Source organism: Oenanthe melanoleuca, chromosome 10, assembly GCF_029582105.1.
Source record: "Oenanthe melanoleuca isolate GR-GAL-2019-014 chromosome 10, OMel1.0, whole genome shotgun sequence".
Classification (NCBI taxonomy): domain Eukaryota; kingdom Metazoa; phylum Chordata; class Aves; order Passeriformes; family Muscicapidae; genus Oenanthe; species Oenanthe melanoleuca.
In genome coordinates this window covers 18,022,930-18,164,699 of record NC_079344.1, presented here as the reverse complement: position 1 = coordinate 18,164,699, position 141,770 = coordinate 18,022,930, and the positions used below count along the sequence as shown (strand labels likewise).

At 52.8% G+C, this 141,770-nt stretch overlaps 1 protein-coding gene across 3 annotated transcripts; it reads right to left on the bottom strand.

The window, feature by feature from the left end:
* Positions 1 to 46,362: 46,362 nt before the first annotated feature.
* LINGO1 (leucine rich repeat and Ig domain containing 1) lies at positions 46,363 to 108,609 on the bottom strand. 3 transcript variants are annotated; one of them, XM_056499373.1, is made up of 3 exons: positions 108,532 to 108,609; positions 103,727 to 103,812; positions 46,369 to 48,656 (listed from the first exon to the last, which is right to left on the bottom strand). In XM_056499373.1, the coding sequence occupies exon 3, from the start codon at positions 48,642 to 48,644 to the stop codon at positions 46,803 to 46,805; it is 1,842 nt and encodes a 613-aa protein (XP_056355348.1). In that variant the 5' UTR covers positions 48,645 to 48,656; positions 103,727 to 103,812; positions 108,532 to 108,609; the 3' UTR covers positions 46,369 to 46,802. The 3 variants fall into 3 exon arrangements, with proteins under 3 accessions (XP_056355346.1, XP_056355348.1, XP_056355347.1); XM_056499371.1 differs by lacking the exons at positions 103,727 to 103,812; positions 108,532 to 108,609 and adding an exon at positions 62,427 to 62,644 and having other exon boundaries at positions 46,363 to 48,656; XM_056499372.1 differs by lacking the exons at positions 103,727 to 103,812; positions 108,532 to 108,609 and adding an exon at positions 59,559 to 59,620.
* Positions 108,610 to 141,770: the final 33,161 nt, after the last annotated feature.

Sequence of the window (141,770 nt, the reverse complement as noted above, 5' to 3'; positions counted from 1 at the left end):
GGTCCCTGTGTGCCTAAGCCCAGGTGTGCAGGAGGCTGTGTCAGCCTCCTTGGAAGGGCTGGGCTCCCTGTGTGGGCATTGCCTGGTGTGTGGTGGCAGGGAGCATGGGTAGGTGGCAGGGTACAAAATCTGCTGAAAGAAGTTCTTCCTTTCAGCAGATTAAACTCTTCTTGCAGAGCTTCTGTGTGTCTTCCCTCCTACTTGATATTATAAATATGTTTTTTCAGTGAGTTAGTGAAAAATTCAAGCTTTCTACTGTAAAGACCCCATCTTCAAACCAAGCCCTGTGAGATGTACATGTGGCAGGTTGATTTAGCTTCATTGGGCTGCTGTGGTTGGTAAAAATGTATTGAGATGCTTCCAAGATGCTAAAGAAATATAAATGATTGCTGTTAGGCTAATTTATAACTATTTAGCAGAGAACAAATACATTTTTAAAGGGGTAATGGGAAATTAAAATTCCTATTAAGCAAATTTGCTTACCTAGTACTTAGTAAAAAGTTGGGCTGAGATCCTGCAGTCTCTTAAATGAACACACAACCTCACTCAAGTGTTTAAGCCCAAAGAAATCGTAAATCTCTGTAGGATCAAGAGCATGGATATTAAATGTGAAATAATTAAAAATAGAAAGTCCCCACCAAATTAGTCTTTTGCTCTTGGCATTGCTAGTCTGCTCCTTACTCACTGCCTTTGCTTGGAAAATGACAATCGATGAGGTCAGTTTTACTTCTGTTTCTAGTTAGTGTCAAATCCTTGCCCTCAACACTGATTTTAGCAGGAGCGTGGTATTGATCCCACCACTGATCTGCAGCGCCGGGCATCAGCAGGCAGGAGGACACGGGCAGTGCCTGCGTGTGCTGGGTCAGGGGGCTGTCCCCTCCCTTGGAAATTCCTGGGGATCTGCAGGATGTGATGGATGCTGTGCCCTCAGTGACATTTGGGGACATGCTGCTGCCATCCAGCACAGGTGGGCTGTGCAGCCCAAAGCAGGATTGATTCACTAATGAAAGGTTATCCTGAAAACTTTTCTTGGGCTGGTGGATGAGCACAGAAACCTGCTTCAGCTGCTTCTTGACTTGCCTGTCACAGCTGTGCACAGCTACAGCTCCTGTCCTGCTCTGTGTAATTCCCACATACCTGCTGAATGTACTAAAAGGGAGGGAATTTTGGTGAGGCCATGGCACAGGGTGCCCTGGGAAGATGTGGCTGCCCCATCCCTGGAAGTGTTTTTAAGGCTGGGTTAGATGAAGAAGGCATCCCTGCCTGTGGTAGGACATGCGGAATGATAGGATCTTGAAGGTCTCTTCCAACCCAAACCAGTCTGGGATTCTATGATTCTAATTAGTAGAAATCGGTCTTGCTTTCCTTCAAGTTCTGGTTTGTACTGCAAATCAAAGCAATTATCTTTCTGCACTCCTGAATTGGAGACTGGCATTTATTTCTTTGTAAACTACAGCTTTTCGTGTGTTCTGGTGCAGATAATGGAACTGACATGGCTTGCAGTTCAGTTGTGAGCAGGCTACTGCTTAGCATGGGGTGTCACAGAGGTGGCCCTGCAAGGGACTGGCTGAGGTGTGTTGTGGCAGAAGGACACCCCAGAAGTCAGTACAGGTGTGAACAGTGCAAAGCTGGAACGCTGCTGGGATTGGTCATCCTGAACCAGGGAGCACACCGTGGAAGTGTTAGAGCGGGGATGTGTGCCCCTGGTGGTTTGTTGTGAAGGTGGCTGGAGAAGGTCCTGTGTTATTCCCTTGGCTCCCCTGAAAGCTGGTAGCTGCACCAGCACAGACAGCTGCACGTGAGGGCAGGAAGGAGCTTCTGGAGGGGCTGGAATTGAGCAGGGAGGTTGTGGGGGGAATTTCAGTGGGCCTTGCATGGCCAAAAGTGGCATGGTCTGGATCTGCGCCCTGGGATTTGTAGCCTGTGGCTGGCAAGAGCTGACATCTGCTGAGATCTTTTAGGTGATACTTGGCCTAAAAACCAAATGTGTAGAGCAATCCTTATTTCCATTGATTGGAATATGAAACTGTGGGGGCAGTGTGAATAAACATTCACCTAAACCAGCCATTTACCTGTGCTCTCCTCATGATCACATGCAGATTGCTTTTCTCCACCTGAGCCTCGTCCCTCGCAGATCTTGGTGCTTGCTGGAGTCTTCCCTCTCGTGTCCCGTTGTGCCTGTCACACCAGCACAGTCTGAGTCAGGGTCTGCCCTGCCCACACCATGTGTGGGGCTGCTCCCCTAAGATGGGTGCTTAGGAGCTCTTCATTAGCAGTTGACTTGATGAGGAAGGCCTGGGGGGAGCCAGAGGCGTTTCCTGCCCCAGACACCCACGGTTTTGTGCCTGCTCTGACCATATCTTAGATTTGAGATGGGTAGTGCATGTTCTGGTTGGAAATGACATGTGCTATAATTCCTGTAGCAAAAAATATACTTGTGAATGTGTTCCTTGGAAAAAGTGGTGAGTTCAGATGATGACGGCTTTCAAAAATCCTTCCTCGCTATTTGTACAATGACTTCTATTTATGTGAAAGTACAGCTTCTGTGAGGACCCTAAATTCGAGTGGAGTTTGGTAAAAGGTTTTTTTCAGCTGAGAGATTAATTTCTGGTAGTCAAAACACTTTGTTTCAGTTCTATGAAGAAGTTTTCTAAATTACTTTTTTTGTCCAGGTTTCCCTGGAACTACTCCTTTCTCTTGGATATGACATAGTTTGGTGAAATATTTGGGTGCTTTGAGACACAAATGTTTTTTTGTTTGGGAACACCCTGAGGTGTTTTTGGGAAGGGAAGCATACTCATTCAGCAGTCAAGGATTAATATAGCTCTGCCTGCATCCCGCTTCTGTGCCAACCAGTCACTGCCTTCCAACTCCACAGTAGTGGTCATCCAGGCAAGGGAAAAAAAAGAACCATGTGAAGTGACCCACTGCAGAGTGTAACTACTGAAAGCCAAGGGAATTGGCCCCAGCTTCCCCAGTGTGATTCTTACCTGGCTGCAAAGACGCTGGGTGGCCACTCATGGCCCTGGTCAGTCTGACTGTACCAATGCCCTGTAACTAAATGTGATAAAAATCAAACCAAGAGGTATTTTGATATACAAGTAACACCTTCATATGAAAAGGAGTCCTTCTTTCTACTTCTAGTGTGCAACAGTGTCATTGCAAGTGTCTTTGTGATGCTTTTGTTGTGACAGATCCACTGGGCAAACATACTTCAAAATAGGCTTTTTGTCTTCTGTGCCACAGGCAGCTGTTAGCCTTGGTGTGCAGGACAGCAGAGAGAGACAGCAGAGAGACTGTTGTGGGGAGAGCAGGAGGCTGGTGGTGTCTGTGCCCTTGTTTTCCGGGATGTGGGAGTGGGGTAGGTATGAGTCATGCCTTGCCCTTGTCATTCCCTTGTTTCTGAGCCACGCTCGCTCATCTTTCTGAGCACAGGATGTGGTTGGCTTTATTTGGAATGTTACAAGCATCCCCATCTGAGTTAATTGACCAAGACAAATTTTGTTAAAAAACCTTGACATTAATAATGTGAAATAAGAGCTGGGAGGTAAAACACACACTCTCTAGACAAGCATTAGCAGTAGGCCCACCCTTCCAGACTCCTCCTGAGGTACTGTGGCAGAGAGCTTAGGTCAGTTAGTTTTAAAATTAACTTCTAGTCCTCAAGGCAGCCTTTAAATAGAGTATTTGAGCTGTGACTATTGCTAGTCTTTTTAGGCTGTGTAAGGGAGAGGTGGAGGAGTGTAAACCCAGAGAAATCTGTAAGTGCTGGTGACTGGTCTAATGACTGATCCTGGGCACAGCCTTCGCCTCAAACCCCCGGGCCCTGCGTCTGAGCTGAGATGTGCTGCACTAGTTAGCAGCAGGAGTGGGAACACTCCTCTCTTCCAAGGCAGAGTCTCCACGTGCTGTTAGGCTGCCCTTTGCAGCTCAGATCCATCAAGGCCTTGCTGGGATAATGCACTCCAAGTGAATGTTGTTCCTGCTTCTCTCACCCTGGGCAAGAGTGTGCTGATGCAGCTGTGTAGAAGGCTTGGCCTTGCATGTGTGTGGAGGGGCCCACCTGCTTTGGGTACCACACTGAGAGGCTGCATCAGTCCATCTGAGAGGAGCAGAGCTGTTCTCTTCTCTTGGAACAATGGGCTAAGCCCAGGAGATACACAGGTTCCTTGCCTGAGATAATTTCAAGGTGGAAAACTTCCTCAGATACAAAGGGAGAACACAAAGTACCAGATAGTCTGAATGTCTGGGAAACATGGTGAGGCTCCTGAACAAACAGCTATTTCTTGGCTGGGGCAGTGATGGGAGTCTAAGCTGCAGGGACTCAGTGTGTCCTATGTCAAAGCATGGCAGCATTCATCTGTCTCTTCACCTTCCCTTCCCTGTCCATGGGAGGCATCTCCAACAGGACTGTGGCTGCTGTGCCACAAATCATACATCTCTCCAAGGAACAAAGCTGTCCCTGTTGCTGCTTCCAGACGCAGATGGGAAGTTGTGCTGAAAAGATACTCCTGAGGCTATCAGGACAGCAGCACCTGCTTTCGTTTGCTTCTGAAAGCAGGCAGCAGCTCAGTGCCCGGGGTGGCTGCAGCCCGCAGTCCCGGCGCTGCGCTGCCTGCTCGTGGGACGCTGTGCTCCCTTGCCCTCCCCCGGTGCCGCGGCTGTGCAGGCCATCCATCAGCGGCGTCTGTGCCGGAGTGGCAGGGCTGCAGCCGCACAGCTGATCGATACCGCCCAACCTTGACACGGAATCAGTCACTCGTGGCCAACTCATTACTGCTGCCGAGCCGCTCGCCTGCAGCAGCCCCTTAATAGCCCTGCTCGGCTGCTGCCGAGGCACACCGAAAGTGTTTGCCTGTCTTATTTACATGCAGCATTTCACCAGTGCCTCCTTCCCTTGCTCGCAGCTTGCCATCTGCTCCGGAGCCTCGGAGGAGACAGGGGTTGCGGAGTGGGGACGAGAGCAATCGTGCCGGTGCTTTGTCTCTATGGTGACTGAGTGCTCTCCCTTGTGGAGCCTGGGTGGGGGGGGCTGGTCCCAGGCCTGCTCATTTTAGGCCTTCTCTGCTAAAAACCTTGCTTGGTCCAGAAGATTTTGGTGGTGTGCTTGGCTTTTATTCTGGCTTTGAAGCTGTTTTAGTTACAGCTGTTTTAATCTGCTGTGTGTTTCTTGTCTTGTCACTGTGTTTGCACTCTCCAAGGGGTGGCAAAGGCTTAGGATGCTCTTCCTAGACAGCCGTTTCAGAATGGCAGTTTATTATTTAAAAATTAGGTGATGGATGAGGCACGGGAGTCAAGTTCCTGTGAGTCTATTAGCTGGGCAGGTTGTGCCCTGTGTCACTGCAAAGAAGCTTTCCTCTATATCAGCAGCAAAGTCTTAGACTTGACTCCTGACCTTGGTCATGAGCCATTAATGATCTCTGAAGGAAGAAATGCACTGACACATGCACTTTGGGGGATATTTGGTACACCTGCTGGCATGCCATTGATTTCCATGAGCAAACTCAAGAGGACAAAAAAAAAAAAAAGCTTTTTAAATAGCTTTTACTTAAACTGGGGTCCGATTCTTAAACAGCAGATCCTCTGATTTTTATAAGAAACAATTTTACCTTGGGGAGTGAGGATGTGGAGGGTGGCAAGAAATAATGTGTGTGTGCAGCAGCAGGTCTGGAGAAGGAGCTCGACCTGTTTGTTGTGGGGCACTATCAGGGACCTCTTCTCCTCCTCATGCAGTCTCTTACAAGGCAGTGTCACAGGCCAAGGCAGCAGTGGCAGAAAACCCAGACAGAGCAGCATGGACGTGTTTGCCGCTTTGCTGGCTGTTGTGGTAGCTGTCATTTGTGGTATGGGAACCCCAGTCACTGGCACTGCAGTGGCACAGAACCGAGGTTCAGCCCTGCCCTCAAACTCCCTACGTGAGCACTGAGGGTCATGTGCCATCATTGCCAAAAAAGTCGAGGTTTTCTTAACTAGTTCACTAAACTACTTCAAGTGATTATCCTGTTTCTTTCCTGATTAGGGAAAAATCTTTAAATATATGAGACTATTCTTAGATGTTTGGGGAGGAACCAATAGTCCTGTGGAATGAGTTGTGTTAAAGGTGTCTTTATCTGGAACAAAGACAGGAAGGCTTGCTCCAGGAAGCTTATGGGCAAGGAATGTTTTGTAATCTTGTGTTTAGAACCACTGTCTTAGGGCCTCTGTTTATTTTTGGTGGTGAGAAAGAAATGGGTGGTTGAATTGCCTTATTTCAGTGTATTGTGGTTTAACCCCAGCCAGCAAGCATCCAGTGCAAGCAGTGTTTTGAGTACTGAGGTGCCCTGGCCAATGATTTAATGCCAGGGAGGGAGAGATTTGCCAGATCTTGAGCTTGATGGTAATTGGAAATTGGAGAGGGCTGGCAGCTAAATGTTTTCTTTCTTGTCAGGGTCTGTGGTTGAGTAGCTGGCAGATTCTGGGAGCTTTATCTCCGTAAAGGATCAGGAGCAGATTTCTCCCTTATGGTGGGAGACAGCCCTTGCCATCAGCATGTCTGCAGTGCACTCTGTGCACACCATGGACATGAGGTACCTGACTTGCTGAAATGAGGTTTTCATGCCCATGCCTTTCCATACAGTGCTCCTGGGAAAGCTGGGTCTCTTGGATGTCAGCCAGTGCTGCCAGCCTCTGGGAATAACTGCATGTCTTGCACAGAGACCAGGCTGGTGCAGGTGCAGAGGCCACGCTCGCCCAGCTCTCTCTGCAGACCCTGGAGCTGAGAGTGCTCAGAGTGCTCCCGCCAAGGGAGAGGCTGCAGTGGGAAGCTGCACCGTGTTAGCTTACAGGATTATAGAGAGGATTATGGAGGGGAGACTCTGAATGCTGAAATCACTGGAGCACTTGAGTCAGCATTTGTGCTTCCTGCCAGGGCAGGCATTGAGGAATGAGGCAGTTGCAGGAGATGGGGCTGAACACAGTGTCCTGAACCTGCCTTGCTCCTCTTCTCTTACCTGTCTGCCCTGCCATGAAGGACTCTCACATCACTTGCTAATGAAGGAGAGTTTTGTGTTTCAGAGTAAGATTTGTAGGCCTCTGTTTCCCCTCTTGACTTCAAGAGCTGGATATATGGTTTCACAGTCAAGGACTTTGTGCTGGCTTCTTTTGTGTACAGATGTAGCTCCAGAGACTTGGAGGACAAAGGCAGCCTGCAGTGGCTTTGCAAACCACCTTCTGTGCAGCAAAGACTGCTTGCAGTGCAACCAAAGCTATTTGTTGTGTTTCTTTCCAAAAAGTTTCCCCTGTCCAAGTTTGAATTAGACAGCAGATTAATTTTCTTTTATGTGGGAAAAGTTGGAGATTCTCTGTGGGGTGAAGTAAAAATAGATCATTTTGACTTGTTGCATCTTGCATAATTTCCTGGAATTTGTTCCCCTTGCAGAGGTTGTTGGGAAAATAAAACACCCCTCCTTGGCTGGCTGAATGGCATGAAGATGGAAGGGCTGGGCTAGGTAGAGAGAAGGCCAGGCTAACAAAATCACCTTGCTTCCCAGCTGAAGGTTGGCATGTTCTGGGAATGCCACCAGCCTCGTTAGTGGGCAGCAATGGCTGGAGGAGGTTGGAGTATCTATGTCTATTTTACTTTTTTTTGTTCCAGAGTCAGAAATTAAACAACCAGGTTGTTAGGCTTTGAATCTTCATGGTGCCAGCAGTTGGCTTGGTGCATCCTTACCTGCAGGCTGGGCACCCTGGATCAAGTGGGGTGCAGCAGCACAGATAACACAGCCCTGGATACAGTGCTGTTCCTCTGGCTGAGGCTGGGGAGGTCCGTGCAGTCCTGGGAGCGCAGGGTGATCCATGACATCAAGGTCTGAGCAGCTGCCTCGTCCATCTCCTCCTCAGCCAGACCTCAGCTCCCTCTGCTGCAGTAATCCAGATGCAATCAATCTGGCACTTTCAAATATTTATGAATCATTGATGGATTTTTTTTGAAGTTTGAAGTTGTAGCTTTCATGGAATTTGGTTTGATTAGCTGGAAAGTCAATATTTTCACTGCGCTGTGGCTGAGCAGCATTAATTCCAGCCCAGGCAGCAGCAATAACAGCACTGCAGTGCTAATGGCTCACTGCCTGCCCTGGCTGGTGCTGAGGTAGTCTGGGATGAGCTTGGAGCATGTGGAGGAGCCTTAGAGAGGTGATAATAAAGCAGTACAGCTCGTGGTGAAAATTGGCAGAGGCAGGTAAAGAAAAGGTCTAGCAATGTTTGGGAGCCTGCAGGGTGAGGTGTTGAGGCTGCCTTTCTTCATAAGTCATCTGTTCCAACACATCCAAACAAGTGGATTGCTTCGTACCACAGCTCCCATTAACTTGTCGTAAAAAGATAAGGCACCTTCAGCAGAGTGAATCAGAACCTCATGGGACCAGACCTTTATTCTTTTTAGCTGATGCAAATAGGAGTCTGATAGGTGAGCCAAGTTTTCCTTGTCTTTACAGATGAGGGAGTGAAGCCATAGGGGAATTGTTTGAGCTCAGCAGAGGCACCGAGACTATATCTTTCTGTCACTTCATGCCATGATAGTCATTGCTTGCCCTGGAGAGCCCATCTCTCCTTTCCATGTCTCTAATACCTGTCCTGTTCCCAATAACCTGTCCCAGTCCTGTTACAAAGGAACCCAACAACTCCTGTGCTAATTTGATATAGCTGAACAGTCTGACTGAGAATTTATAAGCTCTTCACTATTAGCGTGGGCTGCAGACAGAGCTTCCTGTGCTCTGAGGATGTGTGAGATATTTGAGTTGTGCATGACAGTGAACAAGTCTGCATCTGTCAGGGTCTGGATATTTCAGTGTCATCCCAGGGGTTAAGTGCCTGCAGTGAAAAGTCGTGTTCTAGGATATTTCCTTTAAATCCATGTCGTGGTGCGTTTCTGTCACACCAGGTAGCACAAAGAAACCCAGTGCTTTGCAGCAGGAAATGTCTGATAACCTCTGCTCCCCAGGTAGCAACAGCTCAGCAGAGGCTGAGGAGGTTCTGCTGCAAATAGATGGGATCAGCCCTCGGGATCCTGTGGCACTCCATCCTGGGAAGCAGCCTTGCCTCTGCTGCTGAGGCCACAGGGACATAAGGGCCTTGGGTCACATTTGTCCTGGATTTCTGGGACCTGGGAGGCAGCTGGCCAGCCGGGTGTGGAAATGGGATTACAGAGCATCAGGGTGCAGAGCATGTTTTGGATAGAGCTCCTTACACACTGCAGGACTGTCAGATTGCTGTGGTCTTGCTGAGAGGTGGCAAAAGGCAGGAATAGCTGTGGCTGGCCGCTGTTCTCAGGCAGAGTGAGCTGACGTGCTGGTGTTAATAGTGTGGATCACAGGTGCTCTGACTGGAGATAATGGCAGCAAGGGATGTGAGGAAGCCAAGAACTGAACCGACTGTGCCAGTGGCATGCTAACCCTGCCTTCCATTGCTCAGGGCCATTTCTGAGGTGAATTTACATAGCCTGTGCCTCCCATTCAGTTCCCAGCTGATCTTATGTAAATTCTAGGGCACCCTTGTGGTGTTGGCATCTGTGAAAAGATGGAAGTGATGGCAATCCCGCTTTAAACTTCACAGGCTTTTTGGCAACACTAATGATGCCCGGTCTCTTCTGAAGGAGAAAGTGCAGCAGCAGGCTGTGGAGTTTCACATGCCTGTGCCAGGGCTGTCAGTGCTGTGAGCCTTCAGTCTGAAGGAGAGTGTACAGATGTGTGCATGCACAGCCCATCCTTCAGGAGAGAAGCCACAGTAAGTACTGGGGGGAGAGATGGCAGATGCTCACAGATTGATGCTGGTCATAGAGATGCTTTTACAGCTTGATCTTGTTGCTGTCTTTTGTGGTGGGTAATAAGTACAAGCCACTTCATCCACTTTGTCTCTTCTTTGGACCTTTCTTTAAATTTGATCAAGTTCCTGATGCATGGATTGTCTTGACCCTCACCATGAAAAGACCTGCCCTGGGATGACCTTGAGTCTCTCTCTAATTTCTGCTGCAATCCTTTATTTCAGACTTCATTTTGGAGGGATACGACTGCATTCAGTCATGCTCCACAGGGTGCTAAAAGCCTGTGGTCTGGGTGATGCTCCAGTGGAGAGGGTTTTGCCAGTTGACTGGGTACTTCTGAACCTGAAGTGCTTTCCCTGACCTGATTCTCCTGCTTTCGTTTCAAGTGTTTGCTTCCCATTCTGGGTACCTGGAGTGTGTGGCAAAATGGGAGATGTACGTGTGGGGAGCATGGTACAAGGATTCCCTCTGTTACATGTGAGGGAAGTGTTGCTGTACCAAGGCAGCTGTGGGGGCAACGCCATCAAGTCCTTTCCCTCTGTGGGATTGTGTTCCCATTAGTCGCCTCCACAGGAGCCAGATCAATCCCCTGCTACTTTGCAGCCTTCCCTGCAATTGCTGCCAAAGGAAATGTCACTTATTTGGAAACTCTGCTTTCTTATTCTGGCAGTGAATGAACTTACCTGGAATATCAGAGTTCCCAGGGCTGCAAGGTCTACTTCCCCACCAGCTCACACTGGGATAAACCAAATGTGCAGCTGAAGGGAAAGCCCAAGGATCATGTGGAAAATGGCTGCAAGTGTCTCTTCCCTTCAGGCTAAAAATGTAGCTTATTGCAGGGGCTTGGCCATGGTTTCCCATAAAAAGACCTCATCTGGAAATGTTGGTTCATTATTCTTGTGGGGCAGTTGTGCTTTGCTTGCTTCCAGTGGCATCCCCACCTCGAGATGGGAAGTCCTTGACTTGCAGTCTGTGGGTTAAAGTGGTGGGAATTGTCACAGGGATGGAGGAAGAACCCTTGACAGCAGAGCTGGGTGCAGCTGGTTACAGGGAGGGCTTAAGCAGGCACTTGGGACAACTTGATGGAACATGTACGGCGTGCACAGCAGTGGGATGCAGCCTGTGCTTGGCTGTCATGATTAGCATGATGTGCTGCTGGCACAGCAGCCCCTCCCTGCTGGAAGCAGCTCTCACAAGAGGCACTCAGTGTGCCAGTTGCAAGGAGGTGACAATGATGCAGGAGATAAAGAGCAGCCTGGGAGTGGGAATTCATGTTTTCTGATCTTGTTCTGGGCCTTTGAGCTTGATACTGATTCTGTTTGCAAGCTGCTAGGAAGGGATCCCTGATGCCTGCCTAATGCAACATGCCTCGAACCCTACATGGTACTGTCAAAGGGTTAAGAGCAAGAGGTCTCAGCTCCTTGCATCATCAGTAATACTTGGTATGCAAGAGTAGTGAAGCAAGACCCTGAAAACTTGTTCTTGGACAGCTGATTATTCCTGCTGGAGAGAAAAACCTGGTCCTTGTATCTGCCCTGGAAAAAAGAGGATGATTTCTTGAGATACCAACATTTTCTAATCCTGTCTTCTAAAAGAACCTGCAGTTCTTCTCACCTCTATGCTACCTGTGAATTTAATGAGTTTCTTTTTAGCTCCTTCATCCAGCTCAGTAGCAAAAGCTCTGAAGCAGGCAGGTGTGTGACAGGTTCCTACAAAATCCTGTTTGTCAATATGGTCTGCCTTTGTAGCAGAGGAGAGTGCTGATATCTGCTCTTTACACATGGCTCTCTGAGCAGTTTTGTGCCTGCCCTGCCACTGTTTCTCTTAAAAGCACGTTGCCCTGGCTGATGGGAGTGGCAGCCTGGGCGCTGTCAGAAGCCTTACTGCAGTGGAGATGTCTGGCAGGGAGTGCTGTGCCCACAGCCTGTTAGGCTCTTGGAGGAGGGAGATAGATGGGGGTGATGTGATTTGCTCTTGACAAATCCATATTGGCTGCAACTCATCTCGTTACCACATTGATTTTTGGAGGGCTTGGAATTGGGTCTTTGAGGAAACAGGGCAGTGTGTGTGAAGCTACAAGAGCTTCCTCTCTGCAGTAGTGTGTTGTGTTGTGTTGTGTTGTGTTGTGTTGTGTTGTGTTGTGTTGTGTTGTGTTGTGTTGTGGGCCACTGCTCTTGAAGTATCTCTCCTGTACCCCAGATGGCTTTTGCTCCTCAGCACCCCCGTGGTGATGAGGTGGGTGATTGTCTGTCTTTCCCCCGCTGGTGTTTTGTCACACCCTAGTGGCTTGATAGCACAGTGGCTGAGGATGTGGCCCTGCCACAGGCTTCTTTCTTTTCTTTCCTTTCTTCCTTTGGAAGAGTGGTCTGGGATTCAGTCCTCTCTTGCTCTCAACATGCCTGGTTATCCCACCGACAAGATCCCTTGGGGTGCTGACCAGCTGTGCCAGTGGAAGGTGAGCTTGTTTGTGCTGCTGTAGCAGCAGTTCCTTTCTCCTGTGTTAAAGATGCTGCTTTTCCCCTGCACTCATGAAGAGGCTTGGCTATGGAAGGGCAAGATGAGGCATGATTTCCTTCATCCCTTTGTCTGACTTCCCATCAAAGCCATTGCCAGAAAGTGACTCCTGACAATGGCAGCACCAATTCCTGTCCATTTGGAAAAAAGTCTAGCTAAGACAGGTTATTTACTTACTCTGCTGTGGGATCATATATGTGGTGCTGAGTAAGCTTCCAATGGAGGGGATCTGCTGAAGGCTTGAGGGGCTGAACCTAAAGCCTGTTGCTAGCTCAGGACTGGTGTAGGGAGGGGATGGGGATGGTAGGGGATGGGATGGTAGATGATCCAGCTGATGGGTGATACCTGGTGGTGCCTGTGCTTTACCAGTCCTGGCCTCTCCAGGTGGCAGAGCAGCAGAGGGATGCACAAAGCTATCTTTGTTATGAGGGTGTTGATAGCCCGAGGAGTGCTGGCAGGCAGTGGGGCCCATCTCTGAGAGATGGAAGTGACTAGATCCAGGGGCAGGTGGGCAGCAGGGCAGAGGAGAAGGTCACTCCTCTGTTCTTTAGAGTCTCAGAAATGTAGCTGAATCTGGGGCAAAACATCTGGGCTGTGCTTGCTTTGTTTATGCTTTTTCCTACCCGTATCTCCAATCAGAAGCTAATTATGCACTTGAGTAGAAGCTCAAGGTATGTCTTCCCACAGGTAGCACCAGTGGTTTGGATTCCCCCAGAGATGGCTGAGGTGACCTGGTAGACTTGCCGTGCTGTGGTGCTCAGAAGAAATGTCAGCAGCCTCAGGGTCACTGAAGCTTCCTGCTGTCCCCTGTGGGGTCACTTTGTGCCTTGCTCCCTGGGCTTGCTTGGCTGACGCACTCTTGGCTTCCCTCTCCTCCTTAGACACTGGAGAACAAGCTGAAATTCTGCAGCCACCGGGGAGGGAAAGCACTGGAATACTTAAAAAGCAATTAATGTTTGCCACCACAGATCTAGCAGTGCATTGCTCTTTCCAGTCGCATTCCCTGCCTCTGGCCCCCTCACCACCTGCTGCATTTTGTGGGTTTTCTTTTATCAGTTGCTTTTCATTTTCACTTGAGCTGTCAGTGAGAGCTGAAGTTCAGATTAAGTTGCAGCTGAGATGTGCTTTGCTGAGGATTATGGAGCTGGCTGTGTGTGTAGCTGCCAGGTAGGGCAGGAAAAACAAAGCTTTTTAGCAGGCTCTGAGCAAATAGAAGCCTCTGCTTTCCAGGGCTGAAAATGGTGCTCCCAGGCCTCCAGTCTGCACTGGTAAAACCAGTACCACTTCCTTTATGGAACTGGTTGGATCAGTCTAAATTCTTCTTGGTGAACTGGAGCCTCTGGGCTAGCCCAGAGAGCTGCCAGCACTGGTGGAGGCCCAGGCAGCACCTTGAAAAGAGCAAAGTCTGCTCCTACTGATGCATTTTGGTCTGATGCAGATTCTAGGTGTAGTATTGAGGCTTTCATGTCTATCTTAGCTTTTTTGTTGTTGTTGTTGTTTTTGTTTTGTTTTGTTCTACTTTTTTTTTCTTTTTTTGTTTTGTTTTTTTGGTCGAGTGGGTTCAATTTCTGTAATTGCTTTCTCCAGGAAGCTCCCTGGCTGTGTCTGTTGAAAAGATGAGGCATCACCTGAGGCATAAAAGCAACTGCCATGAACTGGGAGGGCCAGAGCCATGCATGGAGAGTGGGATGGCTTGGACACCAGCAGATGGACTTGTAGGGCTGGTCTGAATTCATGGACTCCACTGATTTAAAATAACCAACACTGAGTAGCTGGTTTTTTCAAAATGTTAAAAATATCCCAGATTCTTCATAAATCCAAGGGATGCAACCACAGTTGCCTAGCACAAGTGTGGATGACTGTCCTCCCTCAGAGCCCTGGTGGGAGCTGCAATACTTGTGCTGAGTTGATATTTTAAGGACCCTTACGGAGCAAGCGGAATGTTTAGTTTGGCAGCTGGGCTGAGCCAGGGTGAGATGCAGAGCAGTGATTCGGGGTGCCCTGCTCCTGCTGGTGACAGGGGGAGAGCTGTCTTCATTCACTGCTCTCATGGGGCAGAAAGCCCACTCCATGAACTTGCATGTGGCTGGTGCTACATATTTTGAGCAGCCTGCCATGTTTCCCAAAGAGTCCTGCAGAGCTGTGAGAGCTTTGCCATCCCAGGGTGGCAGGCCCAGCTCTCAGGTTGCCAAAGGCATCCCAAATTTTCCCATCTCTGGGCTCACTGGGCTGCACTGTGTCATGTCACAGCCCTGATGTTTTTATGGTTTATGTTGCTGCTGTGTAGCAGGAGCACAATGATGCTCTGTCTCAGCTCTGCCCCTCATTCATGTCCTGCCATTGCTGCCTGTTGCCAGGTGCCACTGGCATCCCTCCCTCTGAGCCCTGGATGATGGAAGCCTGATTTCCATCCTGCCACCTCCAGGCCTTCTTTCCTTGCTGCTCTCATTTCTATGAGTCTCTCCAGGAGAAATTCACTTAGGAAGCTGGGATTGCTGGAAGGGCTGCCATTTTCAGAGCTGTAATCTCCCACCTGCCCTGTTCTGAGCTCCCAGTGTCACAGGCATAGCCTTGCTTGCTGGGATGCACTTGGCAGGAATGCTGCACAGCTTAGCAGTGGCCAAGGTGATCTCTAAAAGCATCTGTGTGTTGTTGAGATAGCACTTATCTGTTGGGAGAGAGTGAAGGAGTGAGCAGACCTGACCTCCAGAGCACAAGTGAGACTAAGACCTCAGACCTGAATCTCTCAGATGATCTCTCAGATCTCCTTCAACCTGCAAAAAATCAGTAAATATGATAGCCAGCTGCTAAAGGATGTTTGGTGGAAAGATGATTGTGCTAATGGGGAGCAGTGTGAGGTAGTGTGGTGCTTGCAGCCACAAAGGATGCTTAAATTGGGTCCTGTGTGATGATGAGCCACTGTCACAACATATGGCAGCCAGTGTGGGCTGTGAAGTCTGAGCCCCTTGATGGGTGCCTGCTGCCACCCAAAATGGCTCACAGCCATCTGCTGGGACTGCTCCCACCTCCTGCTGGAGGCATGGCCTGAGCCTGTTTCCTGCTTGGAGCCTTCACAGAGCAGCTGCATCCTTCCCTTGGAAGGCTTGGGAAAGCTGGAGGCTCAAATGTTTCATGTAAACCTTCATGTCAGCAGCATGTCCACATATCCATGTCCTGGAGATGTAACAGATGTTTCCTGCCCTCCTGGAAGGGGCTGGGGTGCAGCAAGTCCTGAGGGTTCATGTCCAGTCTGAAATTCCTCAAACAAGGCACAACAGTGAAAGTTTATTTAAAATTCCCTACCATCTAATCTCCCCAGATGCTGGTGAGATAACAACATTTTTTGTGAGGTTACTCAGCAACGAAAAAATATTTGGGTCAAGTTGAGCTGTTTACATTCATCTTGGTTTATCCATCTTGTAGGGAATGAAGCAAGTTTCTTGTTAAGTTTTTCCCGTCTTCATTTTATTTTTATCTTGGTGCTTTGTATAAAAAGTATTCCATGTGAATCATGGATATTATGATTCCAGTCATGATGAAGGCCTTGTGACATCTCTCTGCTGTGGTGGTGGTACACAAGGGATGAGTAAGCTGTGCTCAGTGCAGTGAGACCCAGCCTGGTGTGCATCTCTTGCATTTCCTTGGCCTTCTGGTTTTGAATGGAGAAGCCCCAGACTGTGAACCTGTGTTGGAAATAGGAGTGCATTTATCTCCTGTCTTCTAATGAGGTGCCCAGCACCCCAGGGTTTCACACATGGTTCTCCAGTCTGTCTGAAAATGCTCTTGAGGGACCAGACCTGTTCTTTACACTCATATTATGTTTTCATAACTCTGCACTTCCTGATTCAAAGTGAAGGTTCAAATAACAAAATGTCTTTCAGAAGTCAGTTTCTGATTTTTGTGTGATCACAAAGTCCTGGAAAAGAGACTTACCAAAGGATTGCTTGTTCTGGGCCTGGTGTTATGGAAGGCTTAGTTTTCTATGGGGATCCTAAAAACCATAATTTGACTGAAGATTGTCTCACAGCTTTAGAAGAAATATCCTATGCCTGTTCCAATATATTGGCCTCTCTGATTTGTGCTCTGTGTCCTGGGGCTCAGTTGGTCTTATTGAATTAAAGTGATGGAGGCTGTAAAACTAGAAATGAAACCATCACGGAAGGAGCTCATCCTGTTTGTGAGCCTGGGAAGCTGTCCCTCCCTTTAGGCCTCTTTGGATGTGTTGCCACTGAAAAGGGTGGAGGAGAAGCCCCCAGAACCATGCTGGAGACAGATGGGACTGCACCATCTCCAAGGAAGTGTTGGGCCTGGCTGAATAATCCGAGAGCATTGTGTGTCATTTAGGTGAAGGGTGTTCTCCTGCCCCCGGGGCCTGCCCCATGCACAGAGCTCCAGCTGTTGCCACAGGGTGCTGGGTGAGGGCTGGATGGCTGCTTCCAGGAATGCCTGGGACTGTCCTGGGAGGTGAGTGTGTCCCATGCACATCAATGGAAAGTAGGTCAGCAGTGGGGAGCAGGTCTTTGTATGGGCATTAATACGTTTGTGTGACTCAGGGAATGAAAAAACCTTACCAAAACTGTGTTTTATCCTTTCCTTCCCAGTGTGTGCTGTGAAGGGAGGAAGGGGTCTTCAGGGACAGCAGGACAGATCCTTCTCTGGAGCAGTTCTTTGTAGCTCTGTTGATTTAGTTGGCATTTTACTGATTAATACCAGTTGAGAATCCAGGCTGGAGTGTTTTGTATGCTTGTAAATAATTGAACGCCGTGTGAATACAATGATGTAAGGGAGGATGGGAATAAAGCAGAGACACTGAGAAATTTCAGATTTTTTGCAATGAGGCTTTTATGTGGAAACACATTGGCATCTTGGCTGTGAGGCACTATGGTTGAGTGTGAGGGTTTTTTCATCATAATTATAAGGACTAGAGCTGGAGAGCTGTTGAAAATGTGAAAAATGGCACGCACATGTCAGACGGGGAGAGGGAGGCTGCTGCCAGCTGTTTCCCCCTCCCTCTGCCTGACTAGGTTTGATAAATATGCATTATTTTTTAATACTAAAAATGAGTCCTAGTTCTGGCAAGGTGCTAAGTTGAGAAACCTGGAGATGAAAGCCCTTGTTACCCAGGGTGAAGCAGCAGCAGCACAAGCCTCCTGTGTGTGCTGAGGGACCAAGTTAATGCACTTCTGCTTCGGTGGAGGCCAAGAGATGCTACTTGTGGTGATGGTGTTTTGTGGTGTGGGCTGCAGGCTCCTTTTACACACTGACTGCCAAATCCATGCCTATAAAAGATATCTTTTGACAGCTGGGGTTGGTGGGAGCTGATGTTCACCTGTCCCTCCTCACCAGTCTGGGAGCAGTTCCCAAATTCCTGCCTTTCCTGTTTGCCCTGCGTAACATGGCTGTGACAGCTCCAGCCCCTGCTCCCAGGGAGATGTGAGGTTAGGAAATCGATGGATGTGTTTAAACCCATCTGCATGTGTGATTTAGGGACAAGACATGAGCCAAGGCAGTGGCCTGGGAGCTGGTGGCTGCCCTTGGCTGTGGTGTAGACACTCCAGGGAGCCTGGACGGAGGCTGCTGATAATGAGGTTGTGTGCTTCAAAGCCTGGAGGCTTCCCAGGAGCTCCCATGGGAGGAGGTGAAGCTGTGAGGACTGGAAGTGGGCCTGCAGATCATGTGTGAGATTCCTGGAGCTGGGTGTTCTGCATGATCTGGTCAGCCAGCAAAGAGGGGCAGTGTCTGCCTTGTATCTCCTCACAAACGGGGAAGAGGAAAATGTGGGTATTTGGAGAGACTTATTCTTCTTTCTGAAGATTAATGACTAAGTTCCAGAAAGACTCAGGTTTGCTTAGAGCCTGTGGGCTTGTCTTTTTGCCCATTGCAGAGTAGAAATTAATGTCCCTGATTTCTTGTTCCCTCCTGGGCTGGGGCAGCTGTGCAGCAGCACGAGGTTGGAACTGGCCCTGCCTGCTTGCAGGGCCTGCTGCTGCCATTTCGTGTCTCACCGTGCTTGGGCTGTTGGTGAATTTTTGTACTCACTCTCTTGGGGGTCTTTATATTCTTCTTTTTTCTTGTCACTGTCTGGAACTTGAAATAAAAGTCAGTTGGGAAGGAATGAGGAGTTTGTGCTGGGTGTGGGTCAGTGTAAAAGTGGTGACAGACGCCCTTCATTTCTTGGACAATGGGCACAGCTCAATGCCATAAGCCACTTTTATCCAGAGCTTAGAATTTTCTCAATGTACCATCTATCAGTTAGTTATTCACACATTGCAAATCCCTTTCTGCTGCAAGATCTCTGCTCTGCTGGTCTCTGGGTTGGGACAGCCTGTACAGACTGTGGTGCCCCCCCTGCTCCTCCAGCCCTTGCCTAGGAGGGGCTCAGGTGGGAATGGAGTAGCACAGAGTGGTGAAGTCAAGATGAGGATGTGCTGGGTGACAGATCCTGAAATCCCAGATGGTTGCCCTTGGGATAGTGGTGGAGCAGGAGGGGTGGTGCTCTGAGGGCACACTGCAGAGCCCAGGTGAAATCCCAGCCCTTAAATGCCAGGTGTGATCCACAGTACTGCTTTGCCTGTGATCTGAGGGGAGGTGACACTTTGTACTGCTCCCAGCAGCCCTGTCCCAGGCAGGCAGGTAGCAGGAGGGCAAGATTTAGGGGCTGCAGAGGTGCTCAGACCTGGAAGCTGTCAGAACGTTCACTAGGGGGCTAAAACAGAGCCCGTGGGGAAATGGCAAACAGCAATTGTTAGAGAATATGGTGCTGGGAAAGAGTTCAGCCCTCAGCCTCCACACTCATTCCACAATACGTATTAAGAGTTACCCAGACAAACTTAATACCTTCAGCAGTGGGACCTTGAGAACCACGTGGAGGGCAAGGGACTTGCAGACAGTCTCAGCTGCTGGCCACTAGCAGTACCCCATGCTGTTTCTCTCACCCTGACTTCACTCTGTTGCTGTCATCTGAGACTGAAGTGGCATCAGGTTCAGCTTAGAGACTTATTGCTGCTTGGGGGGTTCTGGTGAGCCATTGATGCAGCATTGAAATATTTATTTCATAAGAATCCACCAGGAAAACTAAATATCCAAACAAGCCAGCCCTGTGGGGGTGCTCTTGAAAGGACACTGAAGGAAATGTTGAGCTCTCTGAAAAGCATATATATATATATATATATATATATTTTTTTTTTTTTTTTTTTATTATTTTATGGTATTGAGGCCTATGCCTGTGGCAGGAGTGCCTGCCTTTCTCTGGAAGGCAAGAGTGAGTCCAGGGGCCAGGGGGCTCCTATCGAATTTAAATATATGAAAATGGAACTGGGTACTAAATCATATTCCTCATAAAGCAAAGACCTGATTTCTTTCTAGGGACCAGAGTGAAACACCAGTGGGAATCTATGCCTGAAACATCAGTGCTAGGGCATTGCCTTGGAAAGGAAGGAAAACAGCAGTAAAATGCTAAAATGGCAAAACAAGCACTGCTTTCAAACCCTCCTTTGTCACTGGTGTTTGATTTCAGACTTTCCAGGGTCTGCCCTGCTCCATGTGCTCCCTGGGGTGCATCAGGCTCATTCACTGGCCAAGGCTGGGAGCCTGATGTGTGTGTCCTGTTTGTGACCCTTCTGTGATTTCATCAGTGAGAAGCTCTTAGGAGTCCCTAGGACCCACCCCACACTGTGCCCAGAGGGGAGGGACAGTGGGGTGCTCCCACATCACTTGTTTACATTAAGGCATCAGGTCAAAGCAGGAGTCAGACTAGAGGGGATGCTCTGGGCTGGCTGATGGAAGGGCTGTGGGTACCCAGGAGGGTCTGTCTTTGTGGTCCTGCCTGTCTCCCAGGTGCTGGCAACCCCTTGACCACAGCTTACTTTCTGCTGAGAGGTGATGGAAGGGGTTAGGAGCTGGAGAAGGCAAAGCTTTTTTACTGAAATAGGTTGAAAATGCTCAAGTGTTGATGGTTTTTATGCCTGCATGTTGCAGGGGCACTTGTAAGAGCACTATTTTTTTAAAAAAAGTGAGGTTTCTAATCTATTATTCATTCAGGAAACATCATTTCAGTGTAAAATAAAATATTTTCCTTTTCCACCTCATTCTTAATATACTCTCTTCTCTCTCTCTGCCCTGCTTCCCTCCACTCTGCAGTGCTCCAGGGAACAGTATGTATGAAATTATTTTGTAAAATCCAATAAAAATTTTAATCAGGTCAACATCGTTACAGGAAAGGAAAGTGATGGAGCTTTCCTGATCCATTAAAAAAAAAAAGCATGTAGAGGAAAAAAAGCAATGTAAACATGCAGTTGTAGAAAGAGGAGCACAGAGCTTCCCACCTGGACACCACGCAGTGCCTTCTCCTCCTCCTGTCTCCATGGAGCACAGTCTTGCTTTCAGCCAAATGCATGCACACATCTATCATCCCTTTCACATACACCAAAAATACTCCAAAACAGGGAATCAAGGCATGTTCTGAGCAGAGCTCAGCGCCTGCCCCTTGTGAGAATGCTGCAGACCCCAGAGAGGTCTCCTCTCAGCATTCTCCAGGCTGAACAAAAGTGACCCCAGCCACCCCATTCACCCAGCTTCCCCCTCCAGACCCTTCTCCCTCTTTGGCTCTCCTTTGGACACTTTCTAATGGCATTATGCAGGTAAAAGTCTTTGGCCACTGCCCTTTAGGAGAGCTCCCACCTGTACCAGGTTCTTTACAGACCCTGTGGCCTGTATGTCCCAGTATTGTCCATAAACCATGGCTGGTAAAGCATTCTGTGCAACTCCTCTTTTTAATCCCTGTCTCTCCAATTACCATGGAGGGGAATAAAAAGCCCTGGTAGCACACGGTCATGCTCTGAGGATTTGCATAGTGTATTAAGGCTTGCTAAGATCTCCTTATCCTGACATTTACAGAAACTGCAGCTGCTGAGGCTCCTCTCCATCTTCCCTCTTTCAGATTAAATCTGAACTTCTAAATCTGCCAGGAGGCAGCAAAGGGAGGGATTGAGAATGTAACTGCCTCACCCCAACCTGGGTTTGTTACTGCTCCAAAATGTGGAGCTGGGCCAAGCAATAGGAGTAATGGATGTCCATGCAGGTCAGAACCCCTGAGGGAGAGGAGAGACATACCAAGCCCTAAAAGTAATATACTGTTGACTTCAAGGGATTTGCAAAAGCCTCCAGGAATGAGTGCTTAGAATAATATATTTTGCCATTGCATTCCTTAAAAGAGTGCAGGAGGGGCTGGTTATCTCCAACACACTTCCCACTGAGGTCAGGGTGGTGGTTGTGGATGAGAATGGAGCTCTGGACATGAGCACCATCCTCTGAGGAGCCCACCTATGGAGGGGAAGCTGTGATTCCTGAGATCAGTACAGCTCCTGGTAGGCATGCCCATCTCTGCACTGCTGAGGCTTCTCCCATGGAGTGCTGCTATCCTCAGGGAAGCTGGGACCAATGAAATAACCATGGACCCTTGTGCTTTTCTGATTCTGCTGAGGCAGAGGATTGTCCTGGTGGACTAGGGATGGTTTTTGCAGTTCAGAGAAGCAGAGATGGGAGTTTTCGCTCTTGGGAATGAGGATGCCTGGTGTTGAGGTTGAGTGCTCGTTCAGTTTCCTGGGAGGGTAACATCAGCAGGAGCAGTGCAGGGACTGGTGGGGCTGTGGATGCCCTACAAAAGGCAGATGAATTCCACCCTGGGGTAGGAGGTGTCTGTGGGGGCTTTTCCCCAGAGGGTGAATCGCTGAAGTTTGTCTGGTGCCAGCAGTAACTGGCATTAGGCTTGGAACACGGAAATGTCCAGGGCCAGGCTGGACATGTCTTGGAGCTATGTGCTCTATTGGGAGGTGTGCCCATGGCAGGGGGTTGGAATGAAATGGTGCTTGAGGTCCTTTCCAGCCCAGAGCAGTCCATGATTTTATGTGTTGCAGTTCATCACCTCAGCTATCCCCTCTGTGCGGTGGTGTCCCCTGTGCCTTGTGGGGACATGTGCTTGAGCCACATGTGAGTGAACTGGAGCTTCCACTCTGTGCTGGCAGATGGGCTAAAATAAGAGTCAAAACATTCAGTGCTTTGGAAAGAAAAATAAACTTCCAGGCAAGTGCCAATTGCAGCAGCAGCCATCTTGGCAGAGCACTGTTGTGCAGGGGTGGGGTGGCAGCCTCAGGGTCCTTGGGAACATCCCTGAGGGGACACAGCCCGGCGCAGGGCACACGGGCTGGCACCTCGCCCCCTCCCGGGAGGTTTCTGTGCCACCCTCCGAGTGCACGCGCGCACATCACACGGCTCTGACGTTATTCTCCTTGGGCTCCTGCAAAGGACTCAAAATGTCCATTTTAGGGTTTTTATGTTTTGGGAGCCAGACTGAAAATTTTTTTCATGGTCAGTGACAAGCAGCTTATGGGAAACAGATGAACAATACTTCCAGGAATTTCTCTTATTGCTGCTGTGTTTAAAATATAAAGTTAGAGAGGGAAGGGAGGAAAAAAAATAAAGTTTTTTAGGCTGAATTCCAGTCGAGTGCTACGAGACGTTCCCTGCAGTTCTCCCTGTAAGGATGTGGATCTCAGATGATGGAAGTGGGCATGGAAAGCTTGGCTGGGTACAGATCTGATTTGGAGTGAGGCCCTGCTTGGCTGCTGGGAAGTTGCTGGTCTTCTCAAAGTGTTTGGTCTTTTCCTGGAGCCCAGAAAGAAAAGGCAAGTACACCCTGAGGCCAGTGGCCATGGAAATCTCTTCATGGTGGCCACAGCCATGCCTGGTGGCTCTTCCCAGAGAAGAACACATCCTTCTGATCTTCCCACTGTGAAGAACTGATTCACTTCCATGGGGGCTGGTGGTGATGGAAGACTTGGTGAGCACCCTCAGCCACCGCTGGTGCCTGCAGCAGGGATGGACTGCTTGGTTTTCACCTTTCCCGGTGTTGTGGATGTGGTTCTGCAGGTCCTACAGGATCAGTGCCTGTGCCTGCTGGGTCCTGGAAGCTGGATGTGATTTCTAAGCGCTGTGCTGCTGCCTGCAGGCTGTGCTGGCTGTGTCCATAGGCTGCAGCTCCCTGTAATAGATGGCCAGAGGGACGGATGGCCCAAGGGGTAAATAAATCTTGTGGGCTGGGTGATATAACAAAGCACTTGACCTTTGCCCTGGTGGTTTATTCTGTAATCAGTGCCTGGCGATTGATTTATGGGATAATCAATCTTTGCCTCTCTCCCTTCCTCTGGCCTTGGCGTTGCCTGCACCATGGTCCTTGCTTTTGAGTGATGACTCCAGGCTACAAACAGCACCGAGGGACAAGGCTGCCCACCTCTGCCTCCTTCTTTCCCTGTTCCCAGATGTGTTGTTTGCAGCCCCACCTACCCAGTAAGCGTTCATTAGGTAACTCATCCCTTTGGCAGGGGCAGTCCTCCCTGCCTTGCCAATCTGCAGCGCTCCTGGCCTGACAACTGCCTTTCCAGTATTTCTGTTTATAACTCCTGCAACAAATTGTCCTCAGTGAAAGGCTTTCATGCCTTGTGATGGATTTCCCTCACATAAATTGAGGCTATGAGCATCTTTGCTCTTCCCAGGGCTGCATTCCACTGGGAAGCTGCAGTTGAAGCAGTGAGGCCTGTGCAGGGGTAGGATTCATGCCCAGGGGATGCTTGTCCCTGGTGTTGTTCAGAACATGGCTTCAGGCACAGTGTAAAGCCAAAGCCTGCTCAGTGACAGGTGAGTAACTTCTTCCCTGGTGATAATGCCCAATTTTTCATCTTTTTTCTGTTATTCTCCTTTCTGTTTTACTGGCTTCTGTTTTCTCTACTCAACACCATGCTGTCTGATAGCTGCATGAAGCTGTGCTGTGAGTTGGGAGCAGGCAGAGAATGACTGTGGTGTCCCTTAGGATACGGCTAGCAAGGGTGTGTGCTACATTCTCCACTGCTGCCTAGTCAGTCTGTCCTTCCTGGGCCCTGGCTGTCCTTTGCTCCCTGCCTGAATCATTGCTCTGATAGCTGCTGTGTGCCCAAGGCTGCTCAAGGGATGGATAGGGACCGTGGAGTGATCTCATAAATATGGGATTGGGAGGAAAGAACAAGTGAGGGAGCTCAGCTTGCAGCGGGTGTGTGACAGGGAGCAGGTTCACCCAGTCAGCAATAGCCTTAGGAAGGCATCCAAGTGTCAATTCCAGCAGTAGGCCAGCTGTGATAAGCCACAAAGATATGAGCTCTGAATCTCACCAGGCTTTACTGGAACAGACGTAGCAGGGCCAAGGCTCTAAGTTCCTGAAAAGCTCTGGGAGATGCTTCCCAATTTGGATAGCTTTAAATTCGGGCTCCTATTTCTACCAAAGGCCCATCCTAGCAATGTGTGCTGACTGAAACCTGCACATGTCCCACCTGCCCTGAGGACAGGATGTCATGTACCCAGCCATGGTGACATGGTGGCACAGGAGAGCTGCCAGCACTGCTGGGCACTGTGGGACAGACTAAGGGGAGCTCTGGTAGATATAAAATGCTTGAAGCAGGAGGCTGCTGAAAAAAGAGCCCCAGCCCTTTGGCATGTAGGGCCTGCTCTGTGGGTATTACTGCCTCCACAATCCTGATGCTGTGTGGGACATGGGGCTGGGCTGGCTGTGATCATTCTAGTGATGGCACCTTTCCTCTAAGGTGTTTTTAAACATCTCCTTCTTCCACGTGGAAAGTCTTTCCTTATAATCTATTCTTGTCCTTCTCTTATTTAAGTTAGTTATTTCTTGTAATGCATCATCCTTGGTCAGCCTTAAAGGTTGGCAAAGCCTGAGGGAAGAGAGGAAAGAGTTATAATGTCTGAGGGACTAAAGGTTTGATTTGGATGCAACCACATTTATTCAGCAGCAAATTACATCTTCAATCAAACTAATGCAAATAAGGCTCCCAGTTCAGTCTATTTGTTTGGACTTAGTGAGTGCAGGGGGATTCATTATTCCTTGTGCTTCCCCATCCCTCTGAGTTCCTGTGCGCATGTCCAGACCTGCGCACACCTGCCTGTAAAACCCTCTTCCCCCAGGGTGATGTGCTCTTGGGAATAGGTCCATGATGATCTCTGGGTTTGGGTAGAGCCTGTATCCCTTGGGAAAGCAGCAGAAAAACAGCAGTTTGCACCCAGTGTGGTGCTGTAGCAGGGAAGGGAAGGGTACCTTGGAGCTGCAATTAGAGCTCTCTGAATAATTTAGATTTTCAGTGTGGTGTCTGAAGTAGAACAGTTAAAAGAATGTTTCTGGGAGACTGACAGTGATCCCTTTCTCCTCACACACACCCCGAGGAAGAAACAAACCATGAAAATCCATTTCATTTGTTTGGGGTCATTTCATTTTCTTTCTTGTTTGTGCATACCAGCTCACTTCCTCAGTGAAAAGTGCTCTATTTTAGAAACATCCAGGAAGAGTAATACAGGGCTGAAATTTTAATTTTCACTTCTTTTTTTCTGAAGTTTGTCTCCAAATTTGACCTGTATGTCTTTAGACTTGAAACCTGCATTTTGAAGTGTAGAGCTGAGAAAACGTAAATCCATCACTTTGAGGAACAATTTCCCTTGCCTTCATTCCAGTCTGCCTTGGACATCTGTGTGTGTGTCTGCCTGAGCCTGCTGCAAAATCCCTGTGAGTCTTTATCATGCACCTTGTGCCCTACAAGAGGGCTGGGCACTTGTCCAAGCCCTGAGTAGGGCCATGAGTGAGCCATCCATGGCACGGGTGAGCCATCCATGGCACGGGTGAGCCATCCATGGCATTGGTGAGCCATCCATGGCACGGGTGAGCCATCCATGCTATGAGTGAGCCATCCATGCTATGAGTGAGCCATCCATGGCATTGGTGAGCCATCCATGCCACGGGCGAGCCATCCATGCTATGAGTGAGCCATCCATGCCACGAGTGAGCCATCCATGGCACGGGCGAGCCATCCATGGCACGAGTGAGCCATCCATGGCACGGGTGAGCCATCCATGCCACGAGCGAGCCATCCATGGCACGGGCGAGCCATCCATGGCACGAGTGAGCCATCCATGGCACGGGTGAGCCATCCATGGCACGGGCGAGCCATCCATGGCACGGGTGAGCCATCCATGCCACGAGCGAGCCATCCATGGCACGGGCGAGCCATCCATGGCACGAGTGAGCCATCCATGGCACGGGTGAGCCATCCATGGCACGGGTGAGCCATCCATGCCACGAGTGAGCCATCCATGCCACGAGTGAGCCATCCATGCCACGAATGAGCCATCCCTGGCACGGGCGAGCCATCCATGGCACAGGCGAGCCATCCATGGCACGAGTGAGCCATCCATGGCACGGGTGAGCCATCCATGGCACGGGTGAGCCATCCATGCCACGAATGAGCCATCCATGGCACGGGCGAGCCATCCATGGCACGGGCGAGCCATCCATGGCACGGGTGAGCCATCCATGCCACGAGCGAGCCATCCATGGCACGGGCGAGCCATCCATGGCACGAGTGAGCCATCCATGGCACGAGTGAGCCATCCATGGCACGGGCGAGCCATCCATGGCACGGGTGAGCCATCCATGCCACGAGCGAGCCATCCATGGCACGGGCGAGCCATCCATGGCACGAGTGAGCCATCCATGGCACGGGTGAGCCATCCATGGCACGGGTGAGCCATCCATGCCACGAGTGAGCCATCCATGCCACGAGTGAGCCATCCATGCCACGAATGAGCCATCCCTGGCACGGGCGAGCCATCCATGGCACAGGCGAGCCATCCATGGCACGAGTGAGCCATCCATGGCACGGGTGAGCCATCCATGGCACGGGTGAGCCATCCATGCCACGAATGAGCCATCCATGGCACGGGCGAGCCATCCATGGCACGGGCGAGCCATCCATGGCACGGGTGAGCCATCCATGCCACGGGTGAGCCATCCATGCCACGAGTGAGCCATCCATGGCATTGGTGAGCCATCCATGCCACGGGCGAGCCATCCATGGCACGAGTGAGCCATCCATGGCATTGGTGAGCCATCCATGGCACGGGTGAGCCATCCATGGCACGGGTGAGCTATCCATGCCATGAGTGAGCCATCCATGCCACCAGTGAGCCATCCATGCCACCAGTGAGCCATCCATGCTATGAGTGAGCCATCCATGGCATTGGTGAGCCATCCATGGCACGGGTGAGCCATCCATGGCACGGGCGAGCCATCCATGGCACGGGCGAGCCATCCATGGCACGGGCGAGCCATCCATGGCACGGGTGAGCCATCCATGGCACGGGCGAGCCATCCATGGCACGAGTGAGCCATCCATGGCATTGGTGAGCCATCCATGGCACGGGCGAGCCATCCATGCTATGAGTGAGCCATCCATGGCATTGGTGAGCCATCCATGCCATGGGCGAGCCATCCATGCTATGAGTGAGCCATCCATGCCACGAGTGAGCCATCCATGGCACGGGCGAGCCATCCATGGCACGGGCGAGCCATCCATGGCACGGGCGAGCCACCCATGGCACGGGTGAGCTATCCATGCCACGAATGCGCCATCCATGGCATTGGTGAGCCATCCATGGCATTGGTGAGCCATCCATGGCACAGGCGAGCCATCCATGCCACGAATGAGCCATCCATGGCACGGGCGAGCCACCCATGGCACGGGCGAGCCACCCATGGCACGGGCGAGCCATCCATGCCACGAGTGAGCCATCCATGGCACGGGCGAGCCATCCATGCCACGAGTGAGCCATCCATGGCACGGGCGAGCCATCCATGGCACGGGTGAGCCATCCATGGCACGGGTGAGCCATCCATGGCACGGGTGAGCCATCCATGGCATTGGTGAGCCATCCATGGCATTGGTGAGCCATCCATGGCATTGGTGAGCCATCCATGGCATTGGTGAGCCATCCATGGCATTGGTGAGCCATCCATGGCACGGGTGAGCCATCCATGGCACTGGTGAGCCATCCATGGCACGGGTGAGCCATCCATGGCACGGGTGAGCCATCCATGGCACGGGTGAGCTATCCATGCCATGAGTGAGCCATCCATGCCACCAGTGAGCCATCCATGCCACCAGTGAGCCATCCATGCTATGAGTGAGCCATCCATGGCACGAGTGAGCCATCCATGGCACGGGTGAGCCATCCATGGCATTGGTGAGCCATCCATGGCACGGGCGAGCCATCCATGGCATTGGTGAGCCATCCATGGCACGGGCGAGCCATCCATGCCACGGGCGAGCCATCCATGCCACGGGCGAGCCATCCATGCCACGAGTGAGCCATCCATGCCACGAGTGAGCCATCCATGGCACAGGTGAGCCATCCATGCCACGAGTGAGCCATCCATGGCATGCTACAGCCATGCTGACCTGGGAGGCAAGAGCTCCCAGCACGTGGGTAGGAGACAGCCCAAACATGAAGCAGTGGTCTAACTTCCCCTGGGCAGAGGGAGGCTTCTTCCCTTGTCAATGTTCTTTGTTTTGAAATAGCTATGGCAGTGTTTTTAGGAAAGAACCCCTTTGTGGGTTTGTGTTAGATCTGCCCTGACACACCAGGGCAGGTGATTTGGGTGCCTGCTGTGTCCTGCAGGACTCCCCAGCCCCTGGGTGTCCGTGTTCCTCCCCAAGGCCCTGATCTTGCACTGGTCCACACTGCCAGATTCAATAAAACTAGACCAAGAAAGCTCAGGAGAAGGCTGCAAGGTCTGGACTGAAAGTGGTAAATCCTTTGAGGCTGGAGGCATCTTTTGTTATATGTGTGTCGTGAGGGATTTTTGTTCCTGCTTGCAGCCTCCTGTTATCCTTGCCTACCAAGTCCAATCTGGATTCACTGCACAGAACGTTTTGAGCTAAGAACAGCTCAAAGCACCTCCTGGAAATGCTAGGAAAAATTTCCATACTGAGGATAATGAGTGGTGAGTGCAGAGGAGGGATACAGTGGGAATTCCTTACTCCTAGAAAGTTGCTCTGAGCCTGAATTTCAGTGCCACAGAAACCTTGGAGGATTTAATACATGGGTCTGAGTTTGTTGTTTTTGTTCATTCCTGAAATGGGTCAAAAAGCTTTACATTTTTTCATGGATCCATAATCATGCACTATATTCTTTCAGAACACTGCAGCTGCTGTGTGCCTGGTGCTTTCCCAGCTGCCAGGGCTGCTCATGGCTTTGAGACCCCTTCCTTGGGGTTGGTGTTGTCTGGCAATGATGTGTTTCTCCAGTATGTGTTCAAGGAGTGCCAGGGAGCTGGAGGCAGGGACACTCCTGACAAGTACAACATACAAGGCTGAGATGTGTCCCTCTCCTTCAGCTGAAAACTGCTGGTACAGGCAGGGTGGTGGGTTGACCAAGCGTGGCTTTGTTGGGTGAGCACAGACGTCCAGCTGCTGGACCCTGGTTCCTCCATCATCCCCAGGTTGTCTCCTAGCAGAAGCAGAGCTGAGGTCTCTCCCTGACTGTCAGGTCCTGCATGCAGCCAGCTCTGAGCTGGCTTGTGGCAGGAGAGAAAAGATCTCAAAAGCACCACATGAGTGCCTGTGCTTTCAGAGGGGCACATGGCTCCCAACCAGTGTCAGCTGGTTGCCCGAGTCCCTGGACCCATCCCTCTTTTCCAGGAACCTTGCTTACACTGAGATCTATGAGAGGGGCTCTGTGCCAAGCAGCCTAGAACTTGTTTATCTTTTGTAGATTCTCTGCCCTGTAAATATTTGCATGTAAAGCCAGAGTTATAGACCATGTTATTTATGTAGAGGAAATGGGTATTTAAGGCTGTTCCTCTTTGTGATTACCCACATTATTTTCAGGATGCCAGACCCCTTTTTATAGGGGAGCTGCTGCTGTGATCAGCGTTTCAGAGCTGGTTTAGGGCTTTAGCTCTTGATGCTTGTCACCTGGTGCCTGTGGAAGACCTGACTGAACTTGCAGAGGGGGTAGAGTGACTTTTTCCATTCATTGGGATTCCCTACCTCTTCCCTCGTTGATTATCCCTTTGCCGGATAGGCTTGGGTTTTTTTCCCTTTTATCTTACACCCTGTCAGCTCTCACACACCTCTTTCTTCCCCCCAGTTCCTGTAGGTTTTTGGATGTGCTGTTGGTGACTGCTGGCTGTTTCTGGTCCTCTGGTTCCAGCACAGGGCTGGCCCTGTGCCCTGCTTTCTCTGATACTGATAAGCTCTCCTTGGCAACAGCTCCACACTGGCAAAACATTTCCCTCATCCTGCAGACATCTTGAAGTCTTGTCCTCCCCTGGCGACCCAGGTCACCTTTCCTGGTTTTCTATGTACCTCTTCATTTGCCTTGTCTGTCTGAAGACCTTTATAATGCCAGTAAGATGATTTGGTTCAGGGCCAGCTCCACAGATCCCATCCTCTGCCTGGACTGGGATCTCAGCATCTGTGTGCAAGCACCCCATGGGTACCTGAGGGTTACCCCTCCTCTCCCACAGCAGTGCCTGTGGAGGGGGCTGTGCTGGCCTTCCTTGTTCCCTCAGCTCAGATTGCTAAGGTGTGCCTAAAACTCTCATCCAGCGTCATCATCTCACGGCTCAATTCCTTCAACATCCTTTTCTCTGGCCTTGACAAATGCAATCTTCTCCCACTCCTGCCTGTTCAGAGCTCTGCTGGAAGGATCATTTTCTGTGCCTGTCATTTTGCTCGTGTCACCCATGCTTTACTTGCTTTTGCTGATTCCTGCTGGCAAACAGCAGTTACCTGTCTCTGCTCTGCAGCCCTTTCACAGCTTTCTTTGCTGTTAACCTTGTCGTCCCTTTGCACACGTGGTTTCTCACTGTCACTCACCCTGTGGTGACAGCCGCTGCCAGCGCTCGCTGTTGGCTCCCAGCTCTGCTTTCTGCTCTGGTGCCTCTGGGAGCTCCTCTTCAAGCAAGAAGAGCCCCTCATTTGCCAGCTCCTGTTCCAAATTGGTGACAATGGCTCACGTGCAAGTGTGGGAGCCACCTGTCTATCAGGTAGTGACCCTGTTTCCTCTTGCTGTTCTTCCATCACCTGCTTAGGCTGAAGACCTTTGGAGCTTTAAGACCTTTGGAGCAGGACCTTTTTTAGCAGTGTTTGCCTAAAGAAATGCAAACTCATGACACCCTCCTGGCTTGGTGCCTGTGTGAGGTATGCCTGTCCTGCTGCCCTGCTTTGTGGAAGCAGTTTTGGGTTCAAGCTGAATTTGGCAGGCTGGGTGGAGATGTTACTCCTTCCAGGTTTAGCGAGAAGCAGTGTCCAGATATTGGAGAGGGACCTTCTCTGGCAGCCAGGGTGTGGAAGCTGGGTTTGTGCTGTGTTTGTGCAGCTCAGTGCTGATGTGGAGCAGGCTGAGCCCCTGCCCCATCTTGCTTGATGCCTGCTTCACTGTGCTTGGTGGTGGCCCAGGGGAGCTTTCCTGGTCATGAGCCTTGCTGGTGAACCCCCCTGTACACTTCAGGGCAGCATTTGCTGTTGCAGACCAAGTCTGGCCCCAAACACAACCTGCTGGACTAATCTGGAGCCAGGGGCAGGGTGATCCTGAGCAGCACATAGAGCCCTGCTCTGTACTGCAAGTGCAGGAGGGAGAGAAAAACGCATCAATGCCTTCATCTGCCCTTATGGATTTTTCCACCATATTTTATAAGCGTTCATTTTTATTTATGTGAGGTTAAAGTCAGTCCAATTTGGAAATCAACTTGTCTAAGGAGCTCCCCTCAGATCCTATTAGCTTCATGTTGTATTCCTATTCATTTTTGCTAATGCCATTCACCAGGATGGCTGCAGTGGTGACTGCAGGAGCTGATAACTCTCTCCTTGCCAGGCTGCTGGGGCCATGAGCTGGTGGGTGTGGAGACAGCAGGATTTGGCCATGCAGTGAAGAACTGGAGCTCCTGTTTTCCAGCTTATTATAGCATTGGGGCTGAGTTTTTGACCTCTGGTCCCACATATCCCCCCCTTGCTGCACCCAGCATCACCAGGACCCCACCTATCACTGCAGGCATGGAGGGCACTTCTACCTGGAAATCAGTGGCTGGTTTGGACAGAGAACAGTTAAGTGCTCGGGCTATCCTTGTAATCAGAGAAATTCCTGGAAGAAAATAAAAATACATCCATTGAGGGCTGTTAAAGGAGAGCTGGGATGCCGAACTCAGGAAGTGCGTGAGCCGCAGATTGCCGGCGGCTGGAGAAGAGTCCTGGGGAGCTGTCAGTGCACGCTTGGCCAGCTTCACACCTACCCCTGGCACTCACTGCTGGTCCTGCAGGGAGGGCTTGGCAGGATGCATCTCTGCACTGGAGCTGGATGAGCACCGTGTCCTTCCCAGAGGTGACAGTTTGGTAACCCCAAATCAGCTGCCAGCATGGCAGCATTGAGGTGGAGGTCAGCACCAAGCAGGAGCAAGGGTGCCTGCCAGGATGGGATACATCCCTTCTTTACATTCCTACCTCTCCATGCAGCTAGCACAGCCCACCTCTCCTGAAGCTGCCCTGTCTCCCTCCTGCCTTTCATTATTTATTGAAGTGGTCTGATACCGGGTGACTGTAATTAAAAGAAGAAAAATACACACAATAAAATGATTTCTAAAATGGCAACACACTGGATGCAGTGAAGCAAGCAATGTATTAAATATTTATAGCCACTGGTCTGCTGGGGGGGAGAAATTAAAATTATTTAGCCTGAGAAAAACATTTAAATTATTTAATTTGAGGGGAAACCTCCCCCACAGCCTCCTTAGTAGTAAGCCCCAGACAAATGACAGCATAATGTAAGGTTTGATTAAAATCTGAATGGTATGAGGGCCTGGAGACTGGAACAAGGAGACCGGGAGCCACGTGGTTGTCACACGAGGCAGAGGTCCCCTTGCTGTGCCGTGGCAGATCTGTGCATGTGATCCTGCATCTTGCAGGGGAATTCTTCCTCTCCAGGTGTGGTTCATGCTTGGCAGCAGTTAGCCAGGGGTTTGCTCTGGATGTGGGAGCCTGGCAGCTGGGCAGGAGTGCAGTGACAGGGTCAGCCCCTCATGGGGTAGGACATGGGAGTGAACTGCTGTGACCCACCCCCTGCAGTGGGAACTCTGAGCCCATGGGTCGCTCTGAATTGCATTGCTGGGCCAGGAGTTCTGGTGTGTCTGTCCCAGGCAGGTTCTCCTGGGCTCACCCCACGCCAGGCACGTGGCACAGGGCTGCCTGAAGCCCCAGGTCTCGTGGCATTTACACACTGCATGCGTGCAGCTTTTCCTGGGAGTCTCTGTGCCTCTCTGCGGGAGCGGTGCTGGGGCTGGCATCCCATTGGCACCTCCACTCGAGACTGGAGCCAAGGATCTCCCAGCTGCATATCAAAGATTGAGAAGAGCAAAGCGTGGGGTCTGGCAGAGGCTGACTGTTTGCTGAGAGAGGAAGGGCTGCAGTCTTTTCCCTTGTGCCTCCAGACTGACAGTCTCTCATTATTAGCCCCCTGAAAACAGGCACTTTGACTGAAAGAGCCGTCCCAGCCTTCACTGTAACAATCAAAGCGGCTCAAGAATAAACATGGCTTGGCAAGAATAAACACAAATTGCAGTGCTTGCTGTGAACAGCGATATCCAAGGGAGCAAACATCAAATGAAGGATTATCCCTGTTTGCAAGGAAACTCTTTGAGAAGGAGATTGAATAAGGACCGTCTGCAGCCCAGAGCAAAGGGGCTACCAGGAGAACCTGTTTGTGCCATCAGGAGCTCTCCCCTTTGAAGCCCACACGGTCTTCTTTAGGGGCTGTCTGGTTTCACTTCATATGCTCTGTCAGCTGCTGGAGCCCTGAGCTCTTTGCAGCTACCTCCAGCTTGCAGACAGTGTGGGCAAGCCCAGAAAACACAAGAATGGAAGTTAAGAGGGTCAGAGAGGATAAGGAGAGCTTCCCTGATGTGGGCAGGTACTGGACCTGGTGGAGGCAGCCTGTAGGAAAAATGCAGAGCACCTGTAGGAGCTGGAGGAAGATCACATCAGCCAAATCCTGTGGGAAGCTCTGCTCTATGCCCCTGACACTAATACTGCCAGTCTTAGAGCAGGAGCCCTAAAGACAGCTCTTAACCAGTGACTGTCCCCTCACTGCCCATGGCAAGTGAGCAGGAGCAAGCCCTTCTCCCCAAACCCTTGCCCAGAGGCAGCCTGCATGGCATAAATCAAATTTGGAGGCACAGAGGTTCCATAAACAAGCTTATTTTCAGAAGCCGGGTCCCATTATGTTATCTGTCATTTTATTGGGGTTTCTGAGCCGTTTATTTTTATGTATATACATCAGAGCTGGTGAGCTGGCATTGGTCTCAGAGTATAAAGCTGACAAGACACAGTAGCAGCGTGTGAAAGCTGTCAGCAGAGCAGCCGCCTGTGAAATGAACACGAGAGCTGATGCAGATGATTTTATTTATGGGGAATCTTGGGTACTGCGTGCCAGAGCAGTGCTGCTGTCCCTGGCCCTCTGAGAGGGACTGGTACCAGACCCGTTGCAGGCACGGGTAGTGGCTCCAGGCAGCTGGAAATTAGATTTTCTTCTTAAGGAATGTCTTAAGCTGCTGAAATAGTTTGGTAGCCCAGAGTCTGTATAAAAAGACAGATTTTCTTGGGATGCAAGGTTGTGATGGAAGGTTTTACAACACTTTGCTTTCTGGTGTTGTTCATCTTGGTAATTGTTCTCTTAATGTTTTGTTTGTTTCTTTGTATTTAAGACAAATTCTGATTCCAGGTTAAGGATTTGTTCTGAAATAGAAAAACTAGAGTTTCTTTATCTAAAAAAGAAGTAGAAGTAGGGTTTTGAAATGTTTTTGAAACTTTTTTCCCCATTTTTTTGCCCCTGAAGCAACATTTTGCCAAACCCAATAGTCTTTACAAAAGCATAAATGAGTAATTGTTTCTGTCATGTTCCAGGAAAAAAGTATTTAGATCAGCAACTTTTCTTCTCAGTCAGAGCAGACATTTTGGGTGTGAGATAATTTTATGGGTCATCGAAAACACTAGAGAATTATCTGGGTTGTTATCAGGGCCATGGTACAAAACACAGACCCTGCTCTTAGGCTGTTGTGACCTTGCTCTGAGTCCTCTGGTTCAGCACAGAGAGGATGTTGCTGTTATGTTCTGGTCCTTCCACAGGCAAAAAGGGCTCAGTGCACTTGGAAAAGCAGCCAGAGGTTGTCAGCGCCGTGTTGCACATGGAAGTTGGTGCTCCCTGCCTGCTCTTGCCAGATTTTCAGCCTGGATGAATAATTTGGGCTTGCACTGTGCCACGTGCCAGCCCCACTGCCCAGGGAGAGCAGGGACTGGCTGAGCGTCTCAGATACGTAAAACCTGGATACATTCAGTACAGCAGGAATAATATTAAAATCTTAATCTATTCTCCAGTCTGTCTTCATGGTTCACGAGCAGTAGCAATGCTACTGGAGCAATTCCTGGAGCTGTCCAGGGAAATAGCTCTGGATCGGCTGGCCTTGGAGAAGGCATGGGTTAGATGGTGGCGTTTCCTCCTAAAGCTGCAAGCCCTGACCTATCAGTAAGAAGTTTCTGGTACTGCTGTATTGCCTGCTGAAAAACAAGTGGTATTATTTTCATCCTCAGCTCTCTGGTTTGTGTGAGGAACACGTTGCCTTCCCTGGTTTCACTCACAGCCTGTTCCACCAGCAATATCTCGTGCTGGCCAGATGCAGGAAAGGCCTCTTCACCCTTCTCCATGAGTGAGACCGGCAGCTCTGCCTGATTGATCTGCTGCCTTCCAGCCCAGATCATTCCTCTGCAGTTCTGTCTCTCACCTGCCTGGGCACTGCTAAATCCTCCCTGGAAGGAAGAACTATTTGTCAAGTGAAATAGGAAGGTTTGGGTCTCATGTTCCCCAAGGCCACTTAGCAGGGCTCTGGCTGCTCTCTGGACACTCTCTTTGCTGTGCTGGTGTGGTATGAGCAGGAGTGAAGGCCACGAGGCTTTTCTGCCTGCTGTCAGCACTGCTCCTGTGAGCCCTCCTGGCAAGCACTGCGTGTGTCTTCTTCCCCAGCCTGGAAGGTGCAGCATGCCTCAGCTTTGCCCGCTGTGGAGCAACGTCTGTGGTCTGCACGTCATCCTTTGTGCTTCTCTGCACCAGCCCACTTATTGACTAGGAGTGTAATTGTGCTGCATCATGTCTAATTGGTTTGCTCTGTCGCTCTCCATTTGCTTTCCCTGCGTGCCCCCCGCTCCCCTCCATCAGCACAGCGAGCTGTGAGCGTGAGCAGGGCACAAGGCCACGCTCCTGATTGCTGCAGGAAAACAAGGCGCCCAACTTCCTCCTTTCTTCTCCTAAATTCAAATGACAAGAAACAGAGGCAAACAATTTTGCCAGCCCTTGGCAGAGGGCCAGCGCTGATAAAGAGCCGTAATTAATCTCCCCAGCTTTATTAGAATATCATTACAATTAACTCGGCAATCTTCTGTTGATCAAAGCCATTGTTCCCTGCAGAGCAGAAGAAGCCAGCGTGAGCCTGGATTGTGCTGTGCTTAAAAGCACCTAGAGCTGGATCATTCCTGCCAGCCCAACAGCAGCTCCATCCCTCTGGCTGGACCTCTGTCCTCAGCTGGCCTCTTGAGCCTCTTGCAGCTCTGATTTATTTTTTTAGCTTCTCTTCTTTGTTGAGCTATTATAGCCCAGATCCTTTGCAGGCACCTGTGAGTCCCTCATTCCCTGTGTAGATGCTTTTGGGTCCAGCCTTCTAAGCAGCAGGTTGATTCCTTTGTGTGTGTTCATACAGCTCTTAACATGCCTGCTTCTTAGGCTCAGCTGGAGATACAGTGACTGCTGCAGTGATTCGCCTAGCAGAGGCAGAGTGGGCAAAGAAACCAGGGGAAACATTTGTAGAAGCCACATCTGAAAGAAAGGAGAGCTGTCAGAATGAAGCTCTCTAAGCTCTACAGTTAAATAGCCCAAGATGTGTGCTGTAGAAAAGCAGGGAAAATGAGCACAGTTAAACTACCCCTTTCCTTCTTTTCAACTGTTCTTTTAATATCGGGTATTTATCTGTAATTTAAGCCTGTGATTAGTTTTATCAAAAAGATAGTTCTAAGGCAGAGATCTTAAAAATGATTAGGTGTGTGTTTGAAAGACAAGAGCAGCTCCACTTTCACTGCAGGATAAAGACGTCTGTCTGTTTGCTGCCTTGAGCATCCATCTGTAAGAGCCTTGTTCCAGAAGAAACTTCCAGTTCCATACAGATCCCAACCCATCTCAGACTTTCAGGGCATTTCTCATCCTCCTTAAAAGATGCCAGAGCAGGATCCTTCTGTCATTGGGCTAAATTATCTGCGGTGATTTTATGTCTCTTCTTCTTCATCACACTTGTGCTTTTGAAGAGTGTTCTGAGCTTTGGTGCTTTTACTGGGGTCCTGGCAGCACAACCTTGCTGAATGCTCAGTCACCTGCAGCTGGAGCCACCAGGAATGTGGACACACTGGCAGGTTGGCTTCAAGAGCATCCTCTCCAGAGGGGTTTACTGTAGAGGGCCTGCAGGCCATTCCCCATCCACTCCTGCATCTTTCTGCCTGGTGGCAGCCCTCTGCCAAGCTGGAGCAGTGCCCAGGGACTCCTCTGGTGCAGAACCAAGGGGGTTTGCTCCAGAGTTAACAGCCTGGCCCTGCCTCTGTTCTCAGCCTGATGTAAGGTGGCATAGTGGAGGTTTTATCCCGAAATTGACTGCTACAGAGGATTTACATGCTGTGAGCAGACTCAGTGGGTGTGAAAACATGGTATCCAGGTATACAGAGACAGAAGCAGGGGAATTTAAAAACTTCTGGGTCTCTTCCCCTGTGGTTTGTGGAGCAGGTTGCAGTGGGGCAGTGAACTGTTGTGGAGTAGGCAATGCTGAGCTGCCTTTCCAGCCAGCCTGGCTTCTTAGATGGAGGTGTTTGAATCTCTCTTGCTTTTTGTCCTGAATTCTCATCCATTTAAGTCAACACTTGTTGAGTCCAGGGAAAAAGAAAAAGAGAAAGAAAAGGCAGGTCCAGGGTTGGGTCTAATTGACTTCGGTATTGTCCCTTTAAGCAGCCACCCAGGAGAAGGGAGCAGCTGCTCCAGTCCATTTGAGGGTGCAGATCCAGCATATCCAACCCTGCCTGGCTTCACCTGCTCCCTGCAAATCCTTAACCCTTCAGGGCTGGAGAAAAGGGAGCTGTATTTGCAGTGTAACTTTATATGCACAGCGCTGGGTGTGCTGAGTAAATGTGCCTCATTGGTGGCAGCAAGCAGGATCTGGGGGTGGCACCCACTGCCACAGCTCCTGCTGCAGGCAGGGGCATGAGTACATTACAGAATGCAATCAAATGAGGGTTGGTTTGATGTAGGCTGCCAAGTTCCCCTTCCCACTTCTCCTTCCCTGCCCCTTCTGTGGCTGGGGATCTGAGGCACTAGAAAACCTTAAGAAGAACAAACCCATGAGGCCATAACTCTGATGGAAGGAGTTGTGGCTCTGTGTGAAGTGCCAGAGTGTCCAGGAGGTCCTTTGTTGGTTGGTCCCTAAGGAGAGAACTTTGCCCTTTGGCCACCAGCATTGCTCAGCACAGGTGGGGGCAGGAGGGTGCTGCTCAGCCTGCATTGAGCAGGTTCAAAGGGAGCAGGACCTGGAGAGGCTCTTGTGAAAGACTTAGAGCAAGGCTTGTCTCTCCATGCCCTGCTGCACCTTCCCCTGCTCCTCCACAAATGGCTGAGGACATTATCAGGCTGTCTCAGGTCTCTGGGTGAGATGCAGGGGCTGAGTGTCAGGTTGTTATTAAATATCATTAGTAAGTGCCAAAGCTGTGTGTAGCTCCTCGGGCAGGGACAGTGACTGGAGGAGGGATGGTTCACAGTGCCAGGAGATGAGTGAATGCTGAAGGTCGGGGACACCTCAGGCTGGGCTGCCTTCAGCTGTCATTGCCTGCTCATTACATGGTGGAGGCAGGGGGGATTTCTTTGGAGGGTGTGTGTCACCAGGGACTTCCTTCTGCTCACATGGAGTCTCCAGCATTGTTTGTGTGTGAGGAAGAAGGACCTGTGCAGCCCCCAAATCCTCCTCTTGTATCACCCTGGTCTGTAGGGGCTCCAGTATGGGGCAGGGCAGGCTCCTGCCCATCACAGTGGAGCTGCCCAGGGGAAAGACTGTTTTAGCCTCTCTTCTGCCCAGCAGAGACAGCTGAAAAAGAAATTTTGCAAATGTTTTTCTTGCTATTTCCATGCTTGGCTCTAGCTTTCCCCGAGAGAGAGATGGAGATGGTGCACTGTTGAGGAGGCAGCACTAGCATTTCCAGGAATGCTACCTGCTTGCTTTAGTGCCTGACTGCTGTGGAGATCTGGGGAGGAGCTGGCTTTAGGTGCAGGGACACGAGCCAAAAAACCCAGGAAGCACCTGCCTGAAGGGTGAGAGGGAGGCAGAGGCAGCTCTGGTGAACACCCTGGAGTGGGAGCCGAGGGACGGGAGTGGAGCAATCATCTGCCCGAAGCAATCGCGGCCGCCAGCACAGCACAGAGACTCTGGCTCGGTTTATTTAAGGCGAGATGCCCTAGTTTTGTGCTTTCAGTGGAGTCCCTAATTATTCCTCAATCTTTGTAGTGAGCTAATTAGTTTCTCAGCACTCAAGGCTGGGGAACACTGATAGGCTTGGGAAGCACAAGCGGAAGGATGATGAGGAGAAGAGAGCTGGTGGGAAATGGCTGACTGGCAGACAGGAATGGCTGAGAGCAGGGTTTGGAGAGCTAAAGGGTGCTGGTCTGGGACGATGATGGAGGAGGGAAGAGCCATCATCCTGTGTCAGGCAGGGTGCTGGAGTGTGACAATTTGGGAAACAGCAATGATGAAGCCCCAGGTGGTTGTTGAGCGGGGGCTGGAAGTGGGGAGGGAGTGAGAGGGATGGCCCGGGGCAGAGCAGCCACAAAGCCCAGAGCAGGGCTCAGGGGTGGGATCCTGCATGGAGGGGAGCACAGCACTGGGCACTGCCCCCTTATGTAGGTGCTTCCTTGGGCAGCTGCATTTCCCAGGGTGCTGCCTGCAGGACTAGTAGTCTTTCCTGACTGTCCCATCATTTTGCTGCTTTTGTGGTGACACCAAAGAGCTTTGCTGGTAGAAGCCAGCCTGGTCTCCAAGCTGGATGCTCACTGTTCTGCCTGGTCAGAGCCACTTCTTTCAGAGAGGGCCACCACAGAGAAGGTAGCCTGCACTGATTTCCAGGCCCACAATGTTCCCATGTAGGTGTTCTCCTCTGGCTGGGTTGTGTGCATGGATGCCTTGTTGCTCTGACAGGGCTGTGCTCCAGAGCCCATGCTCCCTACATCTGCACTGTGAGCCCCAGGAGCACAAAGCTCTCATTCCAATTCTCACTATCATTGGGAAGTTCCCAGTGGCCACCGAGTACAGTGTGTGACAACTCTGAAGTGCCCAGGTGGCCATGGATTTATTAGGGTATTATCCTACTAGTGCTGCAAATGGTGTCATCTGTCTTCTAAACTTTGCACTTTATTTCAGGGAGAGAATTTAGTATATCCAGGCAATATGCTGAAGCCATAGCATATGATAAAGCCCTGCTGGGAAGTGTAGTTTAATTGATTTTGTTATTAAAGTGCCACTGGAATAAATTTGCTCATTTGAATGAAATGTCTTATTACCTGGATCGTAACAGGCACATGATGAAATCTCCAGAGGGGCTGGAGCTACCCACTGCCTGTGATAGAAGCTGACATGGAGCAGCTGACAGGGACCCACACCTGCCACCCTGTTCACTGCAGGCTGGTCACCCTGAGAACCTCAGCACCCAGCCAAATCTGCAGGGAAACTCTGTTTGGGAACCTCAGGGTGGGAACAAACCACAGTGGCAGGGCACATTGGGCTTAAGTCACAGGTTGTGCTGTTCATCTAGTCCTTTTCTCAGGTAAGGACGTTGTTTTAAAAGGAATTGATGAAAAATCTCTTTCACAGGACAGTATTTCTTTAGTACCACCAGTAATGGGGGTGGATTGGGAAATGAACCGTTCCCCATTACACTGGGACTAACAGCACAGCCCATGCTTTCCTGTTAAAATTTGATTGCCTTGAATCCTGAGGATTATGGAAAATAAGAAAAAGACCTAGTAAAATTTATGTGTTTTAATCATAAACTGATAGAATCACAGTAAATCTATCATAAGCATGCAGATACAGATCCAGCAAAAAGAGAGGAAAGCAATAGGCTTTTTCTTGGAGGAAATGTGTGTACCTTGGCAGGGCCAGGAAAGGGGAAGCAGGGCTGCTCCTGCAGCCATTTCCTCTGGGGTGTGGAGCCTCAATCCCACCTCAAATCCCTTCTCTGCTGTGTCCTGCAAAAGCCTGGAGGCAGGGATTGCACTGCACAGTCCCTGCCCTGTCTCATGGCAAACCGGCTGGACAGGGCTGGAGAGCCCATGTGGAGGTGGAAAAAGAGGGACAAGGCAGGAGATGGGGGAAGAGAGGGAAGGGAAAAAGGAGATAAGGGAATCAAAGCCCAAAGATCTTTTTGCCTTGCACCTCTCTGTGTGCTGCTCGCTGTGGTGGAAGCAGGATGAGACCCTGCCAGGGGAGGAGGGAGGCAGAATATGGGGGAGAAACTTGTGTGCAGAGGGGACTGCAGGAAGCACAGCTGTGGTGGAGAGAGAAGGGCTCTTGACAGAGAGAAATGGCAGGAGAGCGAGGGAGCAGCACAGAAGGCAGAAAGTATTTAAAAAAAGAAGAGTGATAAGGAAGAAAAAAGGGAGAGAGTAAAATATTGGCTCTGAAGCTGAGATAAGAGAGAGAGGGCAGTTAGTGAGAGAAGGAGTAAAATTAAGTGTGATAAGGCCTGATTAGAAGCAGGGGAAGGCAGCAAGCCCAGGCATAGAGCTAGGGGCTGTGGGCAGGGCAGAGGGGCTGTGGGCAGGGCAGAGGGGCTGAGAGCAGGGCAGAGGGGCTGTGGGCAGGGCAGAGCAGAGGGGCTGAGGGCAGAGCAGAGGGGCTGAGAGCAGGGCAGAGGAGCTGTGGGCAGAGAGCAGAGGGGCTGAGGGCAGAGAGCAGAGGGGCTGTGGGCAGGGCAGAGGAGCTGTGGGCAGAGCAGAGGGGCTGAGGGCAGAGCAGAGGGGCTGAGGGCAGGGCAGAGGGGCTGAGGGCAGAGCAGAGGGGCTGAGGGCAGAGAGCAGAGGGGCTGAGGGCAGGGCAGAGGGGCTGTGGGCAGGGCAGAGGGGCTGTGGGCAGGGCAGAGGGGCTGAGGGCAGAGGGGCTGAGAGCAGAGGGGCTGAGGGCAGAGAGCAGAGGGGCTGAGGGCAGAGCAGAGGGGCTGAGGGCAGAGAGCAGAGGGGCTGAGGGCAGGGCAGAGGGGCTGAGGGCAGAGAGCAGAGGGGCTGAGGGCAGGGCAGAGGGGCTGTGGGCAGGGCAGAGGGGCTGTGGGCAGGGCAGAGGGGCTGAGGGCAGGGCAGGGGCTGAGGGCAGAGCAGAGGGGCTGAGGGCAGGGCAGAGGGGCTGTGGGCAGGGCAGAGGGGCTGAGGGCAGGGCAGAGGGGCTGAGGGCAGAGAGCAGAGGGGCTGAGGGCAGAGCAGAGGGGCTGAGGGCAGAGAGCAGAGGGGCTGAGGGCAGGGCAGAGGGGCTGTGGGCAGGGCAGAGGGGCTGAGGGCAGAGAGCAGAGGGGCTGAGGGCAGGGCAGAGGGGCTGTGGGCAGGGCAGAGGGGCTGAGGGCAGAGAGCAGAGGGGCTGAGGGCTGGGCAGAGGGGCTGAGGGCAGGGAGCAGAGGGGCTGAGAGCAGAGCAGAGGGGCTGAGGGCAGGGCAGAGGGGCTGAGGGCAGGGAGCAGAGGGGCTGAGAGCAGAGCAGAGGGGCTGAGGGCAGGGCAGAGGGGCTGAGAGCAGGGCAGAGGGGCTGAGGGCAGAGCAGAGGGGCTGAGGGCAGGGCAGAGGGGCTGAGAGCAGGGCAGAGGGGCTGAGGGCAGAGAGCAGAGGGGCTGAGGGCAGGGCAGAGGTGCTGTGAGCAGGGCAGAGGGGCTGAGGGCAGAGAGCAGAGGGGCTGAGGGCAGGGCAGAGGTGCTGAGAGCAGAGCAGAGGGGCTGAGGGCTGGGCAGAGGGGCTGAGAGCAGAGCAGAGGGGCTGAGAGCTGACCTGGGGGCTCTGCAGTACAGAAAGTGAAGGGCCAGCCTGACCCCCTCTTCCCTGGTCATCCTTGCCCCTTTATATGCTCTGTGTACCTCTGGTGATCATGGAGACAAGCTGAGTGGGCACAAGGATTGATGGGGTGTAAATGTGGGTCCTGCAGGGTGCTCATAACCCTGGCACCTGCCAGCCATGGCCTTGGCAGGGGGGGAACACATGGAGCTGCTGGGGAGGGAAGGACCTGGGGTGGGTGATACTGCCAGGCTGGAATTGCTGTTTAACTACTCATCCTCCTCCCTGCTGTGTCCCCACACACACTGCCTGTCACAAAGATCCCCATGGGACTCCCAGTCTAGGAAGCAGAGGAGGTAAGGCATGTTTGCCCTCTGTGTGCTAAGCCTCAACTCCCTGGGTTTTTTTTGCTACCTCTTTTTAACTGATTTATAAAGTGCTTTGTATTTACTGTGATTCAGAAGAAACAAATGGAAACTGCTGTCTGGCTCTGACACATGGGCCACGGTTCCCTGAAGAGCAGTGCTGGAACCCAGCCTCTGCTTTCTCACCCCTGAATAAACTGCAATAGAAACACATTGTAAATCTCAGCAAAGGAGAGAAAGAGAGTCTATCCTTTGGATTTGGGTTTTTTTTTATCATTTTTACCAGCTATGAAAATGGCTCAGCTTAGTTACTGGCCGCTCTGACATGCTTTTCTTCAGCTCCATCCATCTGCTTCAATCACATGGTGACTGGAAAAAAAATTATCCAGTTCACAAAGCATCGAAGATTAAAAACTCAGTGTGGGTAACAAAGTGTGTGGCAGACAGCAGTGCCACAGAGCATCGGGCACACTCACTAATGAGGGATTTGAGCTGCAGCTTGGGATTTAGGGCTGCCCAAACCCCAGGAGGGTTTTGGGCAGCAGAGTTGGTGGGGCTGTGGGACAGGTATGGTGCTGGGGGACAGGTGGGTATGGTGGGACAGGGCTGGGCTGGGAAAATTCCTGAGATGTTCTACAGAAAAGAAATAATTTGCTCTCTAATTTTCTTTTTTTCCCAATAAACTTTTTTTGAAAGACTTGGTTCCCCCCTTTGATTGCTGGGGCTCTGTGTTACAATTCCTCATTGGACTTGGTTACTAGTATTTTTTTAAATGTGTGTGTTGAATTAACTCTTTTCATTACAGCATTAAAAGGGATAACTGAAGCCAATTAAGCAGCTCTTTTGGGTGGCCAATGTCTGTAGCTGTCCAGGGTCACAGAGACCCCCCCTCCGCCTCTCCGCTGAGCCACTGGTTGAGTTTGTGTCAGTCCTGGTAGCCAGGCTCAAACTGAGCTTTCTGTGCCTAAAGTTCTTGCCTACTTGGCTTGGACTCGTCCTCCAAGGGCTGAAGCTCCTGTGCTTCCCTTGGGGAGTGCTGCTCTGAGCCCCTGGAGCAAGATCTGCACTCTCTGGGGCTTGCCTTCAGCTTCACCCCTAGGTTTGTGTGTTGCTGTTGGCAGTTGTGTGTTTAGCTCGCTGGAAATACTGGTTAAACACTGGTAGGAAGGCAAACTCGTAAAGAGCATTTTGCTTCGCTCTTTTACAAAGCAAAATGAAAGCCAGAGGCTTTTAAAAAATGTATTGGTTTCAAAGTTGCAAAGGAAAGATGTGTTAGAGATGAGGAAAGAACAAATCAAAGCTTCTGAAACTTGCTGTGGATAAAGAAACCTAAAATGTTTTGTTTGAAGATGAACAGAAAGCTGAAATCAGCAAAAACTCCCCCTCCCCACAGTACAGATGCTTCAGGTTCGTTCTTCTAGGTTGGCACATTGCTGAAAGAAAAGCAAATCCAGTCTTTCCCCTCTTGGGGCTCCAGGTTCCTGGCACTTACATTTTACTATCTTGTAGTGACTTTGATCCCTGGAGACTCCTTGGGTGCCTTACAAATGTGGGCTCATCTGCCTCAGAAGTGTCACTAAGGATGGATGGGCCAGGGGGGGTCAGTGTGGTGTCACCCTCTTGGTGGCAGCTGGGAAGGTTGGGAAGCACCTGCTGATTCAGTAAGGATTATTAAACCTTATTGACACCATTTTCAGGGATCTTTTGTGCTTCCAGCCCTGGAAGCCCAGCGGCCAATTCAACTCCCATTTCTCCCCTTTTCTTGTGGAGATGAGATGGTCCTTAAGGTCTCTTTCAGCACAACCCAGTCCAACCCAAACCAACCCATTCCATGGCTCTGTGAGGCAACAAGACCTTCCTGACCTGATCCAAGTCCCAGAGCTGAGCAAAGGCAGGATGTTGCTGTGACCAGACCCCGTGATGATGGGCACAGTGGTGATGGGCAAGGGCAGATAGTGTGTCACAGCCTGTGCCTGTTCTCTGCCTCAGCCTAAGGCTGTGTTTATAGACCTATGGAATTCCACTTTCAGACAAGCTCTCCTGTGAGTCTGGAAGCTGAATTCCCTTGGATGTGCCTTAGGGTGCTTGAGAGTCTGGCTGCCAGTGATCAAGTCCTGAATTACAGGCAGCTGGGGAGCAGTGCTGGAGATACTTTAGCCACTGGGCACAACTTGCTGGAGGCACCCAAGTGGGTGCTGCCAATGGATGTCTCACATCCCTGCCCATGGGGACAGGAGAGGAGAGGAGACACCCTGGTACTGCTGCAAAGGCTGGCAGAAGCAGTAGGATCCCCAGCCCTGCCCAGGCAAAGCCTGGCACCCCTGGCTCCCAGCCTGGAGGCCACGGGCAGGGCCAGCCCTACAGTGGGGCTCTGCATTCTCCTCCCACACTGAGGGCAGGAGAGCACAGCACTGCTCCACAGTGTTTATGGACATCAGTGTCACAGCCCTGCTCCACAGGCTTCAGGGATGGGCAGGGCAACTGACTATAAAACCAGGAGAAATAGTCAGCCTGCTCTTGGTGCCATGCAGGCACTGCGGGAAGTGCCTTTGGAGTCAGCAGGAGACTCGCCCTGGCCTGGGGCTGCTCTTGGCAAGGCATCTGGGAAGTGCCTCTGAGGCAAGAAAGCGAGCACTTGCCAGGTACAGAACTGGACAGATCAAGAAGTCAAGATTTTGCATTCCAACTATCTATAGGAAATAGGGTTTTTTTATTATTTCAAGTTTTCATAAAAATCCATAATTATTGAAATCAAAGTTACAGAAGAAAGTTCGTAACTTTTTTATTGATTTTATTTCTTTTTTCTTTCTTTTTCCCACCCCCCCGTTGTTTTTCCCCTCTCAGAGTTATATCTGACACCAGAGTCCATCAGACAAAGTCCTTACAAACACAGGAGTCCTGAAGACATCGGCTGAATGTTTTCCTGGTATAAAGAAGAAGAGGAGGAGGTGGTGACAGTGCGGGCGCAGTGGGTTTGGACAGGGGCAAGAGGGCTCGGTGGAAGGAGAGAGGTCGGTATGTTTGTAGCAACGTTTGTTAATTATTTTTTATTTGTTCATTTGTTCTTTTTTTAAAAAAACAAAACAACACCATTATTATTTGCAAATTGTTGCCTGGTTAAATCATTTTCATATTGAACTTGCGCGGCGCGTCGGCAGAGCTGATGCCCGCGTCGGACTTGCGTGGCACATACTCGATTTCAATATTGTGCTTGGTGTTGCCTTTCCCACGGCTCCACAGGAAGAGGAGCACCAGACAGAAGAGCACGACGCCCAGGAAGGAGATGAAGCCCATGGTGGTGGCGATGATGAGAGTCTTGATGTCAAAGGGGAAAGGCACGGTGGCGCGCGTGCTGTTGGCATCGCTCTCGTTGGGCTGGTTGGAGATGAACGCGAAGGTCTTGTTGGGCTGGTGGGGCCAGTCTGGGGAGTAGCTGCGCACGTGCAGGTGGGCCAGCATGGTGTCGTTGCCACCCGCGTTGCTGGCGATGCATAGGTAGGTGCCGTTGTCCTGGATCTGGGCGTAGCGCACCTCCAGCGTGCCGTCAGGGAAGACAGTGAGCCGCCCGTTGGTTTTGGTAGAGATGAGGTGCTTCCGGGGAGAGAGCCACATGATGGTGGGCGGCGGGTCCCCATCTGCCCGGCAGACAAAATGCACCGTGTGGCCTTCGTCCACGAAGATCTGCTGAGGTTTGCGGTCCCGTATCCGTGCTCGGCGGCAGGTGAAGTAGTTGGGCAGGAGGACGTCAGGGAAGTCCTTAAACTCCTTGCCCTGGACGAACTCGGGGGTGGAGCAGGTGGGCTGCTGCTTGTTGAAGTTCAACCTCCATCGCCGCCGGAAAACCCAGAGCAGCCGACAGTCGCAGGCTAAGGGGTTGTTGTCGAGGATGAGCGTCTCCAGGTTGCCCACCGAGTGGAAAGCTGACTCCTCCAGGGTGGTCAGCAGGTTCCCTGACACGTTCAGGATGCGCAGGTAATTGAGGCCGCGGAAGGCGAAGGGCTCCACTGTGGTGAGCTGCCCTCCCACCAGCTGGATCTCCTGGAGCCTGAGCAGGTCATGGAGCATCGAGCCCTCGATGGTGACAATGGGGTTGTAGGACAGGTTCAGGAACCGGAGGTAAACCAAGTGCCTCACCGACACGTACGGGATGGACGTCAGGTTGCAGTGGGTGATGGACAAGGAGGTCAGGTTCAACCCATAGAGGCAGTTGGATGTCATAGTATCCAGGTAGGGCCAGTGTGAGATCTCGAGGACCTTGAGCCGGTAGAGCCTCTTGAATGAGTAATCCCGGATGGTGTTGATGTTCAGATGCCGCAGCCGCAGCACGATCAAGCCGTGAAGGTGAGACAGGGCCTCCGTGGGGATAGAGGTCAGGTTGCATTTCTCCAGGGTCAGCTGCTCCAGGCTGTTGAGGCCACTGAAGGCCCGGTGGGAGATGTAGACAAGGTCGTTGTCCCCCACCTCCAAAGACTTCAGGTTGTACAAGTCCTGGAACATGTAGTCTAGGAGGATCACAATTTTGTTCTCACTAATGTCTAGCTTGGTAAGGTTGCTGAGTCCAGTAAACACCCCCAGGGGGATCAGCTTGAGTCTGTTACTCCTGAGCCCCAGCGTCCTGAGGTTGAAGAGGTTGTTGAAAGCCCCAGGTTCAACGGCACTGATAATGTTCTCGTTCAGCTCCAGCTCCTCCAGGTGAGGGTAGTTGGCAAATTCATCCTGGTTGAGCGTCTTAATGCGGTTCTTGCCCAAGTCCAGCAGCCTGGTCTCGGTGGGGATCCCCTCTGGCACCACCATGAATCGCTTGCGGTGGCACAGGACGGCGCGCTCCTGGGCAGAGCACTCGCAGCGCGGCGGGCAGCCCGTGGCGGAGCCGGACAGGATGGAGCCCAGCATCAGCAGGAGAATCGGCTGCCAGCAGGCCAGGATTGGGCTGCGCATACTCGCCTCCCCAGCTACCATCCTATCTCTCACCTGCAGGAACAGCGGGAGACAAAGAGCAAGGGGCACGTGAGCAACAGCGGGCACGGCCAAGGCTAAAGCTCTGGTGTCCTGGCAGAGGTGATGGTAAGGCAAAAGGCACCGCCGGTGCACAGCAGAGGGTTTAGTTTTCCAGCTGAAGTACAGCTCTTTGGCTTCAAGACCCCCTCTCCTCCCCACTCCCTGACTTTCCACTTGATGACTGAACGTGCACAGACTTTTGAATGGAAGGCCTTGAGGAATCTGTGTCAGACAGCTTCCTCTGCTTCTTAAAAAAATAATTTAATACGAAACACATCTATCTACATCCTATTTTAAGCTCTTGAAATTATTCCGTTCCCTGTAGATGGAGCCTGAATATAAAGGCTGCTTTGCAAACAGAGGAGCTGAGCACAGGATGGAGCGTCTGGGGGAACCCCACTTGGGGTGAGCAACACTGATAGCTCAGTGGGAGCCAGCTCCCTCCCTCTGTGCTCCCCTAGGCCCCAGCTGCTCTCAGTGTGTCCCCAGGACCAGTTCCTTGCCTCCCACCATGCCAGCCTGCAAGGGCAGACCCACATATTCCACCCCCCAGAAACAGCAACTGGGCAGGCACTGCCTACAGAGCGAGCTGTAGCCTCAAATCAGCTCCAGGGGGCTCTGGGATAATGAGGAGCCCAGACCCAGCCTCCTGCTGCTGTTCCTGGGGAGGGCTGGGAGACTTCCCTGGGGGCTCATGGGCTGGCTGTGCCCCAGCCCAAAGCCATCCCAGCCCGGCAGGGTGGATGCTCCCTGTCAAGCTGCATTGTTGCATTTATTTCCTTGTTCAGGCTGTTACAAGGAATCAAATCATATCAATAGTGCATATTAGATCTTGGGCTACTCCAGCCCGTGTTTATGTCTATTGTTATGTTACTCTCTGCGCTGCTCCCACTAATGCTATTTATGGCTATCACTGAACACACCCAATCCATTACTTCCATTGGCTCTGTTTGTATCCATCACTGTATATCCTGCCCATTACTTCCCCTGCTCTAGCACTATTTATGGGGCTGGTACACGTTCTGCACATTCCTGCCATTGCATCTGCTCATATTCATCATTTCATACAGATATATGACCCAAGGATCACTTTTGTTCCCAGAAAATTATTCAAAATTTCTTTGTAAGATACAAGGATGGGAGATGATGGACTGGCCATAAAAATGTCTACCAGCACCATCTTGGGAACCACCAGCCTCGGCACAGCCAGCGATGGGGCTTTGAGGGCTGGAGTGTCTCCACAGGAACCCTCTGTGCTTTCCTCCCATTTCCCTGTCCTCTTCCACCTCCCCTTTCCCTGCTCCTTCTGCAGTGGGGCTGCTCAGTGGGGATCACACTGAACACAGCACCCCAAAGTGAAGGGCTGCAGGGACAGGAGGTGCTCCTGCTGAGCTCCCTCCTGCTGGCCCTGGGCCAGCATTTCCCAGTGCAGTGGAAACATTTGCATTGGGAGTGCCTGAAGCCAGGCTTCAAAGAGCCATTTGCTGGGTATTTACAATCCATCATCTCCCATGTCATCACCTCCCTGGTGCTGGGCAGCAGTACAGGTACAAGCAGGGCTGCTGCTACCACTGCCCTGCTGCTGGGGTGGGGCTGGGACTGGGGCTGCAGCCCTGGAGCCAGGATGGCCCCCTGGCTGGTATGGCTCAGGCTGCATATGGGTTTGTTCCCCAGGCCACTGGGGCTGAGCTGCCAGTGGGTGCCCAGGCCAGCCCTCCCCGTGGCCAGGAGCCTCTTGGGCACTGCTCTCCCACCACATGCTTGTTACTGAGTGCTGGCTCGCCTGCAGCCTTTTTTCTCAGAAACCAATTCCTGTTCCTCACAGCCATGCTGAGAAAGCCATCAAAGACAGCAAAACACGGCATGCAAAACAAAATACAGTCTGAGGGGCTTAATTATAGCAGGACTGAAAACACTCAGCTCATTACGAGTGCCAGGCACCAGCCTTGTTTTTGTGCTGGGCCAAAAGCTCAACTCTGTCTGCATGTGCTGCTCTGTTCTGGTCCCTGCTGGGCGTGGGGAGGGGGCAGAGCTGAATCCTGCAGACCAACCTCCCCCAGGCTCAATCCTGCCTCTCCACCAGCAGGAAGGCAACTGCACCTCCAGCACCTTTGGTCCAGTGCTGTCATCCCCACTGCAGCCTCAGCAGAGCCAGAGCTGTATGGTATCAATCAGTAAAATATCGGCAGAGAGGCGATAGATGAATGAAGCAGGATCTGTGTGGCACTACCGACAAGCACAGCCCAGAATTAAAGTCTAGACACACCTCACACATTATTAGTTCTCAGCTAAATTTAAATCCGTGATAAATACAATCCCTGACAAAAACATCCGTAATCTTAATAGCCAGAGTCACAGAAGAGCTTTGGGAGAAAGACAATAAATAAGCTGGAAAATTCTGAGCTAAGATGAGCTTTAAATCACTTCTGGCTCCCATTTACCTCTGCCTTATTCGGAGAGAAATAGTTGTGCCTCAAGGTGATGCAGATATTAAGAGATGCCCTTCTAAAAACAACTTGAACTCTGATTTTTGTGTGAGCTGTGGGCCAACAACGGCTTTACAGCTCCTGCACAACTGCTTCCTGCAGGAAGGGCTTTCCACAAAGCCCTCCCAGATTTACTCTGAGGAAGACCCTGAAACATGCCCAAACCCCCCACCAGGGTACCAGCCACAGCTGGAGCTGCCAGGCTGGAGCAGAGGATCAGGCCATGGCCGTGATGCTCAGCCCAGCCCACAAGCATCATGAGCTGCCCTCAGCATCAGCGTGGTTCTTCTTCCTCAGTCACAAAAAAAGAATCAACAAAAAAAGCAGCAGCTGCCAGACTCGCTGCCTTTAGGCAATGAGCAAACCCAGTGCAAGCCAAAGCAAAACTGATGCTCAGAGCCATGGCAGGCACTGACCCCTGTCCTCACCACCTGCCGCCCAGGGCTGAGCGCTCTGCAGAACAGTCTCTTCCCGCGGGAAGGTCCGGCTGCGGCCCACGAGGCGCAGATGGGCACACTGGAGCACTGCCTCGGTGCTAAATACAGCAGCACTGCCCAGTGCCTCTGCCTGGGCTCCATGCTGCGAGAGGAGACGCCTTTCTGGGCCTGGAAATGCAGCCTGGGGCCAGACTGAAGTGCTGACGTGCGTGGGGTTTGCTGCAGCCTGACAGGCATAGGCTGCCCTGGTGTGGGAGCAACAACCCCAGGAAAGCCAAACTTGGGTGATGACCCAAAAGGGAGCCCAGGCTCTGCCCAAGTGTGCTCCTGAGGATGCCCCAAGGGGTGAGCAGCCATGCCCCACCGCTGTCCCTGGGCTGTCCCCTGCTCCCCACCCCACTGAGCAGGGAGCGATCTGCTGTGCTGACAGCGAGCGAGCAGGCAGCAAAAATCCCCGAGTCAGCTCTAAGCCCACCTGGCAGCCATAAATTACAGGGCAGGAGATGTTCACCCTTGAACCAGATGCTTCTGAGAGCATCGAGTGACAACAGGCGATTTAGGACAAAGCAAGCCATACCCCAGCAGGGAGGGGTCCCACAGCGCCCTGGGGGCTGTGTCCCCACCCTGTCCCGGCAGGAGCTGACCTGCTGCTTGCTCCCAGCTGTGCACAGGAGTGAACTGGACCCTGCAGTGCTGGGCATCCTCACTGGGCTGCATTGTGGGGGTGAGTTCAGCCATGGGCTCACCCCATCTCTGCCCTGATGGCTTCATGTGAAACCAAGACACAGCTCCTCGAGTCCATGCTCCTGTCTCCACTAAGCTGCTCCTGCTAAATCACATTTTATTGAAATTGACTACGTTTTAGAAACAAAGACTCCAGGCTTACAAATAAATATTTAACAACCTTTCCTGCTGCTAGAGGGGTTTCTTATCCAGACCCCGGGCTCTGCGCTGTTTCTGTAGCTATCTGCAAAGCAACAAAACAAAGGGAGCAGCCTAATTTGCCAAACACGCTTGTGCCCATTTCCTCCTCTCATCATTTCCCTTGTGTCCAGCGTGCATTTGTGGGCCCTTTTGCTTTGTCTCTCTCTCCTCTCCATCCTATCTGCTCCCTCCTCCTCCTCCTCCTCTTTTCCCACCCAGTCCTAGAGTGCAGGCTTCGGCAGTAACTGCCCTTCTCCCCCCTGCTCAAGGATGGGCAGCAATGGGTGGGAGCATCAGGCAGAGGAGGTGGTTTCCCTTCTGGAATCACTGTGCATCACATGAGGAAGAAGAAACTGAAGAGGGAGAGCATGAAGTGATCCCTGAGTGCTGCCAGGGCAGGCTGGTGGGCACAGCCAGGGTGGCACAGCACTGGCACGGGCGATGGAGACTTGCCACCATGCTCTTCTGGGCCTCCATTGATGGGTGGGCTGCTAAGGGTTAGAGGGCTGTCCCATGTCCTGGCCTGGCTCCAAATCATCCAGGAGCAGCTCAGGGGGGTTAAAGAATGGGGGAGAAACAGGCAGAAGATGAGAAGGACCCCTGAGGGTGGTGGGGACACACAAGCAAGTTCTGCAAGGCAATGAGCCAAGGCAGGTCAGCCAGAGGAGTGCCCACCCCAGCCCTACCAGCCAGCAGCTGCCAGGGTCACCACTCCCCTTCCCACAGGAAGGCACAGCTCTCCAGCTGGGAGCTCTCGCTCAGCCTCCTGGAGTATCTGCTTTCAGCAGCTCCGAGGTGGGAGCCTGGAATAGGTGTGATGCAACCTGATCTGCTCTGGCAGCTGCTCTGAAGCTGTAAAAGAGCATGGAGAAGGACTGAAGATGCAAATCCCCTTCCGGCACTGACACCACATTTTGGCCACAGCTGGTCCATGGGAGTGCCCTGCAAAGGCATTTCCTGATGGAAACAGGCTCTGCCACCCAAAATGTGGCATCCCCAGCACCACAGTGAGTCAGGAAACCACCCTACAGAGGGCAAGAAGAGCAGAAAATACAGGAAGATGCCCAGGAGAGGAGAAGAGCTCCGACACGGGCTGAGGGGCTGGAATGCTGCTAAGGGGAGGCTTTGGCCCAGCTGTCTACTGTTTCAATCTGGGCTGTGGATCTACCTGACCCCATGCAGGGACAGCTATGTGCAGTGGAGGGACAACCAGCAGTGGCCCAGAGCCAAGCTGGAAAGTGGTTTTCAGGCAGGTTACTGGAGCAGGACAATGGGAAGGACATGCTGGTGGTCTCTGCAGGATGCTGAAGCTCAGAGCAGTTTTTGCTGAGGCTGTTTCTTGCTGTGATCACATCTGTGCAAGAGCTCCTCACCCTCCTCATACTTTTGCTCCTTCGTTTTGAGCATCTTTTCTCTTTGGCTGCACATGCCTCAGCACCCCATCAGCAGAGAAAACATCCTGACAAGGGATCAATAAGTAATTGCAAAGGCAGCTGTGGATGTCAGGGGATGTAAAGCCCTGAGCCAGCACAAGATAAACAAGGGGTGAGGGTGCAGTGCAGAGTGGAGTTGGGGCTTAGGGCCAGCCATGCTGCCCTGCTCATGGTGGAGGTAGCCAGGACATGGACCAATCACTGATGCCACAGCCACTGCCTGAAACTGGTGGTTCAGCACTTCCCAGGTCAGGTGAGCCTGGAGTAGGCTCATTTTTTATTGTTTGTGAGAGCCAAAGAGCAGGGGAGTTATGTTTGCCAAGGGAATAGCTCCCAAGGGTTGGCTGCAGACTTCTAGGGCTGGGTCAGGAAGAGATGGCTGGAGGCTGGTGGGCACTGGGACCATTTGAATGGGGATTCTCCTTCCTTTATTTTGGCAAATTTCCTTGGGATTGCTGTCTCTGTGGATATGGGCTGAGTCACCAGGATGTTTTAAGTGCTCACTGAAGGCACCCAGCTCACCTTGCACTCTGATCCATAAGAACTGGGTACAGGAGGCACTAGTGTAGCATGAGGGTCTCCCTAGATGGTTCTTCCCTGTTATGAGCTGGGAAAGGAAGTTGGAAAAACCCCAGGCTCTTCTCAGGGCAATGGAAACACTTGCCCTGAAGAGGTGAAAGAAAGTCCAAGGAGTGTATTGGGAGAGCTGCCAGGGTCTGACATTACAAAGACATCCCCTGAAACGTGCTCATGGCCCAAATGCCTTCTGTGCTCCCTTGAGCTCCCTTGAACTGCCCAAGGGCCCTGCACAGGGGCAGTGCTGGGCTGGGGCTGGAGGATGGGCACAGCCCAGGCAGGCAGCCATCCTTCCCCACAGCTCTGGTGCTGCTGGGGCAGCCCTGCATGGCTCAGCACACAGCCCCAGTGCTGCTGAATCAGCCAGAGCCCAGCTGCACGGAGCCTGAGCTGGGCCCCGCGTGCAGGGCAGGACAGCACCTGACATGGCATAAAAGCAGCTGGAACAAAGTCACCCCAGGGCCAGAGTGCCTCTCCTCCTGGCCAGGAGCAGATGGCACCGATGTGTGGGCATGTCTTGAGGGCTGGGCTGGGCACAGGGACTTCCTGCTCCCCCAGATCCAGGCTCCAGCCTGTGCCGTGGCCAGTCCCAGCAGTGAGAACCCAGCTCTGCCAGGCTGAGACACCGCTCCTGGCCACTACAAACCACACCTGGGGGCACCAGGAAAGATGAGCTGCTCCCTCCTACTGCTCCCTGCCTGGGAACAGCCAATCTCCTCCAGCTACCAAAAGGTATCCCATGGCTCTCACTAGGGCTCTGCTCAGCACCTAGAGAAGGGCTGGGGAACCAGCAGCTCCTGCAGCAGAAACCCAGGGCTAATAGGCAGAGCCCCCACCAGTGCCTCCTCCCACCCTCATTTACCCAGGGCTGTCTCAGCAGGACAGCAAATGCCAAACCAGCCCCACACCCTGGTCCCAAGGGCCATCAGAGAACAGCACTGAGGCTTTGGATGTGACCCCCTCTAAATGCCACCACTCCAAAGCACTGTGTCCCTACTGCATCCCTGCCACTGCTCAAAGGTTGAAACCCCAGATCAAAGTCCCAAAGGCTAGGCAAAGCAGCTCCAGGCACCAGTCAATTCCTTACATTTAATTTAAGACTGTACTTACAGCATCACTTCTGTTCCCAGGCCACATCCCTTGAATCCCCCTACAACCAGAACAGGACACACAGAAAATACAAGGGTTTCTCTGGAGCACTGCATTTTCCCCTGGAATCCTTTGGGATAGTGGCAAGAGAACTTCAAAGGACACAGGACATAAAGCTGTCAGCTTTGCTGACCTCAGGGAAACCTGCTGATTTACCCCCCCTTTAGGACCAGCCCTGGTATTTTTATACTGCTGCCTAAAATAAGTGGCCTCGGAAGCCTTTGGGAGAAGCCCAGTGCAGCCCAGCCCAGCAGAGCTGGCTCTGGGATCACCGATTGGTGGGACAAGGGGCAAGGGTCGAGGGACTGTGTGTGCCCTGCTGCCAGGGCTCCCACGGGCACTGTGACACCAGCAGAGCTGTCCTTGCCCCCAGCCCACAGGGACATGGGCAGAGCAGGGTGCCAGGAGAGTGGCTGTGCTTCAAGGCACTGTGAGAGATGCAAGCCCCAGTTCGCTCCATCCACTTCATTTTCCGACTCCTTCCCACAAGCCAGATCTCTCCCTCTCTCTCCCCCCTCAGTTATTATTAAGTTTTGTTCACATAATCACAAATTTGGTGCTGCAGGAATTTCCAGAGAGGGAGATGGAGAAAAAAGGGAAGCAAAGAAAGCATGAGCAATAGCAAGTGCAGAGGGAAGATTCCTCTTCCCAGCCTGGTTTTCTCTGGGCTGGTTTTACATGTGTAATTCCTTTTTCTTTCCCCCTTCTCACTTGTTTGATTTTTGCATTATTTATGGCTTGTCTTCAGGGCCTGTATTTGCTGTTATTGTTTCATTCAACAATAAAATGGATTTGATAAAAACAAACTGTGCTGAGCCATGGCTGAGCCCGCCCATCCTGCATCCAGCTGAACCCACACAGCCAGGCAGAGAGGGCGAGGGGCTGCCAGCCCTTCCCAGCCCAGATTCTGCAGGAAGGGAGGTGCTGCGGGATGTGGCCTGGACAGAGCTTGGGCTGACAGAAATCCTTGGCAGGTATGGGGCTGTGCAAGGCCCAGTGCTTTAATGCCCGTGACAAGGGATGTCAGTGTCAGCACAGTGGCAGATTCAGCCATTCCTCAGCCTTTCCAGCACATGCTAAGCCCGTGGGCATGGAAAAACAAAAGAGGGATGCCATCCACGGGGATGGAGTGGCTCCCCACTGCCCTTCAAAGAAGGCAGCCGTGGGGTGGGTTTGCTGTGTTTTGCTCGAGCTGAAAGCAATGCTTTCTGCCCTTTCCTCCCTCCCAGCACTGAGGATAATGACACAGAGCCTGCGCTCTGGGCTGTACGTGAGAACAAAAGTAATCACGGGGAAATACAGTGCATGGGAATGCAATCGGAAATGCAAGGCCAGGGTTTCCATTTCGCTGCCGCTCCGGTGCCGTTTCCCATTGAGAAGGATAAACAGGCTGAGCACAAATCAGTTTAATGGCAGCACCTGATGGCAGCGCAATTCTGCGCTTCCCAGAGCAAACTGTAGCTCAGGCCCAAGTGGCAGTGAGATGCCGGCTCTGCGGGACGGCCACCCCATGGACAGCCCGGACAGGCTGCCCTGGGCAGCAGCACTGACACAGCCTGCTCCACACGGCACAAGGGGACTGCCGTCCCTCTCCAGCCCTGGGGATGCCCATGGATTGTTGTCTGGACAGTTCCCAGCAGAAGAGGCGTCCCTGTGAGTGTCCCTCACATCCCTAAAGTCCCGGACCCATGGGGAGCCTGTGGAGTGCCGTGCCTTGCTCTGTGCTCAGCACACAAAGCACTGGCCAGCAGAACAAGCCACCAGGCCAGTGCTTACTGTGATGCCTCCCCAGCTCCTCAGGCTCCCATTTTGGGCAGTCCAGATGGATCTGTCTCTCTGTGACTGTCCCCAATCCAATGGGGGTGGAGAAAGGCTGGGGCTGGGTACGGGAGGGAGAGGTTTGGCTGCTGGAGGGTGAGAAGTGCTTCTGGAATGCTCAGGCTTTGCTCACCACCCCCAGGTTGCCTCTGAGGTCTAAATCAGTTGTTTCCCATTTCACACTCGACATCTCAAATCCAAACAAAGAGCTGAAAGAATAGATCACGTCAAAATATTTCTGCTTCTCCCTCCTACGAGAATTCCCCATCAGAGACCAATCCAATTAAGGTGCAGGTTATGAAATTAACCATAATTACCAGAGCGATATTTAATGTTTTGCATTCTGATGAAGAAACAGAATGGAAATGACAAAAAAAATAGTAATTGTGGGTCCTACTGATAAGAGCAATATAGGATAGGGAGGGGAAGGGCTGCCAGGGAAGTGAGGGCTGTGTGGGGTGGCAGGCACTGGGCTGCATCAGGAACCTTACAGCCCCAAGGGCAAGGCTGGGTGCTCAGGGGCACATCCCTCTGGGAGCCATGGACAGCCTGTCCCCCAGAGCAGAGGTCAACCCGGCCTGATGGCAACCACAGGCATTTTGCCATTACAGCATCCCTTGGACCAGTGCAGGATGACAGGAATCATCAGAACCATGCAGGAACCATTTCTGTGCTTAACCACGAGAATGAGCAGAACGAAGCCAAAGCTCCCTGGCCCCTGTGACAGGGACCCTGACCTGCTGCCCTGCCTGATCCTTACTTAGGTAGGAGATGCTGTCTGGATGGGGCACTGGGAAGGGCAAGGGATGGTGGCCAAGATATTGGTGAGGCCAGAGGGATGACTGAGCCACAGGTGGGGCTCATGGCAGGGCTCCCCCAGCATGGCTATGCTGCACCAATGCAGTGCATGCATCCCATGCAGGCCCAGACAGGTCCCACTGGCCATTCCTGACTGCTGCTCCTGGAAGGTGGCAATCACCCAGGATTCACCCCAGCAATGGCTGGGGTCTCTGCTCAAGGCGGGGCACTCCCCCTGCTGTTCCCACTTCCCCAGCCAGACTGGTGTGACCTCCTGCCCCCAGGGATGGAGAGTGCCACACACTCCCTGTCTGGGCTGAATGGGAGGCGATGACGATGTCACTCTCGGTGACATTTATCAGCACTTATTCAATCGCCCGGGTCAAGCTGACAATTAACGCTGCTCAGACACAGCCACCTCTGTGTGACCCAGCTTTCTGCTGGTGACAAGGGGACAGAGGCCACACCATGCTGCTGACAGTGCCTGGGGGCTGGGCAAGCACTGGAAAGGGGGGACTCTGGCTGGTGTTTGTCCCCTTCCCCAAGTCAGCCCCATTCCCACACACCCCTCTCCCCCTCTGCCATTTCACACATGTCCTGGCATTGCCCAACAGGCAGCAGGTTCAAACAGCCACCAGCACTGGCTGAGAGGAAGGCACAACACACAGCAGAGGCACAGCACCTGTAGCCATTCTCTCCTGTAGCCATTCACTGCCAAAAGCTCCCATTTTTACTCTCATGGATGAAAAGAAAGTGGAAAAAATTGACTAAGGAGAAAATTGAGGTCATGGCGTTCCGTTTCTTTCTCCCTTTGTTTTACTTGGGTTGTTTGATTTGAGTTAAGCATTTGGAGCCCTTTTCTCTTTCACCCCAGCCTTCCCTGCTACCTGAAAAGCTCTTCTGGCTCTTTTCCCACCAAAAGCCATTTCTGCTCATGCTAGGATGAACCCTGCTTGAGGTTCAGCACAGAACAGAGGAGAGCTGCTGACTCAGTGCACTGGGCATGTTGGAGAGCCCAAACAGCCACCCTGGCCAAGCTGTGAATTGTGTTTTCAAAGAGATGTGCCCATTGCCAACTCTGCCTCTAAGGACAGGGTCCCACCAAATAGCAGCACCCAGTGGTCATCCAACGCACCTCATCAAGCCCATAATTCAACAACTGTAATTACACTATACTTGTGGTGTTATGATAAAGTGATTTATCCACCCTTGTATTAGAGCCTCAAGTTAGAGGATTTTATACTTGTCACTTACATGGAGCAGCACCAGCTTGAGCAGTGCTGCTGTGGCTGCGTGAAGCCGGACACTAAAGAAAGCAGAAGTCCTTCAGTGCTGCTGTTAACCTTCCAGGAAACAGTGGTAATTAGAGGTATCACACAGTAATTACATTACAGGTGTAGAGTAACTGCAGCACAGTACAGTGTTACAGTGGTACAGCCATTTGTTTAGTAATTAATCCGTCCACAAGAAGGCCTGGAAAACCTGACGCTTCCCCAGGAGCTGTAAAAGCAGCTCCACTGTTTCCTCCAGTCACCTCCTGCCTGTCCCATGAGACCCAGCGGGAGCTGGGGCTGCCTGAGCACTGAAGCTCAGGTGCTATGGGGAAAACTCTGTGGGGAAAACTCTCTGCGGGAAGACATGGAGGCTTTAGCCCAGGGGCACATTTCCCTCTTGGCCCTGCTCATCATCTGAGAGCTCCAGAGGCCCCTTCTCCTCCCTGGCATTCAGCAGCTGCACCAGCAGGATCCAGGAAGGAGCAAGGAGCAGCAGGTGAGGAGGCACAGCCAAGCCAGACACGTCGTCCTACAGACCCCCAGCCCACTCTGGATGGGCTGAGGAGGCTTTGGCGCCAGGGAGGAGGGGGAGTTGAGCTGCCCCACTGCTGTGGGCACCTGGGACAGACACGGGGCTCTGGCCACCTGCCCCTGCCAGAGCTCCAGGACAGGGAACAAGCAGGGGGAGAAAGGTTTGGGCAGTGATGCTGGGTGGGGACAGGCTGGGATAGCTGCTGTGAGGTAGGGATGGGCTGGGATAGCTGCCTTTGGGTGGGGATGGGCTGGGATAGGGGCTGGGCTGGGATAGGGGCTGGGATAGCTGCCTTTGGGTGGGGATGGGCTGGGATAGGGGCTGGGCTGGGATAGGGGCTGGGATAGCTGCCTTTGGGTGGGGATGGGCTGGGATAGGGGCTGGGCTGGGATAGGGGCTGGGATAGCTGCCTTTGGGTGGGGATGGGCTGGGATAGGGGCTGGGTAGCTGCCTTTGGGTGGGGATGGGCTGGGATAGGGGCTGGGCTGGGATAGGGGCTGGGTAGCTGCCTTTGGGTGGGGATGGGCTGGGATAGGGGCTGGGATAGCTGCCTTGGGTAGGGATGAGCTGGTATATGGGCTGGGATAGGGGCAATCCCGTACGGTCCGTGCAGCCCCCGTGCTGGAGGAGATGGCACACTGCTGCTCCACAGCCGCCTTCAGCGTGCGTGAAGATCAGGTCAGGGCTGCTGCAAGGTGCAGAGCAGCGAGGAGAGGGTTAAGGCTGGCAGGAGGGCTGGGATGGGGCTGTGGAAGGGAGAACATTGCAGAGCCACAGCCGGGCTCCGGGAGGTGGTGCAGAGGAAGGGGAGATGGAGGGAGATCCATGGAGTGGGGCTCTTCCTGGGAATGCCCGAGCTTCCCCCCGCGAGTCAGACCCCGGAGAGCAGCAGGGCTGTCACAGCGATCCCCTGCTGCCGGCCAGCGGCCACAGCCGCTTGCTGGGAAGGGCGTTTGCTGGAAGGACCGCGGATGGCGATGGCTGGGCGGCAGCAGGGGCAGGGACAGGCAGGGAGAGGCAGCAGAGCCTCGGCGACGCCAACCAGCCCGAGCAGACCCGATCCCACCGGTGCCCACGCTCACCCTCCCTCCTCGTGCAAATCGCTTTCGCGGCACCAACACTCCCATTCCTTCTTGGAGGTGGCATCTCCAGCACCTGGATCGAGTCGTGTCTCTACCCGTCACTCGGGCTATTTATACATCCAAGGCGCAAGGTGAAAAATCCAATAACCTACACACAGTAACGGAGAGCAACAAGCACCGGCACCGCCCGGGAGGGCTCCCAGAGCCCTTCTGCCAAACAGGCTCCTGGGCATCCTCGCAATCCCCACTACCCTGTGGAGCTCCTTCAACATTAACCACTTCTTTTTTCTGCCAGACACAAACGGGCAGGCGCCGGCAGCATGACCCTGGCCCAGCATCTTCAGTTCTCTGAGTTGGCTCCTGGCTCCGGGATGTGGGGCTGAGCCCAGGCAGGGGGACCCTTCAGAGCCCCCAGAGCCCTCCCGGAGCCTGAGGAATCACCCCACTCGGCATTAACTCCCCACGTCCCCGACTTACCTATCTCCAGGCTGGGAGGGCTGGTGACAGAGAGGTGAACCCTTGCCCTGAAAAACGCCCCTTCCCCATGACTGCTGCCTCCGATCTGGTCACTCCGGGCTGGAGAGCTCTCCCTGCCCGTCTTTAACCCTTAATGCCTCTGCTTTGGGGATGGGCAGAGGAACAATTCCTCCTCCTGAGTTAACCCTTGCTGGGCAGGAGATGGGCACAGCCGGCTTGAGGCTGATCCCTGCTCCCCTGCCAGTCCCGGAGGGTAGCGCTGACCAGACTATCCGTTCCCTACCTGAACAAGGCATCTGCTCTCGGCCGGCCAATTCACCCGGGAACTACCCGGAGAGGAGGAGGATACTCCCCATCACGATACAGCCTCAGTCCTGCCGAGCCCCAGCCCTCTGGCTGGGACCCCGGCCCCGCCTGGTTCGCAGCTCCCGCAGGGGCTGCGCCGAGGCTGCGGGAACGGGGCGGGGGTGCGGGGAGGAGATGGGCAGAGGGGAGCGCCCGGGCAGAGCGGGGCGGGGAGGCGGCAGCATCCGCACCGGCGGGGCTGGAGGGCGGCAGCTCCCGGAGCACACGGCTCCCCGGAGCACACGGCTCCCCGCAGCCCGGGCACGCACCAAGTTCCCAGCCCCGCGCCCTCCGCACCGGCGCGGCTCCGGCCCTGGGGCAGCGCGGCGGCGCCGTCCCGGAGCCGCGGAGCCCCCGCCCGCTGCCCGCCCCGCCGGCCCCGCGCCCCGCTCCGCTCCCCCGTCCCGCTTACCCGCATCTCATCCTCGCCGGCGATCTCCTTCGGTCAGAAATGGCATCTCCCCCGGCCCCCCCGCCAAACCTCCACCTGCAGTAGCGCAGCTCCCCCTCTCCGCAGCGACAGCACGAGCGGCGGCGGCGGCGGCGCTCCCGGGGCCGGGCCGCCCCCCAGTCCCGCGCCCGGGGGAGGGAGGGCCGGGCCGGGCCGGGCCGGGCCGGGCACGGGGCCCCGCCGGGGCCGCCCTAGGGCCGCGCGGCCGGCGGCTCCCTGCCCTCCGCGCCCGGGCGGCCGGCGGCGCTTCGGGGCGGCGGCATCGCCCCCGCGGGCGGGCGGGCGGCTGGCTCGGCCCGGGCTCCGCACGCCCGCTCCGCTCCGCCGGCCGGGTCTGCCGCGGCGGGGCCGGGCTGGGTGCCGCCGGCCCCCGCCTCCCCTCCGGGAGGAGCCGGCGGCGGGCGCGGGGCGGTGCGCGGAGCGGCGGGCACGGCAGCGGCAGCGGCGGGCACGGCCGGTCCCTCCTCCCGCCGCCGCCCCCGCTCCGCGCGGGGGGTGCGGGTCCCCGGGGCTGCGGGGCGGGGGGAGCGGGGGCGGCTCCCCCGCCAACCGGGGCCGCTCGATGGAAGGGGCCCCGCAGCCCCCGCCCCGCCGGTGCAGCCTCGCTGTCCGCAGAGGACGGACCGGCCGAGCTCTGCCCGTCACCGCCGCGTCGGTGCCCAGCCCTGCCCGCGTCCGCCGAGAGACGGTGCCGGCTCCCCCGGGGATTCCGGAGGGTCCGTCCTACAGCAGCTACCTCAGCACAGCGTTTTGCTCCTCTTTACACTGTCCCCCCACCCCGGCACGTGAGAGGGAAAGGGCTGCAAGCGCTGAGGGGACGCCTCCGAGGGCAGGCCTGGGACTTGGCCCCTCGGAGGGTCCGGTGCGTGCCGAGCTGGCCTTTCATTCAGGACTAAGGGCACGACTTCCCGAGCGCTGCCCACCGCCTTCCCCCTTCCACAATAGACACTCTATCGAGCAGCGTTAGATTTGCCCAATGCTGGCTCTCGCAGCTGAGGCTGATTTCTCCAGCAGTAATGGACACAAACTTTGCCTGCAATTTGCACTTTCCCCTCCTGCTTCCTTTCGGCTGGGCTCTCCCGGCGTGATTCCTGCCCTGTGCTGCCTCTCTGGCTGCCGGCCGAGGCGGGCCCAGGGCAGGGGCACCAGAGCCCTCGGCAGCAGCACGGGCTGGGGCCGCGAGTCTCTTCCTTGGCTCCCACGAGCCTTCCCTTGAACGGCTCTTTCTGCAAGTGGGAGATTTTGAGCTGGCCCAAGGCCTCTCCCGTGCCTGCCATGGAGCGCAGGAGGGGCCATCGCAAGCTCCTGTCCCTGCAGAGGGCTAGGAGCAAGCCCCGGGAAGTTCGAGCCCCTCCTGGCACCCAGGCAAAGGCTGCTGCCTCCCCGCAGCCCCCTCATCCTGCCTGGCACAGGCGAGCTCCTGAGCAGAGGAGGAACAAACAAAGGGTGGGCACGGTGAACTCGCCAGCTGAGGGCTGAATCACTGCAGCTCTCCGCTCCCGCTGCTGCCCACTCCTCCGCTCCCACCGGCACAGACCCGGCTCGCCTGGGAGGGTGGGTGCCCATCAGGTGCGTGTCCCTGCGTGGGCCTGGGCACAGCATCCTCGTGGCAAGAAACACGGTGGGGTGACAACGCGTGTGTGCTGCCCGAGCTCTCCTCCTGCCATCAAGGAAACTCAGCCTGGCCCCTCTCAGCGGTCCTCAGACCTTCACCCGGTGCGGATCGATGCCTCTTATTGTTACAGCTATGGCAGCAATGCCATCGATGTTAATAGCACTTCACAAACACGGACAAAGCCGGCAATCTGAATGCGGCCAGAAAAAAACAAACAGAGGACAAAAGACAGGCTAAGAGCTCTGAATGCCGCTTCTAATGCTTCCGCCCCGCCCCCGTTAAAGCCCCACTAAAGTGCAGGCCCGCATTTTCAATAGTAACGCTCGGGAATAATTCCTGGAATTGTTGGTGTGTGAGGGGCGAAATTTCACCTCAGCCCTTCCACAAAGACACGGCAAGTCCGCCATGCACGGAGCCCTGGTGGCGTGTGAGAGTGATGCTATGCACTGCCTGGAAGCAGGGGGCCTTCCAAGACCGTCTTTCCCACCTCGGCTCCATCCCTGGGAGCGAGGCGAGAGGCAGAGCGGGCACTGGGCAGGAGCAGGGATCAGCTTTTGGGCTAAGGTGGCAGCTGTGCACACCTCCGCTGTGGAACAGCCCTGTGCTGACCCTGCCTTTTGTGCACCCTCAGCGTGTGGTTCCCTTCCCTGAAGTGTCCAAGCCAGCTTAGGTGAGGCCCTGAGCAACCTGGTCTAAGTGGAAGGTGTCCCTGCTCATGTCAGGAGTTTGGAACCAGAGGATCTTTGAGACCTCTTCCAATGCAAACCATTCGATGGCTCCATGATTTTGGACCTGGGTGGAGGGACCAGGGGCAGCAGGAGAGGTGAGGGCAGCATGGTGCCCCAGGAATGGCAGCAGGGCACAGCCCTGGTTTGCTTTGACACTGTGCATTTTGGCCAGCAGTGGGGAGAGGCAATGGGAAGGATAGAGAATGCAGGGAGAAGAAAACATCACCGAGAAGCTGCTTACTCAGCTGGAGCCCCAAGGCCCTTGCCCACAGTGCCAGAGTGTAAGAGGAGACAGTACAACCAACCTGCCCAAGGAGCAGCACTGCCATTTGGGTTTTTCTCTCTTTAACTCTCAGCCCACCTCGTGGGCAGCACTTCCTCACCCCAACAGCCTCAAGGACACTTTGGACAAAGGCAGATCCTGGCGGCAATGAACCCTGCTGATCTCTGCCAGAGGAACTGCACTGCCCCTGCTCAGAAGCCCCAAAGACTCCCACATTTCTGCATCTACTGACTCGTCATGACTGGTGAGCTTACTGTCAGTGTCCCTGGGGTGCTGTAGCATGGGTGGCAGTGTGCTGGGGACAGTCAGAAGCACACAGCCAAGCCTCACTGGAAGTACCATCCCCTCCTGTCCCCACTGACAGCCTGTAGCTATGTGCAGCTGACAGCTTTGCAGCTAATATGTCTTTTTTCCCTCTTCTATCACCTTTAGAGGCCTCCTCCATGTTGTAGAGACCAAATCCAGCTGTTGTGGGTCAACCCCTCAACTGGACCAAGCTCCTTTTTGCAGCATGGAGTGACCCAAAGCGCCCCAGCCCTCCAGGTGCTGTGCTGTGCTGACCTGCGTGCAGCCCCCGGACGCTGCAGAGCAGCTCGGCTCCCACGCCCTCGCTGAACACGCTCCTCTCTAAAACCTGCAGGGAACAGCAAGAACATTTGGGTGTCCATCTGCGGGGGCTCGTCCCTCAGACAGATGCTCCAGCTCCTTGCCACTGCCATCCTCAGATGATAACAGGCTGTGGCAGATGGTTCCCTTCTGCTGGCAGGAGGCAGGAGTTTATCCCTGCTCTCAGCTCCCTCCCGGAGAGGCGGCACCTGCACACGGCATGAGGGACCTGGGCAGTGGGAACAGAGCTGCCCCTCAGGGGAGGCACTCGGGACGCGCTCGTCTCCCGTGGTTTCAGCGCACGTGTCCGGGAATGCCGCAATAGGTCTGGGAAGGGCCGAGCTGGCAGGAGGGAGGTGCACTTTAATTACTCCCATTATTATTATCATCCCTTTTCTTTCAGATTTTCACACTTTTATCGTAACAAGCTGAGCTGAGAAAATACATGCAAATGCCAGGCAGAGATAAGATGTACCACACCTTGAAGTACTGCCAGCGCTGGCTCTGGGAACGCCAGATCGGCTGTCTGCCCCTCCAGCCCCCTCCCTTCGGCAGCAGGAGCGGGGGAGGGTCTGTCCCTGCCCTGCCCCTGCACATCCGCAGAGGGGGTACCTCACATGTCCCCTGGGCTCGGCCAGCAGCTCCTTGATCCTGCCCAGCCCTGCCCAGCCCCTGCAGAAGGCACCATGAACTCCTGGCTGCTTGAACAGCGAGGAAAGGTCACCCTGATGTCTCGTGTGCCTTGCACAACACGGGGACACAGAGCTCCCCTGGCCTCAGCACTGCTGGCAGTAGGACCTGTTCCCGGGGAACCCTCGTTCCTGGGGAACCCTCGTTCCCGGGGTGGCTGTTCCACCGCGCCCCTGCGGATGCAGGCAGGGGAAACGTGTCCCAGATCACGTTCTCCCTTGGAGGTGGTGACATTTCAGGGTGTGTGGGGGGAGTGGGACGAAGAGGCAAGGCAGGATATTCCTGCTCCCCCATCCCCACGGCCATCTGGATGTGTGCTGATGCCTCCTCACAGCAGGCTGAGTCAGTCCAGTGGCTTCTCATTATCAGCTGGAGGGAATCCAAATTCCACATTGTATGGCTGCTCCTCAGTGAAACTGAGGATCCTTATCAAGTATTATCGTGATGCTTTCTCTCTGTACTGTCTTGTACTGCTCCCTGCTCTGGTCAGCGTATTGATTTGGAGCAGAATCATCCAAAAATTCTTTGACTACCTGCCATTCACTTGGGACAGCAGTGGCAGGAGCCACAGCATGTCCCCCTGGGCATGGGCTGGGGCTGTGAGGCCATGGAGGGGATCCCTCCACTGTCCCCACCACAGCCTTGCTTGCTGGAGGCTGCAGACGTGTGGCTGGGCCCATCCCCAGCTCTCTGTCCAGCTGAAAGTGAGGTGAGAGGTGTGAGTGATAGGAGATGCTCCTGCCTTGCACACCTCAAATCATGATGTGACCTCCATGAAACTCTGGGATAAAGAGGAGAAAAAAAAAGCACCTGTCTGTAGCCCCCTCAAGCAAGTGCTGCTGAAGAATGGGATAAGCTGCTGATACACAGGGTCTGCCCCAGCTCAGCTCATCACTCCCACCACCCCGACCCATTTGAATTCTGGGTGTGGAAATTAGGCCTTTCTATGCAACGGAATGGAGAGAGGCCACATGTCCTCATGTCAGCCTGAGTCAAGCACTGATAGCTTGACTGCTCTGTCAAGCAGCCCAAACACGGCCTGAAGGGCTGAGGGAAAAGGCTCCATTAAGTTCTTAAGCCCATTGACACATATATAGAAGGTATTAATAATATCAAGCACCTCAGTGCCTATTGTAGCCCACGTTCAGGAGATGAAAGATAATTTCTGGGACAAGGAATTTATGACAGTGACAGCTTTTTAACAGCTTGATGTAAGAATAGGAGCTGCACAACAGGACAAAGAGCAATGATTAAAGAATTTGGCACAAAGGGAGAGGGCTTGGAGAGTGCTGTGGGTATGGAGGACAGGAGAGTCCTGTCAATTGCCCACGCTGAAAAAGCAAAGGCTGTGCTGGGCAGGGAGGATGGGGAGGTGATGTGGGAGCCATCCTGCTGGGGCTGACTCACAAACACTTGGCAGCTAAGAGAAGGGGGTCAGGGTGCCTGGAGGGGATGAAATGGGCTCCTCACCTTAATGTTTAAAAGAAGTTTCGCCTCTGCCTGGTGTGGCAGGTCGAGATGGGCACGGCTCAGCTGGGGCTGCAACCATACCTGCAAGAGGGAAGGGGAGAGCGATGCTGGGGAGCAGGGGGAGCTGAGCTGCCCTGCTGGACACAACACATCAGTCAGGGAAGGAGGGTCTGGTGTGGGGCAGGGCAAGGAGGGAGCTCTGCTCCCTGAAGGCCAGAGCTGGAGAAGCAGAAGTAACAGACCCAGCACCAGGACACTCCCAGGGTGTAATTATTACTGATGTCCTCAGTGTTCCTTTGCACACACACGTGCTCCCCTAATGTACACTGCACATGTAAACAGCCTCCTAGTGACATTTGCATGCCCAATTACATCTGCAGAGAATTGATTTGCATGCACAGTTGGAGGGTGTTTAAAACACTGGAGCCTGCTTTGCACTTTCCCAGAGCCACCTCCCCGAACCCACTCTGGAGGAAAAGCTCCTCATGCTGGGGCCAAAGCCATCCCAGCCCCACAGTGGCACCGTTGGTGTCCCCTCCCTGCGGGGTGAGCCACGTGCCGAGCAGGATGGGCTCACAGCCACGACCTTTCCTGCATCTCCACCATCTGCAGTGACCCCAAACCCAACCCCAAACCCAGCCACAGCGTTTGCTGTTTGCTCAGCTCCTGCTATAAATGACTGGCACCTTTCCAAAAAGGATTAAAGGCAGGGAGTGAGAAACATAAAAGCTCATGTAATTACGTGCAAAAAAGTCCCTTAATAATTTATAGAGGGAGAGGGTAAATATCTTCGTGTGTTATTCAAGTGTAGCTCATTGTCCCATCTGGCTAATACCCAGCGTACACGCATCACAGGCTTTATCCGGGAGGCTGTTTTTCCTTTAATACCTTTCATAAATTATTGAATTTATAAAGAGGAAAGCAGGTGTCATGTCACTCCTATAAACAGCTCGTTAGTTAAAGCTAACGAAGTTGGGGGAGCAACAGTTTCCTCCTGCCTCGTCTACCTCCCACCTCGCTGTCTGTGCTGTCACCTGTGATGCTGCACAGACCCTGCGCTGGGGCAGGGGAGTGGCATTTGCCTAAAAGATGTCTGGCAGCAGATAAATGGTCTGTGGCACCCCTATCCTTTGGCTTTCTGAGCCCTGCTTGTGCCCTTGTGGAGGTGTGAGGATGCAGGAATGGAGAGGATCCTTTTTTCCATTCCCAGCTTGCCTGCAGCATCACCACTTCCATGTCACCCGTGGTCCTCTGGGTGCAGCAATGGACCGTCAGCTCCTGGGGGTACCCGAGGATGCTCTGGGCACTGCTCCTGGCAGGAGGGCTACATGAGGGCAGGGCAGGAGGCAATCTCTACGGCAGGAGGGCTGAGCACAGACCTGTCTCACCCCAAACCCACGCCTGTCCCATTTCCAGCAGCCGGGGGCCAGGACGAGCAGCTCCTGAGTGCAGGGGATGTGTTTTCAGGCTGGCTGGGGGAAGCACAGCATCTCCCTGCTTTCTGCTGAACGAGGCAGGGTGTTAGGAGGCCGCCTCTAAAAACAGCAGAGGTGTGACTGAGTCAGCAGCACGTGTCTGTGCGAGGGAGTCAGTCCAAGCTCAGGAGAACCAGAGTGCGAGCCCGGCCACGCAGCCCCCGCCGGGCAGCCGGGCCCCCAGGCGGTGCCCCCAGCCCCGGTGCGGGACGGAGCCGCTCGGGGAGCAGCTGCTTCGGAGGCTCTGCTTTTGCTTTCGCACCCGGGAGAGTCACCAAACCCCCACACGCAGCCTCTCCAAATAGAATACATATTCTGCATTAAAGAACAGCCGTGGAAAGGGGAGCCATCAGAAGTATTTTAGACAGTTTGGAGCGAGTGCCAGATCTGGGTGAGTAAGCTGAACGCAAAGGACCCACGCGGAAAACGCTGCCGGCATCACGACGGGCACAGCACGGAGACGAGGACGCACGGAGCAGCCCGAGCTGCGGCTGCCAGCACTGAGGCACGTCCCAGCCTCATGATGAATGCTGGCCCCCGAAGAACACCCAGCAGGGCCTTGTGGGCATGAGGAGAGGGAACTCAAACTATTGATAATCAATTAACTCCTTCAATTACAGCAGCCTAATGAGGTAGCGCCAAGTCGGCTCTAATGAACATCACTTTAATAGAGGCAGTTCCTCAGGCGCTGCTTTTTGACTCAATCTTTACAAGGTAGGGAACGCTGCAAAAGTATCAAGCAATTAATGTCACTAAATGAACATCCGCTCCCGGCTCTCTCAGAGCCCCGAGCTGCGGGGGCTGCTGCAGCAGGGGGTGTCCCTGAGCCGGGGCAGGTCCTGCCTGCTCCCCAGCACTCCGCTCTGCCGCCAGCTCGGGGCTCGTTTATCCCGCCACGGAGCGCGGCTCTGCCGCTGCTGTGAGATGAAGCGAATGTCACCGGGCCCAGCTCTCCCCTAGAGGCAGCCATTTTTTAGGGTTTTTTGGTGACGACAGCGTAAGTGACAAAACAAATGTCACTGCCCGCTGGCCGCAGCGCCTCCCTGGAAACCTGCCGGGTCCCGAGGGGGGAGTGGAGCAGGGATGCAAAGCAGCATCCCTAACACGTGCCTGTCACGGGGCTGGGCCAGCACCTCACCGCACCACGGCTGGCAAGCACGGCCTTGGGGAAGCCCCTGCCCAGCAGGGCACTGAGCTGGGGATCCCCAGGAAAGCTGGGATCCCGGAGCTGCCATCCCTTCAGAAGCACCGTGCTGCACCGACTGTGCTGGGGAGGGATTTGCATACTAAGGAGCCTTCGGCAGAGTAAAGACAACCTGACATCTATTTTGGGTCTCAAAGCCAAAGGCTGTATTTCAAATCCCATAATCAGGTGAGAATACAGCAAACCCGTGCAGAGTAGAGCTGGGAAGAAGGGGGAGCCTCTGGCTCCTGGCAGCATTCCCCACTCCACAGCAAGGGCCCCATGGCAGTGGTCCCCAGCACCCCATCAGCACCCACCAAACTGGGCTTGCAGGGGAAGGGACCCCTCATTGTCGTGGGGGCTGAGCCCCAAACTCCTGCTGCACTGGGTCTGTATAGAGGGGACCTTTCAGCATCCATGGGCAGGGCTGCCAGGACCCTGCCTCACCCAAGGCTGTGCAGAGCTGACCTGAGCTGCTGGAGGGGCACTGGTGGCGCAGCCCCACTCCCCACAGACGGAGCAGACGGAGGCACAGGCGGCTCCCCGAGCCCAGGTGTGCGGTGCAGGGGCTGCCTGTGCCTCCGGATGCTGTGGCAGATGGAGCTGGATGTGAACTGCCTGTGCTGCCTGCTGGGACCACACAGGGGCTTGGCCACAGCCTCCCTCCCCTGCTGCTGGGCTTGGGAGCAGGCTGGATGGCTGGAAGGGCTCAGCTGACAGCAGAGGCACAGGTCAGGTAATTCACCCACGTGGATGGGTTTGTAAAAGCTTCTGGGTCTGAGCACTGCTCCCAGGGAGTGCAGTGTATGGGTAGATGAGCTTTGGTCCAGCTTGCGAAGGGAAAAGGGAGAAGAAAACATTCCTGCTCTCTGTGCCATTCCTGGGCCACCCTTGCACAGGAAGAGGGACCCAGGAGACCCAGGATCACTGGTGCTAAGCCAGAAGGGAAGTGCAAGGCAGAGGACTGAGGGAGAAGGAGAGACATGAGTAGAGATGCTCATGGAAGGTAACAGCCCTGCATGCCTGGCAGACCCACACAAAAAGCTGAATCTGGGTATCTCCAGTTCCCATGGGCAATTTATCTGAGGCCAGTGTAACCAGCAACAGCCCCCAGCTCTCACCAGTCTGACAGCACCGACTGCAGATGCCAGCCTTGGGGGTATGGGACCCTGTGCCCACACGGATCTGCACAGATCCCCCTGGCCCTGTCCAGCCTCTGGATGAGCAGGGGCTGCTTGTCCCTTCCAGTCCTTCAGTGCCCATCCACGCCTGGAGGGCGCTGGCTCTGCTGTCTCCCCCAGACCACTGTGTCACCATTCATAAACACCAGAAAAGCTGCTGAGAGTGTCTGGGGAGTGTGAAACACCAGGGTGATGGGTGCAGGCTGCAGCACTGAGGATGCTCACAGAGCTGCTTTAATGGAACAGCCACGCAGCTCCAGGCACTGGAGATTATTCTCGTCTCGTCTCTTGTTTGGTTGACTTATTCAAAGACTATTACTGGATTAACTAAAATTCTTATGATGCTGGAGCAGCATCTTCACAGGGGTTTACAGAGGTGGAAGGGGCAGTTTTCATGGGCAGTTACCCTGGAGCAAGTCTGCAGCTGGGCAGGCTTGCCAGGAGAACAAGGGGAGGCTCAGAATCCTGGCAGCAGCCGCTCTCTTCTCCAAGCTGGCAGTGCTGTAGAGGAATTGTCTGAGGGCAGCAGTGGCTGGCAAGCCCTGTGGTCCCTCCTGCTCTCTCATGTTTGTCTTGCAGCTTCTGGGCTCCATTTCACAGGGAGGGCTCTGGGACACAGGGGACTGAACCCAGGGATGGGGGAAGTCCCTCCACACCTTCTGTTGCTGCATCCTCCTTCCGACAGCTAGCAACCCACTGGGGCTGTTGCTCTAACAAGCTCTGCTTCCTTGTCCAGGAGGTGCCAGGGCCATGCCCTGGTATCCCCACAGCCAGACAACCTCACAGCACCCCTTGTTTTCCCAGGCTGCGTGTGGCAGAGTCTTCCCCTTCCCCCCCTCCCGTCACTGGCAAAGCCCCAGCGGTTTCCCCCAGAGAGCACGCGGTGAGACACAGCATGAAACAACTGCACATAATTAGAGGATTGAATGGGGTATGGGAGCAGAGCAGGGAGCTTGCAACATCCAGAAATAGCTCGTCTTGCCGAGCTGCTTAACTCCTTGTTTGTTCTTGCCAAAGTGCAGACCCCAAAGGGATGGTGCTTGTGCATGAATAGGGGTGGAAAGTTCAGAAGCGTATTTTTAAACCATTCAAGCTGTACTCGAGCTGAGTGATACGTTATTGTCTCTGTGTGTCACTTGAAATGTCTTATGAATGCAAGAAATAAAAAAAAAGCCACCATTTTGCCTCTGTACACTCCCACCCCTCTGCTTCTACCCAAATAATGTTAGGCTAGAGCTGACAGGCGAAAGGAAAGCACCACAGGCTAAGGCTGTTTAAAAGCAGCATGAAAAGCCCTTTTCTGGAAGGAAGAGCCCTGGCTTGCAGGGCCACAGGGCAGTGGAACCATGGCAGACAGCAGCGTGCCAGAGCCTGCCAGGAAACTCTTGGGGTCCCCAAAGAGTCCCCAGCACTAAAGCAGGGCTGTGTGCCTAGCAGCAGGGGGCTAGGATGGATATCAGGAAAATGTTCTTCACCCAGAAGGTGGCTGGGCACTGGAACAGGCTCCCCAGGGAAGTGGTGAGAGCACCAAGCCTGACAAGAGTTCAGAAGTGTTTGGACAATGCTCTTGGGCATCTGGAGTGACTCCTGGGGATGGAGCTGTGCAGGGCCAGGAGCTGGACTCCATGATCCTTGTGGGTCCCTCCCACTCAGCACATTTGGTGATTCTGTAACTCTGGGTAAAGTGGTGTTGACTATTGTCCCATAAGAACAGAGGACTTAGCCCTGCTACCCCACCTGGAGTCAATGCAGGATGGCATCACCTCAGTTCTGCTCATCCTGAGCTCTGGGGCCCCTCTGGGTGCCTGGCACCTGGTGACAGTGACAGTCCTCAGTTCCTGGGGCTGGCAGCCAGCTTCAAGCTATGGCTGGAGACAGAGATCCCAAAGAGCCAGACAAACAGCTGGAGCCAGGGTGAGATACAGCGGGACAGAGGGAAAACAAACCAGAAACTCACTGGGAATTCATTTTTCTCCTGAATGGGACAGATATAATTAAGCAGCACGGGCTTTATGAATGATACCAGCTCTGCCTTGAAACACATCATTACCTCTCTCTGTTAGAGCAGTGTTTTTAAATACATATTTCCTCTTCCAGTGCTAGAGGAGAAGGCTCTGTGGCTGGGATGCTGGGATATTTTGCTAATCACCTCTTATTTCACCTAGTGGTAGGGAAGTGCAGAGCTCTGGCTTTCCTGTGCACACACCTCTGCTCCAAATCACTGCTGGCCACTCTTACCTTCCTCTCCTCTCTGCCCCATGGATACCAGAGGGGAGGATGGTGCTGAACCTGCATCCTCCAGCCCCAGAGGGTTTGAGGCTCCCTGTGCCAGACCTGCCTGGATCCCAGTGCCAGAGGTCACCTCAAACCCCTCTACCCAAGCTATGGGAACCCCTCACCATATTGTTTTCCTTGTTTTACAGAACCTGGGGCTCAAGGGGATGAGATATTTCACTAGCTGCTGACCCAAGCCAGTTTCCCCCATCTGCCCCTTCTGCACCCAGCAGGGTCTGGGTGTTCCTTTTAGCTTGGTACCATTTGGGGCCTTCTGTTCCCAGACAAGTGCCCCAGCCTGTGCCATGTCTGCCACGAGGGCTCAGTGCAATGGATTAGAGAGAACAGAGCAAGAACGAAGGGCTTTTGTACTAGAAATTGAAAGTTGATGGAGTGTGTCATAGGAAAATGACAACAACCTACTGTACCTCGAAAGACAATTATTTTTCCCTCATTGGAAGTGATTGAATTTCTCCACCAGTGACACTACCAACATCGTTGACACCAACACCTCTCTTATGGAAAGGCTCTTTCCCAGCTGCACACCTGAATTTTCTTGCCCTGCCATCTCCTCCCTTACCTGCTCTGCTTCCTGTGCTTTGGCAGGCTGTGCTCAAGTCACAGCCTGTACACAGCTGGGTGTGCTCTCCCTCCCCATCCCCACGCCCCTGCAGACCCCTGCTTCCCTCAGCTCTGCTCCTCTCAACTAATTCTGAATATTCTGTGATTCTGAATATTCCAGGGCTGGAAATCAGACAAGTCATTTTGTTTCACTGTGACCAGCAGCAACCCACAGTACTGCGGCCATGCTCAGTGTTTAATACTCACACTGGCAAAAAGAAAGAGCTGGGAGATGTGGTGACCTTTCTAGAGACGGGGAAAGGGTCAGGCAGCACCTCCAGCTGCTGTGGGATTGGAGTGTTGGACAGATCCCTGGAGAGCCCCCTCCCCCTGCAGACCTGGAGCACCTTGTCCTGGGCACCTGTGCTGGCCTGGGGACACACTGCAGCCACATGTCACTGCAGGGTGAAAGATACAGCCAAAAGTCCAAAATCTGGAGGAGCACAAGCCCCAGGGGCTTTGGGATAGGCTCCTGTTGCTGCCTGGGGCACAGCTGTGCTTTCCACGGGCTCCTTCCCATTCCCAAGGTGCTTCCCCTGCTGCCCAGCCTGAGTTACTCCCTGCTGGCAGAGGGCCAGCCTGGTTTATTAAGACACATGAACTAATGAACGAGCCCCAGTGAAGCTCTGGGAGCCTGTTTCATCCCACTGCATCCACCTGCACTGGGAGCTCCTCACAAGCTCCTTCTCCCAGCAAAGACCAAGCCCTAAAGCCGGGGAGCACGGGAGGGTGCTGCCACCCCACGTCCCTGTTCTGGGGGGACAGCGGTGACAGAGGGACAGGGTGACAATCCCAGCAGGAAGGGGGGGAGGCAGGGGCAGTGGGGATGGGAGTGAGGTGGCACAGGCAGGACGTCACCCCGCGCTCCGTGGGTGCCACGCACGCTGCAGCAGCGCTCAGAGCCCCATCTGTGAGTGGGCTGAGCACATATGTGAGGCACACACACATCTACGTGTGCCTGCCTATATAAATACACAGACATACATGAGAGGGACTATTATAGATACAGATTTACATATAGAGTCAACACCAGCAATTACTGCGGGACTCTGAAGGCAGCAGAATCAGCCCCAGATATCAGAAAATGCCCATCTCTATCCCTGCCCTCTGAGCCTCTGGCTGGGCCGGTGGGTGCCACGTGCCAGAGCCCCAGCTGGGGAGGGTGCTGGGGGAAGCAGGGCTGCCCATCTCCCACACCTGTGCCCAGGAAGGAGCAAAGCATCTCCCCTGGCCAGGCACAAATCCTACAGCCCAGCAGGGACCAGGGGGGTACATCTGCCCAAACACAGCCTGCATCCATGGACAAGCTGGATGAACTGCTGTATGGCTGAGGGAGAGAAAAGGCCTCTCAGGGGCAGGTTTCATCTCCTTCTGAGGTGGCTGCCTGAGAAAGGTCAGATGGATCTTGTCTGGACGTGCCTTTTTTCTCCCCGCTGACTATAAATGTCATCCAGCCACGGGGCTCCAAGGCAGGTACCTACAGAGAGGCCACATGCAGACAGGTAACAGGGATTCAAATCCAAGCTGCTGCCCTGGATCCACCCTGGTGATGCACACATCCACAGGCAGGACAGGGAGACAAACCCAGCTCGGGATTTGAGGCCCTGAGATTTCTTCCAGACACAAAGCTCAGCTGGTAAAAAGTTCATCCTGGTAAGTGAAACTTTTCCATTCATCATCTGCCATAGCCCCAAGCAGCATCACCCAGCTGTAAAGTACTTCAGAGTTGACTCAATGTCACATTTAAGTGCTGGATGCATCAGAATTCAGGATGCTTCAGAAAGGTTATGTAAACCATTACATCAAATCCTGGGAGAGTTATTAAGGTGAGCGGCAGAGCATGGGAGAATGGGTGATTATCTCACAGCACTGCTGTGGAACCACACCAGCTATGGCCAACACAAGGATGTAACTCATTCTCCTTACAAGCCCAGTTTTGTTTCCCCCTAATGTGTCTTTAAAAAAAAAAAAAAAAAAAAAAAAAATCTGTCCACCAAAGAATTCTCTACTCTGGAGTATAATTATTCGAGAGAGTCTCCAATTAAGCAGCTAAGGCATTGGAGAGATAAGAAGGTATGAAAGAGGGAGAGTTTCTAACTATTGGACAAGTCTTCTATTCTCCCTCCCCCTGTCAGAAATGTTGTATTTCAAATTCAGTGTGGTCTATTAACTCCAAATTTATTTTATCCATCTGAACTTGTGCCTTTGAGGACTTGGGGGAGGCCTGCATGGTTAATTTTGGAGTTATTTGCTATGGACTCTTGAACCTCTCAGAAGTGCATGGGCTCCCCAGGGAGGTTCTCCAGTCAGCAGAACTTGTCCTCAAGGACATGAAAGCATCTGCAGGGGCCTGCAGTTTTTCAGAGTTTGGAAGAGACCCAGCCACATTGAAAGACATTTAAAAAATCTTCAGGATCAGCAAATGTATTTTGTAAAGCACAGAGCTGACCTGTTTGGGTTAAATAATGGTAAGAATCTTGTGGGGGCAACACAACTGGGCATTGCAGGCCCAAAGCAGCTAGCTGAAGGACTAACATTAAGTCAGGAGTCATCACTCTGAGAACCTTTGGTGCTGGTGGGATAGAGCAGCCAAGAAATGCTAATTATAACAATATCCCTGATGGACATCCTGCAGCATCCTGCCCAGAGTGCTCTCACATGGCAATGCTGCCTCCTCCTCAGAAAAGCCACAGAAACCACAGGGAGACAGCCAGAAGTGACTTGTAGAGCTCCTAATCCCACAGGATGTGTCCCACAGGATTTACACACCCCAGCTCCACGCCAGCAGCCTGCATCCACCTCCGGGTGAGCCCCTGGGATGCTGCTGAGCCGTGCCCTGTCACCAGGGAGAAACCAGGAGCAGATCCCATGGCAGACTGATCCATCCCTACACACAGCCCCAGCCCAAAAGCTTTTGCATACTGCAGTCTGGGAATGCAGGGCAGTCCACACTGGACACAGGAATGGGATGGGCTGTGTGCTGGCAGTCCTGGCAGCACCTCCTGCATGGGATGCACGGGCTCTGCCTTCCCAGCCCCTCAGGCAGAGGAAAACGAGTTCTTACTGAGTAACTGGGTGAACTCCTGGGCCAAACAGGCAGCAGGAGGAGCACAATAAGGCTCAGCCCTAAGGCTGTGCTGCTGTCACCCCTGTCACCCCCTCTGGTGGGTCAGGACTGCAGCTCGTGCCCCTGGTTTCCCTCCTCAGTGTGCTCAGCCGTGCGTGGCTGGTGTCAGACACGGGGGCAGTGACTCACAGTGGCTCTGGCAGCACATGGGCAGTGTCCAGCCTGAGCTGTGTGACAGTCCTGCAGAACTGTGCCTTTTCATGCCACTGTACTGCTCCTCAAATCCTGAAAATGTTGCTGCTCAACAACCCCTGCACACGAGTTTGGCCCAGCCATGCCCACAGTGAGCTCTTTGTGGGGTGCTGGGGCTCCCAGTCATGTTGTGAGAAGGTGCTGGTATAAGTAGCTCACCCAAACCCTTGCAGAGGGACATCTTGTCCCCAGAGGTGGCAGGTGACTTGTGCCCATGGGACACATGAAGGAGCATCAGCCTCAACCTGCTCTATGCACAAAAGGAGCCCTCACTCTTGGGCTACCAGCTGGCACCTTTCACTGATGCTAACATTCATTTAAGAAAAATTACAAATACCCCCAACATGGGCTAATTAGCTAATGACATTATTTTGGCCTGATGTGCTATATAATTAAACAACTAATAAACGGCAAGAGTCCTGTGTTGCTGAGGCTCCTGAGTCAATACCATGCTATTACCACGGTGTAATTGAGTTTACCCAGAACCTCAGCACAGACATCCCAGAGCCCATGCAGGAATGGTATTGAAACAGCCACCAGAGACCCACCTGCTGGATAAAGGAGGAAGACAAATCTTTTAATCTACAATACAGCCTGGAGTCACACACAGAGAAGACAAGTTTGTGCTTCACACCGTGGTAAATGCCTTTGCCAGAGGAGGGTACATGCCTCCCAAGAGGGGCTACCTGTGCAAGAGCTGCTCTGGCAGCACAAGAGGCTTCCAGAGCTCCAGGGAGGGTGGGATGAAATGTGGCTTGTCCAGAAGCCTATTTCTGTGTCCATCCTCCATCAAAAATGTGCCTTTTTGGATGCATTTCTGATGACAGAACCAAATGGTGCTCTGGGGCTACTGAGAGGTCTCAGAGGTGGCTCAAAGCTTCCTCCTGCACCCTGACCTTTGTAGACCAAGTGCCTCAACCTAATACTCTGCTGTCAGGCTGCAAATGGGCCAGGAGCTGGATTTAGGGCTGCAAAGCCCTCTTTGGGTTTTTTTTAGTGCTAGTGGGTAAAAAGGAGAGGAGTAGGTTGGCAACCAAACTCTCATTTGAGTCACGAAGCATCTACAGATGTCTCAGTACTATTTGCTGTCCCTGGAGTGGGGAGGGTGGTTTTGAGGTGCTCAGAGGTGGTTTTGCTATATGGACATGTTGTCAGGCAATGAAGACATGACCTTTTTGTGCACACACACACACACCCCCGAGCCCAGGCTCCTCTCCTGTGAGCTCCCCTCCCTGCAGCCCTGCTGTCGAGCTCGTGTCCCCAGATGCACCCGAGCTGCAGCTCACCCTCCTCTTCCTCCTCACCTCTCTCTCCTGGCAATACCAGGCCAGAGCTCCTTCCACTCCGAGCACTCTCAGGCAGAGGCTGGAAGCACTGGCAGCACGTGTGATCCGAAGGCAGAGGCACAAGGCTCTGGCCGTGCTGCTGTCAGCTCCCTGCACCGCGGGCAGAGCGAGTCCTGCTGGCAGCCCGAGCCCTGCTGGCCCTCGTGCAACAGGACAGGCACTACAGGGGATGGATGTGGGGCTGCATAGCCAGGAGCCACGGCAGGGCTGGGGACCTGCACCTTCACACGGGGTGGGACAGTGGCTGCAGCTCGGTAGGTCCAGCTCACATCCAGCACCTGCATCCCACACTGGATGAACTAAATGCAGCCCAGAGGAGCAGGAGCCTGGCAGGCAGCCTCATCCCAAGGGCTGCAGCCTCAGTGCTCCTGGAGAGTTTCTGGGAGTGAAAGCAGGATTGACTGGCTGCAGCTGATGGGCTGGGTGGGCAGCACTGCTCTCAGCAGGGCCTGGCTCTGCTGCCACCCACATCCCACCATGGACCTGCTTCATAGCTCCTCCTCATCCCACAGAGCTCCTCAAGAAAAGAAGGCTGCAGACAGAGATGAGAGCCCAGAGGGACCACTCCCAGCCTGTACTCACAGCTCTTGCTTAGCACAAACAACACCATCCCCAAGGAGCTCCGCAGCAAATCCACGAGGGTTCCTCACTTCACCTGCTGTCGGTATTTAAAGCAGATGACTTCTGGAGTGAGGTTGGAAGCAGACTAAGCCTCGATCCTGTTGCATGAGAAGCTCCCCAGGACAGGGGGAGAGGGATGATGGCTGGGGGCTGGTGAACATCAGGGCTACATCAAAAGAGGGGAAAACCTGAGCTTGCAGGAGGGCAGGGAGCTGCAGGCAGCCACGCGAGAGGTGCCAGGAGCAGAGGCTGGTGGAGCCGCCGGCAGCTCCGGGGAAGAGGTGGGTGTGCAAAGGCTCAGCGATGGCAGAGCTGCTGCTGACAGGGAGAGGCAGCTCCTGTCAGGAGCGTGAGCCAGGCTCTGCCAACACAAACACCCAGATTGCTGAAAACAAGATGTGCGGCCGCGCTCTCGGCTGTCAGTCAGCAGCACGCAGGCAGCGCTGCGGCCGCCGCGGGGGAGGACTCGTGCTTCCCCTGAAATGCCTCCACGGTGGTCGTGGGCAGCCCCACCAGGCTCTGGCCAGGACATGATGGCTGTGCCCGGGTGGCAGGAATGGTCTCCATCCTCCTCACTGCCCGGGGAGAGCCTCCCAGCTCCCCGGCTGCAGCTCGGCCGCTTTCCTCCCGGCCCACAGCTCAGGGAGGGACCGAGGAGAACACTGAACACCCGCTGCTGCTTTGGAGAGGTGCTTGAGTGGAGAGCGATTTCTGCAATCAAGAATTGCTCACGGAGCACTCAAAAGCCACGCCGAGATCAGGCAGGGTGTGCCTGCACAGACATGAGCCCACCACCGTGAGGTCAGCGCCTGCCACTCCCAGTGAGCCTGGTCCTGGCAGAGCAAAGAGGCTCAGAGCAGCCAGGGCTGCTTCCTCACATGCTAGAGCAACAGCAGGTGAATGCAGACCTCCCCCAGGGCTGGGGTGGACACCTGGTGTGACCCCAAGGACCCCTGTGCCAAACATTGGGAGTTCAGCTCATGGCAGGAGAAGACACCCAGACTCCAACGCACTGGGATGGATCCTGGGGAATGCAGGTGCAGAAGAGCAGGTGGTTTGCACACCAGTGCTGGCTGGAAGTCACCACTGGAAGTGCACCCATCACAGGGCAGCATCCAGACCCCTGAGGCACCAGCAACCCCCCCAGAATGGCCTGTCCATGGCTGAGCTCCAGCTCCTTCCCTCTGAGCCAAACCACTCTGCTCTGCTGTGAATGCAAAGCTCAAGCAGCTCCTGTTGTCTTCCCTTTTATCTTTCATTTCGATGCTGACATTTGGAAGGAAATTTGCTCTCTTCCTTGAAGTACGGAAATCCATGTCCAAGAGTGCTCAGGCCCAAAAAGCTGGGAAGATAAACATATTTGGACGTGTGATTTCACAGTGGCTACGTTGATAGCTTTCAGAGGTCGGGTCCTGTCCATCAATTACCCACAATGTGCATCCAGACGTGATATGGGAGAACAAAACCCGACTCATTAGAGGGGAAGAGAGGTGGGTGAACACCAAGACTGGTTAAAGAGAGTGGCTGGTATTTCAAGGAGTAAAGGGAGACACTATTCTCCTGCTATTCTCCCCCACTCCACCAGAAGGCTACAGCACCTGGGAGACACAGCACAGCCTGCACAAGCCCCCCACTGCCCCACAGAGCACTGCCCTGTGGCATCAGCAGGACACAGAAGGCAGAGCTGACTCTTGGGCATGAGATGTGGCATGGAACAGAATTTGCAGATGAGACTTTGAAGTGGAAACATTCAGAATGGGATTTTTAAAAGATATTCAAGCCCCTCTCTCTCTTCCCTCTGGCCTGCAGGTACTTAGGAACGCTTTGCACATGAAGAATTATTTGTCTAATGTATCACGTTAGAATGCGAGATGACATATCCAGGACAGACTTTTTACAAAGCAGAGTTTAAAAAGCAGAATTTTAGCAGTCCCAGGCAGGACCAGGGCATATAAAGCATACGGTAGGACGAGCAATGATTTCTCTTTAGCCCAGGCAAGGATTTTTGTTTGAATTCTCTGTCCCCAGGAAAGACAATCATCACTGGCACCTCTGAGCCCAGTGTAGCCCTAGAGGGAGGTTTCAGAGAGCTGTGGTGGGTGATGGGGTGTTCTCAGGAGGTCACAGCAAGGCGAGGAGAACTGGATGTTAACTTCAACACTTTACAGATGGGAGCAACAGGCAGGGAGTGATGGAAGTTGGCTCTGGTCCTCCAAGCCACTTGCCTCCCCTTTGGCTTCCAAGATTCAAGAAGTAACTTGACAGTAGGATTAAACAAAAAGAATAATCACAGTCTCAGCCTCATCACTTTTCCCTGGGGCTGTGACAGGTGATGCAGGACAGACCACCCTGTGAAAAAGGGCCCCACAGAGTGTGGGTGGGGCTGCCTGGCTCGGAGACTTCCCAGGCAGGGGATGGACTCCAACCCCATCCTGTGCCATGGGGGGAACCTTCCTTCCCCTCTGTGCCTTGGCATCCCAAACCTGGGGCCAACACAGCCTCAGTAGAGCCCCTTTGCAGGTCTCTCCTCCTGCCCTACTCCTTTTTCTCCTCTCACAGTGTTTCTCAGGGTGTTATTTCCCTTCTAGTATGTTAATCCCACTCCTGAGTACAAACTGCTGCAGTTTTTAGAGGGATGGGGAAATATTTCTGTTCTGCATACTCCACAAATCCTCCTCTGCATGGAAATGGACACTATCATTATTGGGATTTCTCTTTTTAACATCTCAGCTGAGGAAACTCTTTCTCCTATTGAGCCTTTGCTAAGCAGAAATGAGGGAGAAGTATAAACCAGCCAGGTTCCTGCAGCAAATCTCTCTTTCCTGTCACTCCACAGGGAGTCTCACCGATTCCAAGGTGGAATTCCACACTGGAGGTGGCATGTGACACGCCCAAAGGCCCCGTGAGAGTGGGCAGTGTGGACAGAGGACACGAACATGCCCAGGATGCTGAGGCAGGGCAGGGGGCTCAGCTCCAGCAGCAGGGGCTCTCCAGGGCCCTGCCTCGCTCCCAGCTGCCCAGGGAGAGTTGGATCCTGCTGAGGACCCTCCGTGCAACGGGGTCCTGACTGAATGGCACCTGGGGCTCACACATTCCAAAGGCCAGTCCTGGTGGAGATAATGCTGTGTGAGGGGACACAGCCCTGCCTTCCAGGTAAATGGGAAGACAATCAATATACATATCTGTGTGCATATATATGTATATATATATTTTTATTTTTTTTTAAATTTTTTTTTTTTAGAACTGAGCACTCAGATCAACAGAAGCCCACAGGAGCCCTCCCCTCATGCCAGCAGCCCCCCAGAGTGGGGGCAAAGGCTGCCCTGCTTTAACAACCATGGCACCGACCCAGATTAAAACTAATTAATTTAAATTAGCAAATGGATTAATTGGTTGAGGAGGAATTTAAATGAAGCAATCACACACATCCAGGGTCAGGCAGTGCTGAATGGTTTTGCCCATTCTGGAGCTGCATGGATTACCCTGGCCACTGTGGGGATGGATTTACTGGAAGAACACCCAGATCCCCACCTGGCAAGGAGCGTTTTGCAGGGATGGCAGTGCCTGCAGATAGGCAGGTGGCTAGTTGAAGTTTCAAGCTTCTCAGGTAGAGGATCATATTACTCTGGAAATGGAGGATCAAATTATTCCATTATTCCCCAGGGAGGGGATTAAATTACCCTGGAATTAGAGGATTAAATTACTCACCAAGGGAGAGGATTGAATTACTTTGCGAGTTGTGGGATTAAAACACTCTGCAGGTGGCAAGCTCAAAATAGACCTTCACACAGAAGGCAGGATTAAATTATTCCATGGCTGGTCAGGGGAAAAAAAACCCAAACCGCCATACTCTGGAGGAAGCCATATTAAATTATTTCTGGAGATTAAATTGCTCCACAGGCTTGCTGGATCCCAGTGCTGTGGAGCAGACCATCTGCTTGGGAAGGTGTGTGGATACCCAAGCATGAAGAGCCATCTGATGGGGTCCCGCTGGTGGTACCCGAGCGCCTCCTGGCACCGCGTGCCGGCGCCTGACAGTTTTGACTATATTTATTTGCACGTCGAGGTTGGGAGCCTGGCAGGGCTGGGCTCTGCTCCCCCGCACCATCCGGGAAATCCGGGGGGATGCCAGGTCACCTGGGAGCACGAGGCAGACCCGGGGAATTGAGCCAAACCTTCGTTTGGTTTCTTAAGGGAGGTTTTATCTTCTTTTCCTCCTGCACTGATGACTCTCCTGAGCAATGGCACCGCTGTGTTTGTGGGGCAGCAGATCAGAGCTCCCCTTGCTAGCGAGCAGGACCAGCTCTCCTCCCCAGATTCCTCATTGCCACCCATCACCTCCTCTCCTCCGTGGGCTCAGCTCTCCACCTGGCATCTCCCCCGGGAGCGGGTCAGCAGCGGCTGCAGCGTGAAGGCGCTGTCAGCCCTGACTCACTCTGCTGTGTCTCCTTCCCTGGTGCCTGTCACTGCCTGCTCCTGGTGATGGTGACAAATTGGCATTTGAAACTTGTATTGGTATTTTTTATGCTGATTTCTTTCTGAGGCTCCACTGCTGAGATTTTGAGAGAGAGAAAGAGAATGAGCATTTTAGGATAATCTTAAAAGCAGAAAAATTATTACATGTCAAACACCAAATGGGGAGTTTAAAAGGCTCCCAGGTGGGCTGCAGAATTAAATGTTTGGAGGCTTTTTTCCCCCAGTGAGGTAAAAAACCGGCAGTGTCACCATAGCAACTGCAGGGCACATTCTGGGCAGCAGCTCAGGCGTTGTCAGGAGCTGGGGCTGCCCCAGCCCTCTGCACAGCTGGTGGGGTGCAAGGCATTGGGATGGCTCCAACCCTCGCACATCTGAGCCCTGGGAGCCTGCAGGTGGACTGGCATGAGGTACACCATGGTCAAAGGCTCCCAGAGACCCACGGGATGGGCTCTGTGTTCCTGCTGAAGGACATTCCTGATCACCTCAACCCCTCCTGGTTTCTCTGTCCCACCTTCTGCCCCCTTGCACCAGGGCTGGATGCTCCCTGCATCCATCTGGCTGGGCTCTTCCAGGGATGGAGAGGTGGCTGGGACCTGACTCAAAGAGGGGCTCCAAGGTGCCCCAAACCACCAGGGAAAAGCAGCTGAAGAGCTCAGCTGTGTGGCCTGGGATCCCTTGGTTTTGTGGCTCCTGAAGCACACAAGGAAGTTGTCACGTCCCCAGCTGCCTAAGAGGCTCATCTGCCTCCTGCCTGCCACTGTTTCCTTGTTGGCTTTCCGAGGCTGCTGTGAAACAGGGGAAATCATCACGAGCAACCAGGGGTTAATTGAGTGTTAGTTAACTCCTGGTGCTCTCACCGGCCTGCCAGGGTTTCAGTAATTAGCACAACCTGAGCTGGCTCATTAACGAGCTTTGCAGGAGAGTCACAGGTAGCAGGGGGGTTAAACTGACTTGATTACTTCTCTCCTCCATTAGTACCAGCCACTGAGAAAGGATTTGTGGAGGGAAGCTGCTTTCTCTCTGGATGAAGCAGGATATGCCCTGGGAACAGGGCTGATCCCATGGGAAGGGACAGGGACAGCAAAGCTTTGCCCATGGCAGGTGAGGAGGGCTCAAAACCAGCTCAGCTCCAGGCTGAAAACTGCTGTGATCCCTGTCAGAGCCACAGTCTAGCTGCAAATGATGATGATGATGATGAAGGGAAACGCTCAGCAGTTATGAAGGGCTGTCATCTTCCAGGGGCTCCAATTCAATTTGTGATCTACACCCAGGAGCTCACATGCCAAGAGCAGCCTCGATGGCTCTGAGCACGGCAGTCCATCAGACAGAGGGATCACAGCCACAGACAGACCATCCTGACATCCAGCTGCTGGCCACCACGTGAGGAGGGTGGCCCAGTGCTCCCCAGCTGGTGGCCTCCATCACCACCTTCCTTCTTCCTGTAACACACGGCTCACAGGCTCCCTGGGAAGCTGGATTCCAACTGCTCCTCTGCCTACCTTGGAGCCAGATTTCCCATCTGCTGGGAGATTACCCTGAACAGTGGGTCTGTGGGCACTCAAAGCCATGCTGGATATCCCAAACTTGCTAGATCCACCACTTGGCCCCAGCAGTTGCTCCCCAGATCCCGTGTCAGTTCCTCTACTCTCCTGCCCTGCTGCTGCACACCCTGGCAGAGGTTCACCGACCCCAGGAGGAACCTCCACAAGCATCACAGGGGGTGTGGCAGAGCTGGGAGCCAGCAAGGCCAGCTGCAAACCCGAATGCTGCCCAGCAGAGGCAGGGAGTGGTTAAAGCCCCCCTTCCCTTGTGGGTGGCTGGGCTGGCAGAGCCATGCAGGATGGATGCTGCTGTCTCAAGGCAGCAGGGAAGGTTTCCCTCAGCACCAGATTTATAGTGAGGCTGTAGATCAATAATCAGCAGCCTCTGACCTTGAAAGCAGAAGTACAGAGGGCTGTAGAGCATCTTCCTTCTTTTCCTGGGCAGGAGGTGATAGTCCATGGGGGGGCTGCCAACAGGAGCCCCACAATTCCTGAAGGGGATGCACACACAGAAGAGGTTTCCTCACATGCTACACACACACACAGTTCTCCTTGTGGCACCCCTGTAGCCTTGTTTTCCTCCTCCCTCGTGCACCCAAATACACAGGCTGGCCCCACATCCCAGGCAGAGGCAGGAATCCAGCTCCTGAGGCTGCTGCAAAGCAAATGACTGAATGATGTGGAACACAAGGAGATGGGGGAGCAGGCAGAGAGTGCCCAGCTTGGCTCTACCTTTCCTGAACTTGCTGTAGATTCCAATTCCAATCAGAAACCTGATTCTTGGAAGGGGGCAGAGTTCCAGGAAGTTCAGGGATATCCCTGATGCAAAAGGGACAATTTGATTTTGCAAAGACTCATCCTAGGGTGAAACAGTGTAATTTGTTTCAGAAAGCAAGCACTAGCCCTGGTGCCAGCAATGGGCAGCTCCTGCTTCCAAGAGCATGGTGGAAGCATGGAGGTGGGCATCTTCTTGTATGGATGGTGGCAATGCCATCCCTTCTCCCAGCTGAAGGAGGGGATGTGGCACCCAGCTCTCCCCCCTCCACCTTCTCAAACACTGGGGACTCAGCTCAGAGGGCTTTTTTTTTTCCTCATGGGCAAACAAAGTGGAAAATGAATTCCTTTAGATAGCAAATGAGTTTAATAGAAATGGTGATGGAGTTATGCTGTGCCAGGAATGTTAATCCCACACCCGATGTGGCCGGACTCTCAAGCAAGGCAGTGCAGGAGGAGGAAGGCTGCAATTAAGAGAAGAAACATGAGGTCTGTGTCCAGAGAGTATCCCCAGCTGCTGGCCACACCTTGGCAGGCTCTGGGGACTCCCAGCAGGATGGGACCCAGCTCTTCAGCCACTCTTCCTCCACCCAGGCCCAATACTGAGACGGGGGTGACAGCTCGTTGGTCCTTGCCTGTAATCAGTGAATTTTGTATGGAAAGGTCCAGAAGAGAAGCGAGTTGCAGTGCAGCAGGAGGGATGTGGGGCAGGCTGGGAACTGGTCCTGTGCTTCCAAAGCCTGGGGCTCCTGGGTCACCAGGGACAGGACTTGTGTGCAAAGTGGGAAAACCCACTGTGTGGAGCACACAGCTCTGCCAGCGCACAGACAGCTCTGGAGAGCATCCAGATCCACCCCAGGGCAGCTGAGATTTCAGCTGAGGTCTCTGTAAACAGAGTTACACAAAAACAAGATGTGGATGTCCCTACTTCTGCTGCTCACTGAGAGGTGACCCGAGGCCAAGGCTGAGCACAGCCCCAGGGCTCTGGAGCTGGCCACTTCACTATAGATTCCCTGGACTGCCCTTTGGGAGCAGCAGGTTAAACACAGGCTGCTGGGGACACTTGCTGGACCTGCAGCTGCCCTTCCCTCTCAGGCAGACACTGCTGCCTCTGCAAACCTTCACCTGAGAGCAGCTTCACCTTTGTCCTGGCACTAACCCAAACCCCCTGCATCTCCTGCAACAGCCCTGTGCTGCTCCAGCCCCAGCCCAGGAGTGGGGACACAAAGGAGGACACCAGGCAGTGCTTCCCTTTCCCCTGCAGCTTCTGCTGCCAAGGTGACACGTGTCCGAGTTCAATAAAGCCTTTCAAAGGTGGGCTGGCATTTCTCTGCACATGGCTTTTTTACTCATCCTTTTCATCCAGGTAATTTATTCCCCCTTTCCCCAACACAGCTTTAATTGAGTTCACAGCAGGATCTCGGCTCAGGAGCAAGGAACCAAACAGCACCAGCTTCCCCAGGCAGGGACCCCACAGAGAGCCACAGGGCAAATGCTGTGCCTGGCCATGTCCTGGCTCCTTGTGTGCCACTGGGCATCTCCTGCCTGTCCTGGCAGTCCCCCCAGGCAGGGCAGGGGCCACTCGAGCTGCCGGGGCAGCACAGCTGGGGCAGGTGACACACAGACCTGGTGAGCCCCAGCTCCTGCCACACTGCTCAGGATCAGGCCAAGCACAGCCACACCTGCACAGCCACCCACATCACCCCTTCTCCAAGCAGCCCTCCAGGGAGCAGGAGCCTAGGGCAGGACACCTCCATGCACCAGGGCACGGAGGAGCAGGAGCTGCTGCTGTTTCCTCTCCGTTCAGAGTCACCAGGAAAAGCCCACGCTTCTGCTGCCAGAGTATATTTGATTCTTCTGCTAACCTGACCTTATTTAGTTCATTATAAGCCCCCAGGACATTGCAACTGTAACTTAAAAAGAAAAAGAAAAAAAAATAGCCTAACAAAAACACAAACCTTTTCTGTGATCAATAGTGCAGGCAACTGGAAAAGGTATAATTCAATTTGTCAGCACACAGTTATTAGTTACTGTGATGGAGCCCTTCCTCCCAGCCCCGCTTCCCCTGCCGCTCCCGCCGCTGTCCCCGGGGCAGGGGAGCAGCCCGAGGTGTGACACGGAGCCCGGGGAGGGCTGAGCCCCAGCACAGCCACACAGGAGCTAATGGAGCTGTGACCTGTGAGCTCAGGCTGCACTGCTCCTGGCAAGAGGCAAGGAGACAGAGGCTCCTGTGTTAAAGGCAGTGCTGCCTGTTCCTCGTTCTTCCATCGCCTTTGCAAGCTCCCCTCCGGGGGCACAATTGGGGTTCCCAATCCTGTCCTTTAAATCCACTGCTCTTCCCAAGCGTGTCAGTCCTCCCTTGCTTCACCCCTCTGTGATGCCAATAAAGCCACATCTATCCTCAGCAAGAACCATGCAGGAGACTGCTCCTGTGGCAGGAGCCAAGAGCGGGGAGAGAGCCAGGGTCCCCACACGGCTCTGCTCTGGACCAGCTTGTGCCCAGTGGGAGACCAGCAGGAAAGGGAACATGCCAGGGCATGCATGGCCCCAGAGAAAATCAATTACCACACCAAACAAGGGGCCAGAGGCCTTGGGGAGCCTTATCACACCCCTTCCACAGCTCTCCATCAGCAGCCTAGCCTGAAATTACCTCCCCTTGCTCCCAAGAGCAGTGAAAGCGGAGGCAGAGATGCAGAGCCATGGGTAGCTGTGAATACCAAAGGCTTCTGTGTGTGCTGAGCCTCCTTGTCCACCCCCCGGCACGTCCCAAGAGCCACCATGGAGCTGAGTGTGGCCATCCCTCCCCATGGCACCACCCAAACCCTGAGCAAGAGGCACTTCCAGCAACTCAGCTCAGCTCCCTCCCCCAGCTCCTTCACCAGGGAAACCTCCAGATCTGCAGCCAGAGATGTCTCTTTCCATTTGTTGATGTCGACAGGCATATCACACACACATTCATTATTTAATCTACCTTTGAATTGGGCTAAATAGTTCTAACGATAATTACAGAGCATTTGTATTTATAGCAAACGGTCGTGCACGATCTGCATCCACACGGATAAAGCCGCTGTGATCTATAAATACGTAAGGATGGTGTGGGAAGGCAGACAGCGCTTCCAGTCGCCATGAAATGCAAAATGCACGCGTGGCCCCACTACACAGGGAGCTATTACGGGTCTTCTCCTTCAAATCATGCTGCAAACAGAGCTGAGGCACAGCCACACAGTGCCCAAGGGACAGGGAAGGGGGCAGGGGCACGCCTGCCACGGGGCACAGCCAGGCCACAGCAGCAGACCAGGCACAGCAATGGAGGGTGGGGAGGGGATCAGAGGAGCAGAAGCAGAGGGGAATGAGATGCATCAGCGCTGCCTGGCACAAAGGCTCAGAGCCCTGGAGGGGGAGCAGCCCCAGAGTTGGGGAGCAGCATGGAGAGAGAGAGAGAAGGGAGAGAGGGAGGATTCGCTGTTCCTCTTCCCACAGCAATAAAAGTTTTACAGCAGCGTAGCCAGCACTTAGGATTTTATTGCCAGCATTACAGAGGTAGAGCTTCTCCAAGCCCCAGCCCCTGGAGTCAAGTTAAGACACAGGAAGCTTGGCTTTCATAAGAAACCGGTGGAAGAGGAGAGAGGCCAGCGCTCCGCCTGCGCAGGAGCACTGGGGAACGTGCAAACACCCAGCTCCAACTCCAGGCAGCAAATAAAAGGAAACCAGCATTTTTAAATTTACTTGTTTTTAAAATAATTTTATGACCCTAGAGTGAAGGTGTACAGAGAGCAGAGTGTTGGTCAATCCTGTGATTTGGGAGAACTTGCAAGAGGCAGCATTAGCACTCCCCTGGTGAGACTCTGTGCACATCCCTGTGGTCCCTGTCCATCCCCCCACTCTCAAAATCTTCTGACATTTCTTAGGCTTTAATTCCCCACTGGCACAGAGCCCCAGCTCACATGTGATGCAGAGACACCCCAAATGAGCCATGAATTGTTGCACAGGTGAGCTCCAGAAGGGCAGGACATATGGAATGCTGCTCAGCACCAGATCAGGTACACTGCCTGTGCCCACACAGGCACACACACAAATTACTTCTATTGCATTAGTGCCTGGAAATTTCATTCCAGTCATATCCCATTCTGTGAGATACTGCACAGATACAAGACCAAGCAGCATTTTTTTTTTTTACCTAGAGAGAAAAGCTGTTTTTCTCTGCATATTGGTTTAAAGCAAACACAGCCAGAGGCTGCACATGCCTGAGTAATGGCCCGTGACCGTGCCAGTGAGGAGGAGGGGAGAGATGGCAGTGCCATGCCGGGGCTCACTGGCTCTGAGATCTCCCTGTGCTGCCCCCAGCCCTGCTCTGCAGAGACCTTCCTGCACAGGAGGAAGAGTCCAATCCAGGCCCTGGGTTTCTTAAATTCAGGGCTTTGCATCGCCTGTTTCCCATTGCTGATTTATAAGCAAGTCTTTGGCCATCTGGCAGCCCTGTCCAGCGAACCGCTCGGCTTTGCTGCGCACAGGGCGAAGCTGACATTAAACTCCTTCCCCGAACGCTGGGCACCCCCTTCGACACGGCTTCCACCATTTGGCAAACCACTCCTCCACCATCTGCCTGTAGAGCTCTCCAAAGGGCATGGAGCCTGCTAAATATAGCCGAGGAGCTCAGCAAACATTTGCAGCCAGTCTGAGAAGACTTCTCTCAAAGTTGCATCTCCCCCAGCCCATCTCCCTTGCCTGTGACGTCTCAGATATCCTTAAACCACCTCTGCGTTTTTCAGTCCCATTTCCTCTTTGGAGCCTTTCCCTTCCCTTCTCACTACCACTCTTCACCTCTACTTTTACAGTTGATTTCTCCTAACACTTCCCTTCACGCTCGGAGGAGGGCTCTGGATGATGCCAATGCTCCTTTCCCAGCCCACGGATCCTCAGATGCAGTGGGAGATTGCAAAGCCCGTGGGCTGACTCTGCATTCGCTTTTCCAGGACCAGCTTCTGCACACAACACCCCAACTTTCCCTGACAGGCCCATACAACTGGCATAGGGTGCACACCTTGCTGGCATGGGCACCCCTCTCTCTGCTGGCCCAGCTAGCAGCAGGCTGATTTTCCCACCTCTGCCTCAGCAGCTTTCCTTCTGTCTGACATGGAGTGCCACAAGCCCCTGACCTTCACATCCGTCCATAGCTCAGCAGCCCCTTACTCCCTTTTTTCCAGGAGAGCACAAACCCAGCTGTCTCCTCTCTGGCCCAATTTTAGCCTTTCCCACCAAGAACAGGGACCAGGAGCATGAGGTCAGCCCTCATGGCACAGCTGACCTGCTGAGAATGAGGAAACCTATTGCAGTGCTGGGCTGAACTGCCCTTACAAACTTCAGGCAGCTGGATCCCATCGGATCTGTTCCCTGGCAAAGCAAGAGCCGTCTACTTGTGTTTTATCATGGCAAGCAAACTAAGCACAGAGAGAAAAAACAAGCACCCATCATCCTGGGCATGGACAAACTCGGCACAAAGACAGCCCTTCCTGTTGTATGGGGCTGCTAATAGTGCATCACCTGGAGTTTCCTCTTTGGGGAAGTAAAGAAAGTGAAAAAAAAATACAAGAAAACAAACCCCCTTTAACAATGAACTCTCGTGTTCAGTCATACGTGAAAGACAGGAGAAGGGGGGGAGGAGAGAGAGTGAAAGGGAAGGAGGAGAGACAAGAGAAGACAGAGTACTATTTCTTCTTCAAATATTTATTTTCGGGTCTGCCTTGGAGTGCTGCTTATTGAGATACAGAGCCTTGCTGTGCTGCAGCTTATAAGCTCCTGCTGCACACGTTCATGGCACTGCTTTAACTGGAGCCAGAACCACTAGGAAATCCTATCACCCAGTTCCAGAGCCCAGAGAGCAGCTCTCCTTTGGGTCCCAGGCATCTTCACCTCTTCTAGCACTGTGCTTGACTCTACCTGGGACCTCAGAACTCTCAGTTCAACTCCAACCCTGGTTTTCTGGCCAAGGCACCAGTCTTGGAGCTGGGGCCTTGAACTGGCACTCCTCAGTCTTTTGAACTCCTTCAGTAGCCACCACTGCCCTCAGGGGCAGCAGAGGTGGCCTGCATGGAGATGAGAGACTCCCCAGCCAGTTATTCAGGTGACTGAAAATAGTGACCAAAGCAAGGTGGCAGCAAGCACCAGCCTGCTGGAAGTGACAGATCTTGGAGGAGAGCCAGAGCTGACATCCTGATCACAGACAGCAATTAAGAAATTAAGCTATCAGAGAGGCTTTTTGGGAGGGGTGAGTGTCTGTTGCTTGGTCAGATGCCAGAGCAGGTCAGTAACATTTGTCCTTCCCACTGCAGATGGAGATCCTCCTCCACCCCTGATCCCGACACGGTGGCACAGCTCTCTCCTCCTACCACACACCACGGAGGAGCAGAGAGGGAGAACACCAGAACTCTGCAAAGCAGTGACAGAGGAGAGAGAGGTTGGACAAAAACTACCTGGAGAACTCAGACCTGACAAAACCAGCTTCACCTGCCTCTGAACTACAACCCCTTCTGCAGGGAAGGATGGGAATCTCCAGCAATGCTCCCAGAGCAGACACCAGGGGCCATTCCCCACAGCCTGTGTCCTGTGGCAAGAGAAACAGCATGGACAAGGACAGCCATGGCCAGGATATGCTGCCACAGTGCTGCATGCAGTGCATCCACCTCAGTCCTTGGGGCAGGTAGCCAAAACAGCCCATGCATTCACTATCCCAACCACTTCCATCCTCCAAATGATGGGGCCTCTGGTCATTGGCAAAGTCCTTCAGTCTGCTAGAATCCCTGATCATTCCCATCTCCTGCTCACTTGGCTCCACACACCAGGCACCTGAAACCAGGACATGCAGAGCACACCTGCTCTGCAATACGCTCACAGCCTCTCACTGGCCACTAAATTACACGTCTTGAAATGGGAAAATCTGTGTTTCCTCCTCTAAAAGACTGTGCTGGGAACCCCAGCTGTGTCACACACCTGAGTAGGATGGACTCACCCCCACACCTCTCCTGGAGCAGCACACAGCCCTGGCACTGCAAACACTGTGTCCTTCTCCCCATCCTGGCTCTCAGCTCTGCCACCCTCCCAAGCCCAGCCTCATGTGTGTGCACATCTGCACTTGCAGGCCTGCAGCCACACACAGACAGCTTCCTCTCTGTGCTGGGCACGAGAAATATTGATTTCTTTCCCCCTGCAATATTTCGCTTGGCTGAGCAGATTTAGAATTGAAGAGTCAGACTCTGCCTAGAGACTAGAACCATATTTAATTCCACGGTTTAAGAAGCCCTGGAGCAGGTTATTCTTATTTTAAACTACTAGTGCATTTAAAAGCAAGTGACATTTCAGGGGGATGGGGTGGGAGATGGCTGGTGGCCTCTGCCTCAGTCCAGCCAGTGCTGAGAAGAGTTTTGCAGCTCCACTGCATCCCCACAGCCCCATCAGCTGCTCTGCGTGTGCCAATGAGAGGAGAGGGGTGGTGGTTAGCTACCCAGCAAAGCCCAGGAGATCTGCTTCCACGTCTTCCTAACTCAGGAGAAATGAGAGAAAAAGAGAGCAGAGAAAGGCAAGGTGTGAAAACCTCTGATGAAAATTGCTGGGTGCATTGAGGTTTCAGGATTCATATTGCCTGTTCCTGTACCAGGCCCTGCTCGTGGAGCTCTCAGCAAGGAGAAATTTGCAGACAGAGAACAAAGACATGGTGCCTTGGCCAGAGGATGATCCCTCATGGGACCTGATCATGGAGCAGGGCTGCTGGAGGGCAGAGCCATCCCCATCTACCTCCTAGACAAACACACCCTCCCTGCTGCTGCAAACTCAGCCCAGCCTCTCCTCTCACAAGCACACAGCCTCAGCATGGACCTCCAGAGGAGAAGCAAGGGACTTTCAAGGGAGAAGTGGGAGAATACAAGAGCAAAGGCTTGCCCAAAGCATCTGTGAGCCTCTGCCAAGTCCAGGCAGATGGGCACTTACATTACTCCCTCCAAGCCACACAGAGCATGTCTGCTACCCAACACAGTGGCAGAAAAAAGCCAGGTGTCCCCAGGATAAAGGGTGCAGCCCAAAAGGAAGGGGTCAAGGTGAGACAAGCACTGCCAAGGAATGGGTGAAAGTATACTGGAGAAGAGGCAGAGAAGCACAGATCCCTACACATTATTTCCCCCCATCACATCTCCAAGGACTTGTAGCACAGTTCAGCTACACAGCTGTCACCCTGCCCTGGCTGGGGTGGGCTGAGCACACAAGCATCCACTGTCCCCTCTGCCTAAGGCACCAGCTCCTGGTCCATGCCAGTTGCAGCAAGCCAGTCATCCCCCAGTGGCCCACAGCATGCCCACAGAGTGACAGGCAGGTTGAGATGCTCTTCACAGTCTCTAGATGACGGAGAGGAAGGCGCCGGGTGCCAGGCAGCTCAGGGGCGCCCTGCTCCGCGTGTGCCACATGCACACTCGTGTCACTGAGCAGGGAGAGATCCTGACGTGACAGTGCTGCTGCCAGGGCCCCTGCAGCGGGCCCAGCTGGGCAGGCAGAGCAGGGAGAGCTGGCCCTGGCAGGGCTGTGGGTGGCAGCCTGTGGGCACTGGGATTCACGAGCTCAGGAGATGCAGCCCCGCCGCAGCAGCCATGCATCAGCTCGCTGCGGTCGGCCCTGACACTGCACCCCCTCAGCTGTGGCATTGTATTCTGACTGAAGCAGACAAGCAGGGCAATGAAAATGGATCCTTTTATATAAGCTCCCTGCACACACTCTAACAGCTCTTGACATCTTTGCCCAGCTGTGCTCCTTGCTGGTGCTCACGTACGGGCCGAGCTGGGAGTGCACAGGGATTGCAAACGGCTCCTAGCACTGACAGCATCCATCTGGGCACAGGGACGTGGGCAGGGCATGCCTTGCTCAGCAACGGGACAAGAAGCCTGGTTTGGATCTGGTGCTCAGCTGGCCAGTGCCAAAGCTGCAGGTATTGATGCCGCAGGGCTCCCAGCACAAAGGCAGCTCCTGGAAGCAGGTCCAGCTTAACTCAAGCTGATCTGCCTGGATAATACCAGGCACAGGCAGCTCCAGCAAGACTTGGTGAGTTCACTGGGGCTGTTACAGGCCCAGGGAAAATCTTGAGGATTTTTCCAGTCTAACTTTCTCAGGCTCAGCTAGGATTTCTTCCCAAGCTAGAGACCCTTTCTCTAATGTAAACATAAGAAAAAGAATTATAACAAAAGATAAACACACCTGTTTGATCCGTGAGAAAATCTGGGACAAGAGGTGTTTCCTTCTCTGACCAATGAACCTTATCCATTTTCTTTTGCATTAACTCTTTTATTTAAAGCCATGGCTTTCTTCAATAAATGCTCTTTCTTGTGCCAGGTTACTGTGTCCCCTTGCTGCTCCACAGCCCCATTACAGTAACAAGTACACAACAGGGCCAGGGCTGCTGCAAGTTTGGATGCAAGGAGGTCACACATGGGGGGCTGTGTAGGGACCCACTGTGCCTGGGGAAAGGTCTGAGTGAGGAGGAGACAGGAGGAATGGATGAGCACAATTAGCTGTGGTAAAAGCCAAGGTTGTGAAAGCCCACTGTCATTAGTGTAATTATTGCAATTATTATCTTTTCATATTTCTGACAATTCAGTAAAAATTAGCTTCACAGAAGAAAAACATTTTCTGTTAAGTGCTGGTGAATCTAAAACAGAGAAGTAAAATGACATTTCACTTTAGATCTGGACATTTCCAAGGATTTACCCAGTTCTCTAAAATAAAAGTCAAGGAACTTCCCAATAATTTTCTTCCTAAAGGAAAGCAGCAATTAATTCCTAGAGAAAACAGCACAATGAAACCCTGGGACATTATCCTTTTTCTGCTTTTCTGCCCCAAACAAACAATTCAGCAAAACAGAGGCAGGTCTTTGGGGACATGGTTTAGCAGTGGTGGGTTAGTGGTTGGACTCAACGATCTTAAGAGGTATTTTCCAGCCTAAACAATTCTGTGATATCTTATCCTGAACTGCTGAGACAGGCTGGTGTCACCAGAGCTATTGACAGCTTTGGCACGTGGGTGCAGCTGGGGCACCCTTCCTCTTTCCCCCATCCACCCAGAGAACCAGCACAGGCAATAAACACCCATCACAAAATGCCTTTAAAGAACAAAGTGTATATAAGGACAAAGCTGGAATGAATGAAAAAAGTCTATAAAAATTAAAAAAAAAAAATCTAAAAAAAGCATTGCAATTAGCTAAACTGTTAAAGGAATAAAAAGGTATTAAGTAAAATTTCCTGAATGTCAAGTTGACACAGTTTTTTACGTTCAGGCAAGGAAATGAGTCCCTTGAGCAAATCTCCCTGCTCCAGGGCTGGGCATTAAAGGCTTTCTCTGGTGGATGTCGCTGGCTGAGGTGCCTTTGATCTGGGCTGCTGGATGCAGCTCACATCTCCAGCCCTGAGCACAACCCCTCCTCCCACACCCACGCCCCCACCCGAGGACAGCACTGCAGGGCTGCCCAAAGCCAGGGCTCCATGGGGACAGGGAGCTGAGCCTCTCCAGTGCCACCCCAATGTCCCCAGCAGGTCTTGTCACCAGGGTGCCCTTCCACCCTGGCTTGCCATCTCTGCTCGGAGCAGGACAGAGCAGCAGGGCTGCTCTCTGCCACACCTCCACTTTCACCTCTCCCGCAGGCACCAGCAGCAATTTTCCTTCTCTGGGGAAAGCAGCTTTCTTTAGCAGCATGTTACCTGTCAGAGGCTCTCCCCTCAGTGTCTCCCGAAGCAAGTGAAACCTTTCTTTTTGGGAACGAGGGGAATGCTCCCTCCTGTGGCAAGCCCAGTGCCATCCCTGCTCCCTGGTGTGAGGAGCCCCAAAAGGGGCCTGGCTCCCTCACTCCCGGACCTACAGAACAAACATCCAGCTCTCAGAGGCACCACGCAGGCTGCTGACATTATTTCCTGCCTGCAAGGTCATCCATGGGAGATAACTATGGATCCAGAGATGTGTATACATATGTATGCATTTCTGTAATTCTCCTGTGCTTTGTGTATCATAATAAATATATAACCCAGGAACTTAACCACTGAGGTACCAACAAAGCCATCAAACGAAGCAATTTGTCTCAGACAATTTGTGGCAGCCTGAGCTGCCTCCGATGTCGCTGTCTCACCACTGACAATAAGAGGCTCTTAAGTGTCCTGAAATTGTGCTGTGAGCTCCCCAATGCTCTCACTGCTGCCTTCCTTCCTCTCCCTCGAGCTCCTTCCCGTGTTTCTCCAGTAAAACACTTTCTTACGCAAATAAACATGCAGGGAGGCACAAAAGGCATTTTGTCTAGGATTCCAACGCAACCCCGTATTTCTCATTCAAATATTCAGCTGTATCCTTCAGAGATCAAAGCACAGCACTGAAATGAGGCAAAGCACGAACATCCCAAGCCAATAGCTCAAGCTTCCCTTTCATTCCTGTTCTGGCTGAGGAAGCAGATGAGAATTCCATCCCTGTGGTGGCTCCCAGGTGTCACAGGCTCCTGTGCACACAGGTACAGCTCTGTCACACCATCCATCTGTGCCCAGAGCCCTGCACTGGCAGTGATTCTATTAATGGCCATTAAAGCCTTTAGGAGCTCTGCCTGTACAACCAGCAGGTGACCTATGTGCTGGGAGGTCTTGAGGGAGGTGCAAGCTGGGTCTCGCACAGCCTGGACCAGCTGGAGAAAGCTCACTGCTCCCAGACACCTGGAGTGGGGTCTAGCCCAGGGAAGGGTCACCCCATGGTGCACCAGCATCCTCCAGCACAACCAGCACTGAGGCATCCCTGCCACCTTCACACAGGGGAGCTACAGAGGGAGGAATGGATAAAGTAGTGTAACTCTGACCCAAAACATGCCCACAAGCCCCTCCTGCACCCTGCCTTTCACCAGAGACCACACCTGTACTGCACCACAGGCTCAGGTTTATTAACAGGGACCAGCTTCCCTGCACAACCACCCCTGTGACTGCAGCCCATCTCCCACCCCAAAGAGCCTTTCCCCATGGAAACATGTTGGGACAGCAGGGCTGAGCCCCAGCAGCTGCCCTCCCCACCTCAGTGAGCATGGTGCTTAGCAGGAGCCATGGGCTTGGGCATGTTTACTGTATAATATATGAACTCATACCAGTTTTATAAGCCCCTCCTGGCTCAAATCACATTGTAATTCTGAGCAGTCTTAAACTCATTTAAATCCTAATAAAAGCACCGCCCTGCATTTGCATTCGCTGCCTGCAGGTCCCTGCGGCTGCTGTGACAGCGGCTCCTGTGGAATGGGTAATGCTTGCAGGCTGCACACAGGAAGCCATCCCTCACAGGAGGGGTCAGGATGCACACTTAGCAGGACAATTAAAAACACAGATGCAAGAAATGGACCTCCAGACTGACCCAGGATGATTGACAGAGTGGTTGTGTGTCAAAGCTTTCACAGCAACACAGGAGAGCAGCAGCACCAGCACAGAAACCTCAGCGTGCTGCCTCCTCTGGAATCCCAGAGGAGATCCAGGCCAGCTATGTGGACACACAGGCACAAAGCACCTGCAGACAGCACAGTAAGTGGGTTTAAAAGAGAACTGGGAATGACTAATGAAGCACCAGCAAACAAACAAGGCTGCTGTGGGAAGTGTGTGCATGAACCACAGGGGTGCCCTGGGGCAGGTGGGGACAGATCCAGCAGGAATCTGCCCTGAGTCCCCACATATCCCAGTCTGCTGGAGACAAGGGGGTGCTGCTGCCACAGTTTGGGGGCACATCACACCTTGGGGAGGGTGCTGGGGTTGCATCTCAGCAGATCCTCTACCTGGTCCACCCCAGCACCACTGCCACAAGTGCCAGTCTTGCCCTTCCCTCCCGAACACTGACCAGCTGTGCTCCAGCTGTGCCAGAGGATGCAGCAAGGGGCTGGCTGATGGTGGCCCCATGAGGCCCAGCTCCCCTCCCACCCCAGGCACAGCAGTTCTGACTCAGGCCCTGCCCACTGTGCCCTTCCCCAGCCCTGCTGCCTCACTGGTCCCTGCCCCACAGCCTCTCACCTCTCCTGCAGGTCCAGCCCTGCTCCACTAGGCACTTCTCCAGTGCTTCATGCCTGCCTGGTTTTGGCAGTGACATTAATAGGCTCCCCTGAAACACTGAGATTATGAGCTATGCCCATCCAGCTACAGAATTACTAATTATTAGCAACTGTATGAGATAAATGGAAATATCAATGATGAAAGTCAATATTATTGCCTTCTTTGTTCCTGTTTGTTTTATTTGTAGATGAAAGGACCACTCAGGCCGTCTCCCCAGGATGTGGCCAGGAGCTGGAACAGCTCCTCTTGGCAAGCTCATCCAGAGCTGTGCTCCGATAAGAAATCATACTGCACACATGCTTGCAAAGGGCTCTCTAAATCAGCAGCCCTCAAAAGCAGGCATTGTCTTTGATTGATTCATAAAACTGGAGCTGCTTCCATTCCCTGCTCCAGAAGCAGGCAAGGGAGGATTTAAGGAAGGGGGAAGGTGTAGTGTGGGTGGAAGTGATTAATTGTGGAACATGGCACGGCACTGGGAACGCTCCGTGGTTTGGCTGGCTTTGATGCTCACGCCTTCATCCTCCTCACATGGTGGCTGAGGCACAAGATGGGAACCAAGGACCCCTCCCAGGCTCCAGCAGAGATTCTCAGGCAAGTCCCAGGGCCCTGCTGTGGCCGGTGAGCACTTACAATATCAACATTGCCTTAATCAGCAAGTCTGCTCCCTCTGCATGTTCTGAGTCAGAGCTGCTGATTTGGGTGACAAGAGACCTTTTATTTTTTTAAGTCCTATTAGCCTTGCAGAGCTAACACAGCTAGGAGCAAGTGAATGGGATCCTAGCTTTGGATCACACCTCACAGCACTGGGAGAGCACTTCTAGAGCAGCCTGTCTCCACAGCCATGGGAGGCAGGACACAGCCAGGAGGGAGCCATGGGGTGCACTGGGACATTATTTTTGTTCCTAGCATACACTAATAAGTCACTAAACTGCCTCCACTCCCTCCCAAGCCCTCAGTCCATCAGCAATTATTCACAGGAACAAACCATCCCAGCCCCTCAGTGCTAACCAGGACAAACACTCCTGCTGCCTCTCTCCATATGCAGTGAGATCAGAAGTGGAATCCTTGCAGGAGTAATTAGAACAGCCTTTAAAAAGCAGTCAGCCAATCCTAAATATTTCATGGAAGGTAATTTTTTTTTTTAAAGATGCTTTAAAACCCCTCCTTGCCCCTTGGTGCATGTCAGGGTGCAATTAAGCAGAAAGCATCAACGCTAAACCCAAAGAAACAAACTGCCACACACACCCACCTCCACTCTCACTTCCTTTCTGTGGCTAACATTGATGTGACATCCCAAAGCTGTGCGTGCACGATATCATCTCCCACCCTAAGACAAGGGAGAGCTGACTAGAAAAGCTCAGCAGCCTCCCAGTCTCACCAACACAGTGCCCAGATTCCTGCCACCAAGAGTCCCTGATGGTCCCCACCAAAGCTGGAAAGCCCTGAGCATCAGGCACTCTGCAGAAAATCCCACCAGTGGGCTCTGCAGAGCTGCTGGACCCTGATCCAGCAAATGCACTCAGGGTGCCACCCTTGGGCAGGGCAGCCTGGCTCCCTGCCTGGCTTGGCAGATTTTTGCAAAAATAATTATTATTTTTAACAACAGAAAAATCTCTTAATAGTTTTGTTAGCCCTGGGAGGGAGATGCTTGAGAAGAAATCTATTTTAATCCAGAGAGCCAGGTGGGAGCCAGGTAAGGCACAGAACAGAAATTCAGGGCTTCCCTTGGCCCTGCTGGGGTGCAAGAGCCAACCTTCCAAAAGAGACCACAGACACCCCTCCCTCTGTGACATTCCTTCCCCAGCCCAGTTCTGTCTCTCAGCTCTCCCAGTCACTGTTTAACCACAGAATTTGGGGCAGCTGAGGACAAGAGTGGTCCTGGTGTCCCCACTGTCCCTGGGGACAGCCCCAACACTCCTACATGTCCCCCACCTCGTGAGGACATCAGGCTTTTGATGGGACCTTGGTGCCAACAGCTTGCTTTTCAATAGTGAAAATCCAAGACATTGCAGAGGGGCTTGGTGGAAACCCTGCTGCAAGTCTGTGGCCACATCACCAGAGAGGACATGGGGGATTTTTTGGGAGCATTTATGGCACAGGCAGTCAGAGAGGAAGAGAAACATCCCTCGGAAACCACAGCAGTTCAAAGATCTGCTCAGTTTAAACACTAAAAATTCATGCATTAAAAAGCCACTCAGGCTCAGAACTAAATAAAGCCTCTGACCACATCATCCAGCCCAAGGTTTGTAGGCTCCATGGGGAGAGGGCTTATGTGCCTACTGGATGAGATCCCTGCTCCCAGCACCACATCCTGCTTCCCTCCCCAAGCTTTTGGGCAGGGCAGGGCTCTGTGAGGTGTCTGGAGCCCCAGGTGTGCCTGGCTGTCCTGTTCTCACACTGCTAAGTGGACAGAGCAGCCTGAGAAGCTGACCACTACCCCCTCCATTATCCCAAATTCCCTAGGAAATAACTTCTTTTCTTAAAGGAAAAAGCAGAAGGTAAACCAAAACCACCTAATTTTCCAAATAGTGTTCTTAGGAAAAACCTTCAGTTTTTGCAAAGAGCACTCTGAAAGAAAATACCCAAATCCAAACACAGAGCAGATGGTTCTCGGTGCTTACATTTTCAGGAGGGCTTTAACCAGCAGGATCATTTCCCAGCAGAATCTTGTTTTAAGAGACAATCACTAAAAATAAATGCACTTCAGAACTTGCTGTTGAAAAGGTATTTTCACAGAAAACTGCTATTTCCATGGTCCCTGTACTTGCTCTGTCAGCCCTGACACAGTGGGAGCTCCTCCTTGGAGCATCCTTCACACAGCTTCTCCCAGCGTCCAATCCACACTGAGCACCTGTGGGAGCAGGGAGGGATGTCTGGGCTCCTTCCTGATTACCACAAAACAGGAAACAGCAACAAGAAGCTACAAACACCTCTCTGCAAAGCTGGAAATGCCTCTCCACAGGCTCCTCTCACACAGGATGGTGAGGCAAGGTAAGGACAGGTCCCTTTTTTGCATGCACCAGGTTGAGCCTATGCAGCCTGCTCTTTGCTTTGAGCAAAGAACAACATAAGGGAGAAATTACATATCTGAGTGTGAAAGAGTTCTGCCTCACTGTTTTGATTCTCTTTTCCCTCAACCAGGCATGGAGCACTGTCCCTGGGCAATCCCAAGTGAGCTGTGGCCCAGGTAGAAGTGCCCTCCCAGTGTCACCACTCCTGCTGAACAGAGATCCCAGCACACTCCTGCATCTCCTACTACCTTGGACAACATCCAGTTTCAACAAACCCTCCCCCAGCTGTGGCAGATGAAAGATGCTTGAATCATCCTAATTTTTTTTCATTAGGAAACCAAACTCTGCTCTTCACCAAGAGATCCTTTTTATTCTCTCTCGAGGACTGACATCCTGGGAAATTGCCTGAGCCCAGCCAGCTCTGATGTTTGCTGTCTCACTCATCTCCTGCACCAGGCTGACAGCTCCCAGCTGAGGATGAGCATGTGCAGAACAAGCCCAAACCTGCTCCTGTCTCTTTCACCTGTCCCAGCAAGAGTGTGGGGAGGAGGCAGAGGATGAAACCACCCCAGCCCAGCATTCCCAAGCTGCAGTCTGGCTGTCCACACTGAATCACTCCACGTGGGCAGGGCTTGCACCTCCCTGATGTAACACGAGCTGGAGCAAACCCCCCTAAGCAGTGCCACACAAAGCCCTTTCTCAAAAGGACCACCATCCAAATATTAATTTTAGAGGCCTGGTAAAACACTCCCCTGGACTGACTGAACACTTCCTGCCTGCCCCAGATCCTGGAAGCCACATTGCCTCACCCCCACCAGGAGGGCTGGGAAGCCACCCCAGACTATGGGGGAAGGAAAAGGCATTTTTGCCATGCTTCTGGCAATGGAAACCAGTCCAGCCCTGGCCTCAGCACAACAAATGCATGCGAGCATCACACACACCAATGCTCCGAGCCTGGGTGCACCTACCTGGGTCAGATGAAGGCAGGATGCTGGGGGATCAGATGCCAGGTGTGCTCTGGGCTTTGGCCTCTCCTCTGCTTTCCACTCATGCACTGTGGGCAAATGGAAACCAAAATTAGGGCTTTAAACCTGGCATTTGAGAGGCGAGCAGGAGAGAAATTAAAAAGCTGTGAATGTTTTTCTCTCTCTCTCTCCCAAAACTGAGCTCAGACAAGCTCAATCTTCATCCAAGCTGATATTTAAAAGTTATAAATCAGGCTGTAACAGGCAAAAAACCACAACTACCAAAATGTAGTGGCCCTGCTGCTGGAAGGCCCAAAATGAACTGCTTAAGAGAGCCATTTTCCCACAGAAATAGAGCAGGTCTGTACTTAGCAGAGCATTGATCTGCTGACAGCTACCAGGACAGATTTGGGCCAGAGCACTTGGGAATGTTTGCAGTGATCTCTGAGGAAGCACATGCATGCAAAACCCCTTGGAAAAACACTGTTGTCAGACACTGCTGCAGCTGACTATGGGTCTAGATGTCACTCACTGGTCAGCACAGGCTTACACCTCCTTCCAGGAGCCTCCCCACACAGCTCAGTCAGTGGCTGCATCCCTGCATCCCAGCCAAATGCTTCACAGAGGACAGGAATTGCTCAACACCACCAAAGTGCCGAGCTGCAAAAGGCTCTTGCAGCTCAGGACCCCAGCAATGAGGCACAAGGCTCAATCTGGGGACACTGCACCCACAGACCCAGGGGGCTTGGGGGCTCTCCCATGGATGTGCTGGCATTTGGAGATGCTGTGTTACAGCAGGGTCAGCCCACAACACTGCCACAAGTCCTGGGGACAGCAGGCTGGGCCCTGAGAGATGCCAGGAGCTCAGTCCAGCTGAGGGGTGCACGGGCTGCCAGCACTGGGGTACCCCAAGTTACCCAACCTGGGGCTCCCAGTGCCACCACAGCCCAGGCACACGCTGGAGACAGAAGAGCTCAGCTGCAACTCTCCTGCAGGTGGAAAGAAGTGCCCCACATCCACATTTCCCATCACAATTTTTGCTGCCTCAGGAGATGAGGTCAAAGCAGGGGGCTGTATTCCTCCTTTCTTGCCATCAAAAGCCATTTCTCTGAATCCTGAGCCACTCCACAAACAGGGGGCACAGAGGAGCCTCAAGGAGGGGCTCCAGTCCCACATGGGACTCTGGCTGTCTTCCCAGCACAGGCACACCATGTTGGGCTGGCCAGGAGCCTCTTCTTGCCCTCCAGCTCTCCTGAAGCAGTTATCCCCCAAGGCAACCCAAGAAAAGCTAAAGCATCTGATTGCCAGAGCTGCTGAGGGCTCTTGGCTCTCACTGGCCTCAAACCCAGGTGCTGCTGCCCCAGCCCTTGGGTGACTCTCAGCACCACAGGGCCCCCAGAGCAGCAGAGGGCTTGGCAGACAGGTGGGCACAGGTGACGGGAGCAGTGCTTGCCCACCTGCCCAGCCCCCTTTGACAGACAGGATCTGTAACAGCAATTAATGGTTCCTTGGTTTTTTGGGGAGTTATTCCTGTCACTGTCTACTCCTCCTTAGGAACTCATACGTGAGCAGATCTTACAACAATCCCCAAAGCTACCAAAAAAAGCATGTCTGTGTCAAAACTGGGATCACAAATGCCTCTACTTTAGGGGAACAGAACCTGCCCAATCATGCTTCAAAGGACATCTGAGGTCTTAACATTGCTCAAGATCCTGCAGAAGGCATTGGAAAAATGGGAAATTACTTATTTGGTTTATTTTTTGCTTTCACACATCACTTCTTTTAAAAGACTAAAAACATGTTTATGAGTTTAACATATTTAAATGGATCAAAATCTGTTCAGCAAGGATGGAAAACAACTCTCCCACCCCAAACTTCTTGTGGGCTGGGACCTGCTTTTCAATCTTCCACCCACAGCAAATATTTCAAATCCATTTTTAAACTGAAAGGCTGGGGACAGATCAGGGAGAGGACCTGTGTGGGGGACAGTGGCACTGCTCTCCTCACCATCACCCCAAGCACCCCTTACCTAGAGTCACTCAGGGATGCCTGGCCAAGGGATCAGCTGGGAACAGGGGACAGTACAGGCATCTGTGTGTGGGGAGGGGATCCAGAGAAGATAAAATGAGAAGCTTTCCTTCCTCCTCCTCCTCCATCAGCAGCTTTCCACAAGGAGGATCAATGCAGCCCACTGTAACTGCACCGTTGTTCCATTTTTAATTAATGAAAGAAAAAACTAATCATTGAATTAAACTTCTCATTACTCCAGCTGAATACCCTCTAAGTAAATTTAATTACTGTACGAATTTGGTTTCTCCCTGCCTGTTTCATTAGCTGCTGATAAAGATGGAGGGAGGGGGGGAAAAAAGGGAGAAATGAAAACAGAGGAAGAGAATGGAAGGTGAGAACACTAAATGCAAACCCAGAGGTACACGGTTCAGGAGGTTACAGGGACTCTCTGTAAGGGCCTGGGGAAAGACTCTCCCAAAGCAGGGTAAACCCACAGGGACAAGGCCCTACCACCCTGTCCAGCACTGCCACTCCCACCCTGGGGTCACGGCCACCTGGAAAACAGCCAGCAGAGGTTTGAGCACAACCAAACAAAGGGCAGACACTGATTTCAGACCCTCAGCAACCCTGATCCTTTCTGATCTCACGTGCCTCCAAACAGCCAGGTTTTTTTCCTCTGCAACAAAAGCAGCAACCCTACAACACTTCAGCAGGGAGCCAGTGCTGACAGAAGCATGGGAGCACATGTGAAGGGATCTGGAACACCTGCAGCCCCACCACGCTCCAGCCACCTGGAATGCTGTGTTTGAAGCCTTCCTGCTGGAGTGGGAGTCCTGCACGCCCAGGCTGTGGGGAGCCAGGATGTGCCAGCAGCAGCACACTCCTCCCAGGAAACCAGCCCAGGATGCCTTCCTGCAGCCCCCTGTGCTGCTGCACAGATGTTGTTCACGGTGTGATTCTGGGGCTCTCCTATTCTCCTGTGATTCAGCCCCTCCATTCCTCCTTCCTGACAAGGGGCACGAGCCAGCACAGCCCCATCCCAAGGAATCCAGCAGCCCCCAACAAGCACAGCCCCCTTCCAACACCCCTTCCAGCAGTTCTGTGTGACTGGAGAGGTGGACAGGGTGTGGTAAATGAAAAGCACAGCTGTTTTCTCCAGCTGGGTAGTTCCAGCTGAGGTGGGTGCTGGAAGTGCTACCCAGATGCTGACTGTGATGGGATTTGGGACAGGGGTCAGATCACCTCCTCCTTGCCATTAGAGGACCAAGAGGAGCCCACACAGCTTCTCCTGCAGCCCCTTAGAGAGGGTTTTGTTCCCCCCCCCCCAGTCCTTTCCTTCCATCCCCAGAGTGGTTTCTCCTGTCCAAAGAGAGCCACAAGAAGGTTCTGGGCAGACCAGAAGGTCCCTTCTGCACCACATTTATCTCCCCAAACTGGGCTTTCCCAAACACCAGTTGGGGAAAACAGACCCCAGGCACAGCTGCTGCTCTGCAGGGAGGGAATGGCACTGGGTGAGACCTGCCACACACCTCTGGCACCCAGCACAGCTCTGGGCACTGGGGCCACCCCCAGAGCTGGGGAGGATGCTTCCTCCAGGTGGGCTCAGCACAGCATGCTCTCCTCTCCAGCACAAGCTTTCTGCTGTAGCTAAAATTGGCTCCCACAGGCTCCTGCCATCACCAAAGTCATTGGCACAACATGTTCTGCCACCACAGGCTCTTCCCAAACTCCCACTCCAAAACCCCCAACGCTGTGTGCTATGGGCCCCACAGCTCCCACTCCCTCACACACTCATCTTTTGTCCTGGTGATTAAACAGAGAAAAGAAAGTAATTCAGGATGACCAAAGTGATTTTTTTTCTTTGCCAAATTTTAAAGCTTCAGTAATAATCTGGGGCTGAATGAAACATTTTGTTTGGGCTGAAGTGAAGCTTTCATTTTGTTTGTAGGTGGCTTCCCCCCACCCTGGAAAAAAAAAAACCTAGAAAAAAATTCAAAATGAAATGTCATCTTGAAACAGATGGCTGAAAGGTTTCATTTTGAAAATGTCAAAATCAAACTTTTCAGTGTTTCACTTTTTTTTTTTCCCCCAGCCAAAGCCACTTGCTAAATACAACCTGAATTCGTGAGCTGAGTCTGTTGACTGAAACCTGAATTTTTCTGGTGCAGAAGCTGTTCCCTCAGAGCGTTTTTGGCAGCACCCCACGCTGTGACCCCGCTGCAGCCAGGGGATGGATGCACATGGAGCCAGCAGGAACAGAGACCTGGAGCACATCTGTCTTGGGGTGACTTTATGACGCTAACATATCCCCAATTGTCTGCTCTGTTAGTGTTGAATAGTAAGATCTGCAGCTTTAAAACTGGTTCCAGGAGTGAAAGGGGAAAGGAGAGGTGCAGAGTTTGTTACCAGAAACTGCACTTGCCTCCCTGCATCCTTCTGCAGCGGACAGTAGAAGAGAGCTCTCCTTTGCTTTTAATTAGTTTTTCTAGCTAACTGAAACAAAAAAGCTCCTTAAACTGTAGGGTTTTTTTTCTCTTTTTCTTAAAATTGTTCAAACCTGCTCTAAACCAAAAACCCAAAAAAGCACCAAAAACTCACACCTGTAACCCACCAGGCCTGGCCCGTAGCATTTCCCAGCAGAAAAAAACTAAAAACAAACAAAACAAGCCGAACTGCAACCCACAAAAAAATCTCTTGTGAATTTGTCATCGCTTTGGAGCGGAGAAAGGTTTTGCTGTTTAGCCCTGTTGATTTCTGTACTGCAAAGTGCTCTCAGGTGAGAGCCAGGAGAATCTTACCGTGGCAGCAGCTGGGCGCAGCCCCGCCGGGAGGCCCCGGGCAGCGGGGGACAGCGCGGTCCTGCCCGGAGCATGGGACACCTGCTCAGCCCAGACACACAGCCCTGCAAGACAGGAGGAAGGGACAGTCAGCAGGTGCCCAGGGATCTGCCCTCTCCACTCCCTGCAGGGTGCCCACCCCATGGCACAATGGGCTTTGCTCGCCTTGCTCCAGGAGGGACAGCGTCCATCCCAAAACTGCTCAAAAGCAGATCCCAGTGTGGGAGCCCAGGGTGTTCCCCTGGCCTCCTTGGGGGTCTCAAAAACCCCCCTGGTGAGGGTATCAAAGACCCCTGAGTGACACCCAGGTGTCTCAGGCACTGAATTCAAACCCCTGGGGGAAATTACCAACACAGAGGGAATGGAAACAAGCCACCAAAATTAGTAAAGTGCAAATTAGATTGTTTAGAACGTAGATAAATAGACTTTTGGGAATGTTTGTGATAAGGGACACGTGGTCAAGATGGAGAATTTGGGGTGTGGATACCTCTTCCTCCTTCTTCTCCGTGTCATCCATGCTGGGTGACACGCTGGCACTTTTAGATTGGATGGGGTCAGAGTTGGACCGTTTAACAAGATTGTATTGTATTGGAAAGTTGTTATAAACATTTAGCACATAATGCAGACTATCCAAGACCAGCCCTGCCTCCAGCAGGCAGATCCATCCTGGATGCCCAGCTGGACAGAGCTGAGACAGGAAACAATGAACAATCCTTGGAGCCTCTGCAATCTCTCATCAGCAGCTTTGGGAAAACCAGGATTTGAACCACTGCATGTCCTCCTGAGGTGATCTCAGGGCTAAGGAGAAACCTCAGGCAGTGATACCCAGGGGTGAGGTCCAACAACCAGGTGCTGATCAGATCTTGCCAGCAGCAAATCTCCCAGCCGTGCCCTGGGTGCCAGTCCCCACCAGTGCCAGGTGACTCTGGCTCCACATGCAGTGTCTGGGTGACAGTGGGATCATGGAGGGCAGCCACACACAGCAAGCAGGAATCAGGTTTTGATTGCCCAGTTCAACAGTTCAAGAGTTGTCAAGCACATTGCAGCACCTCCAAATTCTGCCTTGAATTTTGGGCCTCGACACACAGAAGGGCAATGGCAATATTTTAGAACTGCTTTACATTTGCTATTGATTCCCAAAGAGTGACAAGATTCCCAGGGTACACTGGCAGAAGCACAACAGGCCAGATTCATGAGAGGGCTCTCAAAAAAGCCATCCCAAAGCTTAAATACAACACAAAATCAGTTTTTAAAATGTGATTTATGCCCCACAAGCTGGAGAAGAAAATCACATGCCACAAAATCCTATGAAAGCAGGAGTAGACACCTAAACCCAAAATCCACCAGAGTTCGGGTTAGAAACTTGCAGGTTCATTTTCATTTCCCTTTCACCTCTGGTTCAGCTCAGGAGCAGCAGCAGAGATGCAGCAGGACCACCACCCTTCCAGCATGATCACAAACCATCAAATGCCAAGGCTGGTGTCAGAAAACCTGTTTGTGGGAGATCACCAGCCCGACAGCTCCCTGAAAGAGGATTAGATGGAGCTTAGACTGAGCATCTCAACAGTATCAACCCATAAGAAGACACTCAGTCGTTGCCACTGAAAAGGTAACATGGAGACGGATTTATCCACTGAGAGAGAAAATCTTCCTTCTGAGAGCCTCTCTCATCACAGAGAGGGGAATTTGCTGGGTCCTTGGCTCTGTGTCCACAGGGGCAGGGCAGGCAGGAGCCTGCTGGATGGACTCACAGGGAACAAGAGGCAGACTGGCTCCAAACTCAAGCCTCCTCCCAAGTTCAGGGGGCGGCAATGGGAAATTAAGCCCATCTGTTCCTAAAACACTGCACTAGTGGAGAGGTAAGGAGGCTGAGAAGCTGAGCTCCAAAGAGATTTAAAGCAGAGAGACAGGGATGCTGTCTCAGGCTCTCCACTGCAATGAGTTTGGAGATCTCAACAAAGTCTCTTGAGCAAGGGAGGTGCTGCCAACACCATGTGGTCCCCTGCACCAGCCCACTCTGGTAAAGGGAGAGATGAGGCAGCTGAAGTGCCCCAAACCTCATGGAAAAAACACAAACAAGGGAAGAACAGGTTACATATTAGGAAGGAATCCTTCCCTGTGAGGGTGGGCAGGCCCTGCCACAGGGTGCACAGAGAAGCTGGGGCTGTCCTTGGATCCCTGGAAGTGTTCAAGGCCAGGCTGCACAGGGCTTGGAGTGACCTGGGACACTGAAAGGTGTCCCTGCCCATGGCAGGGGATTGGGAAAAGGTGTCCTTGAAGGTCCCATCCAACCCAAAACATTCTAATTCTATGAAGGGAAACTGAGGCACAGTACTGGGGTACAAGGAGCTACCTGAGCCAAACCCACCAGCAACAATCCCAACCTGGAAAACTGGCTTTGTCATATGGAATGGTTTCACAAAGAGTATTAAGTGATCCATCAGCATTAAAACAGGCTTTATGTGTTTGGAAGCAAACATTGCCTTTTTTCCCTCCCTCTGAGCCCACTTTTCATTTTGAGTCTCCTCATTTCTATCCCAATCTAAACCAAATCTGCTGTCAAGTCCTTGCATTTCTGCCATGTTCACTCAAATGATTTCAAACCAAACCTCCACATTTTCCTCTTTTCCCTTAAAATAATGATGCTAGATCAGGAAACACTCTTCTGCCCAGTTCCTGCTAGAAGCCAGGACAGCAGGGTGTTGGCTGGGAGCAGAGGCATGGGAAGTAGCAGCCAGGTGGGATTCGGAAGTGCTGCCTCCAAAGCACCTCTCGGTTCCAGGATGTTCCAAAAAGTAATTTTTTGCAGATCCTTTATCCCTGAGAGATGGAAATAACAAGGCAGCAGAATTGGATCAGGCATGGGGAGACAGGAATATTTAACAAGCAACCCTGAGCACCACTGAGGTTACCCAGGGTCAGAGCAGCAAAGGAGGCTGATTCCTCCAGCATCAGAACAGGGCAGGAGTACCTGGTCCCTCACACTTCAAGTAGTAAAAATTCAGATTTAGCAAAGAGTATTTATGAACATTGAGGGGAAAAAAAATAAAAATCCATGCCACAGGGAATAACAAGGCTTTCTTGTGGCTGGCAGCTGAACGGAATAAATCTATCCACTGGGTATAAATTGTTTAAGCAAAAAATCCCTCTCAACTGGAATATTTTGCAAGAAAAATAGCAACAAAAAAAAAGAACTCTGAACCCTCATCATTTCTCTCCTCAAGGTCAGAGCTGTTATCCTGTTTTGTGAAGGTGAAAGAAACACCTTTCACTGGGAAGTTTAGCCAAAAGAACTGAAACATTTAGGATGCGAGTGCATTACTGCCTGGACTGACCTGTCCAGCTGGACTAGACTAAATATCTCTATTTTACAGGGAGTTATCTTTCAAAAGCAAGTGGTGGGGAATGTGAGGCACCCAGGGTAAAGGAGACATCAGCCCCTGGGACTACAGCAGTCAAGGAGAGCGCTGTGTGTCACAGCTCAGGATCTGGAGCCTCTCTGGTTATTATGCAGAGCCTGTGCTAAGGTTGCTGCTTTAGTGCACTGCAGGCACTAAATTAAGGGGACATTTACAACCCACAATGCAGAGAAGCAGCTGCTGAAGGTGGCCATGGTGAGTGACTTCACCTCTGGGTGAAAGGCTCTTTGAAAGAAATCTTAGCCACGAGGAATTGAGATGGGAAAACAAATCCTTCCATCTGCTCCCTGCCCTGCAGCAATGCCTGGACAGCTCTGGGCACCTGCGGCAAGTGGGGACCAGGAGCAGCCTGTTCTGCTCAGTGCCAGCCAGGGTCTGAGACTGCCCTGTCTGGAGGGGATGCCAAACCCACAAAATACCAAAGTTTGGCTCAAGTAGCAAAGTTTTCGTGCAACAAACTGCACCATCACCACCAGGGCAGCACTCTAAGGGATCTGCTCCCCAAATGAACCCCCAGACCAATCCCTGCATGACACAGACCAAGAAGGCAGCTGCCTACAGCATCAAGCAGCTTCTGGTGGCAAAGCAAGTCCTGGTGCCTGCTCGGCCTTTTTAGCTGCACTTGATGCCCAAGCAGGCTGGGGCTGCCAAAAAGGGGGTGACACATGGTGGCAGCTCCTGTGGCTCCTCCTGGAGCAGCCAGCACTGCTCCTTCTCTCCTCCCACACCCATGCCAAGCCCAGCTCACCAGGGCTTTCCACCAGCACTGCTCCTTCCTCCTCCTCCATTGGCTGGGAACAGCCAATTTCAGCACAGGCCAAAACCCAGCGTGCTGGCACAGATGAGCCAGCCCTGCCCTGTGCTTTCCCTCTCCCATGGCCTGTGGAAGTAGCCAGCTTGTTTCCTAAAGGAAGACACCAGGAGCTTTTCCCTGCAGGTCCAGGGATGTACTGTACTGTGCTCAGCCAGGCAGGGAAGGGGATGGATCGTGGTGGGAGCTGGCACAGACCTGTTCCTGCCCAAGGCACAGGGCCCAGAGGCACCTCCTGCAAGTGGCCAAGGAAGGGGAAGCAGAGGAAGAGCAGAGATGACCTGACAGACATGCAAGCAAGAATGAGGAGAAAAGGATTCACTGGGAGTGGATGTCAAGGTAACAGCACACACTTTGGCTTGTGTTGAGAATTCCATGTGCTGTATTGAGAGCTCAGCTTTAGAGGGGCTGCATCTGGGAACAGCAGCAAAGGGTGGGAGCACAGCCCTGCACACAAGCAGGGCACTTCAGGGTGCTGGGCCCCAGGGAGACTGGGCCACTGGAAAGCACAACTGGCATGACACTGAGAACCCTGCAGATCTCAGATCCTTTTCAGAAAGTTAACTAAATGAATTTAAACCTGAATCCCTCCAAATGCTGGGTGTCTCCTGCCTTTAGGGACTTACAGCCACCATAATCACCTCCTGTTTGCTTGGAGGTGCCAGTGCTGGAGAGATTTGAACTTTCAGCCACCAGGACCAGCCCAGGCAGTGCCCATGATCCTTCATGCAAACAGGCAGTGACACCCCAGGCAGGCCCAGGCACTCTGGGAGCACCTCTTACTCAAAGGGATTACTCCAAACACCCCAGCCAGGAACAGGTGGGAGCCTCTTGGAAACCCCTGCTGCCTGCCAGCAGAGCCAAGACCCTGCAGCTGCCGTGGCTTTGGGAACCACACGCCTGAGTGTGCCCAGGGCTGCTACACTTGACAAAGGAATCAGCCAGGGACAAGTTCTGGCTTCTGTTCCAGGGCAGGTCAGACCAGAGCCATAAATCTACTCCTCTGGCATTTAAATGGGCAACAGGTAGAATTCAGAGGTCTTGAACTCCTCTGATAGATGAGCCCTGAGCCTGGAGGGCTGCCCAGAGCAAGGGCTCCTGCCATCTCAGCCCAAAGCCTCCAGGTGAGCACGTCGCAGGGTGAGCATCCGATGAGCCGCAGGGAAACCAAAGTCACAGCCAAGGCCGGCTACAGGAATAGAATTGGCTCAGACTGAGCAAATGTAACTTTCCATCACTTTGCAATCAGCCATCCATCCTGGAGGCCAGCTGGCTGCCATGTCAGAGCATCTCCCATCCATTTCAACTGTCCTCAGAATGCCGATGCTTCACAAGATTAGCTCAAGAAGACTTGGGAGAGTTATTATCCAAATCCAGGTGGCTGGACTTGACCCAAATCTTAGGCAAGTGATTAGAATGACTGGCATTTTTTTGGAAAGCAAACTGCTGTGCTGTACCTGCCATCCATCTTCAGAAAACTATTAACTGCACAATCACCAAACCAAGCACCTGTAGGGCTACCCAAGTGCCTGCAGACAGATGAGGCTCATCCTCACCTGCAGCTCTGGGACCAGCCACCCCTGATGCTCCAAAAATGGGCTGTTTGGCCAAGATGCTCTCCTTGAACATCGTGGTACCACGCCCAGACACTCTAGCTGCAGGATCAGGGGTAGGATACTGAGTCATGAGGATGAGTGTTGAGTTGCTGGACTGGGATGACTTTCACCCTGTGGGTGATGTGATAAGTCTATTCTGGCTGGGAACAGATTGTCACAAAACTGCCTTTGCTGAAGATCTGGAGTCAGGTCTTATCCAGGTCCCTCTGCTGCAATGGGACACTGCAACACCACCAGCCAGCAAGGCATTGTTCTCCCCCTGTGACTACATATGCCAAAAATAGTCTGTTTTCTTTCAGAGCAAAGGACACTAAAAGCAGCAACATTTCCAGGTGAGCAGAGCACAAGAGCAGCTACTGAATGACACCAGCCAGCTTCAGCCTCTGCCCAAGGCAGCCCCAACCCCACCAGCTCCCACATCCCCTGCCAGTGCTGGTCCCACTCCAGGGCAAGGTCAGGAGCAGGGAATGCTGCTCCCAGGCACACTGGGAACTCAGCCCAGCTTTCCTGCATGCCAGGGCAGGGGGACTACCCACTCACTTCTGGTTCAACACCAGAACCCCAAACTCAGCTGTTTCAGATTTGAAACCTGAACCCAACTCTAAAATGACACATTAAGGGAATGAAGAGAACAACAAGCCCTATTCAGTGAATCAGAACAGATCCAGCACCTCACATCTGTTTGTTTCAGTTTGAACCACATCGCCCAAAGGATGAGCAACCCAGGATTTACAGACCCAGGGACACTGTGTAGACTCAGGATTATTTTGCATGTCCTTGTGCCTGGAGAGTCCATTACTCAGGAACCTTGAGAAACTAAGGGAGGTCATACAGTTTCATGTCCTGCACATCACCAGCCCATGCCAAATGCCCAGCTGGGGCACCAGCACAGGAGCTGCCAAACTTGCTGCACCAAAAAGTTGAACTGTGCTTAGATGAGGATCCCAAACAGGGTAAAATCTGCATTTAATACCTATTATCCTAACATCTCCCCATCTGTCCACATCCCTCACATGCCTGTAACTGCAGCATGCCAGGGCTGCCTCATATCAATGGCACTTTAATTTCATCATTCCCAACTTATTTAGAGCAATTAAGAGGCAATGAGCACACGCCAGGGGCCAGGATGCACTTGAATAGCATCCAAGGGTTACCACAGTATCACAGGAGACTTTCAGATGGAATTATCAGCCTGAAAAAAAGCTTAAATAAAAAGGAAGGCAGTCCCCAGAGGGAGGATAAGGTTCTTCTTGGTCCGACAGGTCCCTTTTTAATTTGAAATCAACTGACAATTATAAAGAGGTGATGTTCCTCATTTAATTAGTGAAGAGACAACATCTCAGGTTGGAAGACAGAGATAGATGCTTTGCCTGGGCAACTGGCTGAAGACAGGATCGGGGAGCAAGGAAGGGATTCCTGCAAGGGCAGTGGTCTAATCCCACTTCAGGCAAGCAGGTTTTGCTGTTGACTTTTCTGGGAGAAAAGGTAAAAACCTGAGCCATTTTGGAAGCTCTGGTCAGAAGGGCGAGGCAAAAAGCAAGCTGCTTCTGCCTAGTGATTTCTGCTGGGTGCTGGGAGCAACCACAAAGCCAATGGCACCAAGCAAGCTACCAAAAGAAGGCAGCCAGCCTGCAGCCTGGCTTCCCAGTGGCCCCATTTTGTGGAAGGCAGGTGAGGTGCCAAAGGAGGGGATGGCTCCTCACTTCTGATTTAGCCTCATGCCCACACTCCTCCCGCACAGGCTCTTTAAATGCTGCCTGCGTGAGGAAAGCAATGGCCTATTTTTCAGTGAGCAGTCAGAGCAGCCTCCACCTCGGAGCACAGCGAGCACAGGTCTTATTTAGGATGCTTCAGACACATCCGGAGGGACTCTGGGAACAGTCTGTGGAAAGAGAAGACTGAGTGGGCAACCTGAGTCACTTCATTGCTTACAGAAGTGTACACAAGCATCTTCCATTTGAGCAAAGCCCAGTTCCCGTTGGCTCTGGGGAGCAGAGGGAAGTGCATCTCCTCCAGCACACTCCATCAATGCAGAGTGACTGCACACCACCTTTCTCATCCAGGCTCACAGAAAGAGGGATCATCCCCCACAGCTACAATCCAAACCTCTGATCCTGGCAATCCCTCTGCAGCACCAGAGGAGCTGGGAGCTGCTCTAATCTGCTCCACGGTGAGGTCTGCACAGAAGATTAGCTTCCTCCAAGGAGGAGGAAGCAGCACAAGGCATGTGAGGGGAGAGGTGCAGTGCACATGCCCTGGAGGGATATTTTTACAGCTGGCTGCAAAACTCAGCTCTGAACCCCTTGCCAAATAGCCTGACTCATGCAGGCAAATCAATCCAGCACCATCTACTGCACGTGGGGAGGAGGAGATAAGCACAGGAGTAACCGGAGACCCCAGTCCTCAGACAAACACACCCAGCCTTTACCTTGAGTCCTGGCCTCAAGAAGTCACTTTAAGCTGTCAAACAATGACCTCTGCAGAGGCCCCATCAGTTGAGAAAGGATTGTGCTGAGGCAAAGCCATGCCCTGCCATGGGGGGCCCCTCACATTATTTTCCTCCTCAGTGCAGGTCAATGGTGCTGTTTGGGCTCTGAAAGCTCAAAGCCTCTGCTCATCTACCCAGAGGCACAGCCCAGCATCCTTCCAATGAACCTGTATCTTTATCCAGGACAGGGGAGCAGCCCTGGGCTCCCCCCCTACCTCACTTGTCTGTCCAGGCTGGTTCACAGCAGCACCACACAATGTCAGCTCTGTGGGGTCTGCCTGCTTGGAAACCCTCAGGCAGCTCAGAAAGAAACCCTTCTCATCACTGCTGCAAGTTGCCAAAGGCTCCTGCCTCTGCCCTGCAGTGACCAACAGCACTCCAACCTCTGCCATTCATTGCCCATGGGATAAAAGCCACAAAGTGACATCCAGCACAGGCAATATTATCTCACAGGACTACTGATGCTGTCAGCAACCACATGCACAGCAGCTCCCTGGGGCAGCAGGGAAGGGAGCTCGTGGGAATCCATGGAAAGTGCCAAAATATGAGCTGCTAATAAGATGTATTTTCAAATATCACCACATTATGATCTATTGATCTCACACTAGAAACTTGACTTTTTCTGTGTAACATTAATTTATGTCACTTGCACATTCTGGGAAGAGCAGATTGAATGAGTGCTGTAACACTAAAATTAGGTGTTGCAGTTATTAAGTGCCAGGGGCCCAAACTGTCGAGGTGCCAATCCAGAACAAAGCACCTCTACAACCCACAGAGAGCACCCATCCACAGGGGAGTCCCAGCCCCCCAGTGCTGAGGGGTGGGACAGGGGCACAGGGCTCACCACAGAACAGGCTCTGCTCTGGGGCTGCAGCCCTGCCCAGGAACAGCCGACAAGATGGGCACAGGAAGGAACACGAGCCAAGTGCTGCCCTGGAGCAGGGCAGTGCCAGGCAAGGCACTGTTTCCAACCCCATCCAATACACACAGCTAAGGCCTGATGACACCTCCTAGGCTGCTAAAGCCCTACAGAGCACCTGCAGCTCCTCACAGAGCTGATCTGAAACCCAGGAGCCCAATTCCAGTAGGAACTCTAGAAACAAGTTTTCTAGCAGAAGGTTTTCACAAAAGCTGAAAATGCTCCAATGGGACTTTGGCCAAATATTTTGCTCCTTTTTAAAACAGGGCCAATCCACAGTCATTTCTAATGATCCCACTGCCTGCTTTTCAGAGTGCTCACAGAGACAAGCTGTCACCTTTAGACCACTATATCATGGCTGAGAGCATCAAGTGGGGAAGATGATGGGCTTGGAGAGGAAGAACATCCTTCCTTTGCTCCACTTGAGCTGCTGATGGGTGTGCCAGAGCTCTCTAAATAGCATTACATTAGTGCTGCATAAAAGCAATAAAGCCCTAAAACACCCCATTACATATTTACTGAACTACACATCACACAGACTGTCCCCAGGACACCACACCAACACTTGGAATAACAAAGCCAAGGGCTGTAAAAAAGATGGGCAGACATCCACAGTGCTCACAGCTGGGGTCAGGGCACATACAGGAGCTGGGTACACAGCAACACAGCTGTGGGGAGCCCACAAAATAATCCAACCATCACATCTAAACAAAGAAAGCAGCACAAAGCACTGTCTCCTCTACCAGAAACTTGCCCAAGTCCCAACTGCTGAGCACAGAGTCAGCAGAAGAATCAGCAGATGCAGGGTGAGACCTGCTGCTGTGCCAGTGCACAGTCCTGGCTGCTGCCTGCCTGGCACCAACATGCACTTTCCCCGCTGCTCTGGTTTCACTCCCAGAACTTAAATTTTTACTGTTAAACTCAATGGATTGTCATTTCCAAATGCCTCTTGCCTACAGGAAAGGGGGCTGCACAAAGTGCTCTTTGGTATTTCCCAGTAGCCAACACTGGGGCACAGGGCTGTCACAAAGCCTTTAGTGTTGCTTTGTCATGACAATTTTGGTAAGGTGAAACGGTGTGATGGGTTTTAAAAGACCTTTTTCTCCCTCTGCTCCTGGCACCTGGCATATGGCAAGATCACTGGCCTTGCTCTGCCACCACAAAGGCCATCAGATGCACCTTGGCTGGAGAGGTGAGGTCTCCACCAGGCAGCAGCCTGTGGCAGAGGACAAGCTGACAGATGTGCTGGGACAGAGTGAGGACTAGAAGGGGTCAGAGACTCCCCTCTGTGCTAACACTGGAGAAATGGAGTCAGTTTGGGAACTTTTGGATACAGGTTTCACAGTTTTGCAGGAGAGCTTTGCTTTGTCAGCAAGTAGGAGAGGCACAGGAAAGCCACAGCTCTGAATGCACTCTCAGCTGCTGGCCATAAGGGATGCACTCTCAGTACCACCCTCCAGAAGGTCTGTGGTCCCTGCCTGTGACACCTGGGGCACAGATCCAGAGCACAATACCAAAACCACCTCAAACAGGCTCCTGTCCACCCAGCTCCCTGCTGCTGGAATCATGGCAGGAACCTGGCAGAGAACACCCTGACCACAGGCTCGCCTCTCCTTCCACAGAGATGCAAGAAAAGCACAAGTTCTGAAGGCTCCTTCTGGACAAGGGTTTCTCCAAGGCTTCTTAGAGAGGTGCAGCCAATGTGCCAACCCACAGAGGTCCTGGCACACCTGCAAAGCTCAGCCCTGCCCAAGAGCAGGTGCAACGCTGCCAGCCCACAGCCCCTGCACTCAGGCACACACCCAGGGGCTGGCAGCCAGAGGTGCAACGCCCCAGAAGTTTTGTGAGTTACTGTGTCCCCAGCAAATAGCTCTGACCTTTTCAATATTCCATATTTTTATTGGCCGCCCGTTTCCCCCCAATCCCCACAGGCTCGTTAGACAGCGAGCAGCTCCACAGCCAATGCAATTGCACGACACTGAAAAGGTCAGAGACATGGAGGCTGAGCAGAGCCTCTCCAGAGGGTGCTTACAGCAGGACAGAACACTCCTGAGCCAGCACAGCTGCAGAGCAGGACCTGCAGAGCTCCTGTGCGGAGCCCTGGGCCAGCAGGGCCCTGCACCACACCCAGCCCTGCTCCCAAACACACCGGCTGGCTCTGCACGAGGAGCTGCCCACCCTGGCACAGCTCCTGCAATAAAACCTCATTTCACAGCAAAGCACGAGCAGGGCAGTGCTGCTACAGCACAGAGGCCAGAGCAGCAGGAAGGCTGCAGAAATGGCCCTGACTGCTGCCACAGAAAGCCCTGGGCTGCTGCTTTCCTAGAGGGATGCACCGAGAGCGTTTCCCAGAGCCTCTGGCACACACACAGGATGGGGAAGGCAACTACCCAAGGTGATAATCAGCCATCTCCAGTGGATGTAAGAGGAGACAGGAGCCCAGGCCTCCCTCAAGGCATTCAGGGGAATGAAAGGAAAACCAGCTGGGACAGCACAGCTGCTTCCCTCACAGCCTTTCCTCCAACTCCTGTCCAGCAAAACCATCTTACACGAAATAAAGCATGACTGCCCCTCTGCATAACACCAGCACTCCCTCTGCCTGCTCCCAAGGCAGTGGGGAAGCAGGAATTAACTTTTCTCACAGACAGAGGCTTCAACAGCAGGAGCTCCCCTGCTATGGGGTCAAAACTCCCCAGCTGCCTCAGGAACGTGTCCCCAGAGCACAGGGGTGCAGCACTGGTGTCCTTCAGGGGAGGCAGCCCAGCAGCAGAGAGTGCCCTCCACGATGGGCACATGCCCATGGCTCCAAAAACAGCAGGAGCAGGTGGAGCTGCAGACAGGTACCCCAACAGCAACAAAAGAGGCCCCAAAATCCACAGGCTGGAGCCCAAGACAGGTGGAGAGACACTCACCCACGATGAAGCTCTGGAAAAGGATGAGGGGGCCAGTCCTGAGGTTAAACAGGCTCTGAGCAGGAGTGGGTCAGCTCCAGGTGCAGCTGATTGGGGCAACAAGGGCTGTGAACAATTAGCTTGACTCGTGCCAGCTGAGCTCTCTGTGTCCTGAGCTTCTTTGGCAATGGCAAACCACGCCCCAAAAAAAGACCCCGACCCAGAGGCAGAAATAATAAAAGACAGAAATGAAGAAGCAGCAGCCGGAAGCATCCCAGGAGAGAACAGGAGGAGGCAGAGCCGCCAGAGGGAGAAGCCCTGGGGATGAACACCAGGGGTTAACACTGCAACAGCTCCTTCTCGGGAAAGGGAACATATCACTGCTCTGGCAACACGTACTCAGATTTTTCTAAAATAACGTTACATTTTTATTTTTTCTTTATAAAAAAGGGATCTGGGCAAAGGAGTACCTTAACATTAGTGACAGATGGGATGGAAAAAATTTTGGTTGGAAAAAAAAAATCTTCATTTGAGTCAAACATATGCAGAAAAGAAAAAATAAAAAACAACAAAAAACAACTTAATCCCTCTGGGCCCCCTCCAGGGATAAGCTGTATCATGTAAGCAAAGAGCCAAGTCCTGATAGAATTCAGGGACAGACCCCTGCCCTTCAGGTCACTGGAGACCACGGCTGGAAGCAGCAAAGATGGCTCTGCCCTACAAAAGAGGTGATTTTCTTCTTCACTGGAAGATGGTGAGGGTAAAATTCAGCCCTCCCTGTCACAGCAGATGGCTTTGCTTGGGAAAGTTGTCATGCCTCAGCTGTGAGGACAGCACGTCCCAGGAGCCACATCATCACCTTCTTGGCCCCACTTGGCCAAGGCCGTCCCTCAGTGCAGGGACCACAGCAGCCCTTGGAGAGCATCCAGGGCGAGTTTTGGGTGCAGACAGCAGAGACAACTCCTGGGCTGCACCTTGGGCAGCAGAGCACCGTGAGCAGCAGTGTTTGCCCAGGAAAGGCGTGGATGAAGGAGGAGTGAGGGGCAGGGGGAGGGCCGGGATAAGAGCGAGGCAGGGGAGGGAATTACAAAGTGTTTGCCCTTGTGGCGAAAGCGGCTGGAGATGATCTCCCACTGCTCCTGTTTTGACAGCCCAAACGCACTTGCTCGCACAATATCTCAGTCTCGTTAAAGGTAATTACAGTTCTTCCTGTGTAATGAGATGGTTTTTAAAGGCCATTCAAAAGAAATTTTCTATAATGAGGTTAAGGGTTTTATGGTGTTATACATCAAGGGAGCTGGTAATTGGTCGGATCCAGGCAGCATCCTGAAGCAGGGAGATAGGAGGTTCTGTGAATAATAGGCTAGCACAGAGTGCAGAGTCTCCAAAATGTTTTGGTTCTGCAGAGGAGGGAGAATAAAAATGAAAGAAGGAGGGAAGAAAAGAGAGGAAGGAAAAGGCAGAGAGCTGAGTGCTTCCGGCCCTGCAGGAATGCAGTGGCTCCCTCCATCTTGCTCTGGGTGGTTCTGTGAGCTCCATGAGTGAAGGAGGTGCAGCCTGTGTGCTCCTGGCTGGGAAGTGCCACTCTGCTGGCTGGCACAGGTGGCAGCTGGATCTGTCCAGAGCTGTGAGATCTGGCTGATGCAGCCTTGCAGCCACCCCCACCCACTCCATCTGCAGGGAGGGAGAGCAGAGGCTGTGACCATGCAGGGATGTACCTGCTGCACACAGAACATGGCTGAGATGGGCACAATAACCATGTGGGTGGGGTGTAGCTCCTGCCTCTCACTTCCCCCCAACAAATCCCTGGTCCCTCCCTCAATCTGTGCAGGAAAAATCCCCTGCAGACAGCAGACCTGTCTCCCAGCCCTCAGATCAAAGCCCTTCCCTGCTGGATTGCTCCTCAGTTATTATTGCTGTTGCTGCTGCTTCCGCTCCCTCCTGTCTCCTCTGTTCTTCCAGGGCCTCCCAGCAGCAGGATCATTATTCCAGGGCGTTTAGCAGCAGCTCCCCAGCGTAGCTGCCGAAGGCCTGCAGCATTTCTCCATATTTAGAAGCAGCTGATGGTGGCTCAGACACTGCTGTGGGTGAACAACAGGGAGCTGAGCTGGAAGAGTGGCTATTTTGGTGCCACCCCCAGCCTAAGAGCCCCAGGCAATAGCAACTCCACAGCAAATCTTCCTTGGGATCTGCAGCCCACTTGATCACACTGGAGTGGCATCAGAGAGACAAGTACCTGAACTCTGGGCAGCTTGAGTGCTCCTCTCATTGAAAAATCAGCCTGAAGACGTGCAGAGGTTCACCCACCACTTGTGCTGGTGACACTGGAGTGGTCGTACAAGTGTGCTGGAGATGGCAGGGCAGGATGCTCTTCGCATCTCTGCCACCTTCCCTGGAGCACTGCTGGTTAGGAGATCATGACTGAACCCCAGCTTCCCCTAAAACCTAAATGTGCTCTTCCTGCACAGATGAATCTCCAGTGATCTTCAAAAGGTATTTGAGTAGAGCTTTGTTTTAGTTCTCCCAAGGGCTGCCTGCCCATACACCCACTGCAGAGTCCATAACTTGCCCATAGCCAGGCTGAAGCTCTTTACTGTGATCTCCTGTCACAGTGGGGCAGTGGAACTGACTTCCCAAGGCATGGACTGACTCCAGGACATGTGGTGCTGGAGTTGCAGTCCTTTGAAAACCTGGCACAGCTGGAGATGGGAATTTGTGGGCAAATCCTGCAACATTCTGAGCAGATGCAACTTGGCAGCACTGCACTGTGCTCTGGGACTCTGACCCCTAAATTGGCTCTGTGGCCTTATTCCAGTCTGAACTTCCCAGTGCTTTTTGCCCCTATCTACTCCTGTAAATGCCACCAAAACTGCTGGGCCCTTAGGAAACAGTTTGTAGCGGCTGGAACTCCCAGCTCCTGTTTGGCAGAGGTTGGAGCAGGAGAACCTGTGGTGACCTTGTCAGCAGACACGGTGGAGGGTGTGTAAGGAATCCCACATCCCATTTCCAAAGTGAAAGTCCCATGTTTGAGCACCTACAGACTCTGGGAAACAAGAGCAGGAAACATCTCCCAAGCCCTTGGTTTCAAACCACACTAAAATGTGATGCCACCAGTCGTGGGTAGCATTCATTACTCACTTTACTCTGCCTGAGGAGTTGCATTTAATATCCTGCCTATTTATGTTTTTTAAAGACCAATTAAATATTAAAGGCATTTATCAAGGTTTAACGCTGCAGTGAGTCCAACAGCACAGATGCCAGTGATGCCAGTGCTTGTGGTTTCTGTGGGGAGCTGCAAGTGGAGTCCTGGAGCTGTTCTGCTCCACAGCAGGGACTCTGGTGGCCCAGGGGAACTCAGGACGGGACACTGGCACCTTTCTCAGCTCCAGGTCTCTGCACAGAGAGCTGGAAAAGTCTAAGAAGGGCCCATTCTCAGAATGCATTCCCACCCAGGGTCTGAAGCTCCTTGTCATGTATTTAAACCTTCCTCTACTCTGCTCTGGAAACCTGAAATCACAGTAGCTGGTTTGGGAATTTGTCAACTCACTGTGTTTTCAGCAGTAAATACCAGTTTGTTGAAATTCAAAGCCTCTCAAAAAAAAGGATCAATTGTGACAAATTACCCACTTCACAAAAATCCTGGGAAAAGGCTCAAAAAGTCAAAATGTCCCATTTTTGACACATTTGAAATAAGAAAGAATCAATTTTTAGGTTAATAAATCTAAGGTAATTTATAGTTTGCAAAAAAGAACTAGAAACTAAAAGCAACTATCACAATGTTTTGAAAGCATAAAAACCTCTTATTCAGTGGAATCAAAAGGGAGGGTTTCAAGATTTTTATCTTTTTTTTTTACTGCTATTGGAATTTTTAATCTCTGCTGCTGGTGGGAACTCACTTCTTTTCTATCTCAGGAATTGCAGGGGTGGGGAGATGGTTCCTGAGCCAGTTGTGGCCTCAGTTGGATTATGGCTGTCAGTGCCTTTAGCAGATCCAGAGACCTCTGGAGGCTGTGGGTGAGCTTGTCTGCTCCATCCAGCCCTCTCCCACTCCAGTGCCAGCTCTGGGGAGGGAGGGAGGGAGAGCCACCAGCTCTGTCCACCAGACTGTCACTGTCACTGTCACTGTCACAGCGTGCTGGTGGCAGGGCAGTGAGCGGGTCCCACGGAGCCCTGGCTGTCCCCATGCTCCCTCAGCAGGCAGAGGGACAGGCAGAGAGCCTCTGGAAGCAGAGCAGATGGTGCTGAGGAGGGAGCAGATAAGAGGAATGCTCTTCTTGCCCTCCCCATCCCCCTCAGCCTGGCTGTCCCCCTGGTTCTGCAGCATCAGACCCCACATCAGAAAGCAAGACTGAACTCCCAGGCAGCACAAAAACTGCAGTCCTAGAAGAAGGGTGTCCTGGTCTCCACCCCTCTGTCACATCCCTCGTGGCTGTCCCACCAAGGGCCCTGTGCCACCACTGGTGTCCCCGTGCTTTGGGCTGGGCTGTGCCAGGGCTGTTTGGGGCTGGGGGCAGAGTGCAGGTGGGCTTTGCAATAGGCATCTGTGCAGAGATAAAGGCAGCAGAAAGGGAAAATAAGCTGATACAAAGAAAAGAAACAGAGATAATGAAGCAACAGCCTGTATTTCATGTGGTGAGTAAGAGGAGCCCTGTTAGGGGCTCAGTGAGAGAGGGAGACAGCCTGTCCCTCCCTCTCCCTGCACACTTCTTCCCCCCTGCCCCCCTCCTCCCTTGCCCTGTTCCCCCTGAATTTATCTTTCGTCCAGAATAACGTCTCTCTTCATAAGGAGAGAAAGAATTAAATATTTCACGAGACTGCAGTCAATCTTGCAGGGCCCTTCTGTTGACATTTCAAACATACATTTGACATTGCTTTCTCATTCCCTCCTGCTGGAGCAGGGAGCTCTGCAGAAAACCCTCTGCAGGGAGGGGACACTGTGGGCTGTTCCAGCCACCCTCATGGGGAATGAGATGGAGGCAGCAGCTCTTTTATCTCTCCTCCCTTTCCTTCTCTCTCCCTCTCCCTCCCCAGCTCCCCCAGACCACAGGCAGCCCCTGTCCTCTGCTTTGTCCCTTCCTTCTAGCAAAAGTTGAGCTGTCTCCCAGCTTTTTTAGGCCCAAAACAGGACCTAAAAGCCACCAGTTCAGCAGTGCTGAGGGTTTGATAAAGCTCCATCCTGAGAGAATCCCAGCCCCTCTGCTGTGTGGTACCTGTAACAGCCCTTCCCTGGTGGGCACAAGGCAGAGGTCACATGAGAAAGAGGATATGGGCTGGGGTTCCATCCTGCTGCCGCCCTCAATGTCAGGTGGACATTGCAATGTGTAAGTAGGTTAATAAGAAACCTTCTCCCCCAAATCTATATCCTCTGCCACCAGAGAGAAGGAGCCTTGAGAAGCATGAAGCCAATGCTAAGCAGCAGCAGCAGCAGCAGCTACAGGGTCTGACTGCTCCAGGAGATGAGTCAAGGTCGCCTTGCCAGCCTGCTGGGGAAGGCTGGGAACCTGCCAGGAAACCCTGGAGCTGTGCCATTCCCCAGACTCCTTGTGCAGGGAGTCTCCCTCACAGCTGGAGCACCAAAGAGTGGGGAACCCTCATCCCCACACAAGAAATAAGGGAGAGGAAAGGTGGAGGGACATCCCCGTTCCAGCAGCAGCACATCCAAGTGCCTGTCAAGCATGTAAACCACCTTCAAGAGCTTCCCAGGTGCCAGAAACCCCAGCTGCTCTCTGGGCTGCTTCCAAAAGCTCCCGTGCTCCTCTCACATCCCAGGAGGCTCAAGGCTGCAGGGCTGGGCAGGGTGGGGACACGCTCCCACTGCAGGGTGCCACATCCAAGCTGTCACCCCCTTCCCTGGCAAGCACCCCCAACCCCTGCAGCTCCTCACTGTGCTCTCCCAGCCTGCTCTTGAGAGGGGAAAATGGCAAAACCATCCCAGTGACACCTTGAAATAAGGTGAGGAAAAGAAGCTGCTTTGCAGCAGAGACACAAGGTGGTGTTTCCAGAGCAGAAGGAACATCACCCTCAAAGTCACTCCTCTGACCTAAGGCATCCACTGCTCACTCCATTCCTTCCACTAACACCAGCCTCAGGGTGAAACTGGGGGAACTGGGAGAATCAGAATGGGTTATGAGGAGGGACCCTGACTGCTTTTGTATCCCACATCACATCACCAGGGTGCAGCTCATGGGGCCTGCAGACTGGTTCCTGCCCTATGGACACAGCAGTAAATCGCTGCAGAACAGAGGGAGAAGGAAGGTTCAAAGTTCTTCAGGAAAGCTGGATGGATTTGCAGAACATTCTCCTATTTAATGAGGTTTTACAAATTGTTGCTAAGGTTCCTACAACTCCTCCGGTGTGTCACTTGAAAAACTCCCTTTCTTCTTTTCTTTTTTTTAAAGATACATTTAATCTTCCTGTTCAAATATTTCCCATTTCCTAGTAAAATTACAGAACTAAGATTTCCATCTAGCTCTACCGCTCTGACTCAAACTCTTGCTGTAATCTTCTTCAGATCACCAGAGGTTGATGCCTGCAGATCAAAAGGAAATATTTATCATCACCAGTGTTTCCTTTAGGAACACCCACTACCCTCACAGGCTCACGGAATGCGATCCAATGGCTCCGAGTCAAAGCCAGGCAATTCCAGGTGGGAAGAACATACCAGTGGTTCAGAGCAAAGGAAACCAGAGCTGTTGACTGAGAAGCAGGATCTCCTGCCCTGCAGGACCTCTCAGCCCAACACAGCACTGCCAAAAGCAAAGCTCTTCCCCTGAGGATGCCACGGGGACCCTGGGGAGGGCAGCAGCACCGGGACCCCCAACACGTTCTGGGGACCAGGGGCCCAGCACAGCCACCACAGGGGCCCCAAAGCCTGGCTGAAGCCCTGCAGTGAGCACCAGGCAGGAGGGGGAGCTGAGATCTCCCATTGATTTCTGCTGGCATTAAAGCTCCAGGAAAAGAAAAATACCTTACGCTGCAAGGAAGCATTCTGCAGTGAGGCGGTGATGTGCCAGCTCCCTTCCCTGCTAATTTCTGCTTTGTCAAAGCCACTGGAAAGTATTTCTTATGACTGACAAAGCAGTGGGATTTATGAATAGGCAAATTAAGAATAAAGAGGGAAGAAATAAGTCTGTTGACAAAAAAGCTGAATAATTCAGTTGAGGATCAGTTACTTGAGTCGATTCCCCCAGAATTTGAATGAAATAATTTTTACTTAAAGTAAGTTTGTCTTTTGGTTTGAAATCCTGCGAGCCGGAAAGCAACATATTTGCATTTTGCTTTCCAATACATAAACCGAGACTTCATTTTGTAGGCTTTCTTGTTGAATAATCTGCTCTAATTTAATTGGAATTTGAATCCTATAAAAAGCATTTTCTACTTAGTTTTCTACTGATCTCGGGTATTGAGATTTTGCGATCTGAAAAAGCAATACGTCTGTGTGTGCTGATTACCATCCTCAGAGGAGCTTCATTGTTTTCGTGTTTTCTGCTGAATAATCTGTTGAATCTAAAATGCAGTTTTGACTTAGCTCCTTATTGATATTTTTATTTTTAAATGCTATGATATGAAGAGCAATTTGTTTGTATTTTCTGCTGGGAAGTGTTTTCTGTTGAGGAACAGGAGAGCTGATTCTGTCAATGTTTACAGGAATAACTAAGTCAACAGAATTACTCACAGAATTAGCTTGACTTGGCCCTAATGGCCAGATATTGAGACATTTAAAATGCAGGCCAGTGTCTATGGGGCAAGTGAAGAGGGCACAGCCACTCAAAAGCCTCAGCTTTTCTCTCCATCCTTAACTGCCTAAGTTCCTAAGATCACTGGACTTGATACCCAGAGGTCCCTTCCAGCTCACAATACTCTGTGGTATTGTATGATACCTTTATAATTCCAGCCCAAAGTTCATCATTCTATGAAAAATGGGAGAGGTAGAAAAAAAATAAGCAATGGTAAAGTTTGTTTTTGTTTCTGGATGCCCAGGAAAAGCTACGTGCTCCTGCCTGGCTTGGAGCAGACAATCCCAGGGCACGGGGACACCCTGGCACTCAGACACACCAGAACTGAAATCAAGGAACTGTAGGCACTGAAATCCCTCTGCAGGTCTGGGACAAAGCCCTGCGTGGAAAAACCAGTCCTGTCTCATCTATCAGCCTCACTGAGCCAGGCCCTGCACATTATCTCTGCCATGGCTTGTAGTGCCTAATCACTACCAGGCTACGTACAACCTGGCACATCCTTTAATCACAGCAGCAATCATAAGAAATTAAAACAAATTTATATATGTAATAATCCCTCAGCCTTGGGTTATCAATAATACACGAGTTTGTGAGAGAGCAGGAGGATGAATGAATCCGTACCCCAGCCCTGCTCTGCCACAGCCCATCAGAATTCCCAGCAGCAGGCAAGCACTGCTGCCCGAGCTGCTGCTTGGAAACAAAACGGCCAGCAGGAGGGCTGGGGGAAATATAGCATTTCATTCTGTGCATCAACAGAAATGGATTAATATAAGACAGGGATCCTCTGAGCAATGGCTGGGTAAAATATCACCGTGAGGACAGGAAAGCTACATTGACCGTGAAATAATTCCAAAGGGCAATATCATAATTTTGGTATCCCTTCTGTCCCCTGGGTGTTATTTCACCACTCCTGTCATCAAAACAATGCTACAGACCAAATCCACAGCACTGGAGACTCACAGACTGATTCTGCCAGGCAGGCTGTCACACCTAGGGGTGTTGGGGGTCCCTGCTGCTCCCCTGTGAGCTGGGGCACCGGGGTGGCCTCGGCAGGCACTGGAGATGGGCAGGTCTGTGTGTGGGTGAAGGCACCAGCTGGAGGAGGCAGATGCTGAGGGCACTGTGGCACGACCTTCAGCAGGGAAGAGAAGGCAGCTTTGGCTCTCTAACAGGCAGCCACCAATCCCCCTGACCTCGGCAGCAGCAGGGCGCAATTTGATTTCCAGAGTTTAGGAGTTCAATGCCAGCTCTTCAGACATGCATAATCCCCCACTTCACTACAGTGACCACGTGCTGGCGTGGCCCAGAGGCCGTGGTGGAGGAGCCTGGGGTGCACCCGGCTCTCCTGGGCTGCAGGTCCATGGGAGGGCCGTGCTGAGCCCTCTGCTGTGCCCCTGGTGGGTGCTGTGGCAGTGAAATCCCCCTCCAAAGCCATCCTGAGAGCCCCTGAGCTCATGGGGGCTGCTTGTTCACCCCAGGTTTGCTTTTCTACCTGCTTTGAGAACCAGATGCTCCCACTGCATCCCCAGAGCCTGCCATCCCCAGCCAGCACCCATCCAACAACACCCCAAGGTCTCTCCAAGCGTGAAGGACCAGCCCCTGGGCACAAGGAACCGTGCTGGCAGCACACATTCACTGTGCATCCCTGGCACACGTGGGCACACCCAGCTCTGCAAGGCACGGTAGCAGAAAGCCCGTGCTCCAGACTTCAGTCAATAAGCAGATGGCTCCCCAGCACTATCATTTTACAACATTACAGCTTCTGCTCTGCTCATGCAGTAAACATTTTCTGGCTTATTGCATGAAAAAACATGGCTACCATGGTTTTGCAAAATTCTACATTTTCTATATTATCCTTTTATCAAATGCTTTTGGGGTGGACGGAGGGAAGAGCATTTCTATTTTCAATTTGCATCCTGCAGGACACAGCATTTTCCCTGGATCCCAGTGGGTTTTTGCTTCTTTTTGCCTCCTTCCTGATTGTCATAGCTCTGTCACTGCTTGTGGGGAACCAGGAGATGGAAAGCTGTTATGCAGACATCAAGGGTCGCAATTGCATGCTGGTAAACATGAGAGCAAGAGCGATTTCTGATGGTATTAGAAACCACAAGATACCCGCAGATGTAAGTGTTCCTGGAGGCAGAGGCTCTAGCTGTTAGCAGAGCAATTAGACCTGGTGCTATTCCCACCCTGCCGCTGCCCTGTGAGTCACTGCAGAGGAGGGGACAGCACCTTCGTCCCCACCCACCTGGTGGCAGCTCCATGGCACGTGTGGGTCTCTGTATCCCACCCTCCAGCCAAGCCACTGCTCATTTCCACCTAGGCCTTACAAGCTGGGAGAAGGGGGAAGGAAATTATCTGGAGGATATGGCACGGTGCCTTGCTTTACATGTACAGCAATTACCATTCTGGCATTTTCCCTATGTTCAGAATAAAAATGTCAATAATGAACAAGTTATTACACCAGAAAGAGGGTGGAAATGGCAAGAGCTCATGCAGGCTCGAGGGCCTGGGCATTGCTGCAAATGCTGCCCATTCCTGCTGTGCTCCCTGAGCTCTGGGATCAGGCCATCCCTCCCTTCAGCACCATGAGAGCGACCCAGCAGGTGCTCCCCAGCCCAAAAGGCACTGGAATAACCGGGATGCTTGGGGACTGGAGCACACAGTGTACAAGGAGTTGGGTTGTCAGCCCCCAAGGGGACTCGCTGCCCTCCTCCGCTCTCTGCAATCCTGAGGCTGCCCCAGTAAATAAAAATGTATTTTTCTCTTTTAATGAGACAATTCTGTCCTTTTTACTTTTGCCTTTTCCTTTCCAAGCCTTTCTTTGGTGCCCTGCTGAGCTCTCTGCCTCCACCAGCCCCTCCAGAGGCCTCATCAAGGAATGATGTTTCCAAAGGAAGCAATGCGATTCCATACGGAACCTCAGGGTCTCTGAACCCAACAAGGCTCTTGGCAAAGGGCACCCCCAGAACTGTGAATACCAGAGGAAATGACATGGGATGAAGGAGGAGGGTGACAAGGGGAGAGGGATGCTCACACAGAGCCTGGCAGGCAGGATGAGAGCCAGGGCTGAGGGGCAGGAATCTGGGTGCCCATAGCCCCAGCAGCAACTACAGCCCAGCCCAAGGAGAAAGGGCAAGCAGGGCACCCTCCTGACCATGGATGGTGAAATGATGATATCCTGCACCTACACTGCCTTCTTCTCCTTGTTTTTAAATATGAAAGCAAAACAGCACACACCAAAAAAAAAAAAACAAAAACAAAAAACCTCAAAACAAATAAACAAACAACATTAAAAAAAAAAAAAAGCCCTCCAGGAATTAATTAATGATTCATGTTGGAGCCTTGGCAAACCTCGCTCTGCAGAAGTTCAAAGCAGGAACAATAAGTATTTGGCAAAGAAGGGGCAGTGGGCTCGTGCTTGGCAGCGCGTGGTGCGGAGTGCTGGCAGCATCGCTCCCTCATGGAACCGACACCTCAGGGAGCGCAGGAAAGGCTGTGCCAGGCTGCTCCGAGCCAAGTGTCACAGCCAGCCCCAGGGAGCAGCCACAGCCCAGCTGGGAATGACCAGGGACAGCAGCTTGGGAGGAACACACCACTGCTGCCAGCGGTGGCTGTGCCTGCCCTGCCTGCCTTGGATGAGGTGTGTCCTCTGTACCCAGGCTCACACACGGGTGCCCTCCTGAAAACCTGGGCCTGAGCCACTCCAACCTGGCATCCTGGAGATTTAGGATAATGAGAGATCTTTAATGCAATTAATAGATGTCATGGGACATGGTCTTGTGAGTCTAGAGCAAATGAGGCTTGGATAATTGGTGCTGAAACACATATATCAGGGAGATGATTTCTTCCCCCCCACCAGAGCTGGAGGCTGGAACACGCTGTCGACTGATCCCTACAAATGTGTTTGGCTATTCGCTGGCAGCAGCTTCCAAAGTTCTACTGTGGAGCCTCTGCCAGGCAGGCCTGCAATCCTAGCAGCAAACAAGCTGTCATTTGGTTGTTAAAAGAACTGCCTGGAAAGTGGCTTTATCCCCACATGCATGCACAAACACCCGTGCACGTGCTCACGTGCATGGCAGCAGCCAAGAGCGCCGGCGGCTGCAGCTCTTCTGAGCTCTGCCTGCAGCTCCCCTTCCCTCGGGGGGTCGCTGGGGGTGCAGAGGAGGCTCTGATCTGTGCCACCCCCACACCACTGTTATCATCTCAGGGAGAGCAGAGTGGTCTGTCTGCCCCACGTGCACCCCATGGCATCCCACCAGGGGGATGTGCCAGCTCCCAGCACCATCCCCGTAACAGCACAGGACATGGTGCTCCCCAGGCACCTCCACCCTTGGTGGTCTGGTCAAATAAATAAATCTACCTCTACATTGCCTCAGCAGCACCTCCAAATACCAGACAAGGATACATGGTGCTTCCTCAGATCCCCAAAACTGCTCCAGGGTATTTCCAGGGCACATGTAACCAAAAAGACAGGAATTTTCAGGAGCCCCCTAACAGAAACCAGTATCTGGTTTGTGCAAAGTTCCTAAATGAGAGGTTTTGTCTTGCACTGAACTCAGTGAATCAAAACCACCTGCAGGACAGGACTCAGGAAAAACCCAAGCCCTGACATTTCACTGGGAAATATTCAGGAATTTTGCTGCAGTAAGGGAAAAAGTATTTAATTTCTCAAGCACAAACCATAATAAAATGTTAAATACAACCTGGATATTAAATTAAAACATAAAAGTCAAAACACATCAAATCAAAGAGACTCATTTGAATTTCCTGGACACTGTCAACAGACAGAAGCTAGAATGCTTTGCTTCAATATTCTCCCACCTGAATGTTGGCTCCATGGCTACATGCCGATTCTGATTATGCAGTTTGATAAAAAATACATTTTCCTATTGAAAATTTTACCCCTGATACCCTCTGCCTCCACTTCCAGAGTGTCTGATGGATGATGCAGGGGACAGAGGTGGTGTCACTCCAGGGCAGGTCCCCAGCAGAGAGGGAACCAGCCTTGAGATGCTGCCCCACGCTTGGCTTGTGCAGGAGCAGGGGAAATGGACCCAGCCCGTGCCCCTTAACGAATGGGAAAGCATTCCCATGGGTTATTAAGCATTTGTGTATGGGTTTGGAAACCGTGTCACCACAATCTAATTATGGATAAACACAAGGCAGGCAGACAAGGCCATCAGAGAGCAGGCGGGCACAAGGCTGGAGGAAGGACACTGCTCCCTTCCCCAGCCTCTCCCAGCACTCACTGGGAACAGAGGAGATGGCACTGGGCAGCCTGACCATCAGCTGTGCACCAGAGCAGCTCTGCCAACCAGCCCTGGGCACTCCTGGCCTTGCCAAAACCAACTCCTGGCTGGGGACCAGGCTGTGCCAAGGCAAGGACTGTGAGAGCTCCTCAGGGACAAATCACTTCTGACAGCAAGAGGGAGTCAAACCCTGGCTGAGCCCTTTCCTGGTTGTTCCTGGGCACCTGCAGTGCAGCCCCAGCCCCTGCAGATGTACCTGTGGGGCTCCAGCCCCCAGAGCAAACCCACAGCATCAAAGAGACAAAAGACAAGGTGGGGAATAGCATGGCCTTGGTGTCCTGCTGTGCAGCCCTGTGCTTCTGTGGCAGAGGAAGGGCACCAGGAAATGTGCCTGGCTCACAGAACGTTTAGTGAAGGTCTAGCACTTCATTAGGCAGCCATGGAGCCCTGTGAAGCCCATTCCCACTCTGGATCCCCAGTGCCAAGGGCACCTGGCTGGTTGCAGGGTGTGGAGAGACCAGAGGGCCTCGAGCCCCCTGGCTGGGGACCAGGACATGGGGATGCCAAGCCCTCCTGCCTGGCAGGGCTCACCACAGGACTCTGGTGTGTCCAGCCCCTTGTGCTGCTGACCCAGGGACCTCCCTGCCTCTTCTGCCTGCACCCCTGCCCACTGTACAGCAGTACAGTACCAGAGCCCCCTGAGGGGAGCAGGGCCCATGGCTGATTTCTGCAAGGCCAGGGCTTCCCCAGGGCCCTGGGCACCCCACATTAGCACAGCCCATGGGCTCCAGATGCAGAGCAGACAACACTAATGCATGCAACACCCTGGAGTCAGAAGTTAAAGAGCAGCTGAGAGGCAGCTCTGTGGCAGTCTGCCAGGTGATACAAGCAGTGCTTTCATAATTCAACAGGCAAAAAGTATTAGAGCAAGGTGAGGCCAGCAGCCTGTCTCAGGGAAGGTATCATGAGAGCAGGGCTAGCACCTGAATCCTCAAACCTGCAGGTGTGGACATGCAGAGGGGAAACAGATGCCCTGCAAGCATCCTGCAGACCTCACTGCAGGACCAGATAAAAGCAGGTGCTTCTTTAACGGGTTAGATGTTATTGAGATGAATGAGAACAGGAAATAAGAATTGGACTAATGAAGGCAGCAGTGTGGAAAGTCCTCAGCCCTTGGGAGCTAGGCTGAATAGCTGGAAAGAAGTTTTACCTAAAATCTGCCACTTTCTGTTAGACTCGTAGTGCAGAGCACGTTCTCCTGCGCTGGGGATTCATCAGCTCCAGCTGCCAGTGAAAGGGAGATGGGATGCCTTCCTGAGGTGCTCCTCCAGTTCTGACACAAGTGTTGGCAGAGCAAGAGTTCCCTGTGCAAGCAGTAGGGAAGTGGCTTTCTCTGGAGATCATTGCTGCAGAGCACAGTTAGAGGTCCTGGATTTTGTGGCATCACAAAGCCAGCACTTGGCTGTCCCATCCTGAGGAGCTTTGGAACAGCCTGGGTCTCACTGGGTGACTTGCCAGACCCATCCACCATGCTGCATCCCCACTCTCTACAGGCTGCCTTCCTAATCTCCAGCTCTGCTGACCCAACGAGGTGTTGGCACCTGTGGTGACAGAATGGGAAAGAAGGTGGCAGCTGGAAACCATGACTTAAGACATACCCAGAAACCACCACTTCAGATACAGCCCAGCATGGGAATCCCAATTCCCAGCAAAAGGATGTTCACAGCTGGCACAGGCAGCTCTCCTGCCCAGGGAGAGGGGAAGCACCAGGAGAGCCTTGGAGGCACAAGGAGGGTTAACTCACAGTCATGGGAGCAGAAAATGAGGTTCCAGTTATTAGTTGATTTATTGGTCTGTCCTCAGTTGGCACTCAGGACTCAGAAGAAAATGTTCCACTCCAAAGCATTAAGCATCTTCAAAGAGCAGAAGCATTAAAAATTGAAATCATAAAATAGACATGTAAATATAGCAGAGGTAAACAGGGCAGCGAGGAGAGGAGAGGAGAGGAGCAGAGCCAGCCCCAGATGAGCCTGCAGGGCAAGGAAAGGGCTGTGCCAGAGGCCTGGAGCCATGTTGGGGTGGCTGCAGTCCCCCAGGTTGGGGGGATAACCTGCAGAGAAACTCTGGATAGCTTCCCTGAATGACTGCACTGCTCACCAAGATCTGCAGGTTGTAAACACACCAAAGGGCAAAGCTGCCTTGCTGGATGTGCGCAGGAACCTCACCCCACAAGCCCCTCCCCTGGCCTACACTCCATATCCTAAATCCTCTTAAGGGTTTTCACTCCCCTTCTCCCACACCAATCCTTCCCAAAAAACTTCAGACATGGCAAGAGAGGGGGAGTGGGGCTGCCTGCCAACAGTTCACCAGGTTGAGCAAACCCAGTGAAGTCAATCAGCTCTACACAAGGAGTCACAGCTCGATGGCAAACAATGCTTTAGGCAGGGGCTGCTGCTCACACGCAGCATTTCACAGAGTCAGGGACAAGCACTCACTTTCCTCCTCTCCTAGAGGAGCAGAACAGACCCAACCTCTTCTGGGCAGCTACCTGCAGGACAGAAGGATGGAGTCACCCTGCCCCAAGCACCTGCCAAAGCAGAGGGCTCAGCAGCACACCCCGAACCTGAGGATGGGCTGCTGGAGGTGCTGGTCCCTTCTGGGCACAGAGGAAGGGAAGGGACCCAAAGTAAGTCTCTAACCCTGTGTAAGAATCCCTTGCTGGGCTGGGAAGTGGGAGCTAAGAACTGCTTCACGTGTTGCTCCAGCATCTGGCCCAGCCTGAAGCACCATCTGCCAGCAGGGGTGGCAAGCCAGGGGAAAGATGTGGAAAAAAGAAAGGGAGGGTGGGAAGGACACAAAACCTCCTTGCCACAGTGAGAACAAGCACCTGGCTGGGGACTGGCCTTTGTGGGCAAGTGTGTAGCAAACCCATCCTCCTTATGAACACCAAGTGGAGCCTCCTGATGAACACCAGGCTGCCTGTTAATTATATTTTCAGAGCTCCCTGCAGAGATGCCAAGCCCTCTCAATTTGCCACTGCTTCTCAGGAGGGTGGTGGATATTCGGCCCCTCTCCAAATCCACTCCAGACTGTGCTCAAGGGCCTTGAACCTCCACAGGTAGGAAGCAAACCCTTTTAAAGACCAGCAAATCAGCCAAAGGACAAAACATGAGACAGCCACACCAGTGCTTACATGAGCTCCTAAGCTTTCAAATCTCTGGAAGCACAACCAACCAGCACATCTTAGGAGAGGCCTCTGGTGAGGAACTGGGAAATCACCACATCCTCCAGAGTGCTGGAGTCCCCAAAGGGCCCCATCCCACGTGTGGTCAGCAAGAGGGACACCACCACTGCCCCTGCCCACGCTCTGGCACAAACACAGCTCTCTTGGCACCCCTACCTGCTTTTCCTCCTCACACAATTTTTTCTTAATTGGGAGCTTGTTAATTATCGCAATACTTTGCAGAGGAAATAAACAGCAATTAGAGAAATAAGTGGTATTTTTATTCTGGCACTCTGGCAGAGCTCTCTGGTGCCTCCCATCCCCAGCTCCCACTCGGGCACATGCTGCTGCCTGCTCCGGCGTCGCTGCCCGAGCGCTCTGCTCCGTCTGTTCCCCGAGCAGGGCACTGTGCTGGTGGGCTGCCTTGCTCCCCCGGGGAGGAAGCGTTACTGTGTGAAAGCAGCAGGCTGTCCCACTCTAATCTGTTTTAAAAGTCATAAATTGCTGAGAAAAGCCAGTTTTCCTGCACAACAGAAGGTTAGCGTGTTTAAAGAGAGCACTGGAACTGTTTTTATTAATCAGAACTGCCATAAAGAAAGCATTTTAATTAACATAATTATCCTGTTTGAGAGAAGCAGCCCGTACCTCACAGATACTTTTCAAACTAAAGATGCGGGCTGTCACAGTCAGTCATAATTAAGCAAAATGAGCTGGTTTTCCTTGCTCTGTGTCTGCCTCCTTCCAGCCACATGCTTCCCCTTTCCTCTGACACTCAGCACAAGGCAAGCAGAGACAACATCCTGCCATGGGGGTGGCAGGGCAGGTCTCCATCCCTGCATTTCAGTCTCCAGCATGGAGCAGCTGGGGTTAATCTCCATCCAAGCCAGCGCTGCCAGCTCCGAGCACTGACCAAGCTGCAAACCATCAACCTGGAAGATGGAGGTGGCTATAAAAAACCCACAAGATCTGTACGACTCTGTTTGCAGCACAGTCTCACAGTCAACAGATAAAAGATTTATTCTCATTGAAAAAGACAAAAAGAAAACCATAAAAAGCCTGGCACTGGGCTGCCCGCCAGCACCGAGAGAGAGGAGCGGGTAAAGGGAATAAAAGCTGGCACGGGCAGGCAGCTCCGTGGGTCTGGGTTTCTCTGAGCATCCCAGACACAAAGCCAGACCCTGGAGGGCAGTGATTTGACCAGGAACTGCAGCCTTCAGCAGCAGCCCTCGTCCTTCTCCTCCTGCCAGTTTCTGCCTTCAGCATGAGGCTCCACTACAAGCCCTAGGCAGCATCTCCCATTCCTCCCAACACAGCAAGAGGCTCAGTAGCTCCCTTGGCACAACCCTGCCCGCCCTTTGCTCCTGATGCTGATGTTCCACTTCCAAAGGGCAAGATGGGGCACACAAAGCAATCAGGCATCACCTCCAAACCCGATGCTGGCTGCTTCAGCTGAGACCTCCTGCACCACCAAGGTGCCCTGGAGCAGGACTCAGAGCTAGGGCTGAAGGCAGCACCTTCAGCAACCAGCCCGAATTCCCTCAATGAAAGCACCATTCAGCATTTTAGCAGGTACTTTAAAGAATGCTCTGCTATTTGGCAGAATGTGCAGTGTAATAGACTGTTAACAATTTGTGGTTTTAATTAAAATCTCCTTTATTTATAAAAGATGGTTCTGAGTTGATGGGTTTGCCCTGAAATAGCACAGCACTGCTGGAGATGCTCGTGTCACGTCCTTCATTCACACCCAGCGTCATCTCAAAGGGACCAAAGCCGCCATGCTGAGTTCTCAGGGACAAGAACACCCATCCTGCCCACGCAGCACCCAGTGCTGGGTGTCACACCCCAAAGCAGCCCACGTTCCCTCACTGCCAGTCAAGAGCTATCTGCAGGTGGAACAGGGCAAAAAATTGAAAAGAAGTATTTTTAGAATCCTTTTTTCTGGCTTTTTTTTTTTTTTTTTTTTTTTTTCAAATTGGCGTGGTTCCCTTAAGAAAACAAGTTTTGCGCCATCACGTGCTCCACGTGTTGTCTGTCTACCCTAATTACTCTCCGATTCAGCAGTCAAATTCAACAGCTTGTGAGTGGCAGCTGAAAATCTCGGAGTTATTAAATTCCTGGAGGTGTCATGGAAATAGCCAGGCTGACAGAGTGGAGAGGTCTTCCTCGGCTCAGCTGAGCCAGCTGCAGCAGGGTCTTGCAAGGCACAGAGGATCCACATGGGAGAAAGGAAAAGCACAAAAGTCCCGGTGATGCAGGGAAAAGGCTGAATCAGAGGATGTAGCATGCTAGATATTGAAATCAGTCAATCTTCAAGTATGAGCCCCTGGAAAAGCAGCCTTCTGAAGTGCTGAGTGGCGTGTTAACAACCTGTTTTCAAACAGGAAACAGAATTTCCATGGGAGAATCAGGTTTTCTGGATGGAAGAATTAAAATATTCAGCGGGGGAAAAAATCATCAAACACACTTTTCTTCTTTGGTTCAACACAGACATTTCAGGTGACTAAAAAGACATTTGGGACCCACTACAGAAAGTCTAGAAGCATCTTCTGCATCAAATGTTGCTGGGCAGGGGTCAGAACTCGTGTCAGCCTGCTCCAGGTGCCCCCAGGAGAGCTGGCCAGGGACACGGAGCAAGAGGAGAGCACAGGGCAGAGGCAGCAGGGCAAAGCCTCGGGCTGGCTGCTGTGAAGGGCTCTGTGCGGCGCATGGGAGGGTTTCATCTCTACGCAGACTATGAAGCACCCACTTAGAGACGTCTCAAGACCTACTTGTAAGACCAAATAAAAATATCTCTCCTGGTTCTCCATGCGAGATCTGGGAAGGAGGCTTCCAAAACTGGGTTCTCTCGCTGCCTGCGCAGAGGACGGGGTTGTGACACCACACAGAAGCTGTTTGTAGGTCTCCCTTTGCAGGCGACCAGGCAGGCAGGCAGGCAGCCTCACCCTGCCTCAAGCAGGGCATCTGCCTTCCCCAGCTCCCAGTCCCCGCAGAAATGGGACTCCTTGCTGGAAGCACTGCTGTCGGTGGCTGTGCACTGCATTGCAGGGCTCCCCTGCGTGGCCCTGTCGCTGTCGGGACAGAACCCAGAGGGTCGGGGAGCCTTCCCCCTGCACCGCCCGCCCCGGCACAAACCAAAGCTGAGCGAGACAGGCGACGCTCCAGAGCTCCTTAGCAGGGCAATGATGATGAGCACTGAGCGGGGTGAGAAAAGCCCTTAATCGCATTAGCTCCGCTGCCAGAGCTGATGAACGTCCCCAGCCAGAGCGCCCCGGCCAGACACACGGCTCGGCACGGCACGGCACGGCACGGCACGGCACGGCTCGGCACGGCACGGCACGGCTCGGCACGCTTCGGCACGGCACTGCTCGGCACGGCACGGCTCGGCACGCTTCGGCACGGCACGGCACTGCACAGCTCGGCACGGCACTGCACGACTCGGCACGGCACGGCACTGCACAGCTCGGCACGGCACGGCTCGGCACGCCACGGCACGGCACTGCACGGCACGGCACGGCACGGCAGTGCACAGCTCGGCACGGCTCGGCACTGCACGGCTCGGCACGGCACGGCTCGGCACGCTTCGGCACGGCACTGCACGACACGGCTCGGCACGGCACGGCACTGCACGGCACGGCACAGCTCGGCACGGCACTGCACGGCTCGGCTCGGCACGGCACGGCACTGCACGGCACTGCACAGCTCGGCACGGCTCGGCACGGCTCGGCACGCTTCGGCACGGCTCGGCACGGCACTGCACTGCACGGCTCGGCACGGCACTGCACTGCACGGCTCGGCACGGCACAGCACGGCACTGCACAGCTCGGCTCGGCACGGCTCGGCACTGCACTGCACGGCTCGGCTCGGCACTGCATGGCACGGCACGGCATGGCATGGCATGGCACGGCTCAGTACTGCACGGCACAGCACTGCACTGCATGGCACTGCACGGCACTGCACTGCACGGCTCGGCATGCACTGCACGTCACTGCACGGCTCAGCACGGCATGGCTCGGCACTGCACTTCACTGCACGGCACGGCACGGCTCAGCACGGCACGGCACTGCACGACTCAGCACTGCACTGCACTTCACTGCACGGCTCAGCACTGCATGGCTCGGCACTGCACAGCACGGCCCGGGGGAGCCACACTCAAACTGCACCCCAGGGCTCAGGGCAGGGCACAGCTCAGCCCGGGAACACCTCCTGCCGGCCGGGGCTCCTGCGCCCTGCGGCTCCGGGATGCCGTCCCGCCGGGATGGGATGCTCGACATGAGCGGGTGCTTTGCTCCTCGCACCAGCAAGAAGAAGGAACGAGCCAGGTTTCATACTGGGAACTCGCTTTTGAGCTTGTGTAACTCTCCCATGGTTTCTTGGTTTTGGTTTGGTTTCGGTTTGGTGTTTGGGTTTTTTTGGTGTCAGGAAAATCAATCCACAAACACCGGAGGTTTAGGTCCAAAAAGGAGACCGAGGAGTCCTTTTAGCTTTATTGGAATAAAGGGAGAGGCCATGGTAGAGGCCTTTTGGAGGACGCAGCTTCCTTTCTATCCCAATTTCCCGGCTGCATTTCCCTCTCTCTTTCCCCACTGGCTGAGGTACTTGAGAGGCACAGACTGCCCAGAACACCTGATACCTGAGATTCCCCTCTAATGTATAACCCTCCCTTTTAATTCTTATAGAATTCGTAGTTTTCCTCCATTGCTTCTTTCACCTTTTAATATCCAGTTTCATTTATCAGCAAACCTTCAGTTTGTTTGTAAAGGCAAATATCTTTTTCCATTCATCAATCAGTGGAATCCATCCCATTGTTTCTTTCCCCTCTCAATGTTGGTTTTATCTACCAGCAGG